Source organism: Rattus rattus, chromosome 3 (assembly GCF_011064425.1).
Source record: "Rattus rattus isolate New Zealand chromosome 3, Rrattus_CSIRO_v1, whole genome shotgun sequence".
Lineage (NCBI taxonomy): Eukaryota > Metazoa > Chordata > Mammalia > Rodentia > Muridae > Rattus > Rattus rattus.
The window spans coordinates 6692084-6819671 of record NC_046156.1 but is presented as its reverse complement, the minus strand read 5'-3'; the positions used below and the strand labels follow the sequence as shown (position 1 = coordinate 6819671).

The window sequence follows — 127588 nt, the reverse complement described above, 5'->3', positions numbered from 1 at the left end:
CTTGTGGCTCACAGTTTGAAGTGCACAGTCTTGTGGCTCATAACTTGCAGTGCACAGTTTGCAGGCTCAGGGTTTGAAGTACAATCTTGTGGTTCAAAATTTGAAGTGCACAGTCTTCATGACTGGAAAAGGCTTGTGAGGCTGGTGTGCCATGTTGGGCACGTTTCCTGCACAGTTGGGAAGCAAAGAAAAAAATGCTGGTACTTATTTCCCCTTTTTTCAGTCTAGGCACCCTGCTCATATGCATGGTAGGTCTTTCCTCCTTAAGTTAAGTCTGCATGGAAACCCCTTCACAGATATGCCTAAAAGTGTATTTCTTGGTAACATTAAACCCAGTCAAGTGAAAAATGAAGTTAGCCATCAAGAACACAGAGCTTATTACATGATTCAGAATATGGAAACTGCAAGAAGAGAAACAGGAAAAGTTAATGAGTTCAAAATGTGAGAATAAACTCACAGAAATCTATAATGATCACTTAGAGAATATGGAAGAACACACGGTTGCAACATTCCTGTGATTGGCAGTTTAAAATATAGTGAAAATATAAATAACCAAATTTATTAGAAACATACTGGGTCTTTAGAAAGGGAACTGCAAGATTCTCCTGAAGCATAAAGAAATAATCAAAAAAGGTTTCATAGCCAGATTGCTATGAGGAGTCTCCCTTTGTGCTCTCAAACTTCAAAGTAAATTATAAAAAGATCTCAGGACACATTTTTAGACCCTTTGTCAAATATTTAAAAGGTTTTTAGAAGAAAAATGACAAACATAAAAGTCAGAAAATAACTAACTGAACTTTTAAAGACTGAGGGACTTTTAAAAGTTGGAATGTGTTTGATATTGTGATGTTAATATTAACATGAAATCTTGGGGTTAAACAAAAAAGGAAAGGTTACGGTTTAATAATGATGTATTTGTGTGACAAGAGGACTGATTAATTTTGTGACAACTTGACATAGCTTGGGTCATTTTGGAAGAGGGAACTTTAAGTGAGAAAATGCCTGCATAAGACTGGTCTATTAGCAAGTTTGTGGGGGACGGGGGTTTTTTGATTAATGATAGCTATTGGTGGGCCCAGCCCACTCTGAGTTTACTATCACTGGACAGGTGATCTTGGGTTATATTAAGTAATCTGGGAAGCCATGAGCAGCAAACCAGTATGCAGTACTCCTCCATGGCCTCTTGACTTCCCAATTCCAAGTTCTTGTTTGAGTTTCTATCCTGATTTCCTTTCAGGAGGACTACAAGCTGTAGATAAACAAACTCTTATTCAAGTTGTTTTGGTGATGGTCTTTATCCCAGTGATAAAAAAGCTAACTAAGACAATTACTTTGTTGTTTTTAATTTTTGTTTTAAAATAGCAAATGTTATTTTCAAGATTTTGTTTTATCTCAAATAGCCTTTTTACCTTTGTTTATTTATTTATTTTTGTTTATATGTTTGAGTGGGTATGAAGACCATATGGCAACATGCAGGAGTTTGTTCTTTCCTTCCACCATGTGGGTTCCAGGGTATGAACTCAGCCTAAGCAACAAGCACCCAATAAACCACACCCTCATCCACTGAGCCACACCCTTACCCACTGAGCCACAACTTTACCCACTGAACCATCTTGCTAGCCTCATTTCGTTTTGCTTTAAAAAGACAAAATATTTGCCTGGTGATGAAAACTATCTGATTAAAAAGAAAACACCATGTTTGCATCTCTAGGAATGAGCTCCTAAAGTGGTTAGTCTAAAACCAGAGATGAACTCAGGCTTGTCTGTGGGTGCTTTTCCTCATCACAGCTTCTCCTGTGAAATACCACTGTAAGCATCACTCTCACGGATGATACACCTTATCTGGTGACATATTATTTTGCACAGACTTTGTTACCAAATTCTGTCTTACTGTTGTATCTCTGTGCTGTTAAGGGATTATATGTATTCTGTGGTTCATTAGAGAATGAGTTCTGGGTGTACTAAGGGGCCTGGTCTTGTTTATAGGCCCATTACCACAGCTTCTAAGTGCTTCTCAGATTATGTTCCCATTTTGTGTCTATGAAACTACGTTTCCACATAAGCACAACCCCCTAAATTGCTGGAATTCTTTATGTCTTTATTACCAGCCTGCTGGTTAACCAAATGAAGAACACTCTTTCTTTGCATTTTGTTCTATCCAATGGTGGGTAATCTAACTGGATTTCTTTCTTCACAATGAAGAAAGTACCACTTTGCACCTACAAACGCATTTGCATCCTCTGGTCCCAATCTTGTGTGTACAATACGACACACACACATGCCTCCGAAACCCATTGTTGTGGCCTCTTGTTTAGCTCTGCATCTTCATCCTCTGTAGTGATACAAACACCTCAGTTCCTTCTCCACCCTGACTTCTACAAGATGATTCTCCTCTCCTAGAGGCCTTCCTTCTCAGTGGCTACACAGTCTCTTTTTCTCCAACTACCTCATGAGTCTCCATATGCTTTACTTCTGTGTGCTGTACCTCACCTGACTTCCGAGCCCAGGCCTGGGTGTCACCTATGTGTTGATAACTTTGGACCTGTTTCCAACTTGTTCTATGAGGCCCATATACTAGACTGGCTGCTGCTTGTCACTTACGTCTTCCCCCAGTTGCTTAGAATTGCTGTCCCTGAACAACTGCCTGGAACAGTGTTTTAAGTCTCAGAGAACGAGGAGCCATACGTAGTCAGTGGGGCCTGAGATGGTCAGTCTATCCCCTCTAGCGTTCAGGGTCAATTCCTTCTCCCCATCTCTCCCACACTTATACTCAGGTGCATGAGGGAGAAGCAACAGGAGCCAGGTACTGCAAGACTTTGCTCCTGCCAGACCTAGGCAAGTTGAATGGGTCCACATGGCACTGGGCACTCAAGGAATGGCTGTTGGGGAATTTGCAGGGAGTCATCAACCCCTAGCCAGACAGTAGGGTCATTGGGACAGCTTGCATTGTTGTTAACATTGTGACCTCATCTGTCCCGCTCTCAACTCCCTCAGTGATGAGGACTGATGATATTTAGTGTGCATGATTTTTAAGCAAGGAGAGATCAGGCAAAATTGATCACAGATCAGAAATCATTGTTTGTCTATTGGGCTGCTATGAAAAAAGTACTGGAGGCCGGGTGGTTTATAAACCATGGGGTTTGTTTCTTGCTGTTGGGATTTCAAGATGAAGGTGCCAGAAGATGTGTGAAGACATGCTTGACCTGATGTGTCTGCCATGGGGAGTGAAAATATACAGTCATGTCCTGCCATGGTGGAAGGGGGCTGTCTTCCTGGGTACCCAGGCCTCAATCTTCCCAAAGCTACAACTCCTAAGAGGAGAAGGAATTTTTAAAAATTTATTTGTGTGTGTGTGTGTGTGTGTGCGTGTGCGTGTGCGCACGTGTGTGTGCACATTCTGTGTGACAAGCATGGCAGGGGGCATGGGGTCCCCTGGTGCTGGAGTTATATAGCTGCTGGGCACTGAGTTCCAGTCCTCTGGGAGAGCAGCAGGAATTCTCTAGTCAGTCATCCATTTCTGCAGCCACCAGAAGGATTGTGATGTATGAGTGTTGAAGAGACACAAATATTCACATATTTCTTTTGTTCATTGCAATTATACTTTTAATAATCTCTTTCATCTTAATTTTGCTTGCCCTTTGACCTCAATCTCCTCTTGTTCATCTGATCCCTTTAGGATAACTTAGTCCAACGACTTAAACCACTCTCAGGGCACACCTAGGCTGGTCACCAGAATAACTTAATTATCTAGTGTCTCCACCCCTGTAAGCAGCCATTCACTGAAATATAACCCCAAATGAAACCTATATGCAGCCTCAACTTCCAGCTTCCAATGGTCCATCCCACTTACACACACTATTCCAGTCACGAGATCTGCCAGACTTCCCCTCCAGCTCTCCCTTCCTTCTCATAGTGTCTCCCTCTCACGGCACATTTTTCCGTTTGTCACCACTTCTCCACATAAGTCTGGAAGCTCATCATTGGTCAGTGTCATGGTGACCTGTGCATATCTCTGCTGTCATATTCAGAAGATGAACAAGACGTTTCTTCGCTCAGAAGGGTAAGCAGTGGGCATGCGTAGCCATCCACCAGCCATCACCCAAGCCTAAATGGAAGCAAATTGCCATTTCAGGTCAGAGAGGAGAGAAAATAGACCTGGTGAACTCCAGTAGGATAAGTAGTTTGTTGACTACAAGGAGTGGATATTTCCCCTTTTTCATTTGTATTATTTATGTGCATATGGCACTGAGGATTGGACCCAGGGACCACACAGTGCCACCGGCACATAGCCCTGCAGGGCTATGCTGTTCTGATCCCCTGTTTTTGTGCTGTGATTGATATGAACTAGAATGCCAGGCAGAGGAGTGGGTAAACATTATGTAACATCTTTCTGACTCCATTCTAGGAGACACACAAACCGTAGCAACGGGCTTGTGAAGAAATCTGTTACATTAAAATGCCCCCGTAAGCAGACAATAAATGGACTTCCAATCACATCGCAAAAGAGCTGGTAGCTGCGGACATAGACAGGTTTGCCTATGAATTGTGAAGTATGAGTTTAGTGCATGGGTGAAGAAGTTAGCTTAATGCGGAATCTAAACACAGTTCTGGGTACCTCCCACTTTCCTTTGTAGCAGTTCAGAGGCACACACAAAACGGATTTAAACAACTATAGTAAAACAATTCATTGCAACAGATTTTTTTTTTCATTTACTGTTTTGTTTGGATGAGACAGAGTCTACTTATCATAACCCAATTCAGTGGTTTTTTTCCCTTTATGTTTTAAATGATCTAATTCAAACGTATATTCTAAATGCTGGAAGTACATGAGACAGGTCAGCAATAATTTTTAAAATGTCAATTCAGCTTAGTAGAGAAAAGCAATTGACGTGCCTTGGTGAGGGCTTCACTTGTTTCCGCTCGCTGCATTAGAGCTTGCAATTCTACTTAATTGGCATGTAATTTAATTGCCACATAAGTTATTTAATTATGCACTATAAATGGGAAGTGCTGTTTGCAGGCATATCTCTTTGTTGAACTTTGGGATGCCAGCACTCACTCCAGTCTCCTGCTTATCCCTGATCCGTTTCCGTCGGTCATCTGTTGGCTGTTGGATTATATGGCACACTAACTGATTCTGTCATTGCTTTTAACAAGCATGCATGTATACTTGCATTTTCCATTGTATTTTAGTAGCAATTAAGCAGCTTGAAAATTAATGCTCATCAACAATGAAGGCACCAAGGCCTGCGTTGTTTCTTCAATGAATTATAACATGTATTGCTTCAGGTCAGCAGACGGTACGCTCCACTCTTCCGAAATTCTACTTCATTCCCTTGGAAGGTTTGTCATGTGGCTTGCACTGGGAAGTTTCCCTCAGTTCACCGATGGTTAGTTTTCTTCTCTTTAAATACAAAATAACAGGGTCAGAGGAAGTGGTCTAGTCTCCCCTTCCTAGGGGTCTCAGTAAGGAAAGACTCCTGTTACTTAGTTACATCTGGGATAGTAAGTGTTCACTCACTCACTCACTCACTCACTCACTCCTCACTGCTGTTGGGGAAATCACACTGGCTAAGGCTTAGGACTCTGTATAATCTTGACCCATAAAAAATCCCCCCCCAAAAGCCCTTTATCTCTCTCCTATAAATATTCAGGCAATAACGATTAAATGAGTGAATGGGTTCCGGTTGTTTATGAACATGCCTGACCCCACTGTTGGTTTAGTTACGGGTCTGTCTGGAGAATTCTGTTTCATATAAGGAAGAGAATAGCACCTGCCACAAATGGAATCGTTTGGTAAGCTGGGGCAACCTCTAGCATCCCAATCTGTCTAAAACTTTCCGGAAAATAAACATCACTTATTTGACAGACCTTTGTTACGTACCTGCCCTGACCAGGTACTATCCCGTAGGAGAGAACAGAGGTCAAGCCCACGTTCACAACCTCTGCAACTCGATATAGAGAGACAAATACAGGGAAGGCTTTAACGCTGAGACTATACAGAAAAACAACGGCGAGGAAGGGGCAGGAGAGGATCAGAGCTGCTTCCTTTTTAGATCTATCCTGGGAAGCCCCACTATGCTTTAGGCCAGGATATGCCAGTATTCTGACCATGAAGTCAAGCCCGTAGCAATAGCTGGTTCTTGTAAGGCAGCACTGTTTGGACAGAAGACCTATAGGACACTGGGTCATGGAACCCATATCTGGGTGGATGGCTTTCCAGGGAGGGAATGAACAAGATGCCAGAAAGAAGGGGTACACTCTGCCAGCCTGGACCTTAGCACCGAGGCAGGAGGGTTAAGTGTCTCTACACACTGCTTTCCAACAGCCGAGACCAAGACAGGAAGAACTGCTGCTTAGCTTCCTGTTTCAAACCTTGCTTGGGCGCCTGAAATTTGAAATTTGTAGATGATGTAATCTCATCACAAATCTGGCTGTCCAGCTTGTGTTTTGGAGACAGTCGACAGGCCAGCAGGACGCATCTCTGCCGGGCTTGACGAACAAAATTCAATTCTAGACCTGCGGTGTTTTGAATGACGACGGCTCCCACAAGTTCATATGTCTAGAAACTCGGTTCCCAGTAGGTAGTTCTGTTTGTGAAGGATTAGGTGTTGCCTTGCTGGAGATGTGCCACTGGGGTTGGGATTTGAGGCTTCAAAAGCCTACAGTGTTCCCAGTGCCTCCTGCCTGTGGATCAACATGCAAACTCTTAGCTACTGCTCTAGCACTGTGCCTGCCTACTGCCATCCTTCCTGCTATGACGGTCACAGGCTCTAGCCCTCTGGAACTATAAGCCCTCAACAAAATCTATAAGTTGCTTTGGTCGTGGTGTCTTATAACAGCAGTAGAAAAGTAACCAAAATGGGGTCCCACATAATGGAAGGGGAGTCATGTCCTCTGGGAGCTGGCCTTTGACCTCCACATGGGCCCAGAGGGCACACATGTGCATGCTCATGCGTGTGCACATACATGACGTATGACATAGACTACTGTCAACGGGTACTGACTCCCATCTCTCACTCTAATCATTCACCACTGGGAGCCACAGAAGCATCAGGAGGAAATACGTGAATTGGAGCAAGAAAGACCTCTGGCTTCTTCTAGAGCAAACTCTGTGAACTGCCATGTAGGCGGCCCATTGGGCTGCCCCGGGAGAGTCCTGTGGGATCCTGTGCTTCTTTCACACGGTTGTCATTCATCCTCTTGTTCATGAACCGGTTCATGGATTTAAACCTGATGCCTTGTGTCTCTAAACACTTGTGGTGCATATTCCTGTGGTTTGTTTATAGCTGAGAACATTTCTGTGCCACCAGCACTGACATTTGCATAGCTCTGTGAATCGCAGCTTAATTTAGAACCATTTTGCAATGAGAGCTGCTTATATAAAAATATTTAAAGAAATTAAGGTAGCTTTAGTTTTTTCATTTAATGATGTACGTATGTGTGTGTGTGTGTGTGTGTGTGTAGATGCCCTCAGTGTGTGTGTGTGTGTGTGTGTGTGCGTGTGTGTGTGTGTGTTTATGTATGTGTGTGTAGATGCCCTCAGTGTGTGTGTGTGTGTGTGTGTGTGTGTGTGTGTGTGTGTGTGTGTGTGTGTAGATACCCTCAGTGTGTGTGTGTGTGTGTGTGTAGATACCCTCAGTGTGTGTGTGTGTGTGTGTGTGTGTGTGTGTGTGTGTGTGTGTGTGTGTAGATGCCTCAGAGTCTAAAGGAGGGTGCTGGAGCTGGAGTCATGGGTGGTTGTGTGCTGCTCCATGTGGATTCTGGGAACTAACTTGGCTCTTCTGATTGGATCTTTCAGAAGAGGACCATGTACTCTTAACCACTGAGCAGTCTCTCTATCCTCATAACTTTGCTTTTTAAGAACACAAAGAAGGAGTGGATCTTTGTTTCCTCCCATCTGGATGCAGCCACACTGTACCATGGTTTGTAGGAAGTCAGTCATGGGCATAACCCTTTCCTGGTGTGATGTGGCAACCCCACACACCCTGCTCATCTGCCGTCCTCACTTGTTAACTTGTCCTCCCTAAAACAAAGTGTTTGCTAGACCAGGGTGTGCAGCCTGAGGAAGAGCTGTGTAGCCAAAGACGAGTCTAGGAAGGAATTCAATCTTGCATTGCTTTCCCGTTACAATTCGTGAAATGCACTTAAATTATATAAAATACAGGATTGAAACACACGTCTCCTGATGGCAAGAATTAACCACTAGAATTACAAGAGGCATTAATCAGTCTGCCAAAAACAGACCATGAAATAAATGAATAAATAAATAGAACTTCTAATTTTTTGAACAAATATGTTTTGGAGCAAATACAACTCATCTCACTGTTCAGTTACTATACTGTGTTCGCAGGTGACAGTTGAAGGGTCAACACTGTCACTGAGTCACTTTAGGCCTGCGTCTTTATTCTATTGTGTCTCTCTTGTGCATGTCCCTGTTCCTTTAGTGCACATATGTGTTCGGGTGAGCATGCATGCAGACGTATGTACATGCATGTGCATGTGGAGGTCAGAGATGAGTGTTTTCCTCAACCTTTCTTCATCTTAGAGATCACTGACTTGCCTAGGATGCTAGCAGTGAGTTCCGGGGAGGCCCCACCCCTGAGTCCCTAACCAATGATGGGCTTATGTACGGTCTTGCCTGACTTGTGTGTGACCATTAGAGATCAAACTCAGATCCTTATTCTTGTATAAAAAGCACTTTACCAACTGGGTTCCTCCCCAACCTCTTGTCAGTATGCTAAAAAACCACCACACATAAGCATACACATGTAACAGGCACACATGTGCCCATACACGGGTGACACACACAGTTGACACACACATATGTGCATACCCAGGATACAAACACACATATGGGACACATGGATGACAAACACACATGAGCATAGACATACAGGAGACAAACACACATGTGCATACACATAGGAGACAAACACATGTGTGTGAACACTTGGGTGATAAACACACATGAGTATACACACAGGAGACAAACACACATGTGCATACACATAGAAGGCAAACACACATGCATGCACATGGGTGACAAACACACAGGTGCCCACACACCAGTCACATGCTTTGGCCTATTTTGTTGTTGTCTAACAGGATCTGCTTATACAGCCCAGGTTGTTCTTGCTGTTGCAAATTCCCTGCTTCCTCCTCTCAGGTGCTGGATTTGCACGCTCAGTCCAGTCAAGCCTGGTCTCTTACACTTCACGACCCTGTTTTTTTGTTTTATTTTTTTTTAAACGCTCTCTAAACTGATTATTCCCACAGATCATGCTCCACATGACGCACAGAGTGAAACTTTAATAATGCATATATGTACATCTAGTCCTCCTTGAAAGACCTACATGAGCATCTTTGCAATATTTATAGTTTGGGCTGTTAATTTGTTAGTAATTTGATTTCTCTGCCTTTGCTTTGAAGTTCCTATACATTGTATGTTTGTAACTGAGAAGCATGGCTTTGTTGCCAGGCAACGTTGCGGGGATGGCCAAAGGCATCAGGCTGTGCCTGAGAGCTGGGAGTTTACACTCTTATTTTGAAAGGCTGAGTTTGGCAATTGGTCCTAGCGTCCAGCTGTCACAGGTCAAATGCTTAACAAGGAAGGCATTTTAAGCTGTGTATTTCTAGACGCTTGTATCTCGTGGGCGGAGACTCTTGCTGAGGGGTATGTATATGTTATATACTGTCTTAGGGTTTACTGCTGTGACGAGACACCATGACCGTGGCAACTCCTATAAAGGCCAACATTTGTTGGGGCTGACTTACAGTTTCAGAGGTTCAGTCCATTATCATCATGGCAGGAAGCATGGCAACGTGCAGGCAGACTTGGTGCAGGAAAAGGAGCTGAGAGTTCTACATCTGGATGGGCAGGCAGCAGGAAGTGAACTGGTATAGGATTATTATTATTATTATTATTATTATTATTATTATTATTATTATTATTATTATTATTATGTGTAGGGAGCCATTCTGAGCTATGCAGTCACAGGGCGCTCAGTCCTAAGGTGGCTGCTGTAAGATTATGAGATTGTTGGACAAAAGCCTCTCCCAGGAAGGTTCCGGGAGCAATCACAGGATGTTTCAGCCTGAGCAAACACCGGATGTCCCTGAGCAGATTCTTGAGAAGGGTTCGACCTTTTCAAAGAACATGTCCCCGGAAGACTGTTGCCTCTTTGTTTAAGGAGGATATCTTGCAGTTTAGTGATTCACCCTATATCCTTGGGCACTTCCCAAACTCCCCCACCCTAAGCTTCAGTTCCCGTTTCTATTCCTGCCTCAGAGCTTTAAATGCTGTCCATTCCTCTCAATAAACGAGACCTTGACAACAGAACCTTGCTTGGTCTCCTTCTTTTCTCCCCCCCCCCCTTGACCCTCAGGTAGCGCCTCTTCGGGACCCTGAATAACTGGACCTGCTGGATGGGTCAATTATGTTAATATTGACTCATAAAGTTAGTACATTGGCAGTCATTCCTTAACCAGCTAATTCCCCAATAACCATGCCCAGAGACTAATATTTACTAAAATTGCCTTGAACCAAACACTGAGTAATTATTTCTCCATTCTAAACCTCCAAGCTGGTCAGGCGTCCTCCCAGACAACGTTCCCACCTCACTTGCATTTTTTGTCCTTTCTTGATCCCGCTGTCCTCTCCTTACGTTTTCCTGACCTCTCTTTATGACTCCCTCTTTCTCCTCCTGTCCCTTTCTCCATCCCTCCTAGAATCAGAAGTCTTACCTTATTCTCTTTAAAGTTCTGGATCGGCTCATTGGCTTTTATTGGCAAGGTAGAGTATGAATGAGGAACAATGTTTATAGAAACTGGAGGGAGGAGCTCCTAAGTATAAACACAGCACTGTCCAGGTTGCAACAAGATCCGAGGGCAGAGAAGTCGGCATTCAAAGGAACGACACAAGGGTAACCTTTACAACGTGTACGAAAACATGAAGCCTGCAAACTGGCTTGAGTTTCTGAGACCTCCAAGGACACCCTCACAGGGATACACTTCTCACAAGGTCACACTTAGCCCACAGAGCCACACCTCCTCATAGTGTCCTTCCCTAAGGACCAAGTATTCAAACACACGCATCTATGGGGGCATTTCTAATCAAGCCACCACACCTCCATACATGTGAGGCTATATATACTTTGGTAGATAGGACTTTCTATTCCTAAAAGAAACAGCAATACTTTTTATTTTAACATATTTGTCTTCTGTGACAGTTCGTATGTACTAACAGTTGTTGACAAAGGAACACAAGCGTGCACCTTGGCCTTGATGCCCTCTTGACAAAATGTAGCTCTTTTTAAAAACCATATTCAATTTCACAGTTTATTATCATAGCTGCTCATTTAAAGCTTCCATCAACAAAGGAGTCAGAGTAACCCAAACTCCTGAGAGTACTGGAATTTGCCGTTTCCTTTATGGAGAGCTCAGGGACTGCTGATACAGGTCAGTGTCTCTGGGCTCTCACAGAATGTTGTTTCGGTTGAGCGCAATAGCTTCTGAAAGTCTCTACGCTCAGCCTATTATCCCGTGCTTGAGTCTATACAGCGAAGGATGCCTTATGTCCCTACGACCAAGAGCAAAGGGGGGAAAGGGCTACATTAGAAAGCAGAGCTTGTTTAAAGAAATGTTTAATGGTTTTATTGGCAGCCATGTAGCCTAAAATGTCTTTCAAAAGTCTGACGTCTTTCTGAGTCCACATCCAAACCGCTAGTGTGATCTACTGGGCAGGTCTCCACACTCCTGGTTCTGATGCGGCCACACCCTCTGCAGTGTCCCTTCTGCTGCGTGTAACACTCCTGGCCCTCACCACTCTCCCGCTGTCCTCTATAATGCACACAGGTGATATTTCTCACACGAGGCTGAACAGCACCACCGTCATGCTTACTCCTCTCTGGGTCCAAGTTGCCTCCAACATGCAATCTGAATGTGTGTGCACTGTGAGCCCCTGTCAAAGGCATGCACTGTCCCCAATACTCTGCGTTGCTGTTTCTCACTTTGTTCCCATGACAGTTCCGCATCCTTCAAGGCCTCATCCTTCAGAGGGCCACCTCTGAAATGAAGTCGGCTCCATGGACACACAGAGTCCTCTATACTTGGCTACAGACCTTTCTGGAGGTTGTTGGATAAATAAGAACAATTTTTCCCGGAGTGCAAGCGACTCGGGTTTAAGGATGAAACCTGCCACTCTCAAGTATCTCTGTGCCACTGCAGGGTCTGAATCATACCAGATATTCATGAACGACAATTTCAAAGGAATAAATGTCACCCCCGGGGGGAGACATGGTCGGAAGTAGCTTTTGTGGCTGTTGACAAAGCGACCTTTATTTATTACCAGCAGGTGGCGCACTAGCCCCACGTTTTAAATCTCTCCAGCTTTGTGATTTTGTTGTAACTCACTAATTGGGCTGTTAAGGGAGGAGATGATAATTTAGGCACTGTTTACAGAATAAAGCTGATTTAACCTTCAGCTCTTCTATAAGCGTTTTCTTTTCCAAACGCAGTGTTCCAGCCGAAACGGCTAAAGTAAAATGGAAGACTTCGACTTTAAAAGATGATTGGGGTGAAATAAAAATTTATAAGCCAGGGCATCAAGTTAGGAACGGCGGTAGGGGAGTGGGGGGAGATGTGAGGCGTGAAAGCCACACTTTGGGTTGGTAATGGCGCCATAGCAGCTGCAGCCACACACACAAGCAGCTCGCAACCAGAACGCAGATCCCGTTTGGGACTAAGCTGGAACATTGAAGGGATAAGCAAGGCTCTGAGCGCATGCGCCTTCTTTGCAAGCCGGTGTTAGTTCCCAAGCTAGACCCCTGGACAAGATCGATTGTTCCACCACGCGCCACTGTGAACACGACACGGTGACGCTTTCACAAACTGAGAACCGTGGAAGACAGGGAAGCCAGTGAAAAAGGAGCAGCCTCGGGTGACAGGTAGTCTTTGATGCGTGAGATACATGGGAGGTAATTCTCGAAGAGGGGAAGTGGTGGGTCGCACTGCACTGCTGGGTACGTGAAGCTCAGGGAGGTGGAGGAGAAGTCCTGACAGCAAAAGGTGCAGGGCATGCATGCCCTCAGGTGCTGTCTGTGTGGCTGGGGATGGGTGTGAACTGTTTGACTGCTTTTCAGCATGCACCCTGTCTTAGGGTTCTACCGCTGTGAACAGACACCGTGACCAAGGCAACTCTTACAAGGCCAACATCTAATTGGGGTTGGCTTACAGGTTCAGAGGTTCAGTCCATTATCATCAAGGCAGGAACATGGCAGCATCCAGGCAGGCAAGATACAGGAAGAGCTGAGAATTCTACATCTTCATCTGAAGGCTGCTAGCAAAATACTGAGTTCCAGGCAGCTAGGGTGAGGGTCTTAAAGCCCACACCCATAGTGACACACCTATTCCAACAAGGCCACACCTCGTAAAAGTGCCACTCCCTGGGCCAAGCATATTCAAACCAGGACAAGCAAAGGGCACTGTGAGAGACGGCATCTTCAAGTCAGCTTTGTTGACCCTCCATAGTCCAGTTTCCTACAACGCTGCTGACTTAACTCGGGGCTGCAAGCTAGAACAACTTCTCTACCAACTGTTCACCTCCAGTGTGAAGGGGAGTTTTAAAAGACAAAACTGAAGAGGAGCCCGCAGACATTATGAACCAATCACCCAGGCTGAAGGGGCTAGCTTCAGGACCGTCTCCCGCCAAGGTGGAACAACTAGTTGCTGGGCAGGTACTTTTTGAAGAAGGCTGTGGTGGTTTCCGTGTGGGTAGTGGCCCTGGCGAAGAGTCTTTCCCGATGGTTTCCATCAGGCAGCCACGCATAAGACCCTCTCCTTCACAGCCTCCTGGTTTAATTCCCTCTGTGTCGTCAGGGTTGGTAGAAGCATCTGTTTGATTCTGACAGCTTTCACGCTGCTTTTGTAAAGAATAGCGAGGGCACCTTTGCCTCGCTCACCAATGCTACGCAGGCAGTGCTGAGCATTTCACGTAAAAATCATGGATACGTCTTCAAAACACTTGCACATCTAGGGCTCAGAGGCCATTGTGGAAGAGGGAGCAGTTAGACTTAGTGTGTTCGAGAATCCTGGGATCGACAGACCCATAGATTCCCAGTGAAAAGATCCCTTTGAAGATGTTCTGTGATTTTATTTTATTTTTTTCCTTTCATCAGACGAAATACCTCTTAGGCCTTTTCAGGTACAGGCAAATACGGCTCATCTAAGGCAGGGTCCCTCCAGATTTGGAAGTCAGCCCTGCTTTGAGTGAACCTAGTAAATGTTTACTGAGAAAATTAAAATCCAAGCGTGTATCGTGCAGCAGCAGATCTGTATCCTAAGGTCATTCCGATATACGCACAGACTTGTGAGTTTCACCGTGTCTCGCAATCCCTGTTTAAGAAATAAATCGATGTTTGCGGTGTTACATGCACACCCTTTGGCAGGCACCAGTTTTGAGAGAGGCGTTATTCCAGTGAACTTCTCACTGGCTGGGTAGAAGAAACGGGAAAATAAAATAGGCCCGTTTTTATCTAATTTACATTGATATACAAGAACCCATCGAGAGTCCACATCCTCGATTCCTTTCTAACGTTTCCGTTTCCTTCCGTTCGGCTCCGGGGTTTTGTATGGCTTCTGTGTGAAGTATTTGCTAATAAAAGAAGCCAAACAGTGCAGGAAATTAAGCTCCGCGACCCCTCCCCCCACATTGTTGAAGCTTGGATCAGAATGCAAACACTGAGGGGATATTAGAGATCCGTGTAAGGAACTGTGGCTTTTAGAGACTGTCTCCCGAACTTCTGCAAGTATTCATTATTTCCCTGACTGTGGAACCGACTCTATATTCAGCTACTAAACACGCTGGTCAAACACCCCACTCACGGCTGACGAGGAGTTCTGTTTCCTGACAAGATGACCAGCGCCGTTGTTTGATGTTCTGTCCGGAGCAGAATTAATTTTCTCCCGGGAGGTCAGGGCGGTGAGCTAAACCGCACATGCGCGGGGCACACGGGATGGAGGGGCCATCTTGGCCATTCTTGCAGGTTGGCGTTTTTATCTGTAATCAGATACTTCATCGCCACGGATCCTGTCAATTCCACCCCAAATAAGTTGGCTCTTTTAATACAGGTTGTTCTTCCCTTCGCAGTAATGAGCCCCACCATGACCGGCTGCTCAAAGAACCGGCAAACAGCAAAGCCCGGGATCTGTCATTACGCAAGGCAGGGGAATGGGATGCGGCTTTTTAACTCCAGGCCACTGATGGTAATTTCTGGTTGCTTGCCTGATTTGCCTGGAGCAACTGAAAACATCACCTTAGCTTTATTCAGGCTAATTATCAGCCCGAGCGGAGGTCCCAAATTTGAGAAATGATTGACAGCTTGTTACATGTTCTCAAGTTCACACTCATTAGCACACAGCCGCTCAGGTCTGGTCTGCCCCAAAAACCAGCAACGCACGGAGCCCAAACAGTGGTGGGAAGCAGTACTCCTCCCTGGGGTGTGTCCTCCGCGGCCTTCCTCCTGCACCAGCCACGGCTGCATAGAACAGGGCCTGGGCGTGACCTGGCTTGACCTGCACCTGCGCACAGAGGCGGCTCAGTCTAGACACTGTCTGCTCTGAGTCCGCAGTCACTTTATCACAGGGCTGGGTCTCTTTGTTGATGAAGTCCTTTGGGATAACCAAGTGTGTTGAGCAAAAAAAGAGAAAACAAAAAACCAAAAAACCATGATGTGTAAGGGTTCTTCTCATTTTGGAAAGCCTGACACTTGCTCTGTGGCTTCTCTGTCATTTAAGGGACGTCTGTAAGCGAGATCTAGGTGTTATTCCATCCGTTCCCTTTAACATATAATCCCCCCAATTCTTTCTCTGTTGCACTTGTACCTGTCATTGTTTTAGGGCATCTAGTGGTTTGTTGTACAACTAAACCCGTGTTAAAATTAAAATCCCTATGAACAAGCTGTCAGAGGGTGCATCTGAAGACACGGTTGGCATCAAAGGTGAACCAAAAGTTACATCTTTGTCAGGAAAATACACTTGAAACTGTATGGCAGTGTGACTTTTCCTGGGGCCGAGGAAAGTTCCTAATTCGTAAGTCTCTGCTCCTTCCCGAGAACGGCTTCCCTGCTTCCTGGACCCAAGAGTCTCCACGTACCCTCTAGGGAAAACGTCCTCACCACAGAGGCTCCTGCTGCCCAAAGAGTGCTTCTCCTATCCTTAGCCTTTCAGTGGAGAAAGGGTCATGCCGGCCTCCCTGCAGTGCTTAGAACCTGGACCCTGTGGTTCCCTCAGAGCATCACACGAAGGGACGCCACTGTGGCCTGCTGTCTCACACTCTCAGCACAACTTATCTCTCCCTGTATTTCTTCATCTTCCATCACCCAGTACCTGCCCGCTCTCCAGGGAGACATGGTACAAGCATGGGCTTCACCCACCCCTTTCCCTTCTGCAGACAGGCTGTCTGTCCTGTGGCATTGCAAATTCGAGCCCCGAAGACAAAATTCTGACCGGGGGTATTTTGTTGTTGTTGTTTGCCCTGTAGAGTGAAATTAGAAAATTTCACCCAAACCGTCTGGATTTTCAGCTTCTTTGTGAAAACGAGATGTGTTAGTCTTAGAAGGTTTTTCTAGGAGACTGTCAGCAGCTGAGCAGCGGCCAAATTTTGATGGCAGCGCTCTAGGACAACGCCCTCTAGCGCCTTCTATTCTTCCTGCTTTGTCGTTTGACTTCTTGTTTGCTACTGTAAAGAGGAGGAAAGGCTTTCTAGACCAGATCAGATCCACCTCACAGTGGGGGACTTTCCAAAAATTACAGCGAACCAAACAGATCCCTCAAGTGAGTCCTTTACCGGCATTTAGACTTCCCGAGTCTTTTTGTGCTTTGGCACGTGAGGCCTGACAGAAGCTTCCAAACGTGAAGACGGAAGAAGAGGATCCTTCCAGCAGGGAGACGGGCCTCCTTCTTCTGGGGCTGTCTATTGTCCCTCTTCTATTTAGAATACTTTAGACACCTACTCATGCAGATGCTTTCCACAGTCCTGTGGAGGCTGACTAGACACTCGAAGCCTCGTCCGAGGTCTCTTCTGTGGAATGGTCCGCCTAGGATTTGCCATCCTAAAACCCCCACACAGTGCTCAGTGCTTCGAGTTCACAGACAGCCCTTTTGTTTTTGAATGGGAGCAACCCAAACCAGCCTTTTCTATGTAATTTCCATACAGGGCTGAGTGTGTCCCAAAGGCCACTTAGTTGTACTGTTGTGAAGGGCACTGTTTGTGTCATAGTCCACGTGAACAGAACACAGCAGAGGTAGAATGCGCACTCCCAGCCTACAGTCGCACACGAGGCCCACCCTGCAGAGGTGGCAGTCTCATGGGCTGCTAGGCTGTAACAGAAAGATGCGTATGTGCTGCGAGGAGGTAGAGCGAGCTGGTGGTACCGGCTTCACCGGAGGGACTTTCAAACGTGCCTGCTTCTCCTGGCGCCCCCACCCACGCGGCAGAAGGAAAAGTATCCTTTTGCTTCACCTGAAGGCAAATGAGGAGGCTTGCAGAATATGCGGCTTGAAGACCACGACCCCTGCTTTCAGCACGGAGACTCCAGCGACCTGTACCTTAGTATGTACTGACATGCGCACAACAGGAGCCCACCCGAGGCTCACTCAGCTCATCGTCAACATGCGCAGATGGTGGCACATCCTTCTCCAAAAGACCGAGCTCACGAAGTAGAAGCTAGAGCAGCGTGGCCCTTATGACCAGTGAGAGAATGTACTGGGGTGATGGGCAGGTGGATGGAGGACAAGGAGGAAGTTGTACACCCGAGCACACACGCCTCGGCTACACAGTTCCCACGTCACTGAACGACTCACGTCACGGAACGACTCTACACGTAGCTCTCATGGTAGCTGAAACAAACATCCGTTCACCAAGTGAGCCGATATTTTGTCAGGTATCTTGATGTCTTACATGTGAAAATCCTTTTCTGAGGCTCAGTGAGAAGCAATTTGCTTCATAAGCAGTCATCATTGGCTGAATTTGCAGTGCCCTGACCAGTACCCCGGCTGGTCAGTCATTAACCCTTCCGAGCCCCTTCTATTTCAAGTGTAGCACGAACATAACACACCCCGCGGAGAAACCAAGAAGTAACTGAGATGCGTGTTGGAGGTCAGCACATACTGCCACCCTGGTCCTAAGTTGTTCCTCCCTAACCACCCTGCAGGGGGCAGTGTGACACCGGGGCTGACTGCCAACCAAGGCGGGGTCCCTACTTAGCTGCGTGTGTGTGTGTGTGTGACTTCAGGCAAAGTGCTTCAATTCCCTGCTACTCAGAATCATTCTCTGTAAAAAAGCTGAAAATGATAGCATTTGAGTTTAAGATGAGACCTGACATTTAAAGCGTTTGGCACAGAGCCTGGCCCTCAGCGCTCACCAGCATTGGTTTTTTCGGGTCATTACTACCGCCCTTCATAGGGCCATGGCGGTAGAATTTATTAGCTTTGATGATGAGGCCCATCTCTGTCCCCCAGAAATCCGGACAGTCTCTTTGAAACACTCTTACCCATTGTCCTTGTTCTTTTGGTGACTGAAGGCCTTCAGTTTAGTCGGTCTGAGCATAAAAAGTGGATTTCCAGCAGGGGAGGTGGAGGAGGAATAGCCACAGAATTCCATGCTAACTCGGGAGCTTTTAAACCCGAGGTCTCCTGCTGGCTCTTTTGAGATAGGTCCTCCCCCAAATTCTAGGTATCTGGTCACCATCCTCCAAAATCACTGGATGGCTTTGATCCGGTCCTCTCTATTTTAACCATCAGCTCTTCCTTTAAACAGTTGATTGGAGAGGGGTGGTTCTCCTCAGGGGAGGCTTGGAATCCCTCTCCTGTCCTTCTCTGCAATGCTGTCTCGGTTACCACATTACTCCAGCATCTGTGCCTCCCCCTGCAGCCTCTGGGTTCCTTCTGGGCTGACAGGAGTAAGATATAAGAGACTGGGAAAAGGTACCTCCAGTTCACTTGGACTCGCATTCGATATTTGAAAACAATAATAGTTAACAACCTTAAACCCAAAAGCATGTCTCAGTATAATATTTTTACATTATCACAAGTCAAATGTTCTGGGCAAACAAGACTATTTTTAATCAAGAATAGCAAGGAGTGCCTTCCTGCAGGAAAGACTAATTTACCAAAATTTGATGACCCTTAAAATCGGGTAGCTATCCACAGCTGTGAACCACCTCAGGCCGGCTTCTCCGTGATGACTGACGGCAAACCTGATGGCTTTCAACAGCAAAGGCTGCCATCGCTCATCTCATCAGGCCGACCGTACTTCCAAAGACACACACACACACACACACACACACACACACACACACACACACACAGAGAGAGAGAGAGAGAGAGAGACAGACAGACAGACAGACAGACAGACAGAGAGACAGAGAGACAGAGACAGAGAGACAGAGACCCAGGGACGGTTGAAGACTCTCCCCAGTAGTACCACATTTAGTTTTCACTCAGATTGTATTAGTTATAAAAGTCACAAGCCATGCCAACCCCACCTAGGTCGATGGTGCGATGGTGCTGTCTCCATAGCGACGCAGCTGGGATATTTGCTTACATAGGGACCGAGCCGGGAGACAGAACTTCTGACCTCTGCTTATGTCTGTTCTGTGCAGCGTGACTTCTGGGAAAAAAAATTCAGAGCTTAGAACACCTCATCTATGCAACCTTACTCAAGTCTAAGTTCGAAGTCGTGATACCAGTGGAGGAGCAGAGGGGCCTCTGCTGTCTGTGGCTATGCGCACTGACCCCCACTCCCAGCCTCCCCTTTTGAATTTTTTCTCTGTTCCTCATCTGTTCCTTTTTAGACCAGGGAAGTTCCACAGACCGCTCTGTGCCTCCTCCCTCCTCACCCTGTTGTTTCTCTACACTGCCGCAGGCACGCAGCGGCACTAACTACTTGGCTTCTGCCCTTTGCCTCCCAGCTCAGCACGCAGCCTCCACTGCTGGGTACCAGTAGATCACGCCAGACTACAAAAGTCACCTTGTCCTGTTGCTTCCCTTTCAGGGATGCGAACCTGATTTCACCTGAACCTCTCTTGCCAGCAGTTCTGTCTGACCACTGGGAGCTTTCTGGCGGTGACGGCTTTGCGCGACTGCAGGGGATAAGCCCCAAATCAAAATTCCTCATCCTCGGAATCAGTCATCGGTGAAGAGAAAGACACCCAAGGAGAGGCAGAAGAACCTGGCGATCCCTTCTTGCTCTCAGGCATGCTAGGGATGGTACCCGGGGCGTGGCGCTGGCTAGGCCAGCATTCTGCCGTAAAGCAGTGTCCCTAGCCCCAAACCTCGCAGTCGACTGCAATACTATACCCGAACTGTTCAACTCAAAGACTTTTGGCTTTTGTTTTTAGGTGAGTGGGTCAAGCTTCCGGAAATAGTATTTGTCTGTTGATTGGTTTTATTACTGGCCACTATGGGTTTTCTGTAGAGGTAACGGAGCTGTTCCCGTTCTTCTTTTTTTTCTCCTCTTTTTTCCTCTTCCCATTCACCCACCCCTTCTTGCCTCTCCACCTTGACATTCCCCTACACTGGGGCATCAAGCCTTGGCAGGACCAAGGGCTTCTCCTCCCTTTAGTGCCCAACAAGGCCATCCTCTGCTACATATGCAGCTGGAGCCATGGGCCCCCCCATGTGTACTCTGGATGGTGGTTTAGTCCCTGGGAGCTCTGGTTGGTTGATATTGTTGTTCCTATGGGGTTGCAAACCCCTTCAACTCCTTCAATCCTTTCTCAATCCCCTGCCAACTGTCCTCGGTTCTTGATGTCTTCCCAAGCCCTACTGCTTGGCCTCATTTAGAGTTGGTGGAAACCTTAAGATGTGGAGCCTGGTAGGAGGCCTTGGGGTGACTCAGACCTTGCCCAAATCCTTCCTTTCTCTTCCCATCTCTTTCAGTCCATTGCCATGGAGGGAGCAGTCTTGTTCTGCCACGCACTCCTGACCATGCTGTGTGGCTCACCTGCCAGGCTCAGATCCAGAACAAATCCAGGGCAAACATCTTCTCTCCCCCCCCCCACGGATCTCAGTGCTTGTCTCAGTGACAGGAAGCTCAGCGGCAGGGTTGCTGTCCTCACCTCCCAGTCCAGTGTTTCCCCCTTTGCAGTTTCTCCGAGGCCCGTTTCCCAGCATCCCTTGACTCATCTCTTATCACGAGAGAATATTAACTGAAGAGCTTGTGATCTCTCCAAGAGCAACAACGTTTTTTTAATCTTCATGCCCTGGGGTGACAGTGTTAGCTGAGCAAATTCTAGGGAAAACATGCTTCTTGGGAGAATATTTAAGTTTGTGAAAAACATCTTAAACTCTTTTAGGGTTGCTTTTTCATACGAGACAATGTAATAAATGCCAAGTGACGTTATTACTCAATACATATCCCTTAAAGATAGATCGTACAGTCTCAGACCTAGTGCCATGTTAGCCTAGTTTGAGTGATGGTACCAAACCTTTCTCTCTCTCTCTCTCTCTCTCTCTCTCTCTCTCTATATATATATATATATATATATATATATATATATATATATATATATATATATATAAAATGTGTGTGTATTTCAGTGAAGATGGTCTATCATGTCCCTCCAGGTAAGAGTCTGTAAGTTTCTGCTTGAGGCCATGGGTCTTGTTCTAAGTTGAAGAAGCTCTTCCCCGACATGCTGTGCAATGCAGGGGAACACTATATTGTGAATCCAGTTTTATCACGTTCTTCATTTCTCACCTCTGGTTGAAACATGGAGGAAAACAGGGACCACACTCCTGCCATTTATTTAACAGCTACTTGCTAAGTGCTTGTTAAACTACAGTGATTGATTAGCAGTCAGGAAATGAACAGAGACTAACCCTCAGGTCAGGGAGGTGAGGCACGCACACGCACAGCACAGTTTGAAGAGTGGTGTCAGTGATATAAATAGTGAGTTGCTGGAGGGGGATGAACCTGCAGACACAGTGTGACACTTGAATGTGGTGTGAATCTGGTGTGAATAAGCTTCCTTGATGACGTCATCATCTCTTGTCTCTTCTCTGTGTCTCACTTTTTCCTGCCTCCAATAACAACACGTTCCTGTTCGGGATACAGCAGGTAGCAAAGGAGGTAGAGAGACTCCCTGGGCAGAGCTTGGCTTGGGGAAACTTGACTCTTATCTACCTCCATGTCCAATTCCCAGCCAACTTGTGCTCACTCAACTTCAACCTTACCTTTGAGTCCTCTCTTCTCCAGATGTGTTTTATGTTGGATGCAAAATGTCCCTCATGTGTGTTGGAGCACATGTCCTAATTTTGGGGGTTCTAGAACTGTTTAGAGGTGAGCTGCTGGGAGGGCAGGTCTTGGGGTTCATAACCAACCTTTCTCCAGGTCTTCTTGCTTCCCAATCCACCCAAATGTAGAGAGCAGTCTTGCGTTCATGTGACCATAGCTGAGAGCTATTCCCACTACCAGACCTTTCCTGACACGGTGGGACTGGTACCACAATTATGAGTCAGGGTAAGTAGTTCCTCTCTGCAACTCCTTCTGGTCAAAGATGTGGTTGGTCACAGCCTGAAAGATATAACTGGTACCATGGGGGTGGGGGATGTGCTTGTTTAAGAGACCCAGTAGGAGCCCACAGTGAATACGGTCCCCATTAACTCTTGTGCCATTCCTTCTGGGAACACAGACTTGCCCAGAGATGCCTCACTCCTCTAAAAGCCCATCCAGTAAAGCTGACACCTATGACTGATCCTTGCACAGGGTGGAAGAAGCAGTGTAGTTAGGAAGAAGTAATGGCATCGGACACAGAGGGCACGTGGCCTGGGATGGTGAGTTTGGGTGTGGCAGGTATGGGAGACGGTACAGGGATCTTTACAGCATTTAACTCTCCCTTGTATCATGCCTGTGTGTGCCTGTGAGCATGCGAGTGTGTGTGTGCACATGAGTGTGCTTGTGTGTGCCTGTGAGCATGCGAGTGTGTGTGCACATGAGTGTGCTTGTGTGTGTGCCTGTGAGCATGCGAGTGTGTGTGCACATGAGTGTGCTTGTGTGTGTGCCTGTGAGCATGAGAGTGTGTGTGCACATGAGTGTGCTTGTGTGTGTGCCTGTGAGCCTTCCAGTGCATGTGCACACACAAGTGTGCATGTGATTGTGCTTGTGTGTGTTCATATCCATGCCTGGGAGTGTGCGAGTGTGTGTGTGCACATGAGTGTGCATGTGAGTGGGTATGTGCGTGTGTGTGTTGTGTGTGTGTGTGTGTGTGTGTGTGTGTGTGTGCATGTGTGTAGGCCAGAGACTGGCATCATGTCTTTCCATATTGCTTTTCACTTTATGTTTTGAGACAGGATCTCTCTTAGTACCTGGTGCTCACCTGTGGGCTCTACCGGATGGCCAGCAAGCTCTGCTGATCCTTCTGTCTGTATTCACTTGCCCTGCTGTTCCACAGAGTTATAGATGTATAGGACTATGCCTAACTTTTCTATGTGAGCGCCGGGCAAGAAGCTCAGGTACTCATGAGAACTAGGCAGGCACTTTACCACCTCTCCACCCTTTGCTCTGCTATTCTTTCTCCCCCTGTCTTCAGCTGACAGACTTCAAGTGTGAAGACAGAGAGTAGTCCTGTTCATTGCTGGGGCCTCAGGCCTTGTGATTGCCATTGATTTCCCAGTCACTAAATAAGTCCATCAACGGTCGATATCCCTAGAAGGTCTGTTTGCAGATTTGATCCAGTTCAGAAGCAGGTTCGGTAGGAACAGAAGGCTCTGAAGACACTCTCCATATTCATGTTGCTCAGAAGTAAAATGTCGATGGGAGTATGTCACTCTGTCTCCTTGCAGGCTTTCTTACACGTAGCTAACCTTCACCTACTGGCTCACTTCATCACGGAAGGAGCAAGCTCATCACGGAAGGCAGTGCCTCAGTCTGTCACCACCGTTTAAAACTGGATGGTCTGGAAACAAATTTACTTTATTTCTCGAGGTTCTAGAACCCAGGAAGTCCAAGGATTGTGTGCACACAGTCTTGATGTCTAGCAGGATGAATGTCTGCTTCTAAGACAGTATCTGGTTGCAGTGTCTGCTGGGATAATGCCCAGCTGTGGCAGAAAGACCAAGGAGTGGGAGGGAGTGAAGCTCCTCCATGAAGCCTTTGGTAAAGCCCTGAAAAGGACCTCATCCTACCCAGAAGGCTCTGACCTCAAACTCTATCTCCTCCCAAGGGCCCCACCTCTTAATTCTGTCATGTAGGTGACTAAGGATTAGCCCACCCATTTTAAGGCACTTTAAGACCATAGCAACTGTGGAAAAATGTCCTGGCAGTGCACGCTCACCTTAAATAGTCTGGTGTTCAGTCTTGATGCATTGGCCCTCTGTTGTAAAAATATAAAAAATAAAATGCTGTCTTTACCCCACCTGATCCGTCACCACAGTGCCCTAAGATATTGCTAGATATCTTGCCTGAAACACACATCCCAACTCCGTGGCGGCCCAGGCCAGCCGCCCCACACTCCCTTACACTTAAATCTAGACATGAAAGAACACATGACACAATAACCTTTGACCCAATTGATATCTTGCTCACCTAAACATGCAAAGCCAGTATACATGCATCACTTAAGAACATTAATAAAACCTGTAAATGCACAGAGTGGAATTTTAATGTCAGCTTCCATTTTCTCTCCACCGTGGCTACCCTCCCTGTCCCTCCTGTCTCTTCCTCCTTTCTGTTCCAGTGTCCTCTTCTTCCTTCGAACTTTTCTCCCACCCATCCTTCCTTCTTGTTCAATGATAGGCCTCCTTCTATCCTGTACCTGCCCTCACCTGTATTTTACAAATTAAATGGGGAGAAGGTTCTGGTGAAGTCACCTGAATCCTGAGTACTGACTAGGCAGCCATCCTTGGGGCAATGGAGTTAGCATCAAAATACAGACAACTCCAGGGCAAACCACAACAGTCCTCTAGCTCCTGGTTTCTATTTTAAGGCTCTGAGCAAATCAGCCAACTTCAGGGGCCATCAGGAACTGGAGAGCTCTCTTATAAACCTAGCCACCTGCACAACTGGGCATGTCCTGGTGAAAGGCTGACTCTACTCACCTCCCACTAAGGGTTACATAGTGTTGGCCAAGGAAGGTAACCCTGGGAATCATCAAAGCACTATCTCTCAGGACTGTGGCTTGTTAGGTCTATGATGATAGATGCAGTCTCCTCAAAACTTCTGCCAAGCACCGCTGGGTTATTTCGGATGAAAGTCTTGGGTCTTTGATCTTTTCCTTTTATAAGTAAGAATCTTGTGGAAAGACAGGTCTTCCATCCATTCATTCTTTCATCAGCCTTCTCTTCCTCTTTTTCACATTTGTGTGTGTGAGGGGGTGAACATGCATGTGTGTGAACATGTGTATATGTGTGCATGCATGCATGTGTGTATGTATGTGCATGCATGTGTGTGTGAATGTGTGTATGCATGTGTGTATGTGTGTGCATGCATGTGTGTGTGAATGTGTGTGTATGCATGTGTGTATGTGAATGTGTGTGAATGCATGTGTGTGAATATATGTGCATGCATGTGTGTGTGAATATATGTGCATGCATGTGTATGTGAATATATGTGCATGCATGTGTGTGTGAATATATGTGCATGCATGTGTGTGTGAATATATGTGCATGTATGTGTGTGAATATATGTGCATGCATGTGTGTGTGAATATATGTGCATGCATGCGTGTGTGTGTGTGCGTGTGTGTGTGTGTGTGTGTGTGTGTGTGTGTGTGTGTGTGTAAGCTCATGGGTGTTCAGGAGGACCTACCTGTACAGCTGTGTATGCCCATGTGTGTGGAGGCCAGGGAACAGCCTCAGGTATTAACCTCAACACTGCCATCCATCATCTTTGAAAAAGGAAATCTAACTGACCTGGAACTCACCAGTTAAAGTGAGACTAGCTGAGCGGTGAGCTTCAGCAACCTTATGGTCTCTTTCTCCTTGGTGCTGGGATTACAAGTGTGCACCACTGTGCCCAACCTTTTTTAAATGTGGATTCTGTGGGCCCAAATCAGGTCTTCATGCCTGGAAAAACAGGCACATTACTGTTGTCCATTCATCCCAGACTCTCAGTTTGCTTTTGTCAGAGCTTAGGAGGGGAGGGCATGCTGTGAAGGCCGCTGGGGAAACAAAGCAAAGCGAGAGGGAAAACACTGACTCTCAAGCGCCTTGAATGAGGTACCCTTTTGACTGTAAAGTTGATGTAGGCCAGAGGCAGCTTTCTTAGAAAACATTCTGTGTGAATTAACAGTATTTCAGGTTTTGTGCAGCACAGGCCACTGTGGGAGCAATTTCGCTTTGCCCTCAGGCATGGGGAGCAGTAAAGGTGGTGCCCTTGAAAATGGGTGTGGTTCCCTCCAGGAGAACTTCCCAGACAGTGTAAATTTCATGAGTTTCAAGTCTCTATAGGCTTCTATAACTTTTAAGATTCTCCACCCCCCCAATTAGTAAATGTAGCATCACTCTTGTTTGATGGCTGAACAAAATCAATTAGACATTGGTCAGGAGTTAACTAGCTAGCCAAAGATCCTCAGTTTCTAGGATGGCCACTAGGAGTTTGGGTGGTTGAGTCCATCACTCATCACGGAGCTCACAAAGCCCTGTTATGCACTCCTGCCTCACGTGCAGTTCCCTCAGTGTTTGACCCTCACTCCCAGCCCATAGAGATTTCCACAAAGCAGAAATGTCTGCATGATTTTTTCTGATGTTACCGGGCACATCTGGGGGCTTGTTTTCTCGAAAGAAAACGAAATGACTCTAGTGACTATTTGGTCTTGAAATGATTTAATTTAGTTTTTTTTCCCCCCTTCATTCCCTTACCCTTTCTCCATAACAGAAATTAACATAAAAATTCCTTCTGGCTAAATTCCCAATGCATTTTCACAGTGAGCATTTTCCGAAGTGGAAATTAGGGGCTTCCTCTTGGATTTCATCGGCATGTGAAATGGTATAGCTCACAGGGATGGAGAACTCAGGCCCATTCATGAATTAATGCATGCTGGTAAGGGGTCATCTGCAGCCTGCCAGCGGATCCTTTCTACAGAAGCTCGAGCATACCGGCAATGGGTTTTACTCATCCTTTTCATTCTAACATTGAGACGGCATCATTTGGTATTTGAAGAAATTAATTGGTGTCTATGAAGACCTGCACTGCCTGTGCTGTCCCTGGGGATCCTGGAACCCCGGGGTGCATAGTAAGGTCTACTTCTACTCCCTCCACCTCTTCATCTCCAGCCTCCCACTCCTCAGTGTTTGTATAGCTGAATCTGATGATCATGAACAGCACTGCAACCTCACAAAGACTCTACAGTCCAGCGCATCGGGAGGAGACATCTGGGAAAGGAGCAGGCTTCTGCCTACCTCTAGTCCTAACCATCTGCTTCCCAAAGCAACCTTGGGTTCTTCATTCTGATTATCTAAGCTGTCCATCTAGATAAGTCTGTTTGCCTTTACTACCAGCCCTATCAGTCTGTGTGTCTATCTATCTGTCATCTGTCTGTGTGCCCATCTGTCTATCATCTATCGTCTATCTGCCATTTTATTATTTGTTGTCTTACTTAGGAAACATGATAACCAAAACAACCTGGGGAGGAAATAGTTCATTTTGCTCACAGTTCCATATAACAGTTCATCAGGAAGAACAGTGAGGGTAGGAACTCACCCACGGCAGGAACCTGGAGGCAGGAGCTGACACAGAGGCCATGGAGGAGTGCTGCTTACTGGCTGGCTTCCCATGGCTTGTTCAGCCTGCTCTCTTACAGAACCCCAGACAACCGTTCCAGGGATGGCTCCACCCACAATGGACTGGATCTTATGGAGGCATTCTCTCAATTGAGGGGCCATCCTCTCTCATGGCTTTAGCTCATGTCAGGTTGACATAAAGCTAGCCAGTACTTATCTGATCTGATTAGAATAAGTATAGCCCCATATACTCAAATGTTTGATTGCTTGTCTCATATGGATCAGCATATTAGAAGGTGTTACCTTGTTGGAGTAGAAGTGGTCTTGTTGGAGGATCTCTCTCTCTCTCTCTCTCTCTCTCTCTCTCTCTCTCTCTCTGTGTGTGTGTGTGTGTGTGTGTGTGTGTGTCTGTGTGTATGTGGCTTTGAGGTTTCCTATGCTCAAGCTATGCCCACTGTGATGCACAGTCTGCTTCTGCTGTCTATGGATCAAGATGTTGAACTCTCAGCTCTTTTTCCAGCACCATGTCTGCCTGGACTGCTGCCATTCTTCCCACCATGATGATAATGGGTAAATCTTTGGAACTGTATGCTATTCCCAAATAAATGTTTTCTTTTATAAGAGTTGCCTTAGCCATAGTGTGTCTTCACAGCAATAAAATTCTAACTGAGACACCATCTATCTATAATCTATCAATCATCAATCTTTTTATCACCTATCTATTATTTATAGATCATCTATCTATCTATCTATCTATCTATCTATCTATCTATCTATCTATCTATCTATCTATCAGTTTACCTAATCTTACCCTTGGGATGTCAGGTATCTATGGTCTGATAACTATGAGATTATGCACAATATAATTTCTGCAGCAAATTATGGGAGCTACAGGAGGAAAGAAATCACATGATAATGATTAAAATGACAGTTCTTTTAGATCAGCTAGATCTAAGTTTGAGTCTTGGTTCCTCTGCTTAGAGGCCAATGTGGACTTTGGGAATAATGTCTGAGTCCCTGTGTTTCTGCATAGGCTGAGGAAGCATCTACAGGGCACTCAGTAAAAACCATGCAGTTTAGAAGATTGTCCTTTCCCTTTGTTTTTGCTCTGAACATTTGCTGACCTGCTACTTTGCTTCCAAAAACAGAATAAAAAGTAAATGTACAAAATGGAAGGTCTTACCCTCAGCTAAGAAAGATGGAGAAGAGTCAGACATGGTCAGCAATGCCTGTGTATGTGAGGATGGGGGTGGGGGGAGGAGTATGAAGGGAGGAAGAGGAGAGGAGAGGAGAGAGGAGAGAGGGAGGGGGGAGGGAGAGTCAGAGAGAAGGGGGTGAAGGAGGGAGGGAGAGACTAGGAGGAGGAAGGGAGGAAGGAGGAAGAGAGAGAGAGAGAGAGAGAGAGAGAGAGAGAGAGAGAGAGAGAGAGAATGAGAATCAGCCAGCTGGGGGTGCTGTTTCTGAAGACTGTGGAGCCTCTAGGAGGTTAGGCTTGGTGGGCAGAGAATGGGTCACTGCCTGCACCTTTGAATGGATCTGCTGAAGCCCCATTCTCTGCTTCCTGGTTTGCCTATAAGTGAAAATCATAACACCATGGTGTCACTGGTACAGCCCAGGTCACTGCTACACCTGCTCACAATGGCGGACTGACCCCTCTGAGACTGTCAACTCTTTTGTCTCTCCTTCAGTTGTTTCCCTAGCATATTTTGTCTGGGAAACAAGAAAGTCATGAATACAGAGCTCATCGGCAAAGCTGATGATGTTAAAGAAAACAGTGTTCAACCTGAGTACCAAAGGACAAATAGAAACTCTGTCCAAGTAGTCAAGAGTGGGGTTATAGTCTCACGGCAGGGATGGGGGAAGATTCTGCTTTTGCTAGAACTTAAGGTGGGGTAGGCGGAGGAGGTGTCACAGCGACTCTGAGGAATGAAGATGCCAAAGAGGCTGACTGGCTTTTCATGCTCAGCAGACTTTTGCAATATGAGAAAAAGCAGAATGTAAACGGAGAAGACGATGGCTTTCCCACCTCCGAGTGTGGGAGAACTAGAGGAGAGCTGATATAGACACCCAGAGGTAGCTCAGCCACTGTCACTGTGTCCTGCCATCCCAAAAGTCGCCAGACAAGTCCACGATTCAGCAGGTATCTGACAAAGCAAGACCAGCAATCCTTCATCTCAGCCCAGGATGGAGCTTGCTTCCTACCAACGCTCCTTCCCCTTAAACTAGTCTTCTGCAGGGTTTCAATCCGCAGTTGCCTAGCCATTACTCCCGTCGACCCTCTCAACATGGGGAGGCAAGGGGACCTGGGGCCCAAAGATGGGGATTTCCAGGGAGGAAGAAAGCTGGTGGTCTAAGATTTCTATGCTTTGCAGCTATAGAAACAAAAGCTGCGACCCATAAAGAGGGAAACTGCATCTTTAATTCTGTTGCGTCCTGGGTCTGTTTTTAGGAGCAGAAACCAAGGCACCTGATTGTGGCTTTTCCGGGCTTTCCTGCGAGCAGACATCCAGTTAGGGGCCTAGCAAGAAGTTGAGCCAGAAAGGGTCGTGTGTGTGTGTGTGTGTGTGTGTGTGTGTGTGTGTGTGTGTGTGTGTGTGTTTTTTTCAGGGTTTAGGTGCCGGGGGAACGGTAACCCCAGAGTAACTAAGCTGCAGCCTGCGGGCTCTCCTCCCATATCGGCCCAGTAAGCAGGGTGGAAGCTGGCTTCCTTTCCAGCTTGCCTAGGCTTGGTTCCAGCAGCACCGCTGTTTCTCCCAGCCCTAGGTGCTCGCCTTCCCTCCTCCCTTAGCAACTGGGAGTCTGTGGACGCCATCAAGTAGCAACCGGGAGGCTGCAGGGAGCCCGGGTGAGGAAGGGCGGAGCCCAGCCCAGGTGCCCCGAGTCCCCGCCACTGCAGCGCAAAGCCACCGCTAGCCGCATCTGCACCTGCAGCGGGGTCCGAAAAGGATTCTGCAAAAATGAGCCATTCTCACCCCGCTGGGTAAGTGACAACTGGCTTTGCCTAGCTGTGGCAGGTGGCGGCTCCAGCCAGCGGCTCTCTTCTTCCTCCCTCCTGCTGCGGAGCTCTGGGGCGACAGGGAGAGGGAGGGAGAACTGGGGAGAGAAAAAAAAAAAAACAAACACAGATTCTAGGTTGCAGGAGGATGGCAGAAATCCCAGGCGTCCTATCTCCTCCCTACCCATCCTCGCTTCTTCCTAACATTCACCACTCTTGAAATTCTCAGCCTGGAAAGACAGGAAAGACAGGAAAAATGGATGTGAAAACCGCGTACAATAAGCAGGGACAGATGTCAGCTGGGATGAATGTCCCTCGGTCTGGAACACAAGTGTTTAAATGCTAAAGTAGAAGTTACTGAGATATGCATTTGTTGGGAGATTCAAGACAGAGATAAATGCTCTCTGTGGCCTGCATGCAAAGGAAAGGTCGTTTATTTGTCTAGGAAGGCCTCCTTGTAGGAGGGAGGCACCTTATGTCAGAATGTATCTTCCCAGTTGCAGAAGCACCATAATGCGTTCTTTAGAACCACCCGGGCCCAGGAAATGGTATGTCCGGAAAGATCAAGGAACGAGGTGCCCACACAGGCAGACAGCCTCTGTGGATATGGTGACTCTTCAGAGGCATATTAGCCATATTCCATACGTAAGAGACACTGATCAGTCTTTGTTGGTTATTACACAAATCCAACTCCTTTTGAATTAAGTGTGCAACACACATTAGGTCAGCTTTTGTTACCATGTATCTAGCCAACAGAGCACCCCCCCTCCCTTCTCCGGTTTTGCAAGTTAATTTGAAGATGCCTTTCAGTTTCCTTTTTTACACGTTAAGGAGCAGAGGATTGGCACAGGGCATCCTCTTTGGGATCGTTTGAGGTTGGTGGTGTCTGAAACACAACACATTCATTATTGCTCTCAGGATCTTCAGTCAAACCTGAAGATTTCACTTTTTAACCCATTCTCCCAGGGAGAAACAAGAAATAGTAATGTTTGAACGTCCAGAGTCCTGTAAGGTGTCCTGCTGGAAGGGAAGGCAGGTTCAAAACGTTTTGGAAAGTGAGGGCACCTATGCTAAATTGAATTTTGGTGCTTTAATGTTTTGCTGCTGAGTTTCTGAGCAATTGTTGTTGGCCATGGGTCCCTTGGGATGGGAATAATATGTTTTCTGCAGATGCTGTTGGCACTTTGTCTGAATCCAGGAAAATGAATGTGTCAGTCACGGTCTCTTCCTATGTTTGTCAAGTTTTTGGCTAAGTTAGAACCCGATTGTTCCATTTAATCATTTATGTGAAAATACAGACAGACCTGCAGTTGCTTATTAAACTGTGCCAAGATTAAGATTTCAGAAACCGAAGTCAAAATTTTCTGAAGCTCCATTAGTTCCGAGCACATGGGGGAAGGGGACGGGATAAACGTGTACCCTCTCCGGTACTGTTTAAGGGTGATGTGGGCTCGGCCCACACATCCTGCACTAAAAGGCAAAGCTTCTTCAAATATCAGCTCCATGCCTTATATGACATGTTTCTCTGTATCTAGGACTGTCCAGGGTAAGGGGGAAGCTCAAGAATCGCTGGTTGAATTAGTGGTACTGGATGATAGGGCATGTGGTCACCAAAGGGAAAAAAAAATCCCCATTAGAGCAGACATTAAATACTTAGGTGAGCCAGGTTCCATTCTGGTGTAGACATGAGAAACCTCCCTGATTTTACATTCAGATGCTCTAACGACTGAAATCTCCACAGACACGAAGATTAGGATTGGGAGGTTTCTAAAGGTGTTTCAGTTTGGAAGGGCCAGGGCCGAAACATAAAGCCAGCATCTCTGGTCAGCTTGGACCCCTCATCATCCCACTCAATAGTCTAATAGACATGAGCACGGATGTACAGAGATCTCACTCAGATCACGTCAACATCTGCTGAATCACAGACATTGTGACCAGACATTACTATAGAGGGTGGCTATATTAATTTTTTTTTTTTTCGGAGCTGGGGACCGAACCCAGGGCCTTGACTGAGCTAAATCCCCAACCCTATATTAATTTTTTTAATAGTGCCGGTGTAAGTGTGCTGTGACTAATTTATAAAAATAATACGCGGGCTGCAGGGCTTTAAATCCCATCACTTGAAAAGCAGAACTGGGCAGGTCTCTATGATCTCAAGACAAATGTTGTGTACATAATGAGCTCCAGGCCAGCCAGGGCTACACGGTCACAAGGGAATAAACAAACAAGCAGAAACGATGGGCAGAGATGAATTTAGTCTACATGCCTTAAACCTCACCCAATGACAAAAGCATTCAAATGGATAAAAGTCTTCCTCCAACACCCCCCCCCCGCTCAAATAAAAGGGGTAATTATTTCTCTTGTTTATGCTACCATTTGGAAATAGTAAAAGTTTGAGTAGCAAATAAAAGGCTTCATCAAAGCAGAATGCCTTCTTCGTCCTGACTGAGGCAGTTGGTAATTATCCCATCTTAAAGATAAAATAAAGTGCAGTTTTGCAGTAAACCCGGCAGCGTGCGTCTGAACTTCCTCCTGCTGTAGAGCAGTATAGTAGCGGCCGATGCCTTCTTCTGCCTCCCCCACCCCCACCCCGGAGTTGCTCATCATCAAACACTGGATCTCAAAAGCACACAGGGCCCTGTTGCGGGCTTTGTTCAGATGGAGTTTGGGAGTAAGTCAAAATGGTCCTAGAAAGTCTTCCAAAGATAACAGAGACTTCAAGGTTCAGCTGCCTCTCCTTTTGGTGCCAACTATGAGACACCATTGCCAGTTCTACTGAAATGAAAGTCGTTTTGTTTTTTCAGAGTGAACAGGTCCAATTCACAGTCCCTCCAGTTTACTGGGTCCCACCCACGTCACTGTTTGTGCATGGGTTTGCTGGGCACTCTGCCTCCGGGCACAATGGGGAATGGGGACTCGTCCATCGTCCGGCTTAGAATAAAACCATATAGCCCTTTCTTCGTGCCCATCCTGAATCCACCAGGGTTTGGCTCCCCGTCTGAGAGACCCACTTCACTGAGAAGAGCCATCAAATATACATCTTTGAGTTAAGAGGAGGGAAAAGTTAGACTCCACAAGGAAAAATGCAGAAGACGTAGCTTTGAAGTGTTGTACTCTCTGATAATTCCGTATACCATCAGTTGTGCACCTTCAGAGAGTAGGTACATTCCCTGGTGATGCTGTAATCCACCATAGATGTGCCCCGCTGTAATCCACCATAGATGTGCCCCACTGTAATCCACCATAGATGTGTCCCGCTGTAATCCACCATAGATGTATCCATTACATACTTGAGCAGCCTTTGGGGTCTTTCCCATCAACCTGAACAACCCAGCCCTCCTCAGAAGATTATAGTTCACTGCTCATGCCTGTCCCTCAAATCGTCTCTTTGATGCAGAATTTCAGAGTTGGCTATTTTTAAATATTTGAATGTGTTTGGCAGTTTTCCCGATGGCCAACATTGCTACCATTAGGAAGCAAGTGGGTCCCAGTTAATGGTTGGGTTTAACAGGTAGGTGCACTAGTCCTGGCTTGTCCTCTGATCGTCTATGCTACAGGTCTCTTCTTTTCTTTCTTTCTTCTTCTTCTTCTTCTTCTTCTTCTTCTTCTTCTTCTTCTTCTTCTTCTTCTTCTTCTTCTTCTTCTTCTTCTTTTTTTTTTTTTTTTAGTATAGATGCCATGACTCTACCTTACGTGGAAAAAGCCCATTCATACCAAGAGATGGAAAGGGAGGGTTGTTTGTTGTTTGTCCTGGTAATAATAATGCTTAGAATTCCTTCAGGGCTGACTATCAAAACCTCAGTCACCAGTCACCAGAAATGTTCCTTCTAATGGCTCCCCAGAGAGTTCAGCTGTTTCTGATGCAATGGGTTGGAAGCTACTGGCTTTCTAATCAGACTTGTTGCCCAGCACGGAAGGTGTTTGATGTAGCAACACCTAGACTATACCTCAGATTGTCCCTTCACACCTCTGCTTCCCTAAGCTCCATGCTCCCCAGTGGGGTACCAGAGAGTGAGGGGCACCTCCGTTTCATGGACGCAGAAGGGTGTTTATAATTTATAGTGGGGCAGGTGTGAGGGCGTAAATCAGTATTACTGAAAAGGCATTTTATAGAAGTTTCCTTTTAAAGAAGCACAGGAGGAAGTTAAGGAGTAGAGTAGACATCTGTTGAAGCTAGCCTTCTCGAGTGTCTTCAGGAAAGTCTTTTATGGCATCCTGGGACTGTGTGAATCCAAGTTTGCAAACTGGTTTAGAGACCAGGGCCACTCTGCTCCTTTCTGTTCTCTGAGCCTTTGCTTGGGAAGACAGGACAGAGAGACTGAGCGTTCTTCAGGATATTTGGACAGAAAGGGAAGGTAGAGCCTTTCTGACAGGACTCTTAACACAGCACCCAATTAATCTAATCCTGAGGGAGCGTATATCTTTAAGCCTTCAAATTTGTAAGTGAACAGCGTGATTCGAATGATCGTTGGCTTTAGGTGAATAATTCTGTTGGTGTTAGGATTTTAGGGTTCCGGAAAGTCATTTCTCTTGAAAACCCCAAACGCTGTAGTTAGTTTCCAGTCTTCTGCGACTCATTTCGATACAGACCAAGACATATGGTATGGAGTGAGAACCATGGGCTCCTTGAGCACTTAACCCCCCTGCACAGATTACAGACTACTACACGGTATGTGACGATTTCATAAATACCAAGTTTAAAGGGAAACTCTCACATTTAAGTGGCACTAAAATCAGCACCAAGAAGCAGAGCACACACTACAGCATCCACGCTGTTCTGGGAGTGTCTTTGTCATTTTTCTTCAGATTGTAAATTCCCAAATGGTTTGACTGTGTGCATAATGTACTACAAATAGCAGAACAGTTGGCTAACTCAAGGAAAACTCTCAACTAGCAAAGATGTATAGTGAGCAGACATACATTTGTACTTTGTATTCAAGCGCATCATTTAAGGTAAATATATTTGAATCGTTATTCTTTATTTTTTTGCACAAGCAACCAGATGTCCAAATGGCCTTGGATAATGAGGTTGTGCAGTGTCCCCAGACTTGAGTATGTCAACACACTTTCCCTAGTTGTTTTCTCCCTTCCCTTAGCTTGTTTTGCTTTATTGTCCGAGTGAAGCATATGAAAAACGACTGAGTAGTGACTTACGCACAGAATCCCATGCCGGGTTTACAGGTTAAGCAATTTTCAGAAACTTGTACCTTCATCTAAAACAGTCAAGCAGAATATCCCAGCTTCGGAAAACCTGTTCTATTTTTTTTACTCTTTTCTCCCACAAATCCAGAAAGGAGACAACATATCCTTCACTGGCAACATTGTTGCTACTTGGCCCAAAGTAACTCAGCTGGGAGCTTGGCTCTTTGCAGTGAAGTGTATTCTGCAGAAAGAGGAGGGGATGTGACGAGCTGAACAGAGTGCTTTGAAAAGTCATGCTTTACTGTGATTCTGCTGGTGTTAGGATTTTAGGCTTCTGGAAAATTGTTACCAAATCACTGCTTGTATAGTGAGCCTCAGGAAATAAACATTAACAGTGAACAACCCTGGAACACGGAGAGACAATGGTCTGGATTCTATAATAGTTTCTTATTCTCCTGTGAGTCCTCTCTGATCCTCGCTCCCCCTCCCTGTCTCCTTCCTGTGGCTGACTCTTGGTCTGTGGGTGGCTGCTGTGGTGTGGCGCTTCATCTACTCTAAGTTGTGTGGCTTCCATATTGTGCAGCAAATGGTGTCCTGGTTCCTGGTTGAGCTAAGGTTTGAAACCCTGGTGACCCTAAGGGACAGTAGGCATTTCCCTAAACTCCCAAGAAACCAGGCTCCTGTCACATAGCTACAACCCCCTACAGACCACTGTAGAGAGGTTTGTGACCATCAGCACCCCAAGTCCTCCCATACGTAGATAAGATATCCCCAAGCTCTCAGACCAAGCCAATAGGAAGTACCTACTGTCAGACCCTGACCCACCCCAAAACTGTATATAAGAATCCTATCCAGAAGGAAAAGAGGTGTGCAAGAATTACTCCGTTGTCTGAGAGCTTCCGTCATAAGAGCTGTAACACTGCCCTTGGGGAAGAGATCCGCTCTCCTGAAATCACCACCAGAAGCTCCCCTGCCCTTCTCGCTGGCTAGCCAGCCTTCTTCTGACTCAGTCCTCCTGGCATCTTGGAGCAACTGAAAAGGCTGGGCAGCAGCAGAGTTGGAGGTGGGGCAGCACTAGCATTGGAGGTGCCCTTGAACCCTGGCACCTGGCCTCCAGTACACAGGTCTACACCATATGATTTTCTCTTTTAGCACAGCTGCCAGCATAGATGTGGGAGGGTCCCAAGGGTTTGTCTTACTCAGGGTCTGTATTCCTGCACAAATCAAGCAAGTTGGGGAGGAAAGGGTTTATTCATCTTACACTTTCACATTGCTGTTCATCACCAAAGGAAGTCAGGACTGGAACTCAAGCAGGTCAGGAAGCAGGAGCTGATGCAGAGGCCATGGAGGGATGTGTCTTACTGGCTTGCTTCCCCTGGCTTGCTCAGCTCGCTTTCTTATAGAAACCAGGACCACCAGCCCAGGAATCGCACCACCTACAATGGGCTGGCCCCTCCCGCCTTGATCACTAATTGAGAAAATGCCTCACAGCTGCATCTCATGGAGTCATTTCTTCAACTGAGGCTCCTTATCTCTGTGATAACTCCAGCTCGTGTCAAGTTGACACACAAAACCAGCCAGTACAGGGTTCCTGTGCCATTTCTGATCTGCTGTTAATGGTTACATTCTGTTTGAGAGCATAGAGACTCTAGAATCAAGATATCTAGGTGCTCAAGAAAGACATTCTTAATTTCTATGCCTTACGTGGACATTGCCTACAGAAACAGGTCACTGTTCTTGTTATTCTGTGGTAGGCTCAGTCCCGCACATCTCAGAATGTGACTGTACTTAGAGATAAAGCTTTAAATAAGTAATAGGGTAAGTGATATCAAAGGGCCCCAAACCAAGCTGACGCGTGTCCTCATAATAGATAGACATTAAGACACAGAAGTGCACACATAGAAAGAGGCTGGGAACATTACAGATACAGTGGTCCTTCATGAACCGATGTGGGAAGCTAGCATTGATCTTTCCAAAGTGGCCCTCAGGAGCAATCAACTCTGTAGACATTGGCCCAAAGTTATAGTGTCTTTAGCTTCTGGAAGCATAAGAAGATAAATGCATGTTGTGTAGGACACCTGCCTCTTCTGCGATATGATTTTATGACAGTCTTACTGAGTTAATACACTTGTTTATAATAGCTGAAAGCTTTTATTGCCTGGTCCTAAAAGCTGAAGTAAGTCTTTATAAGAAACGCAGAGTCACAGAAAACAAATGATTGATTGATTATCGGCAGAGTGGTGGCAATGAATGTCTTAGTGTATCTAAATCCTGTAGATCCAGTGCCTTAAAAACAACCCAAATTTACTTCACACAGTTCTAGAGGGTAGGTAGTTCAGGGTGGTAGGTGACATCTGTAGAGGTCGGCTTCTTCACTCACAGGTGGCCTCGTTCTGTCTCTGTCCCCACACTGCCTGCATATCAGGCCCCTTATGGCTACCCCCACCCCTTTCCTCTTTTTCTATGGTTCTAATCTCATTTGTGAGAAGGCTGAACTCTCCCCAATGTCCCCATTTTCTGATATTGTCACATTGGAAGTTAGGATTTCAACTCATAAATTTGAGCGTACATGTTAAGCCCATGTAGTCCATTACTTAACACACTGATGTTTGAAGCCAAAAGCTCAAAAGGGAGAGATAAGATCCAAACCCAGCCCAACTTTGAGGAAAACCCCACTGAGGTGAGCTAATGAGGCTAACGGGCCAGTGAGCTCTGCTGCACATTATGCCACCTCGGTAGTCAAGTCCCTCCCTATAGGGAGAATGTCTTGTGTACTGTATGGATACATCACCTGTCAATTAAAAAGCCTATGGCCTATGGCTTAGGCAGAAAGTAGAGGTGGGACATCTGGGAGGAGAAAGAACTCTGGGATAGAGCCAGAGGCTGGAGAGCCATCTTGGGACAAGGTGAGGAGCTAGAGGCACCTGAGCACAGGTAACAGCCATGTGGCAGAATGTAGGTTAAAATAATTGGGTTCTTTTAGTTAAGATCTAGTCAGAGTAGAGCCTAGCCATATGGCTAGGCAATTGTAAATATATTTTGCATCTGAGTCTTATTTCTGGGAGCACGGGACTGGGAGCATGAACCAGGGCCTAACTTCAAGACCCCCTATCCCTCGGTGCCTGGTACTGACTGGTATATAAAACCGATCACTTCAAACTGGTGATCCATTCCTCTGTGACGGTTATTATTTTCCTGCCACAGTTATAAACATTTATAAATTAACGAAGATACTGAGGGGCAAAATGCTGAAGCGAAAGAAGGCACAGCGGGGAACTAAACAGGCGAAATGAATTGTACAAAGCACTTAGGAAACAGCACTACAAACTGTGTGGGTTTCAAATGGAGTCGGATCACGTTTGATAGTTGCCGTTAATTGGCCGTTCTCTCTGTGAGACGGGTTATATAGCATTTCATATCTGTGGCTATTATGTGCCTTTTGTATTGAGCCGTTCCTCCTCTACACCGCTTGCTTTGAGATATTTACAGTAATATCATCTCTATTGTTTAGGATCCAATAAAAATAATCTGCGGCAAATTAGAAGAACAGAATTAGAAGGAACTTCAAATTGCTGGGTGCACGGGACACAAGTGGTTTTTAATTTTCCTTCCTCCACTTATCTGTAGTTTGAAAATTTCACACTTGGAGATGACAAGAACAAGGGAGAAAAATCAACGCGCCTTTGAAGCCCTCCCCCCGTCGGTGATTACGGCGAGCATTTTGTTATATTATTTCCACTCCATGTCCCTACCGCTTACCCCTGTTTTGACAAAACTAGACTCTTTGAAAATCTGTTTCTCAACTGATTTAAAATTACGCCAACACAGCATCGGAGGAGTCTTTCTGTCTCCCACGTAAACTGCAAGCCCTTGTGGTAAGAGGCCACATCTCTCCTTGTCTCTGGGGTTTGCAATATCGCTGTCACTGTGGTTTAAAATTAGCTCAATGGTTGCTGGAAGCTGGTGTGATAGTTACTTGCTGGACTGGGACTAGAATGTAATGGGGTGGGGGGGGACTTATTTTGGGTCACAGTTTAATGCTATAGGCCATCATGAGAGAGACATCACGGAGGCTGGAGCACGAGGCATTTGGTCATAGGACATCTGTGGCCAGGAAGCAGAGAGCTGTGAGTGTTGGGGCTTGGCTAGGTTCACTTTCCCCCTTTTATGCAGTCCAGCACCTCAGTCCACGATGCTGCCTATGTTGAAGGCGGGGCTTCCCATCCTTAATTAGCAGAATTTCCAAACCCTCACAGGGCTTTGTTTCCATAGTGACTCTAAATCCTGTAAAGCTAGCACTCAAGACCGACCATCACACAAACAAGCATTTATTAGGTTCCAAGAGTAGAGTCACTCCCTCAAGTACAGTTCCTGGAGTGTCTGTCGTGTGGTAATGCCACACTCAGGAATTGCTATGGTCTGGAAACTCAGTCTTCAGGAATTCATCTGAGATCCTGAGATCGTAAAAAGGCCCAAATAATAAGTTTGGGGCATGATTTAAAGCCACTGATCCTTGCCGTACCTTGCCGTCCTCAGGGAACCCAGTGATCCCATGTTAGGAATATCTTTGGCTGCAACCGGGAGAAAGGAAATTAAACAGAGGCTCAGGCCCTGACAAAAGCTATGACTTGTTGTATCTGCAGTAAACATTCAGGTGATTAAGAGTCTTATTAGTATCAAGACTTGGATTGGTTATGTAAGTCGTTATCCCTGCAAATTTCTTATTATTTATCTACGACAGCAAGATAAAAAATTAAATTCAGTCATTGTATTATCATTATTATTATTTTTGTAAAACCACCACAAGTAGGAAGGGAAGTGATGGGCCAGGAAAACATTCACAGGATACTTTTAGCATTCTTTGTGGTGCGTCTCATCGACCATAACTGCATCCGTGGATATACCAGGTGAGAGTAAGGAAGAGCAAAGGTGTGGTGTTCTGACTCTACTGGGGGAGGTAGACACAGGAGAAAGGACTGGGAATGGTCTTTCCTGGACAGCTCAGTGTCTACTACAGAGCTATTAATACTGGCTGCCTAAGATTGGGCTTGGATGGTCTGAATTCTGAACTGTCAATCATGCTGCAAAGGAGTCACGTGACCCTAAGCAGGTTTTGTGATTGCTCTGACTCCTGACTGTGGGAGGCGCATGTTTCTTACGAGTTGTTGTTGGCACCAGTTGAAATGACAGTACATTTAGCACAGAGCCTGGCTCATGTGAAATGGTAAAACTCGGCGCTTGGTTCTCCATATAACTGCAGTGCATGAGTAGACACAGGTTTCTACAGAACGTCTAGACTTATTTCCTGAGCTGGAAGTAGCATTAAGATAATTGAAGAAGCCGAGAAGAGTTTGAAGTGTGGCTGAGACATAAGGAAGACATCTGAGGAAGCTGTCTCCAATCGTAGCTATCCGCATAGCGGGAGGCAGGGACGTAGAATGGCGGCATTGTTTACTGATTTAGGTGACGTGTTACAGCATGCTGAAAGCCCACATCACACACCACTGACCTGTCCGAAGCTAAAGCTTCCGTTTCCAGGCCGTTTTAAACACGTGCCCATGGTTTCTTGCTCCTCTTTGACACCTTAAGTGGGAAAGTGTACATTAGGGCTTTTCTTTCCTAATCAATATTTAAGATATCTAATTCAGAAATTAAATTATTATTCCTGATGAAGTTGTAAGTGTAAACGTTGGTCATTTCATTCTCTTGAAATGAATGGTTTGGAATTTCTGTTAAATGTCCACCTCACCAAAATTGAGATGTCCTTTTTTTAACGTTTATGATATATATATATATATCATATATATATATATCCAGCCCTTGCCCCCTTCCTGATTCCCCCCTTCCACAGTTCCTCATCCTATTTCTCCTCTGTTCTCCAAGAGGGTGCTCTCCCTAGGGCTCCCCTTCCCTGGGGCCTCAAGTCTCTCCTGGGAACAGAGGATTAGATGCATTTTCTCCCACAGGGACCAGACCAGGCAGTTCTCTGCTACATATGTGCTGGGGCCTCTGACCAGCCCATGTATGCTGCCTGGTGGGTGGCTCAGGTGACATTGCTGGTCTTCCTATGGGGTTGCCCTCCCCTTCAGTCTTTCCCCTAATCCAACCACAGGGGTCCCTGACTTTAGTCCAATGGTTGGGTGTAAGTGCCTCTGTCTCAATCAGCTGCTGGTAGGGCCTCTCAGAGGACAGCCATGCCAGGCTCCTGTCTGCCAGCACAACATGACATCAGTAATAGTGTCAAGCCTTGGTGTCCTCCCACACCCCATGAGATGGATCCCAAGTTGGGCTGTCATTGGACTTCCTTTCCTTCAGTCTCTTCTCCAGTTCTGTCCCTGCAGTTCTTCTAGACAGGAAGAACTCTGGGTCAGGAATTTTGACTGTGGGTTAATAACCCCATCCCTCACTTGAGGCCCGGAGGTGGACTCTTCGAGTTCCCTCTCCCCAGTGTTGGGCAATTTGGTTAAGTTCACCCCCATTGAGTCCTCAGAGTCTTCTACCTCCCAGGTCTCTGGTTCATTTTAGAGGGTCCCCACCACCTCCCACTCCTGAGACTACATATTTCCATTCATTCTCCTGGCCCTTTGGGCTTCTCTCCTGTTACCCCTCCATACCTGATCCTGTTCCCCCTTTTCCTTCCTCTTCCCCTCTACTACCCAGATCCCTCCCTCTGCCTCCTGTGATTATTTCCTTCTCCTTCTAAGTGGGATTGAAGTATCCTGTCTTGGGCCTTTCTGCTTGTTACACTTCTTAGGGTCTGTGGGTTGTATCCTTTTGGCTAACATCCACTTTTCAGTGAGTATATACTATGCAGGAGATGTCGTCTTTGTAACATTCATCTCTACAAATTCTGTGTTCCTGTCAGTCAATCTGGGGTCCTTGTCTGGGGCTGGAATCTTCTAGAACAAGGCACAGGGAGAGGGTGACGCTGATGCCAGCATTCCATATAAGAAGAAGGACACTGCAAGTTCAAGTTTGGGGCAGAAAGGTAAATCAAAGGTCTGAGGTTTCTGGACTTAGTGTGAGAGCATGAAGCAGCAGCCCGATTCCAGAGCCCCATGAAGGGAAGCAGGAAGGCTCAGGCAGGTTGTAGTGACAGAGCCCTCAAGAGACTCAGGAATGGGTTTGAAGCTTGGAAAGGTCAGGTCCTCTCTGGGAGGCAGGATAAGGCTTCCAACCTTCTGAAACTTGCCTTTTCCATTTGTGTTCCATTCTGTGTGTGTGTTGTGTATGTGTCTGTGTGTGTGTGGTGTGTGTGTCTGTGTGTGTGTGTGTATGGTATCTGTGTGTGTCTGTGTGCATGCATGTGTGTGGTATCCGTGTGTGTCTGTGTCTGTGTGTGTATGTACATGCTGTGTATATGTGTATGTGTATGTGCATGTGTGTGTGTGTCTGTGTGCATGCATGTGTGTGGTATCTGTGTGTGTCTGTGTCTGTGTGTGTGTCTGTGTTTGTGTGTGTTGTGTGTAGTGTGTGTGTGTGTGTGTGTGTGTGTGTATGTGTGTGTGTCTGTGTGTGCATGTGTGTGGTATCTGTGTGTGTCTGTCTGTATGTGTGTGTGTGTGTGTTTGTGTGTGTCTGTGTGTCTCTGTGTGTGTTTTTGTGTATCCGTGTGTGTCTGTGTCTGTGTGTGTATGTACATGCTGTGTATGTTTGTATGTGTATGTGCATGTGTGTGTGTGTCTGTGTGCATGCATGTGTGTGGTATCCGTGTGTGTCTGTGTCTGTGTGTTTGTCTGTGTTTGTGTGTGTTGTGTGTAGTGTGTGTGTGTGTGTGTGTATAGTATCTGTGTGTGTCTGTGTGCATGCATGTGTGTGGTATCTGTGTGTGTCTGTGTGTGTGTGTCTGTGTTTGTGTGTGTTGTGTGTAGTGTCTGTGTGTGTGTGTGTGTGTGTATGTGTGTGTAGTGGGTATATAGAGGGAAGCTAGGACAAGAGACAGCTCCAAAGGACACATCCACTTCACTGCCCTCTGCCTCCAAGTAGTCCCACCTCCTAACCTCTCCCTTCCTCTACATCCTTCCATTCCATCAGGGCATGAACCAATCAAGGAACTGATGAGTCCACTTGCTCAGAGCTCTTGGGATCTGCTTGTCTGGAAATGCCACTATCCAGAAGTAGAGTTTACTAATTTCATAGATGTTTCATAATTCAGTCAAGCTGACACTAAAACATGAACAACCACTATATACCTGCACACACACACACACACACACACACACACACACACACACACACGAGAGCAAGAGAGAGACAGAGACAGAGCGACAGAGCGAGGGACAGAGACAAAGAGACAGAGACAGAGACAGCAGAGAGAGAAATATTTTGTAGAATTAGAATTTTTCCAGTTATGCCTTTTGTGAACTTGGGAAAGTTAATTTTTTCTGTACCCCATTTATTGTTTCCAGCCATGAGGCTGATAAATTCCTCTCCTGAAGACATATTGGCACATCATAGGGATTTGATAAATGGCAGGCACTGTACTCCTTTTGGTCTTTGTAGAAAGTATTTGCCTCAGTTTTTAGTCTTCAATTCTTAAAGTATGTCAACCAAAAATAAATTACATATACTGCTCAAAACAAGAGGAGGGATGCATCTCAGGTGACAGAGAAAGAGGGTTGGGAAGGAGTTCACTGTCCATGAATTGTCTTCTTCATCAATTGAACTATTTTTTTTTCATTGTGTGTGTGTGTGTGTGTGTGTGTGTGTGTGTGTGTGTATGGTGTGTGTGTGTGGTGTGTGTGTGTGTGATTATATGGCATGTTTGTGCATGTATATGGAGTGTGTGCATGCACATGTACACTCGACCATCTAGGCTGCTTTTTAAATTTGTTTTTATTTTGTGTGTATGGATGCTTTGCCTGCATATATGTCTGTGCACCATGTGCGAGAAGCTCACAGACACCAGAGGTGTTGGATTTCCTAGGACTAGAGTGACAGATGGTTGTGAGCCACCATGTGGGGTGCTTGGAGTCGAACTCAGGTCCTCTGGTAGAGCAACCAATGTTCTTAACTGCTGAGCCATCGTTCCAGGCCTGCATCTGGGTTTCTTGACCATTAAAGAAGTCAAAGTAGGCCATGCATTTCCAAAATAAGCTCCTTTCTGACATCAATCACAGATAAAGAATGTTCAGATTTCTAAGCCGTGAGCACAGGAAGGGAATATGTGACCTAAAGTTTTAACGGCCTTGGTCGACATACACTAGTACTTCAGAGTCCGTCTGCTTTTATTACACTAACTGTCTGCTGCTGATAACTCATGGTCTTTGTCTAGAGTGTTATGCTCCTCCTAGAGTGTGTGTCCCTCTATGCCTGTCATCTGTTAGCCAAATCCTGCTTATTCCCTCAACGTGGGAATCCTGTCATATTTCACTTGGCCTGTCAGGTGGCCACTTCCTGGAGGCTCTGGGATTCCAACCAAACACATAGGGTCTTTTGAAGATTCCAGGAGACACAGAGACAATTAGCCCCAGCTGCTTTGAGTATAGTTTATCTAATCACGTCAGCAGTTATTGGATTTGTAATAACTCTATTAGTTCTTATAATGACCCAGCCAGCTCCCCAATAATTGAGACAGAGTCCTACTGATTTATTTAATCATTTTTAGCACAATTACTGGGTGATTGCCCCTAGACTATTTTTCTGTACTAGACTAGCTAGCCACGCTCCTCGAGTTATTTGCCAGTGGTTGTCCTGTCTGTGCTAGATTCATTCTATCAGGCCATTTCCTGGTTCTCTGTGACCTCCAGCCCATGAACCGAAGACCTCCCTACTTCTATTCTCACCAGTAATTGGCTGTCAGTCACTTTTATTGATCCAACCAGAGAAAATAGGCAAGCAAAGTTTACACACCATTTGGTGTACATGATAATGTGCTCTCCTCTGGACTGCACCAGATCTTAAGGGCCAGTGTTTAGCATTTGAATACATAGCAGATCCAGACCAACCCCCAACAGCCAGCACCATTTCCTTGGCTGGGCTATGTTCTCTGAAGGGCAGGTGCTGTACTTACACAGATGTGTGACCTCAGGAAAGCGCATGGCCAGGCACTCCACAACCGGCTGGGTTTATTGTGTCAGACTTCTCCATGCCAGGCTGGCTGACTGGCCACCCACTGGTCCTTCAGACACTATTGTGGCACAGTGGTTTCCTCTGTGATTCCATGGGGGTTCTGGAATGGTGTAGTGGTGTAGAGCAGGCAAGTCAAGGGGGAGAGGGTTGTGTCAGAAGAGGTTCTGGCTAGATAGTAGAGAAAGGAGACTCCACTGTGCTCTCTCCTTGCATTTAGATGACCACTCTCCTCCTTAAGACAAGCCTGACTTGCCCCCGTCGCTCCTTCCTGTGGCCTGGCACTTGCCCAGTTTCCTTCTCCTAGCTCTAGTCTTGTTTAATTCCTGGGTTTAAGCCATGCCCTTCTTCTAGTCGTTCTTGCTGTACCTACCTTCTGGATGATTCTAACTGCGCTGTACATACTCCTCTGAGAGCACAGGCAGGCACTTAGCTGGCTCATAATAATGTCACTACTGCAACATCCATGCCTCTGGCTAAACTGGCCATTTGCTTATGATGTCATATTTAGTTCTCACTAGAAGCTCCGGGTCCATGAGACAAAATTATTCTCCCTTCAGATGATGAAACTGAGATTAATAGCAATAAAACAACTTTTCAAATTCCAAAGAGTAGAGATGGAAATGGAACACTTAAACTAGAACTTTCTGTTTCCAAGGAGTGGGAAATCTGAATAATACACATTAGAAGAACCTGACTTTAAAAGAACTATATCTTAAGTGAGCTATGGTGGTACACTCCTTCCATCTCAGCATTTCCTAGCACTTGGGAGGCAGCAGCAGGCAGATCTCTGAGTTCTAGGACAGCGTGGTTTACATAATTCCAGAATAACAAGACTATGTAGAGGGATGCTGTCTCAGAAAGACAGGCAAACAGACAGGAACTGGATCTTGGGAAAGGAATGTAAACTTCGTTGCAAACAAAAATAACAGGTGTTAGACACTTTAAGGACAATCTTCATTTCTCTCCTATACTGTGCTTCACAATATGTTTAGAAACACAACCAAACACAGCATGGTGTTTGCTGAATGCTCAGTAGCTGGTAGGGTCATCTACTCCACGTTTAGTAGTTGCTCCTGATAGGCTAGGAGGTTGAGAGCTATGTGCTATACTTAGATTTGCCTGAGGTCAGGAGGAGGGCTCAATATTGACTAGGAACTGACCTGAAGAATGGCAGCTCTGCAGAAGCATATAAAAATCAAAGTTCAAACTTGTCTTATTGAGTCCATACTTTGTTTAGAAGCAAACTGAGAGTTACCAAAGGAAAAATTCAAGTTGTATTATAAAAAAGAAGGGAAGGAAAAGGAAAAAGTATCATAACCAGCTGTGACATCCGTCGTGCTACTCAGTGATTTCTGCCACCTCAGCTTAGAATGATCAGATAATATGGAAGTAATTGGGATCTTTGTGAGATGTGGCCAATGACATATTGGATTTCTGAAAGTATCCTTTCTGACTTGGCATCCTGATTACTAACTAGCATTTCATTATTGGAGGATACCCTCCAGACTGCAGATCTTGGTTGTATTTAAGTGTAAAGACCCCTCCCTACAAGTGGGAACACATGGCCATCCCTGACACAGATGCCATCCAAGCCTCCTTGAAAGAAAACACTCGTTGACCATTTGTGGCCCCCTCTAGCTGTCAGTATCTGCAGGGTCTACCTAGACTAAAGCATATCACCCAGTCCAAGGTCTTGTCCTGAGCAAACCGCACTGGAACTGAGTGTGGATATGAGCAGAACCTGGTCATTTCACCCAGAAGGGCGGCTCTGAGGAACAACACTTGTGAAGAGTTGGCTGGCTTGGTCTTTGTGCAGCTTGGTCTGTGTGCAGCTTGGTCTGTATGCAGCGTGATCTCTCACTGCTCATTCTGCTTCTGTCCTTTTGCTTCTTCCATGGATACCTAGGAGACATCTTGTATCCCAAGATGCATTTCAGTATGAATGCTGCACAACTCTGAGAATATCTTTCTTGAGAATAGATTAAAAAAATAGAAGAGAAACAGTAAGCAGCATTGCAGAAGAGGAAGAACCCGGCATGCTAAATGGTCATGAGGATTGGTATTTCAGTGGGAGAAAGGACATAAGAAAGGGTCCAAGCAAGACAAGCTTTGCCTACCCCAGTCTGGACATCAGAATACGCAAACAGGATAATGTAGAGATTTTCCAGATTCCTTTTGGAAGAGAGCAGTCTTCCACTCTGCTCTCTCAGAAAGATGCTGACAACTAGAGATAATATGAGGTCATATGAAGAGAACAGTCTAGTTGCAAAGAGTTGGGCATTTGCTTCTGCCCCTGGAACACAAGGCCATGAAGAAGACCAAGTCAGCGTTCTCTAGGAGGTCTACAGAAAACATGACAGGGTACTTGGCTCCCTAAGAGCAAGGTGGCTGCACCGCACCCCAGGGGTGCCTCTGTGAGAGAGAAATAGGAAGAAACAGGATTTTAGGTGTAGCTCCTTCCAGGGAAGATTTTCCTGCTAATTTGTGTGTGGGAACTGGGTTGGGATCCTCGGGAGGAATTACTGTGTCAGAACAGCCTCACCTGCATGGAGGTTAATTGTCCCTAGATAGCTTCTCAGTAGAGAGTGAAGGGATGTGTGCAGTGTGCTCTTCTAACTGCCGCTGAGCAGTCTCCTTCTGCGGAAGCCTCTGGGTTCTTTCTGGCTTCTGCATCCATGGCCACCCATTTGAAGCCCGGACCCTCCAAGGAAGCACAATTATTATGGTCCTTTTCAGTGGAGAGTATGGGGCGTGGGGAGAAGCTTGTGTTTGGCCAGCAACCTACTAATTAACTAGATAGCTAGGGTAAACATGCTCTGCTTCTAAGATATGAGCAGGGGGATGTTGATTGCAAAATCATGATAACCTGGCCATATATTCCCTCTTTAGAAACTCTGTGTGGCCATCGTAGAAATCTCTGATCCTAAGAAAGCAGAGCTCACTATCTTATGGGGCCTATTTTTATTATTTTTTTTCTTTGGGAGAACCTTTCTCTTTCTTGAGATTTATTTTGCATGTATATATGTATGTTCACCATGCATGCAGTGCCCTCAGAGGCTGGTCAAGGCTATCAGATATCCTGGAACTGGAGGATATGCATGTGAGCCACCATGTGGATGCTGAGAACTGACCCCTCATCCTCCTTGAGAGCAGCCAGTGTTCTTAACCACTGAGCCATCTCTCCAGCCCCTTCTGTCAGAGTTTAAGTACTTATGCTTTGTTAAGTCAATGTACCACTCATGGGCTTCCACTGCCTTTTGTAATTATCCCTTTGCAGCCTCCGTGCAGGTTAGTCACTCACAGCACAGACTCCTCAGGGTCCCTCCTGCAGGCCATCATCACAAACCCACGTCAGTTCAGTGGTAAAAGCAGAAGGGTCCTCCCTCATGGGCTGGTCATGTGAGCATGTGTGAACCAAGCACACGCCAGACACATCCTCTTTGAAGAAAACGACGATAGCGTTTTGCGGTTAGCTATGGGAATTACATCATGGGATGCCTGCTGTTTTGTATGTTTTCTGAGTGTACTACAAAATTTTAAGTAAGTGTTCAAATGCTACTGATGAGAGTGGCTTCTTTCTAGAACTTTCCAATCTCTCTCTTTCCATTAACTGCTTCATTATCTTCTCTTACTTTGAGTTCTTTTTTTTTTTTTAAATTAATGCATATTTTTAAGTGGTTGCATTTCCTTTTCTGTGGAAAGACATAGAAGGTTTAAAGGAAAAGATCTCAGAGCCCTACAGCATATCTCACTTAGAGCTGGTGTGTCCCAGGCCCATTGGCACACAGGCTTCCTATTGGTTGATCTTCGAGTACTGTCAAGCTGCCTTGCTAGATGCTGGCACAGTGGGAGACCTAGTTTTTAACTAGTCATTTCAAAGCACTGTATTAAGGCTATAAATAGAATAATATTATGGCTCCTCTCTGGATGCATTGTTAGAGTGTGCTGGGAGAAATTGTAAATCAATATTTAGCATAATTGCTGAGACCTGGCAGGTCCAGATACAAATAAAAAAGTACTGTGTGGTGTAATAGAGGAACACCGGAATGCTATCGGCTCTGTCACCCCTACAAATGAGCGGGGCTTCAGAGTCCCGCAATAATTCCAGTTGGCAAGAATTTTCTTATAAAAGACTGGAAACTAATTGACCTTCACGTTCATTGTTCTGCATTGGTTTTTCTCCAACTTTCCTTAGAAGGATGTACTTCACCCCCACCATCGAAGAACTTTGTTTTCCAAAGTGGTTGTGTATGCTTTGCAAAGATGCTTCCCCAACACTGTGGATGTGATGACCACTGGAGCATTCTGCTCGCTAATAAAGCCAGAGGATAGGCAAGAAGACAGCAGACATTTTCCTCCTGCCACGAGCCTGTCAATTACTGCTCTGCAATGACAAAAAGAAGGCTCTGACCTTCACTTGTGTCTTCTATAAATGATATGAGTATGCACCCAAGGATCAGACGCCTTTTGTTGCCATTAACTGATCTACTCATTTACTGACTGGGGCCAGGCTCCACATAGGAAGGGCTATAGGAAGGAGTCTATAGAAATCCAGAGCCACTGAGCATTAATATATGTGACCCTTACTCCCATAGTAAGTCAACAATATATAGCCACTCCTGGGACGGTCCGGCTTGCTTTACATCTTTGATTTGTGTTTATCAATGGAACACGTTCTCTTCTAGAAATTGATATTCTCTAAACATAAAATGATTAGGTTACCCAGATCCTAGGCGGCCATTTATATATGCAAATTTTATATGCAAATGATCTCACAATACCTCAAAGTAAATATATGTTCAGATCTGAAAGCAAGTCTTCCATGGCAGGAAGCAGGCGCTGATGAGTATCGGGGGAAGATGTCCGGGGTTTCCCCAGGGGTCATGGGTGTGGGCGTGAAGGTAGGACTAAGTCTGACCTTTGGGTTTCTGTTTCTTAGCCTGTATTTATTTCACCAAATCTTGCATTAAGTAGGAAGCGATGTGGATTTTCCTGCTGTAAATAATGGCAGAGGGTTATTGTACATCTTTAGAGGTGCTGTCTGGCCTCCTATTTACTAAATTTTCTGACATTTACATAAAAGTCATGATGGTTTCAGTAACAGGAGACCAAGTTGTAGGGAGCGGAGGAACTGCTTACTGACACCACTCTCGACTCTTCAGTGTGGAGATGATATTTCAACTTGGATACATTTACTTCTCCACTAGGAATCTTGATGAGATTCAAACCTTAGATTGGGTTGACTGAGAAAAACTCGAGAAGTTCATTCACAGGGAGCTAGAATTCCAAATAGACAAAGGGAGAAGCATTTGAGTCAGGGAACAGAGCCTTTCTGCTGGTCACAGCAAGGTGATGCACGGGCAGACAAACCAGTGCAGTCTGAGCTTTGCTCAACAAGCCTTCTGGTCACAAGCACTTGACGCACAAGTGCCTTGCACTGGCCTGACTTGGAAGCCGGGGTAGGCAGCAGATGTTTGTCACAGATCCTTTGAGCATCAAGCTCTACATTGCAGATCTAGTGTCATCTGAAACACAAAGCACCTTTCAACCAGACCTTGCCTCTTTACTGATAAAGCTGTGCTTGTTCACACAAGTCTCACTTGGATCTATTCTGCTCAGCATAAAATGCACCATTGTCCCAGGTTGGTAGGCAAGACAAATCTTTCTTTTTATGGTGATATATAAAAACACCTTGCACGATATTTTTTTTTAATGGAAATGCATCTGTAAATGATTCTGTACTTGACATAAGTCTTATGTTCTTGGATGAGAGGTAGGGAATAGGTGAAGAGCTAGATGAGCCCTTAGGTCAAATAATGCATGGGCAGCGTTGGGCAGAATTCCATATGCTCTTGTCCTGAGTCTTATCGTCTGTCCCCATTGCGTATGTCATTAGGGGCTGGCAATCTGGATTTTCAGGAAGTTAAAAAGAGCCTTGACTTGAGGTATTTGTCACTCTCTGTGGTAGAAAATACCCACCAAACTTCAGGCCACCAATATCTTGACAATTTCTCAGGAAAATTTAACACAAATTTCCTGGGTCATTGGGCAAGAGCACACTCCAGGAAAATGATGTTAGCAGTTTTTAAAGTATAACTTTTTATGTTTTATAATTATTTTATGAATAAATCTCCTTTTTAGAGCTCGTCAAACAAAATTTGCCTTTGGTAAGCTAATGATTCTCGGGACTTAGTATTTACCCCTCAACCAAACTCAAAGATATAAAAGCACTAAAAAATGGGGGGAACAAAATGTCTAATGTAGCACCATCCTGTTCTGATTCCATCTTGCATTTGCTTGGACAGTTCTCAGCCCAGTCTGCCTTGGCAACGAATTTGAGACTTCCATAGCATGGATTATAGCCCAGAGTACTAACCAAAATAATTGAAGATCTGTCTAAAGTATCTACCATGTGCTGCCAGGAATAACCGTTTCAGGGTTACTCTGACCCTCATCTACCTGTGATGCATTTTTGTGGGTTTGGCTTTTAAAAACACTGCACCCCTGAGCTTGGGCACCAAGAAACTTTTCAGAGGCATAAGCTTCATCTTGGTCTGACCATCAGTTAAAACAAAACAAAACAAACAAACAAACAAACAAAAACAAAACAAAAAAAAGAAAACCAAAAGACCAAACAAAAACAAACAAACAACACCCCTCCAAACTTTTAATTGGGTTAGTCATCATGGTTGTCAATAACTGTTCTATGTAAATCATTACACGATGCTCTCCAGTTACAACCGTTTTCCAGAAAATGATAGAAATGCATTTTTCTTTACATTTGCCTTTGATGGGCACTTAGGCTGATTCTATCCAACTGTAAAGAGAGTTTTGATAAAAAGGTGGTGCTGATACCTGCATGGTGTGGGGATGCACCTACCTGTGGTACCAGCTTGGTTATGTGGAGGCCCTAACTGCAGTCTTTTGAGTATTCCCCATGCTGGTTTCTTGTTGGAGTCTATATTTGTGAATTGGTAAGTTTTGAAGAAGTCTGTGCTTCTGGGATCAGGGTGATGATTGGAATTTTAAAACATGTTTGTGTTCTTTCAGTAGACATTCTGCAGTGGTTTCTTTTTTCATGAATTTATTTACCTATTCACTCTCTTTACATCTTGATTACAATCTTCTCTCCTCCTAGTTGCACCCTCACAAACACTTTCTCCCATTACTCTCACTTCTTTTCCTCAGAGATGGGAAACTCCCCCATTGTTGCCTGTGCACTGGACAGCTCTCTACCTGACCCTACCTGCCCTTGGGGGTTAGGGGTGAGTTGACCCAGAGTCAAGGACACAGACTCTGGGAGCAAGCTCATCTGGGCACTGCTGCAAGCCCCTTCAATACTGTCCACTCATGCCTCCATTGGTCCCAAGAAAGTATCAATTCTAAACAGCAGTTCCTGATTGGCTGGCATTATTTACACTAGCAATCCTTGGTTTCTCAGGCTGTCCCCAATTAGGTCCTCCTGTAGGAGATGCTTTTTTATTCTCCTGGAGTCTGGTGGGTGGAGATCATGCAACATTCTCAGCACGAGGGCTGAGAAGTAAGACACCGTATTGCCCCAGTTCAATAGGGAGGAGACAATCTTAACTCTACTACAAGACAGTACTGCTGAAATACTGAGGTGTCCTGCAGTTACAGCCCAAGTGTGCTAAAAGTTGGTACAGAAAACAGGGTGCAGTTGTCCTAAATGTATGTCCTAAGTATATGTCCTAGGTGTATGTGTGTGGGGGTTGGAGCTGTAGAAATGACCTCCTCAGTGTGGTCCAGGAGTGGGCATTGCCTTCGGAAGGAGCTCCCAGCACTATTACCTCGTTTGGGAGGTTCCCATTTTAGAATGTGGAAGAGCTGGCTTGTTACTTGTTGCTCATCTCTCAGGACCCCAAGTACAATTTCAATTAATTGATGTGTGCGAGCATGCAGGCGAGCATGCAGGCGAACATGCAGGTGAACATGCAGGCAAACATGCAGGTGAACATGCAGGCGAACATGCAGGCAAACGTGCAGGCGAACGTGCAGGGGAACATGCAGGGGAACATGCAGGGGAACTGCAGGGGAACATGCAGGCAAGCATGCATGAGATCTTGGCCGCCAAGCCTATGTGCATGCACCTGTAAGCACTGAACCACAAAGATGCTGGACCGGAGAGTGTCCTTGAGTGAATTAGGCTATGGTAGAGTAGAGGGCTCATGTGAGTTCGCACAGGCACATGTGGTCTGTATGTGCACATCTCTGGCTGGCTCGGGACCTAAGTACAGTGGCATCTCAGCGCCCTCCCCTACAGAATGATCTAAAAATATCAGCCGTCTCAATAAATGCTGGTGACTGATGACGATTGTGCCTCCTCTTCTTTGCTTCAGATTTTTATGGGATAGACTTGCTGTTTGGGGCCAGATGGAGGAACTGTTCGGAATTGCTGAGTTTCGTTTCTATAGATCCCTGTTTATACATCCTGCCTGGTGGGAGGTGAGGGTTTCGGGATGTGCGCTGAAAAGCCGCAGCTGGGAGAGCAGGGCTCACAGTGACTCAGCATCAGGCTCCGAAGGAAGTGGGGTGTGCATGGAAGCTAAACGAACCAGCACAAACAGATCCAGGACACTTTGTTTCCTCTTGGGCACTCTTCCAGTACCTGACTCCAGAGAGCGGACTTTCTGCAGCAGGAACCTGGGGTTATCCATCATTTAAAACAGCAGCAGCAGCAGCAGCAGCAGCAGCAGCAGCAGCAGCAGCAGCAGCAGCAGCAGCAACAACAACAACAACCAAAAACCAAACCAAAACAAACCAAAAAACCAAAACAACAACCCCAAGGAAGCTAGACCGGCTGGACGGTGATTGGTAGGCTCTAGGTGAATGGTAAGACCTTTTAGTGAAGTGATTCAGTTGGGGTCAGTGGTAGGCAGTGAGCAAGAGGGATCTCAGGTCAGCAATAGGCTGACGTTGAAGGTCGGCTTTGACAACTGATACATACTCAGGGAAGGAAGCAGTCTGGCCACCACACCCAGGTCAGTTAACCTTATCTGACCCAATATGGAAAACAAAATTAGAAAAATGTACAGTGAAAGTGGGCAAAACAGAGCTCTGCTACCCCGCGTTTGTGGCCTGGTCGGTTCGGTTGATCTCTTATAACTGGGCTGATGTTGGGACCTTTGTTGTCATCTACAGATGTCACTCTTCAGAACTGAAAGATGAGTTTACACACAGACACAGACACACACACACATACACACATACACACACACACACACACAAACACACAATTTATAATTTCATGTTGGGCCACACATGGCTTAATAGAAGCAAGGGTTCTATTAAGGGGGGAGGGTACAGGCCAAACACACATCAAGAGTAGAGTCAAAGGAATCTGACTGTACAGACTTGGGATCCTTTCTCTAGAAACCGAGGCTTTGATGAGCAGAACAAGGCTGACATTTTAAATCATCTATTGACAATTGACCACGGAGCTAGGTGTGTGCATCATTGACTAGACACAGTTTCTTGCCAATTGATATATTAGCGGACATTTCTAGCCTAAATACAAACCTATTCAGTCCTTGTCTGAAAAAGCAATGCTGGGGGAGCCCGGTCGGTACGGTACGGTACGGTGTCTGCCCAGTTATCACCACTGGCTCTGTGACATGGGATAGCACTTGTGGGAGGAGTTCTCCTGTAGGCCAAATCCCAACCAGGCACCCACACTTTTCTCTAAATAGGAATAGATAGAAAATGGATGAGTATAAAAATGTCTAGCTTACTCTCCTGAAGCCTCAGTTGGACTGAGGGAGGGCCATTCTGCACACATACTTCAGCCTCAGTGGGACTGGAGGATGGCATCCAGCACGCACTCCTCTGGTCTCAGTAGGACTAGGGGCAGGATATCCCGCACACACACTCCTCTGGTCTCAGTAGGACTAGGGGCAGGATATCCCGCACACACACTCCTCTGGTCTCAGTAGGACTAGGGGCAGTATATCCCGCACACACACTCCTCTGGTCTCAGTAGGACTAGGGGCAGGATATCCTGCACACGCACTCCTCTGGTCTCAGTAGGACTAGGGGCAGGATATCCTGCACGCACACTCCTCTGATCTCCGTAGGACTAGGGGCAGGATATCCTGCACACATACTCCTCTGGTCTCCGTAGAACTAGGGGCAGGATATCCCACACACACACTCCTCTGGAAGGAGCTGAGAGTGCAGAGGAAGATATAATTGGGTGGTACCAGAGGTGACTGGGCATTGGTATTAGACCCTAAATATTTAACAAGTTATGAAGCCTGAATTATTAGAAGAGCTGCCTTGTTCATCAGGAGGGAGGCGGAGGCCCCTGTCTTCCCGAGTTTTTAACCTCACTTTATTTAATCAGGGCTTCAACACCCCTCGCTATTACAAACGTATTGGTTTTTATTTTTATTTTTTAACATAGACCCGCGAGACAGACCAAAGACTGTATATGATATTCGCGTAGTGATTTGTCTTAAGAATCTGTGAACTGTGCAATCGAGATTGTTAGGACGACGAGGCCCCCGCTCGCCGTTTGTCAGTGAAGAGCTGAAAGGAGACTGAGATGCAGAAAGGGTAAGGGATATGAGGCTGACCTTTCAGAGACAGGAAACCTTTGATGAACTGTAGGACACCGAGACAGTTCATTTAAAGGATGGCTTCAAAGCGTCATCCCTGGCTGGCTTTGCGTGTGCCTCGGTGAGACTCTTGGGTTGTCTTTTTACATCAACCCAGAGAAAGGACGGGTTTCTGCCGCTGTTCACATCTGCAGCCTACGTGTGGCACCTTGGCTTTTGGGCTTCGTTACAGCTTTTCAGACTTTTTTTTTTTTTGGACAAAATTAAACCTTCCTGACCATTTGGCAGCATGGGACTTTTCTGAGCTGGGCTGTTAAGGAGAAGAGAGACAGGAAAAGGTCACCGATTTAATCTCCACGTAATTAAGGTCTTCAAACGGCTAAATAAAATCCCTGTTAACATTCTCTCCAGCCTATGAGTCACTACTTTTAGTGTCAGGAGAAGTTAGGAAACAGCTGTTCAAGTGTTCTGGATGCAAATCCTTGCTGCGTTTTATGCATGGTTTTAGGACAGGATTGTGGTGAGGTTTGATGCATACATACATACACACGCATACATATGTGTATATACTTATGCATACATGTTTAGACATGTGTATATATGTCTGTATGTACATGCTCATATGTATGTGCACATCTTTATGGTGCATACATTAGGTTCGAAGAGCAAAAGTAGTTTCCAGTTTCCAACCATGAATTATAGACCGAGCCTAAGCATATATTAAGGTATAGTATGTAGCCAAAAATTCAGTTTGTTCTAAGTTGAGGGAGTCTTATTATATAGATCAAACTTGCCTCTAGTGGAATTCTTCCTGCTTCTGTGTCTTCAGAGGAATATTAGGACTTTCACTTCATTGGCTTACTCTAATTCTTAAAATGTCCTAAAAATGTAAGATATTCCATACACTAAAGTTTTGGTTCTAGACAGTGGTTTAATAAAACCGTCTAGGAGAATATGAGCAAGTTGAGAAGTCAAAAATGTTAAAGCATGAGCTAGGACTTTATGTCGATAAGGAAAACCCCACAGAAAATAGTATCTTTGTTTCTTCAGGACATGTACAGTTTAAGGTCACAGCTCAAGGGGTGCGCTTGGTCTTCAGAGGCAGAGGGGGAAGAGGAATCCTATATGGTGAAAGGAGATATGTAACGTGGGGTTTCCTGGTGTGGAGGAAGGGTCATGGAGAAGCCAGGGGCACACCCAGGGGCTGTTTTCTGAAAATGCATTTGAGTGTCAGTGAGTCCCAGCCCCCTGACAGACGGAGCATGATCCTCCAAAGTGTGTTCTGTTGGCTGGAGAGAAGCATGGGCTGTGAGGTGCTTGAGTTAAGGGCGCACAGGAGAGGCCGAGGACTGCTGAGGAAGCTATTGCTTCCCAGTCGTGCCCCACTGCTAAGCTCTCTCTGATCTGATGTAGACTTTGGGTCTTTCACCCACATTTTAAGTGTTCATTTCTGGTTTCCCCTTTCGTGTAACCCAAATCCAGAGGGTTCCCTGCCTCTTACCATAAGTCTTGGAACAGATAGGCTCTCAGCTGGCAGTTAAACCTGTTTTCAAATGCATCGTTGGCTGTCAGCTGTTAAGTCTGTCTACGAATGCCTCGCCGGAGAGTGCTTGCTTAGGCAGCGTTGCCAAGAGTAGCCTTGGCTATCGAGCAACCTTCATAAAACCTTAATGGTTTCTCCTTTCTGTTTCAGATTACTTGCAACATATAATAGCCTCACGGATAAACACCTGGCTGGTTATTTTAACAATACCAGGATCAGGCGGCATCTCCTAAGATCCGGGCTGGTAAGACTGCTTTGAGTTCTGCTTGCTTGTTCAACTAAGTCCAAAAATTTCCAACCTTTCTTCAGGTTTCCTTTGAGACTGTGACATCTTTCTCTCCCTACTAATTCAGAAAAATTACTTCCCTTTTAACTTCCGCTTTATTCGGAGCTCTTTCTAAACAAAGGAGAGAGGTTACAATGGCTACTGAGGAAACATAAATTATTGAAGAAAAGTCCCTGCAGATTTCAACAGCATAGTGGACTTGCTTATTTATTCATTCATTCAGCACACAGTCTATGGACCAGACTCTGTTAGAGAGCAAAGGCATCGAAGTCTGTTGTTTCAGAAAAAATATTGTTTTTAATACTCATAGTATATGGTATGGCAACAGAAATGGTTTGCTTCCTTTTCTGTGTTTCTTTTTTTTTTGGACTTTCATTTCCCTGTGATGGTTTACAGATACCTTTGTGCCTTCCATCAGTGTCAAAGCCGCTCTTCCCACACAATTTCTGCTCCTTTAAATGTGTATACTGTGAGAAAAAAAAATCTAACTCAAAAACCCCTATAGTTTTCCTTTGAAAGAGAAGGGGTGTGGCTCTAGCCGGCGTTGGCTGTTTGCTTTCTTAAAGTACAGCCTTGTTTTGATGTTGAAAGAACTGTATTGTGTTTCTAATGGCTGTTTGTGTGCTTGGCACTAGCTAGGTAGAGCTCAAGGGACAGTCCTTCACTGCCTCATGGGACATTGTTATCAGAAGGGTCAGGTGAAACCTGGCTCTGCAGGAACAAGACTTCCAGGCACACCACTTGCTGCCCAACTTCCTCAATTGTGAAACGAAGGCAAATCCCAACCCCTACCGGCCTCCCCTACATACTCCCCCCACCCCATGCCTGTTCCTCAGTCTGAAATCACTGTGTGACTGTGAACACGTTGAGCTTGATGTTAGTCCCACAGGACTTTGCTTTTACTTAACACCATCCTTAAGCATGTAATGAACACTTGTTACAATGTGACAAGTCTGATAAGAAAAGCCTGGCTCCTTTCTCTAAAGTAACCAATCCAGGAAGAAGCCTGCAGCCTGCCCTGCTCATAGCACATGGCAACTCCTTAGATGTGAGTTTAAAACTCTCCCCCCAGACCTGTGGGATTTGCTCTTTCTCAACCCCTCTGGGGGATTCATATCTATTTCACTCGGGGGTTTAAGCATGGTGACTCTCTGGGAGCTACCTGCCTGACTGGGGAGAAAAGACAATCCCGGAGACAACAATGACACAAGCCAATAGGAGTGACAGGCAGTCAGGATGGCTGAACCTTAGACACTTCCCAGTGATGTGAAGTGGATGGGCAGTACAGTCTAGACACCTTAAGTGAGTTATCTGAAGTAATATGAAGCAACAGCAATATAAAATTACAGCTACAATTGAAGAAGAAAATTAAGAACAGGAATGTGGGGTCTGGAAAGACGGCTCCCTGAGAAGAGCATGTGCACCTGAGCACACAGAGCACCTCATAACTTCCAATGACGTCAGCTCCAGGGCACTCAACACCTGTGGCCTCATGTACATAGGCACACATGCACGCCTGAGCATGCACACACACACACACACACACACACACACACATAAACATAAGAAAGGGAATGTTAGGTTGGCTCGTATTTAACCTTAACAAAGCATGGTATGGTAATGGGGAGGTGGGAAAGGAACAGGCAGAAGGACAGCAGCCTCTTACAGGGAGATCAGAAGACAACAGCAGGTGGAGCCAAGGGACAGAGTCAAAAGAAGCAAAGAGTGAGGGGACGGAATCCACACTTGGGGACACACAGTGATTCCCCCCCCCCCGCTGTGACCAATATTAAACAAAAGCCTATCCACACTTCCTTGTAATCCGTAAAAATTCTAAATCATAGCAAATTAAATTATGTTCTGGGCTTCAAAGTGGTGGAAGGAAAAGCAGGGAGAGCAAAGAAAGTAATGAAACCAATTATTTCTCAAGACAAACCAAAGGCTTCCTCAGTTGCTTATCTGCCTAGCCCCTGCCAGGGTTTCCTGGGAGCCCCGCAGGCCTACTCCTGGGCACTCTTTCAAGGTAGCACCTCCTCTTCCCAGGGTGCTTTCAGGAGACTGAAAAGAACACCTGGGTTCCATCACTGGAAAATTGTTACTCTAATGAGAACCTTGTTTTAAACGTCAAGTGTACCACCTGTGTGTGTTTTCACACTGACAGGTAAGGGAGACTTCCTTTTTCCTTTCTGCTTGATGAAATATTCATTAAAAGTGGAAGTTCATTAGTGACAATGGTATTCTACTTTAGGCTTTGAAAAGGCCACCTCTCTCTCTCTCTCTCTCTCTCTCTCTCTCTCTCTCTCTCCTCCCCCCCTCCTTCCCTTCTCTCCCCCTCCCCTCTCTATTCCCATTCCCCCTCACCCTTCTTTCCGTGCCTTTCGTGGTACCTTGCTACTTTGTATTTCTTTGTGTATTTTCCTTATATGTTCACACTTTGTATTCTTTCCCACAGATCACGAGAAGTGGGAGGATACTTTCTGAAAAGGAATACAAAGTTAACAACATGAAACAGGATCACCAAAAATACATCCGAGAGTGCTTAGCCCGGGCCATTTTCCACAAGGTCCTTGATATGGAGGTGCGGGCCTTCTTCCTCTTTATGACTAATGATCGGTAACTCTTCCTAAACCTCATGGAAAAAGGAAATGGATCAAAGGAAACTGGTCCATTCCTAAGTAGATAGGAGCCTGAACTCTCAAGTTTTTCCCTTTTTTAGTTCAGAAGAGATATGGACATAATTATAAAGTTTGTGATATTTCATTTTCTAAATGTAGATTCTTTTAATCCACAATGGCTACCCAGCCCTCACCATCTGTACCTTAATTTCTACTCGCTAAAAAAAAGTGACATCTGTTTAAATATCAGTAATTCCAGTGCCATGAATTATCCCAGACCTGTTATTCTTTTAAGGCTCCGTAGCTCAGCCGTATGTTAAGTTTCACAGAATAGGCAGCGAAACATCTGCTGTCCCTCCTACTTTAGGACACGTTGGTCAGCACGGCTTTACAGGCTGAGCATCCGCACGTTCTGTGGAGTCTGACATTGCACTTTTAGTGGGACATGAAGCTAACCTGATAAATTTTTTGCAGCTTCGCTCCACAAAGCTGTAGTTTCAATCGTCAAACACCGTTTGGTTATTTTGTGAAAAAGGACACCACTCCTTGGCTCAAACACACAGCAATAAATCTGAGAAGTGGCTTGGAAGGTCTCTGACTTGTGGGTGCGTTAACATTTATGAACAAATGCAGAAGTATCAGGAAACTAGCAACAAGTTTAGTACCAATGAAAATATTGGTTATTTTGTTGACAGTATCATTGTATCAATCCTGTGGCATGCTCACTCAAGATGAATATTGCACACATAGAGTTTCTGCTTACTTAGCAATTCATTTTTTTTTTAAATTTCAGATCATGTCCACAAGTTACCTAGACTCATTGTTGCCAGCCCCAAATTTGCTAATTACAAAAGTACCAGTGGGAATGGTACAATTCTGTTAAAATATAAATAGTATGATATTAAATTAACCCCTACCTAATTTCTAGCTTTAGAAGTACTGAGTTCAATGTTGTCCAGATCCTTAGAGTCTGTAATACATCAGATACCTCAGAACTGTCACATGCAGTTTCAGCTGAGTCTCATAGACTAACAACATATGATTATGTTTAAAAGAATGTATAGTCATTATAATGTGGAACTTGACCTTTTCTAATCTGAAGTTCTGAAATACGGGTCTGTGACATTATACAGTTCATAGGGTAAGAATACTTACTAGACAAGTTGAAGGCCCTGAGTTCAAGTCATCAGCACCCATGGGAAAACCCGGTGTGGTCACACACACACCTGCTTGTTAACTCCATCCCATCGATGGAAGATGCTGCCAGCCTTGTCCTGGGTTCAGTGAGAGACCCTGTACTAAGGGAATAGCATGGAGCAGGACATCTGATGTATTCCTCCAGTCTCTGCACGCACACCCAAGACATTCAGTTCACACAGTACATATTTCACACACGCAAGCCCACATGCAGTTAGAAGGATAAATAAGGGATGTTCAGAACTTGAGAGTATTGTGAGCACGGTGTTTGTGTTTAACAGTTTCAGCTTTCAGAGGACTTAGCATGTTCAGATTAGAAGTATTTAACCGGGCTCCTGACCTTGGTTCCTTTGCTCACGCCATTGTCCTCCAGCGCAGGCCTCCAGCTCTGGTGTTGGGTACAGGCCTGGTGTAGTCTCCAAAGTGACTGAACAATGCAGAAGGACAGTGGCCCACTGGTTCCTTTACATTATTTCAGTTTTGGCTATGTGGCCCTGGTTGCTACTGGTGGGATTATTGGCTATGCAAAAGCAGGCAGTGTGCCGTCCCTGGCTGCTGGACTCTTCTTCAGGGGCCTAGCAGGCCTGGGTGCCTACCAGCTGTCTCAGGATCCCAGGAATGTGTGGGTTTTCCTAGCTACGTCTGGGACCTTGGCTGGCATTATGGGGATGAGATTCTACAACTCTGGGAAATTTATGCTTGCAGGTTTGATCGCAGGAGCCAGTTTGCTAATGGTTGCCAAACTTGGAATTAGTATGTTGAGTTCACCCCATCTGCAGTAATCATAGCCCTACGTGGGCTCATGACACTCTCCAGACCTCCACATTACCACGCTGAAGAGATAAGTACAGCAAAGACCCATACGGCACATGGAGGCGAAGACGTGGTTACTGTGTTGACTGTTCAGAGGCAGCGAGTGTCTCAGAAGGCAGAGCTCACACTGCTTCATGCGACTTCGTTCTTGTGTTATGATGTCTTGACTCTCTTTCCTAGTAGATAAAGGGGTAAAATGTTGGGTGTCAACACTGGGGGCCCAGAGTTACACGTCCTGCCGGAAAGTATGTGAAATCTCTTGATGACATTTGTGATGAGGGATCTTTTGCACAGGTCTGCTATGAAATTATGTTATAGTGACATTATCAGTGAAAATAAAGTTTTCCATTAAGAAAAAAAAGTATTTAACCATTAGAGTCTACAGATATCCATAACCCTAAAAAAAACAGTGAAATCAGAAACTATTCAGCCACTAACAATGTTTCAGAGGACATACCCACTTGGTTAATATACCAGGACAACTAGTATTGTCTCCAGGTTGGCACGGGGCCTCCCGTTCACTTGAAACCGCTATAGTTTTTCCTGACATTGCTGTAGGTGCTCATGCATTCACTCATGCAACAATACCTGACTCACTGTGTGCCAAGAGCTGACTCACTATGTGCCAAGAGGGGACCCTGTCCTGTGGCTGCAAGACACTGTTTACTGCAATTCTGCACAGCGACTACATAGAAGAGGAAGTGACAAACTGGATCCTGCAAACAAGGAGGTGTCCTGAGGGCTTCAGGGCTCCTGCTTCTGGGAAACACACCTGGAAAGGAAGAGGCGCTCAGGAGAGGAATTCCAGAGGATCGTCATAGGCAGGATCCTGCCTATGGAAAGAAAGCCCAAAGACCACTCAGGGGGTGCTGCTTGGCAGGAGGAAGTGACAGTATTTGAAAAATTGAAACTTTGTTTCTAGAAAGTCTTGCATTCCCAAGGCAGGGTGTGGTGTGGGTGCTGAGGTGACCCATGTTTTCACAGCAGGGGAGTTATGAGCAGAGTCATTTGAGATGTTGCTGCTGGAGATGCAGAGGATAGATTGATGGTCTGGAAAAGATTGGAGGTGGGAGGTCCATTAGATTGCTGGGTCCAGCTAACAAGGCCAGAGAGAGGACAGGAGAAGCAGCTGTCTATGTGGACAGCAGAGGAGGAGAAAGCTGTATAGAAGTCGCTGTCTCACAAGCAGGGGAGATGGAGAGAGCTTTAGAGGCTGAATGAGGAGGAACACAGGAAGGAAGAACAGGAATATGGGAATAGAAACCCATCGCTGGTGAGGAACAGGCCTGAGAGAATGCTGTGAGGGAGTCAGGGGCTTGAGCCCCCTGTACCAGATGCAGAACGGCTCCAAAGGGGTCTGGACCCAGGAGGCTGTGGCACTGGAGGGCTTGGGGAGAGAGTTTCAGCCACAGTGAAGAGGACCCTAGCCACTGACTGCAGAGATCTGGGGACAAATGGAAGTTGGAACCAGATTGATAGTTAATATAAGAAAGTGTGTTGCTGAATGGGTAAAAGATCAGAGCAAGGGGGGAGAAGAAGAGAAGAGTCAAGAGATGATTGATGACACCCAGGACGGGAGTGACTGAATCGTCAGGGACCAAGATCAGAGAAAAGGTTTTCCCCCGGAAGGAACAATGAAACAACAAAACCACTGGCTGATTTCAAGTCTAACTGGAAGACCATTTTTATTTAGGTATATTTTAAGTCGCCAACTATTATATATGAAAATAATTGGAAACCAGACAAATCATAAAGCAAAAATAATTGCATAAAGTCTACTTTCAGAGATGGCTATTCTACATTTCTTTTTAATATCTTCTGGTCACATTTATACATCAATAAAACCATGATATGGCCAAGTATGGTAGCATGCATCCATAATCTTAGTATTCAGGAGTCCTAGGCAGGAGGATTGCCACAATTTTGAAGCCAACCCGGGCCATGTATTAAGTTCCAGGTCATCTTGAGCTAGGTTCCAAGACCCTTCCTCAAAGAACAATGAACGGTGGATTTCAAATGCGGTTCATCGGGTATGAGCCACTGGCTGCCCTGCAGAGGACCAGAGTTGATTTCCCAGCCCCCGCTCCACACTGCGCATGACTGCCTCTAACTCTAGGTCCGAGAAGGAGCCCCTCCACCACCACGTCCACAGACGCATAAATAAAAAGAAAATCATCCTTTGTGCACACAAGAAAGAAAATCATCATGTTAGGCTGTGACGGGGACATGGGTTGGAGTAAACAAACAGGAAGCAGGAAGTGAGACCAAGACACAAACCTGTGACTGCATGCGTCAGCGTCTTTGATTATAAAACGTGATGATGGCCTTGGAACTAGAGAGGTAGGAAGCAGTTCCTCCCTACAGGGACGCTCGCACAAACTGCCCCACCCGTCACCGGATTCTTATGCATTCAGCATCTTGCTTCCTCCCATGTTACTTTTTCATTAAAAAGAAATCAAAATCTTTAGAATCTTTATTTAAATGATTACGTTCTGTTCCAGCCCGTGGATATGCCAAACATTTAACCATTTTTTTGCCCCCAAATTTACACCACTATCGCACTAGTCAAAGATATTTTCAGATAGTATCCTTTTGTGCAAACACTTAAAAGCTATTACTCAGTTTTCCTCTTCAGTTTGGGAACAAAGTTTATGGTTAAAGGGCACGAATACTTTCTAGCTGAGACGTGTTTGTAATTGGCCTCCCAAAGAGTGGTGGCAGTTGATATTCCCACCTGCACACTTAGGCAGGTGGTGGTTCTCCCTCTAAATGACAAGAGGGGTAATTGAAAACAGAGCTACCTCTGCTGGGATTATTTCCCTCTGAAATATTCTTGGCTCTAACTAGCACGGTTCTATCCTCCACAGCGCTACCGCCAGCTGGAAATAAAACGGAAGCTGGATGACTTAGCTCGGAGAGAGCGTATTCAGAGGTTGAAGGTAAACTCTTTTTACCTTTTAATAGCATGGTACCCTTCGAACTCTCAGTTATCCTGGAAAGCGTGGAGGCCCCTACTTTTGGACAGCACCCATAGCTGAGATCAAGCAAACGATTCAAGGGAGCCTGGCTCTCAGTGCCTTCAGTACAGATCCTGAAAACAGGCACTGCTCCCGAGAAGCGCATTCCGGCCAGGCGAAAACTTTCAAAGACAAACTTGGAGATAGTCAAATTCGATGTCTGGCTTTTGTGTTTTCTTGTGGCAGAGGCCAAAGGATATTCATGAGTCTTAAGAAAATAAAGAGAGATGGTAATGTTCCAGCTTGAAGGAAAATAAAACATCGGAAGAATTATACAATCACACATTTTCATTCGAATGTCACCCTCGAAAATTATGGTGGGAACAAGCTTCCTTAGTAGAAGGAAGCATGAACAGATCTAACATTTTGTGTTAGGTATTTTTAAATCCCTTGGTTGTTCTCTATTTTTGCTCTTTGCAGTGAACTTACGAAATACATCAATTTGAATCAGGGGATGAGAGATTCAATTAGGCATGTTTGAAAAGTTTCAGTTTAGGATGGCAGATTTATTTGATTTCTTGAGCTATTTGAAATCATGGGCTGCTTGTTCTTAATTTGCTATAGTATTACAAACGTGGAGCCTAAAACGCATCTCAGAAAACTGATAAGCATTTGTAAAGCGTTCATAGGGCAACCCGCCCTGTGAGAGTAAAATTTTCCACTCTGGTTTGATGGACTCAAAGATATCTCATCAGAGACAAAGGGTAATCTTGTTACTAGTGTTGAATGACAGGAGGCAGGTCCCTTCTCAGGATCAGGGGAGCTGGGATGCAGAGGCTCCAGGTTCATTCAGCTTGGCTGGCGATGCCCAACATCATGAACTTACACTTTCTGTAATTTATTTAGCAGAACGTGGATGCAAGGATGACTGGACCTGATTTCCAGCACCCAAAACAGGGTGTGCTGTGTGTCTGGGATCTGTCTGTCCTGTACAATGGCAGATGGGAGGCAGTAGGTAGAAGGGAAGAGGAGGGTTCTGGGAAAATGCTATAGACACTCCAGTTGCTCCCATCTGACAACTGCTTGTCAAAGCTCACTGCATATTAGCCATTGGCAAAGGCATGTTTTAGGTCCCCTCTATTTAGTAAAAGGAACCATTTGGCTTAAGTGTATCATTGAATTACTGTTTTTATAACAAAAACTTTAATCTCTTCTAGTAGTGAAGTACAAAGGACATTTTGTTGACCCAACACACATCGTTAAGTGGAAAGTTCTCTTAGAATGACTCCTTTGTGTCCCTTACTACCTACAGCACCTTCCCCAACAGGGCTATAGAAACATTGCTAACTTCCGTGTCAGGATACAGAGTAGCAGTCTTAGTGGGGAGGGCTTTGATCTCTCATTATGGTTGGATACATGTCAGGCACTAAGCTAACACCAGATCACCTATATTCATCAACTTCACAATTTTTTTCTCATTCCAGGGAGAACACACAAGACGATTTATTGAAGATAACATGCCCATTCTGACTCCCCATCCCCCAGCCGGCCCAAAGACTAATCGTGGCCATAGCGTTCTGGCTGAGGAAGGACGTTCTAGTCCATTAACACTGGTGAGCCCTATTAAGCACTCTGTCCCAGCTAATTAATTTATGATTTCTCATTAACCTGAGAAAGAAGGATCTGTGGGAAGCATGTCTGTACAACCCTATAGAATCGAAAACACAGGGAAAGGAAGCAATTGGAAACTACAGCCTCCTTGTTACTCAATACTAAAAGTCAACATTCCAAGTCCCCACTCCAATCAAAATTGCTGTGGACTAATCCCTGTTCTTGTAGCTGCCACACCAGTTTCTGAAGTAGAGATGACCTGAGGTTATGTAGGTGCCCAGATACCAGCCCTGGCTCCATTTTGCCTACAAAAAAGAGCAAACTCATCCTCATATCTAAGATCACACATGACGACTTCAAGTTATCTCTCTTAGTAGTTACCCTTCAGCTCCTGCAATGTGGCAGGACTGAGCCCCTGACTGTGTCTTCTGGGTATTATTCTGACATCTGGTTATTATTCTTGCTATTCCTTTATCTGCACAAATTCAGCAGTGCCTGGCTGCATGTTTATCAAAAGTAGATGCTTCCACTTTGAGATGATTAAATGTACTGAAATGCCATCTGAAGAAGTCACACACTGATACTTCATCCTAGCATGAGGTGGCCGTGGCCCAGAGGTGTTACTTGCTGGAAGGAAGGCAGGGTTTTCTAAAACAGTACAGGTTCAGGAGTGATTTAAAAAGATGTTTGTTGGGTGGGCAAACTTCCTGTGACATCTTTACCCTTGGTTTGCGTGGCTGGGTGCATGACTGGATAAGTTTTCCTTGCAAGTCTGATCATTTTTATTTGTGTTATACAATATTCGTAGAGAGATTACAAAGCCTTCACACACAGTTGAGCTAAGTTTGTCACCTACGGCACTAAGCTTCAACATTCTGCAAAAGGTAAACTTGTCTTGACCTGTCCTGGCTCAACAGCGCAAGTTTTGAAAAAGCCTCAGTCTTCTATGGGCTGTTCTTCCTCCTCCTCCTCCTCCTCCTCTCCCTCTCCCTCCTCCTCCTCTCCTTCCTCTTCCTCCTCCTCCTCTCCTTCCTCTTCCTCCTCCTCCTCTTCTTCCTCTTCCTCTCCCTTTCCTCCTCTTCCTCCTCCAGCTCTGATTTGAATATAGACGTATACACTCAAATATGTTTTTGTTAAATAGCAATTCATTAGCCTCTCCCAAGCTTTCCCTGGAAGAAACAAAGGAAACAGTTCTATTTTCTGTCCTCCAACCTGGTTCAGAGAGGGAAAACCAACATATGTCGTCCCCCCCCCGCCCCCAGTTTTCCAGATGAATCCCCAGTCTGTGGTTCACTGTGCAAAAAGCGAGGGGGTCCTTTAAAAATCAGAGGCTACACTACTATGTACGAGAGCCTGACCCTTGAGCAAGAGGCTAGTTCTCCTGAACTCCTCTAAGAGAAGCTTTCAGTACCCATTCCTGCACTCTGATGCTAATTGTGCTAAAGTTTCAAACACTGCGCAAGCATTTTAGCTGCATTATCTCCATAAAAACCGGGGGAAGTCATCTCATTGGATTCTGCGCGTCTTTGAGGAATTCACCCGCTCTGATCCTCTCGAGAGTTAGCAGAGCTTGGCTAGGCTGAGCAATTACCAGGTAGCCAATTTCAACTCACGTTTTGGCACAGCTTTGAGCACATTAAGACGGTGCCATATTTATTACAGAGAAGTATATTTACACATTGTAAAACACAGCAAGCTTACGGTGGCCTCTGATATGAGCCGCCAGAGTTAGGGTCTCACAGCTGCTACTTAATGGGACAGATTTGTTTTCAGAGATGAATGTGATCAGTTGAGCATTTGACTGCTGCATCCATCTAGCTGGATGGTATTTGTATGCAAATGCCCAGAAGTAGAATGCAGAGCACAGCCACGGAAAGATGGGGTTCTCGTTTGCAGTAACCTGCTCTCCTGGATCTCTTCACGTTTGGGGTTATCAGACAGCCTAAAAAGAAAGTTGGGTCTGGTAGAGTCCACAAGAGCTCTTTTGGGTGATTTGCGTCTAAACACTGAGAAATGTTTAGTTTTCTGCACGTGGATTTTAAGATCTCTCTATAGTCTTATCTCGTTTTCTCTGACTGGTACATAACTCCAGTTAATCCACACATGTTTGTTGTGGTGCAGGGTTGTACTCATTACTTTCCTTGTTACTGAGACAAAATGACTTCCAGAAATGACTACGGGAGAAGAGTCTGCCTGGCTTATAGCTTGAGGAGAGAGAATCCACTTTGTGGAGAAGACTAGCAGCAAGCTATGGTGCAGGGGCCTCTTCTCCTCACATCTTGTCAGAACAGGAAGCAGAGACAGGGAGAGAAGCAGGGTATTCTATAAACACTGAGGCCCGCCTTTCAGAGAGAATCTTCTTCCAGACAGCCTCTCTCTACCTAGCAAAGGACCCACAAACTCCCAAAAGAGCAACTCCAGTTTTGGACCAAGTGTTGAAACAGCCAGTGGGATGCCTCTCATAGTCAAACCATAAGAGACCCAAGTAACAATGACTTACCTATGGGGTTTCATCCCCACCCTTGCCCATGCCCATGAGCCTTAGGTGACTCTATGAAGTCATCAAATACCTGGACTCCTCTGTGTTACTCATCCACAAACTTGGGGAGTCTGCTTCATCCACAGCAGCCAGGGCTGTGTATCAACATGTGGATGCTCCAGCCTGAGGGAAGGGGTCAGCGGGAAAGTAAGGACGTGCCTTCCTTTGCTATGAGTGTGAACGGCAAGTAGCATGAGTTACTTTTGTTGACATTTTACTAGCCTCAAGTGAGAGGACATCTCCTTCAGAGTTGTTGGGAGTCTGGGGGGAACATACCCTTTGTTGGTGCGAGCCATAGTCACAAATGAAAATTCTGTTGCTGGAGAAGAAAGGAAAGCAGATATTGGGCAGTGTGGTCTCTGCTGGTCTTCTGTGACCCTGGCTCAGAACTGGCTCTTACTTGAATTTTTCAAATCATCACCTTCCTTATCACTAAAATTTTACCTGCTTCCCTGAGAACTTAGTTTTTCTTAGGCTCCTTGGTTCACTGTTACTATTCCGAGAGCATCATTCTGAGTCATGGTCTCTGGCATTAACCAGCCTGATTGACTAGTAGACTCTCTGGATGTTACATATTACCTTTTATCTCCTCAATTGGCCTAGGATGGAGGTTCAGTATTGCCAACTGTTGAAATCAAAAGTTTTAGCAGTGTGTGTACGCATGCTTCTCAAGATGCTCTGAGAGCAAGCTCTTGGTAGGAGTCTCTGGCTGCCAGATTTTTTTTATCTCATGTGTTTATTTATACACGCCTCTGCGGAATGGAATATTTGTGGCTCACCACCCTTTAGAGTCAATGTACAAAATTCTATTCATGAATCATTTATAGACCATCTATCTCATACCACGTTGCCCTATTCCTGGCATGTTCTCTGCTGTCTTAGTAGAATAGGACAATGGGGCCGAAGCTTCACTTCCCCCCCCTCACTTTTGACGCATTGCTAATCTTTATACTAAACTTACAATATTCTGTTGATGCTCCCAGAGGCACTTATAATGTTCCACACTGGTACTTCTTGAATTCGCTGCAGTACATTCTTGATTGGAAAGTGTCTCTGTTGGGGGCTCAGCAGGAAACAGATGGCTCCTACAAATAGAGTAATTACAAAGTTGTTTAATAAAGAAACTATTTAGGAAGCTACAGCAGGGTGAAGAGAAGCCAACTAGGGATGGTAAGCCTGCTATGGTCAGCACAATGGGAAGCCACAGTCCCTCGGTTGAAGAGGAGGTTGGATGGGAAGGGTTAGGTTCTAGAAGCACTAGGTAAGTCCCTTAGCTAGAAAGGGCTTTCCCACAGAAACACGAACACTTAGGTGGTAAGAACCATTTCTACCCTGCAGGATTATGGGAATAATCCTCCTTTCATCCTCCCACCTTCTCTGATGTCACTCCTCTCCTTGGTAGAACCTAATTGCAGTCCTGAGGTTGGTTAGTACATTCTTTAAGAAATCACTTCCAGGGCCCGGAGTTCCTCAGACATAGACAGTAGGCAGGAGACCTAGAAGAAATGGCAGACTCCCAGCGTGGAAACATCCGTTTTGCTATAGTGCACCTAGTGTTGCCAGCTATAATGTTTCATTTTGTTTTCTTACGTTTTTAGGGAGCAGTTGAAGATACGTAATTGGCAGTACATTATAGCTAAGCACCTGCCTTTGCTGGTGTCTGCTTTTACTCTGGGTGCCAACCTTGCTACGTAATGAATTCAGAGTAGATTTTATATCGAAAACATTGAAGCTGAAATAAGTCTGTTCCAATAATACCCTTTCAGTTCTCTGAAATAGGACATTATTTAACTTAACATTTAATTGAGCAAAGCCATTCTTTGTCCGTATTCAGCACAATGAAGAATTTACAGTATGAGCAAAAATATAGGACTCTAATAGAGGCCGTCCCTTTTGTCTAGAAGGCTCCATCCCTGTGGCATTTGGTTATGTAGAGAACTTCAACACCGTGTGTTTTAACAAATACTCTGGGGTCGAAGGGTGTATATAACGGAAGAATATAATTAAAGTTTAATCTGTTCAGTAAAAAGGCACCATTAATTACTCTGGGCAATTTGTTGGGTTATTAATTAGTTCTGGAAACGTGTCAAGGTACTAATTTAAATGGAATTTCCCCCCATCATCATCTAGACAGCCCCTCGACCGTATACTGCCCCGGGAAATATGCAGCCTCCGGTTCGTCTGCAGCCTCTTCTCAGTAGTCGCCTAACAAGGAATGGTTCAAAGATAACTTCAGGGTCCAAACCCAAAGCCTTATTGCTGGAAAGCGAAGCTCCATTTCCTCTTGCGGTAAATGCTGTTTTCCTTAAGAAACATTTGTTTTTAAATTATTGATCAAAATCATGTACTATCCAAGCTTTCAGGATGCCGTATTTTCATCCACGTGATGAAACTTACACTGTACGCTCACCAAGCACTTACAATGTACTTATGATGAACTGTATGTTGCTGAGACTGGAAGGCCTACTTTTCATGTAATTATACAGAATCTGTAAGGGATGGAATTTCAATGACAGGCAGTGCTTAGCTCGCTATGAGAAGGCCAAATGGAAAACAATGATGCTCTGTCCCCAGTCACACACGACTGCCCCCCTCCCACCCAAATGGCCCTATGTGGACTCCTTGCAGATCTGAACACATGATAACCAGACAACAGGGCTCTGCATAGCTGGTCTGCATTTGTGTGGGGACCCTCCCATCAGTGTGAGAAGTTACTTGGAGGTTGAATTATAGAAGGAAGGCTATAAATCTGCCAAAGTCATTAACCTAGGAGTCTGATACTGCCTGCCTTTCGAGCTTCTTTGTTAGGTAACCTTTGCACGAGTTGGCTACCATAAAACAGAATCTACCTAAACAGGGAGGAGGAGGCCAGGCCATTGCCAACATGGGGGGAAAAACTATGTTTCGAATTTGCAGAAACATTTGCTAGTTTAGGAATTTGTGTCATGAGCATAACTGTCATTACACGGAAGGGATGAATGTGCCCCACTCCTTCCTATGAAATACGACTCACGCGCCCTAAGACACTGGGCCCTCTCTCGGACACATGCCCTTCATGCATGTGAAGTGATTTCATACTAAATATTCAGAGGCAACTGTGGCATCTCAGCCCATTGAATGTGGTTTTAGCTCGTGGGAGCGTTTTACATACCTTATTCGGTTAATTTCCTGGTAGCTTCTTAAACACCAAAAGAAGTTAATTGGGAAGTAATGCCCCCTCCTTTTTTTTTTTTTTTTTTTTTTTTTTTTGAGAAACTTCTCAGACTGAGGCAGGCTCCTAGGTCTTAGATCTAGGGTGCAGTCTGAAGGCCCCATACTTGGAAAGCCATTTCAGCCACTGTCCGGGAGTAGCCAGGTCTCACAGTATTCAAAATAATACACAAACAAGATCCTTTGAATGTAATCTAAAATGGATGTCTTGATTAGGGACACTTAATCCACCAAGAGTTATCAAAGGGTCAAACCTTATAGCAACACCATTTTCTTCCTGGTTGACAGGGCTGCCTGGGAGAGAGACTCATAATGAGAAGGTTGCCTAGTGACCACAGAATCAGAATGGGGCTACGACTCAAGGCTGTGCTCCTGGATCAGGTTAAGGCTTCCTGAGGTGCCCATCTCATCTCAGGAATGGGCTTGCCAAAAGTACCAGAAAACTCACAGGTCTTTGCCTAAAACTTCTGTGTCCTCCGGGGTTAGCTTTGCCATTAGGGTTGGGCATACTCAGAGCCTTCTGAGTGGAGCTTCCTTCCCCATAGGCAGTGCTTAAAATGGATCCTCTCAATGTTTGCCCAGTTGATTACATTCTTTTCAAGCTTCTGAAGTTCTGAGTTCTGTTTCAGTAACTTTTGTTTTCCTTAGATGTGAGAACATCACTAGGGAAATGACAGTCTCTGACATCTAGGGACTGAACTTTTCACCTTTCAATGACTGTCCTCCAAACTTACTCTGAGACACTGTCTACAAGGAATACCTACCTATATGTGCACATTGTGACCCAATATATAATCTCATCTTTCTGCTTACAAGTTTTGAGAGCATGGGTTATTTCTGAAGGAAAGTCACTGAGTCAATGAGCTAAATTCAATGAATATTTTGAGCACGTATGACAGGCTGGGTTCTGATGTAAGAACGAGTATTGATATTGATTACCAAGGATGACAGAAGTCACTTATAGGAGCTTACAGTATAATATGTGTAAGCTAAATGTAGTATGAAAAGGCATGCTCTTATTAGTGGCATTGATGGTGAAAGAGTTGGCTATCAAATTCCTTGTGAAAGACAGTGGTTTCTAGTGTTGCTAAGTATGTAGTGAGCACCAGGGTCGACCTTCTTGCTTTGCTGAAAGACTGAAGAGGATAGAGGTGAAAGGATTGGAAGGACCTCAGAGAAGACCGGGTTGAACTTGTCACAGCGGCTGGAGTGAGCATCTTTTGGAAAAAGTGACCTAGTCAACAACAGGTTGGTTTTGACGCCACTAAGTAAAACTAATTACGTGGCAACATTTTCAAATATTCAGAGGAAGTCTCTCTCGTCGGGAGACATCAGCACCAGTGTCTTCAAGGCCCTGCCTGATGGTCTACTACTATCTTAACCTGTAAGACTCTACCCCAGGAACGTACACATAATCACAAAGGCAGAGTTAAGTCCACTTTGAGCTGTCGTATTTATGGTAGTGAACAAGTGAGAAAAACTACATAATACAGCACAGTTTAAATGCTTACGAACTTAAAAGTACAGTATAATTATATGTATTGTTTAGAAACTTAGCTGATATACGATCAGTTAAAAATAAAAAAAATATTATTTTTAAGAATGTTATTAAAATCATTTCCAAAACAGGACACATAGCTGATACCCAGTTTTGCTATTTATTTTTTAAAAGCAATTAAAATTGTTCAAATTTCCAATGTCCCAGATTAATTTTAACATTTTTATTATGTTCATTTAATTTTGGTTTTGATGTTCTAGGTTCAGTCTATTGGAAAAATAAATTAAAAACAAAGTAAGATTACTCAATATTATTTAATAACTGAACAGTAGAGTCTGCCTACACAAAAGTGTTGGTTTTATTCAAGATTTGAGCTATACATGCTTTTATTTAATGTGCTTTTATTGACTTAGTCACTAGTGCCCTTTGGAGAGCTTTTTCTAAAGCTTTTATTATTAAGCATCTCAAAATATAGACTAAACTGGTTAAAAATTAGTTGTAAATACAAAAAATGTAATGTCAATTTATATTTTATGAGTATAGAGATGTTTAAAGGTAAGTTCGTGTTAAATGGATAAAAGACATCCAAGTATCTTAAAATTTAGAAATTTCCTTCAGATACACAAAAATAATCAATTTGTCAAAATGTTTAGGCTCAAATCTAGCTGGATAAATATTTTTGGTTATACTTCTAAAGATTTTAAATGACTTAGGTAAGCTATGTTGATTAAACTCTCAAGCAAAATAGACATATATCCCAAGGGTAAATTAATATTTAAAATTTTCTGTTTGTTATTGCTTTTTAAATCAAACTCTACCTGTAAATTACTTAAAAGGAATACTGCCTGTGCTATTATGTAAGAATACCCATATTTCCATACCCTGGTGAGAATGTACAATGTAAGTAAAGAATCAAAGCAAATTTAATGAACCATTTTTCTACTTACAGATTTTTAGGGTGCTAGAGTTTTTATGGCTCAGCTGAATTTACACATCTTTTATATATATACACACTTACACATGTATTTCTGTATGCCCAAATGCACATTTATGGCAGAGTACTAATAACTTGTGCAGTTATGTATATAGGATTTATTGCAGGATGTCTAGGTCAGACAGTGTTCTCTTTGAGATTTCAATAGTTTTGATTGTCCTTCCCAGAGTTTGAAGATTTCAAGCAAGCCCACTCACTGGCCTTTGATCACAGCCTTGCCTCTCCTGTCTGTGCAAACCTCTGGGGGGATGTGCAGTCAGAATGTCCCTAGTGCCCAGTGCACTGGCCAACACCATCTCAGGCTCCAACCCTGCAGACCTTCCAGTACGAAATCAACTAACTTAACTGTCTCTAAATTTTCTATTAAAACCATATTCACACAAGGTTAGGAATATGTGCTTATTGAATTTGCAATAGACACAAACTGATTCTCAAAGCACGAGAGCATGCATTTCAGGTTGGTGCATTGTTCTCAGCTGGGTTTGTGACAATCATCCAAACTTGACTTTGATTTGGCTTGCAGTGGGGCTCTGCTTGTGTGTCGTTGGGTCTTACGTCATGATGTGTAATTACAGGGCAAGAAGGCCATGATGAAATTCAGGAACTACATGGACAATTCCCAGAAGGAGGATCTCTACCAACTTCCACACATTAACAGTTACCAGATACCTGTTCCCCCGACACCCCAGCCCCAAGCAAAGAGCTTTAGGGAGAACAGGTTGGAGGCTTGGAGGAGGAAGAGACTGCGTCCCATCACGGCTCCCCATGGCCTAGAGCCTCTCTTCACCAAGGTGATTATGGTCAAAATGTTCTTTTATTCCTGTAAATATTAGTGACGTCACACCAGCTGAGTTCTAGATCTGCAGCAGGAGAATTTTCTAGAACCAGGTACAAAAATGCATTGCAAAAAAAAAAATAGCATAAGTACACCTGTAAAAAACACAAGAGTCAAAGGGAACATCTGAGTAATTAGGAAAACAACTCAATCACCCTAAGTGATGACCGATTACTCGTGAGCTCTGGTACTCAGATTTTAGATAAGACTCCAACTTCATTTCCCTTAAGTCGATCATTCAGAGTATCTTCCCATTTAATTCATGAAAATTCATGAACCTAAGCACAGCTAGAGTGTTATATGAACCAAATTTTAGTTTTAATGGTTTATTGAAAATTAGCGAACATTGGCTACCTACTTTTTCCCTGTTCTTTGAAAATACTGTGGTTTGTCACACACATGTCCCAAAGCATTATTACGGCACACTCATGTAAGCCTAGATGAACTTTACATAGCCTCCGTCCAGGAGAGCAAAGAAACTCTCTTCTTTTTCATAATGCAACAGAAAACCACATTTATTAAATGTACCTCCTGAGACTCTTAGCAGAGAGTGGGGTGATGTTTCCCCAGTGAACAAGTAGCGAAGTTCCCAAAACATACCCCTCTGTATCTTCTCACTCCTCCCAGGACACCCTTCTCAAGCCCTGTCTGTCCGTATCTCACCCCAGTACCTCTAAACTTCTAAAAGGCCAGGAAGTGTTTTCTTGCTTTTTCAAATTCCCTCCCTTTACTCTGATTTTCCTCAGTTCCCTGCTGTCTCTGGCAGAGCCTGTCTCTTCCCTGAAAACTTGTTTGGCCTCTGTGCCTGATCTTGACCTGATCTTTCCTTCCCCAGTTTGCCTCTTCAACCTTGTCATGTAATCTCTGCTTCTTGACAGATTGCAGGCTTTAGATAGAGTGGTCCAGTCCTTTCTATGTGGACAGCACCTTAGACCATTTTCCTCTTTCCTTTTACATGTCTAAAAATTTATTCCTCGAAGATTTCACAGGTAGTTTCCTACTCTCAACTACCTGTCTCCAACTGTCTCTGAAATCCACCAACAGACGTCTGCTCCCACCTTCATGCCTATCATCATCATCATCATCATCATCATCATCATCATCATCATCATCATCATCATCATCATCATCATCATCATCATTAATATCCCCGAGTCTTTTAGTGCTGGTCATTTACAAATGAGTGTAGGGCCACACTGGGGTGTGGACAACCTACCATTGCCAACATCCCTCCCCTGAAGTGACCGTCCATCCCTAAACAGCCACCATCTGCAGAAAGCCTGTCAGTCTGGGGCTGAGCTGCAGGAGCTCTTCCCCAGCCCATGCTGCAGTAGACATCAGCCACCATAGCTGTTGTGTGTAGCAGCCATGTCAAGTCCCGAAGTCAGCTCTTCACAGCTCTCTTCCCCAACCTCTGTCTCTTACACTGTTTCTGCTTCCTCTTCCTCAACGTGCCCATGAGCCTTGGATACAAGGATGCTAATGTACGTAACTCATCTTGCTTTACTGTTCCCAGAATTTCACTGGTGTCTGCTGCAATGTTTTCCTTTAGGATCTTTACGACCTTGTTTTTCTCTTCGAAGAACCGGTTTCATTGACTCTTTGTGGCTTTTGACTCTTTATTTCACTGATTTTGGTCATGTCTTCCTGTTTATTACTTTTTTAGATTTTTTTTTTCCCTTGTTTTTTCCAGGGCCTTAAGGTGTGTCCTTAAGTTAATGAAATATCGCAAGTCTTTTGACATAGGCAGTTGACACTATTCACGTTTTTCTTAAGACTGTCTCAAATGTGTCCAATAGATTTTTGGCTTGCTGTATGTGTTTCATGTACCCAATTCTAGAGAATTTTTTAATTTTATTTTTGATTTTTCCAGTGACCTGATAATCATTCTGTAGTATGTGATTAGTCTCCATGTGTTTGGGTCTCTTATGTACTTTCTATAGTTTATATGGTTGTTGATATGGTTAGTTCCTTTGTGGTCAAATAGAATAGGCTAATTTAATTTTCCTGTATTCATTGAGACTTCCTTTGGATCCCAGTACGTGGCCAATCTTGGAGAAAGTTTTTATGGGCTGCTAAGAAGAATGTGTCTTGTTTAGTGTTTGGATGGAATGTTCTATAGATGTCTTTCGGGTCCACTTGATTTGTGATGTCATTTAACTCCGATGTTTCTCTCTTTAGATGACCTGTCTACTGGTGAGAATGAGGTATTGAAATTATTGTCACTACGTTAGGGTTAATGTTTGGTTTTACATCAAGTGGTGTTATGTTATGAAGTTGACTGTATCTGTGTTTTGAGCACACATTTATAATTATAATACCTTCTCTCACCGATTGGTTTTTATTGAAGTGCTTTCTGACTGAGGAGTGGAGGCCAATTGATACTCAGCATTATTAGTGTGTAACAAATTGCCTTATGTCATTAGATATGTTAGAAACATTGCTTGGTCTCTCGGTTACTGAATCTACTGATGATTCACACTCTGTCAACTGTGAGTTTGTTAGCTTCTTGTGAATGTTTAGGGTTTCATTTGTGAAAGTCCAGAACCTTCTGGAGTCTATGTTTAGGACTATTTGGCTCTCGTGATGAAATTCTGTATCACTGAAGAATAATCTTTCACACTACTCATTACTTTCTGTGTTAAAATATTCTTTCTGTAATACATAAAGAAAGAATATATATTATTCATATATGTATAATTATATATGTATTATTCATATGCATTTTATTACTTTTAGCCTTTTGAGTTTTTAGGCATGAAGTCTGGGCTTTAAGTGTGCTAATGTAGGAAGTTGATGGTTTGTGTTTAATTCAGTCTGGATATCTGCTCTGTTAATGAGCTTAGCCTCAGCACATTCCTACTTCCCTTTTCTTGAAAGCTTTGCTCGTCTTCCAACACACATCTTCTCGGGCTTTTTCTCTTCCCTCTCCTCTTTGTTTTATCTGCACCCCTCAGTCTGAGCATCACCATGACATCAACCTCGACGCTTACTTTTCTGTTGAGATATGTCATCTTCCCATGTGGTTTGACAGTCGATCCTTTCCAGGTCAATAGAGCCCAAGGTACAGGGACATCGTTGTAAGAAGTTACACTTTTTTATTCATTGATGAGCAAAGTCTTGGTTCTACCCATCTCCCAGACTTCTCCCCCTCCTCTGGCAAGCCAGTCAGAATTACTAGTTTGAGCTGGCCCATGCTTATTTCATGGTTTTATATCATCTACTCAGGAAATATACTTACCTCCAAACCACATACTGTCTTTTCTTCATTTGATTGTTCTTGTACATGTGCTCTGTGAACTTTTAGCAGAATATTAAAAAAATATGTTTAAAGGCAATACTAAGATATGTTATTTAGTAGTCCTTAGACTATGGAGCTTAGCATACCATGCAGACAATAACCATAAAAGAAGACACAACAATTTCCTAGAGACGAAGCAAATTAAGTTAAATAAATGACCCACAAGGTCAGAACTCATTAACCCCATCTCAAGTATGCATCCCAGCAAGCTGACCCGTTTTTGTAATACTCAAACTCAAAAGTGATTAATTTATTTTCTCTCAACTCTTGTAATTGGTCAGCTGTTTGTTTTTTTCCTAAACAGAGAAACCAATTAGACTTCTACATGGTAATCCCAGGCACTTGACATACATGATCACCTATCCTTGCAGGGATGTCAGAAGGAGTCCATGCATCTACACATCTCTCAGAGGTAATAGGCTAAGAAAGGGTCTGTTGCCTTTGCTCACTTGTAAAGATGAGATGGGTCACCTCAAAACGGTCACTCTGCCACGATCAATATCAACTCCAAACAAAATATTAACATTCATTCAGTTCATTTGTTTGAATTTTTGTTTGAAAACTAGCAGAAAAGGGTCAAAAGCACTCCCTTCTTGGCAAAGAGAGAAGAGAAAGAATTTAAAGTGGGAAATATTTTGTTAAAATCTTTATCATTTACAAAACTCAGAGCCAAAAATCTGCTTGTTATAGACCTGGAGAGGAATGTATTTTGTAACACCTTCGATTCTTGGGCACTGTATACAGTGGCTTTGTTATAAGGTGCTTAGAATTGGGTCTCTCTGCCCTTTGTATTTCGTAAAGCCACGTGGGGGCAGGAAGTCTCGTGGGAAGACACTTAGTCTCTGTGTCCCTGTTTCATCTCTTCTAGGATCCAGGAAGGATTTATAAAACAGCACCACATAGCAATGCAGTTATCACGATGGTCTATTTTGGTAAAAATGTGCACGTATCTTACGACGACATAGACTTCCGAGATGAAATCAAGATTTATCAACAGCACTGTGGAGGAGAGAACCTTTGTGTCTACAAAGGGAAACTGCTTGAGAAAGGTATAGACGAACACGGGGGAAGGCGCTTGGGTTGACGCTCCAGATGAGCTGCTGTTGACATAATATCAAAATGACTTTAACCACTTAGTGAAATTATGCACGTCGAGGGAATTGTAAACCAGCTGTCTCAGAGTAGATCCAGATCCACAGCTCCTTGATTGAAACTGGAGCAGCCAGCGGTTGCTCTTGCAGATTGAAGGAGGAGGAGTGTGGAGTGATTTAACCTGGTAACAGATTGATTTCGAGACAGAGATATGTGATCCTTAAACGACTCAGAAGTAGGCTGTTTCAAACACTGCCAGTTAACTGGTTTGCCACCGTGAATGGTATGATGGGCTATCATAAGGGAAACATCACAGACGGACAGTTTGTTAGCATATACGGAGGCAGAATCGAAGGTTCAATAGATTCCGCCATGGGTCACACCTAAACAACTTGATGCAACACATTGTTTAAATGCCCGTTTCAGTAATTTGCACTTCCCTTCGATTCTAAGTCCATATTTGTCAGTATAAGGTGTTTTTATTTATAGTGCACTGTAGTGTTTCTTCTATATTGTTTATTGGGGCAGCAATGAAAAGAAGCTTTCTTTTCTCGTTTGCATAGGAAAGTCTCTTTAGGAAGCTCCATTAGTTTCCATAGCTATTTAGAAAATCTACTGAGAAGCTGAGAAAAAGAGTTCGTCAGAACAACATAAAATTATTTTATTTTCCTTTGAAGTTTCTTTCGCCAGAGTGACTCTACTAGATAACGAAAGATTTGGGGATTACATGGTCTGAGCCTCCCAAAAGCAAACCAGATGTGGGAACATTAGCTTTAAGTTGAAGTGAAATAAATCACGGTTCTCAGTTTGTTGGGAACTGGTACCATTTTTACAAAGTTGTGGAAACGTGGGAATTTACTCTGGCATTTCTCAGTCACAGAGTTCCTTCCCACCTCTTGGTAGATGAGGGAGGGGAGGGGACCCTGAGCTGGTGTGTCTCTTGAAGGGTATCCCTGTAACTTTGGCCTGGTGGGGAGGGGGGATCTATGTATGGTTCAATGCTACCTCAGCTCTCAGCAGCCAAAGTGCCAACCTTTTCCTAAAGGGAAAGGTGTGAATTCCAATGAGCTTTGCTTGTAGGAAAAGAGGCACACACCCTTCTCTTAACCCAAGCAGCTCGGACACAAATTAATTTTTTTAAAAGTATGTTGTCTGGGTGTTAATTTATGAGGATCAATGAAAGTAGCTATCATGTAAAAGTAGAATGCTCATGTTTAGATGTCTATGTTTAGACAATTTGCTGGGTTCTGTATCACACAGCATGGATACAGAATAGCCATTTAGTGGAGAACGAGACTTTCACAAATGCAGTCTTACCCTGGCTGGGTAGTCTAGAAAACAACACACTGGGTGGACCAAGGATGCAGACCGAAAGCTGACTGAGGAGGCTGCTGCTGGGCAAGGGTTACTTTGTATACACACTGAGCCTGGGTCTCTGTGTGGAGACACTGAGTAATCTTAAACAACAGCTTGGAATGGAGACTTAAGTCCTGGATTCTCTCCCCTCTGTGTTGTGGTCTCTGCTTACCTTGATCAGTAGGAGAGAGCCCTTCGAGACTGAAGAGTGGCTTTGTTAGGGGGCTACCACGAGGTGCAGCAACTAGAGTGATTTATCCAGGCTACCAAAGATCTTCAGTGCTGTGTGATTCTGTGAAATGAGAATAGGTCTAAGGTTTCCGTGGAGAGTAAATAAAAGCCTTTATGCTTTTGGAATAGCTCACTCGCTTTTAAAGATGTGGCAGTTGCTAATTTTTCTTGCTTCTTACAAATTAAGAATAACAACAAAATTATGGAAGAATGGGGCTTAGAGCATCCTTTTAGTCCCAAAGCAATTCCCCCTGCTTCCTGTAGTTAGATTAATGGAGTCCGGGCCACAGTAGGCTGCTTTAATGCACCCACGGAGAGCTGGCTGTATTTACTTCTCCTAAAGACTGCAGTATCTTCCAGGCGCTTTGACTTGCCATATGTATCCTTTCAAACAAAAGAGGCTTTAGCCTGTGGGCTCATGTGGGGCAAAGAAGCTGTAGTTGATTTTTCTGGCCTTCTAATAGTCTCCTCCTCTTGACCCCATTTTCTTAGGGGCCTCCTTTCTCTTCCCAACGTGCCTCTTCCTCCCTATAATGAGCCTCTTTCCCAAATAGAGGGTCCTCTTCCTGGGATGTTTACTTGGCCCCCGATGATCTCTCTTCTCTCCCCCTTAAACACAAATCCCACTCAGCCATGAGTCCAGTTGTGTCTCTGCCTTTTTGCATAACTTTTGCTGGGGTTTCTCTCAATAGCTGTATTGGGAGTCTATCTAAACTTAGAGTAGAAGCTCTCCACTGTATTCTGACATCATCTAACTGTCCTTTACTTCTTCTCTCATCTGATATTCATCTTGATTTTTTTAAAGGTAGATTTATCAAGCTATAAATGAAAATGTCATGATATCCACCCATTCTCTGTGTGTGAGCTAATGGTGTTCAGGGATTGTGTGAAATTTGGGAATGCTCTTGTGCTAACACTTCAGGCTTACCATCATGGCCGTCTCTGCTTGCTCACAGCCTTCTCTCTCTTCTGCTGACCTGTTGAATCAGCAGCTGCTTTATTTTGCTGAATGCGGAACCTGCCGTAAAAATGATTACATCCGCGCTCCAGAGAACGATCTCCAGATGGGGATACAAATGTCAATAATATTAATAATATATTGTATTAATATATTGTAATACAATCAATGTAGTAATAATAGTAGTGCCTACAAGGATATATTGTAGCATGTTTGTGTGCTCACATTGTAATCTGTCTTAGGGAGCAGAATTGGTATATACGTATGTATGTATGTATATATGTATGTATGTATGTATGTATGTATGTATGTATGTATTAGATACTTATTGGAATGGCTTACAGGCTGTGATCTGGGTAGTCCAACAATGGTTGAAAGTCTGGAAAGGAGTTCTTTCTATGAGATTGAACGTCTCCTCAGTCCCAGTCTGGTTTCCTGGAGAGATGCAGGTCTTCAGTCTGTTCTGGAATCCGGAAGTTGGTTCTAATATGTTTGTGTCTCAGCCACAGGCTGGGTGGACTTACCAGGGAGAGAGAGAGTCACCAAGCAGACAGGAGGCCAAACTTCCTCTTTCCAAGTCTTTTATCTGGGCTGCCACCAGCAGGTGCTGTTCAGATTTAGGGCGAATCTTCCTGCTTTAAATAACCTGACTAGGAAAGTCCCCCACAGGCCTGCCCAGCACCCTGGGTTTCAGTTGATCCCAGATGTTGTCAAGAACTGAGATAAGCACCACATAATTTCTCCTCACTAGATTGTTAGAATGGTTTGGTTTGCCCCTTTCCCTCTGCGTGGGCTCCAACTTCCTGTTTCTTTACATGTATCGCCACGGATTACGTACTATGAACTTTGGGTTCTGACTTTTCTACAGTGTGTGCTTAGGGGTACGGGAGTATTTGGAGTCAATGTGAACTCTCAACTCCAGAACCTTGCTTCAGCTCGTGAAGTTTCCAGTTCTGAGGGTGGTGTCTGATATCAAATGTTCACCAATGACCTGTCAGAGGCTCAGCCCCTCTGCTACTTGATCTGTTTGCTGAGCGTTAGTCTCCCAGGGCTGAGAAGATAAATGTCTCTTGATCATGGTGTTAACAACGGCAGGTTATCTTCTATGTCTGGAGGACAGACATCTGAAACGAAGACAATCTCGGATGGTGTTCCTTGCAGAGCTCTAGCCTGTAAGCCTTCCCTGATTCTGTCCAGTTTTGACTCTTCAGAAGGGCCAGTCCTCTGCTGGTGACAATGTTGTCCCTGAAGTGTCTGTGTCTGGCTCTGCGTGGTCTCCTCTCTGTATGTGTGTTTACTTTTTTGTGAGAACGTCGCATATTGGATCTGGGAAAACCAACAGCCAGAATACCTTCCTCTTCCTTAATGATGTTCCTGAAATCGAAACAGGCTTTCTTGTATGGTCTGTGCCTAGCTAAAGAGGCAGGTAGGCTGAGATTAGTAAGTCTGCCGAGACCCAGGTTGCTTCCTGAAAACTTAGTCTGCTCGTGAGCTGTGGAAGATGGCTGTGATAGCCCCATTGTCCATGGTTTCCCGTTAAAGTCTGGGTGTTGATTTACTAATTAAGGCTCCAGTTTCCAGGATCCTCTGACCTTCCGTGTGACCTCTTAGAGAGAGCTTCTTATTAGTCGAAATGCCACAGGTTAGGGGTTCATTGCCTTCTGCACCAAATTATGGCTGATTTCACGGACCGGAAGCTTCGGGGTGTTTTTCCATTCTGTACCCACTTGGAGCATTAGTGAAGAGAACACAGCAGGTGTGGGAAGGCCCAGGCAGAAGTCCACAGATTTTTTCTGCATTCTTATGAAGTTTGAGTTTTTCACAAATTAAATGCTGCCCCCTTTAAGTTATCAATTTCTAAAGACATGTTTAAGGAAGAGGATTTGATGCCCTTACTTCATAAACCAGCAGATCAATTATTCCTCTGTGGTTGAATGATAGATTCTTAAACAAACAGACTTCTTATGCATACAAGTGTTTCTTTCTCTGTATCTATCGTCTATCTACCCATTCACAGTATTTGTCTTTTCCTTTAGTATCCCAATGATACTCATCATCCATGCACAGCAAACATCTCTGCTTTCTGAACTTCAACTAAAGCTCTTTCTTATGTCACACATCAAGTCACGTATTATGTCATGCATTGTGGTGTGGGTAGACTGGGACCTCCCATCTCTGTCATACCCAAGTTAAAGATGTGAAGCGTTCCTCCGTGAAGGATGAGGACAGGGACTCAAACTCCATGCTCTCTGTTCTGCATTCCTCCGACGACTCCACCAAGAAGCCACCAAGTCGGAAGTGGGAGAAATCACCCTATTTTAAGAGATAGAATTACAGAACAGACAGAGATCAAGGCAGGGGACGCCAAATCTTGTTCATTAACTTTGGAAACCTTCAAAGACTCAAGTCGCTAATATCAGGAAGGCTCTCTAGAAACACATACATGGCAGGGGATGGAGGTGTACCATGCCTGGTAGTTCATTCCCTGGCTGTGTCACCTCCCTAAATTTTCTTTCCTCAAATATTTATTTTATTTTATGTGTCTATGTCTGTGTCTCCATGTGTGTGTTTACACATGTGTGGACGTGCCCAGAGAGGCCAGAAGGTATTGGATACCCTGGAGCTGGAGTTCCAGATTGTCGTGAGCCACCTGGTGCATACTGGACACTGAACTCTAGTCCTCTGTAACAGCAGCAAGCACCCTCCACTTCTGAGCTGCCTCTCCAGCCCTTCCCTGTGTTTTCCTGAGAGTATCTTTTCCTGGTGGTACTCTTGGAGTTCAAAGGAACAAGCCACAGAAGAGCGAACTACAGTTATGTAGACTCAGAGTCAGTCTGTAGAGTTTGGATTGTCTTCCTAGCCTCTGACTGAAGAGTCTGTTTGTCATTAAGACCGGTGCCCTTTTGATCCCATTGTGCCTCAGCCTTTCCAGAGGCCCACCTCTTCCTTAGTTTAACTCTCGTCCTGGATACTGAGATGGACAGGATAAGACTTTTCCAGTAGGTCTAATTCTTAAAAGACAAGTTGCATTTGATTTACAAAGTTTCCAGAGCTCGCTGTTGCCTCCTCACGGACACTCAAGAACTGAGCAGGAAGAGGTTAAAATAATGACTCACTGATCGATTATCCAGGACCTCCCACCACTGTGAAGGAAACAAGACACTAAACTAGCATTGCCTCACGGTTTTACAAATGTGCTGCACAGCAAACATCTGAACTGGGGTTCTGAGGTGTGAGCGAGACCCTGCAACAAGAGCGGCTGGAAGCCAGAAGTGCGGTTAAAACAAACAAACAAACAAACAAAAAGAAACAAAAGCACAGAATTTGTCCCCAGTTCTACCACAACACCTTGGAGCAAGATACTCTTTGAAAAGGATCGGCAGTCTGGCTTTAATAAGTCCCCCAAATGGTTCCATTGCACGTTAAAAATTTGAAACCCCCAGTGCAACCATATTTTAGCAGATTGTACTAAGAGCTGTGATAGGTGATAAGCGCATGGCAGAGATGTGGAACCTCTTGAAGGGCTCCTGGAAGTGTCACGTGAAGCAGAAGTCTGGGTCACTCTGTTGAGCATCTCTTGGGCGGGACTTTATTAGAGAATTGTAAAGATTTGGAATGATTAAGATTGCATCACAAACATCAATCCTTAATCTCTTGGTAACGTGCTTAAGAAGGAAGGGAGAAAAAGAATCTCAAAGGCAAACGGCCATCAGCTCAGCTTGGAGTTGAAATAACTCTCACCAATATAAGCATCGTAATTAGACTGCTCGATGGTACAGTTGAAATGTAATAGTGTGTGAAGGCCTGTAGTGTGTGTGTGGGGGGAAGGGCAGAAGGTGTTGTGTACCCTTGGCTCTTGCTATAAGACAGTTTCTGAGGGTCCAGTCTAGGCTCTTTCATTCACAGGGAAACACTTGACTAACTGAGGTAAGTCACGCTGTGATGGTCCAGCTCGTGTGAGATCCTGGTTTCCACCCTCAGTACTGGAAAAAGTTTTCAGACAAAAAAGTATTTTCTGTAGCATAATGTATTCTTTTTGAAAAGGAAAGAAACAAGTGTGGTTAATAAGACATGCTTATGAAGCCAGTCCTGCTCAGGGATGTCTGTATTTGAATTCCAGACACCTTTCAGTTTATCTCCAAGCGTCACCACGGCTACCCCTTCAGCCTCACCTTCTATCTGAATGGGATTCAGGTGAACAGGATCAGCTCCTGCTGTGAGTTCAAGCACCGCAGGAGCTCCCGCTTGGGAGGCAAGAGAGGCTACTTCGGGTTTGTGTGTGTGGAGAAGGCATCTCCTTGCTACAGGTATGAAAGCACGCCCTTGGCTAGAGAGGGTGTTTTCCTTCACACATACTTTTCTCTGCACAGTTCTTGGAGAAAACTAATCAGTACATTCAACCTTATAAGATGTAAACCAGAGTCCCAGTGCCTTAGATAGACGAGATAAACGTGGTGGAACTTTGAATTCTGTCTTGCTTCTCATCTGTCTCTTACCTCACACTGCCTTAACTTCTATCTCTGTGGGGAAAGGGACCAAATTTTCATCATTTCTTTCTTCTTATTCTTGGTAATGGCCCGAGTCTAATACCCCATAACCGTGTAGTGTGCCTTCCTTTTCCTCCTCCTCTGCCTTCTCTCTCCCCTCTGTCTCTGTCTCTGTCTCCCTTTCTCTCTGTCTCTGTCTCTGTCTCTCTCTCTCTTTTTCTCTTTTCTTTGTGTGTGTGTGTGTGTGTGTGTGTGTGTGTGTGTGTGTGTGTGTATTTTGGGATATGGCTGCACGGGTTGGATCCAGGCCTACATTTGAAAAATAGAGTCAAAGGTGACTCAGACATTTTTGTCCTAGGGCCCGAGAAGATGGTCCAGTGGGTAAGAGTATTTGCTGTGCAAATGAGTGACCCACATTCAGATCCCCAGCACACACACAAAGTTCAAACATGGATTCATGTGTCTGGAATCCCAGCGTTAGGAGGCAGAGACAAGCAGAGCCCAAGAGTTTGATAGCCAGCCAGCCAGCCTCTAAAACGGTGAGCTTGCAGTTCAGTTGAGAGACCTTGTCTCAAAGAGGACATGTAGAGGTGGACACCCAAGTTCTGCTCTGCTCACAGAACCCATGGTCAGTTGCTGCTTCACTCCTCCTCACGCCAAAAACGAAACCAAACTCAGGACCAAAGAGGTTTGTCCTGCACAACCGGAAAGATGTATGTTCAACATGCATTTAGGATTAGTGGTAGAAGATGCAGTTTGGAGGGGCGGAAGAACAGGTTTAGTTTTAGACACAGGAAGGTTTAGATTTCTGTGAGATAACTCAAATGACAGAATTCATGATGACTAGCCAGTTGGGTTCAGAATCTTGGGTGAGGTGACTTGTTTGGATTCAAGAATATTTTGTATAGCGATGGCAGGGAATCACGAGATGGGGGGACTTTCTTAAGACATTGAGAACTTCAGACAAACAAGCTTCCTACAGTTCCTCTTCAGGGTCTCATGGAGGAAGAGTCCCTAGAGAAGGAAAGACAGTTTTTGAAAGGGAACCCCGAGGGAGGATTATCTTAGAAATAAACGTTTGAAGACTTAGGCAGTGATTTACTGAGGCAAATGCGTGGACAGGCTACATATGAGTACAATGAAGACTGGTGCCTCAACTTCTCACAGTACAGTGAGCAAATATCTGAGAAGAGCTGAGGGATGAAGGGGTTAGTTTCACCCATGGTCATGAAGGGCATCATGGTCAAAGAGGCTTAGCAACAGGAGTGCGCAGGGGTGTTGATGGTCAGGAAGCAGAAATGAATTATGTGGTAAACCAGGCCCCAGTGGATAGGATGGTGCTGCCTGTGTCCAAGTCCTTTCCCTTCAGTCAGTTCTCTCTGGGAAAGTCCTCACACAAACGTGAGCCTCACTGATACCATAGACGCTCATCAATCTCCTTGGGTGGACAATCTGAATTGCCATCCAAACAAGGTGGCAGGAATATGAACTTGACCACAGTGGCCTTACAGAGTAATGAGTGAACTGATGATACTGAAAATCTTTTACTGGAATTTTCCTTTAAGAAATGATAACTGTATGGTTGTTTGGACAGTGTATGGCTTGAAGGGCCTCTTAGTTTTCAAGAGGCAGTATTATGCCATTAACTCATGCTAGCAGATAACACTGAATCATGGGACAAACTTCGATATATAAAGAAGGAAGTTGTTAGAGTTTACTTTAGTAGATTTGAGAAACTGGGATAAAGAATTCAAGTAGAACTTTCAGTTTTGAGAAAAGAAGAGCTGGTTGTGCAGTGGGCATTAGATGGTGGGTATGTAATGAGTTTTAGCTATAGAATGTGCAGTGAGTGCTAGCTTGTGGGTGTGCAGTGGTGTTAGCTGGTGGGTGTGCAGTGGGTGTTAGCTTGTGGGTGTGCAGTGGGTGTTAGCTTGTGGGTGTACAGTGGTGTTAGCTGGCGGGTGTGCAGTGGGTGTTAGCTTGTGGGTGTGCAGTGGTGTTAGCTGGCAGGTGTGCAGTGGTGCTAGCTTGTGGGTGTGCAGTGGTGGTAGCTTGTGGGTGTGCAGTGGTGTTAGGTGGCGGGTGTGCAGTGGTGTTAGCTTGTGGGTGTGCAGTGGTGCTAGCTTGTGGGTGTGCAGTGGTGTTAGCTTGTGGGTGTGCAGTGGTGCTAGCTTGTGGGTGTGCAGTGGGTGTTAGCTTGTGGGTGTGCAGTGGTGTTAGCTGGTGGGTGTGCAGTGGGTGTTAGCTTGTGGGTGTGCAGTGGTGTTAGCTAGCAGGTGTGCAGTGGTGTTAGCTGGCGGGTGTGCAGTGGGTGTGCAGTGGTGTTAGCTGGTGGGTGTGCAGTGGTGCTAGCTTGTGGGTGTGCAGTGGTGTTAGCTGGCAGGTGTGCAGTGGTGTTAGCTTGTGGGTATGCAGTGGTGCTAGCTTGTGGGTGTGCAGTGGTGTTAGCTTGTGGGTGTGCAGTGGTGTTAGCTTGTGGGTCTGCAGTGGTGCTAGCTTGTGGGTGTGCAGTGTGGGTGTGCAGTGGGCAGTAGCTGGTGGGAAGCGCTACTTGCACTATTTCTTAGAATTGGAAATAAATTTCTTACTTGATGTTGAGGATGAATTGGAGGTTTGAGAGAAGAGAAGAAGTATGAAACAGAATCCAGAGAGTAGGCGAGTGAGAGGTCTCACACAGTAATGCTCAGATTAACACAGGCAGGATGGTGTTCTGTTTCTAGTTCAGATATTCTGGTTGTGCTATTGAAAAATCATTTCAGAGATTCCCACTGACCTCTCAAGAAGATAATGGCTTTATACTCAATCATCCATGTGAAGTCAGGGTGCTTGAATGAGAAGTGTTGGGCTCCTGCATTTAAACACTTGATTATCAGTAGGTTCCACTGCTTGGGAAGGAAATTGAACCTGTAGGGAAAGGAGCCTCCTGGAGGAAGTACAACACTGGGAGAGCTCTGAGGCTTGATGCCCTGGCCTCACTTCCTGTTCTCCCTGAGGCCTCTGTGTGGATGAGATGAGAGGTCTCAGTGTTTGACTGGTAGCTTGCTTCCCTGGATGGACTCCATTTCTCTATAACTGCTACATTTGCCCATTCTTCCCCACATTGACTTCCTCATCCTTTCCTATCTTAGTAACAGAGAAGTAGCCAGTGCACAGAATATTCTTAATGAGTTGTTGTGCAATCGGAAACTGGACTACTAAGCTCTAAGCACTTTCTTTGGAGGACTTGGCAAGAGCAGCAACATGCGACTGTTGACATTTGCTCTGCTACTCAGTGCTTCCTACCTTCCCTGAAATCCTATGAGTTAATTCTTGTCACCTTTCCAAGAATATAAAAAGAGTTATGAGATTAAAGAATGAAACCCTTCACTCTCAAGTAATTTACTTACAGTTCTTAGAGAATAGTTACATTTTTTTTTAAATGTTAGCTTCAAAACCACGTCTTCCAAACATGTCAGTGAATGTTTGAGGCAGTTGCCTTTGCTGTCCCCTGGTCACAGGTGAGGCAAAGGTCCTCATATGGTAGTAGAAATGGGGAAGGATGAGTGGTCATGGAGTCTTGTTTACTTGACTTCTGTCCCACTTAGATGACTTGAGATATTCCAGTAATGTATTTGAGCTTCAGTAATCAGAACCATCATGCTGAATTACACTGAGAAGTGAAAGAGGTAGTCAGTGATGAGGGAGCCAGATGTTACTCACTTTGTCCAATTCCCTTCAGCAGATGGGCTATAAAACATCTGAGCTTTCAGCAGGGAGTCCCCCAAGCCTTTACACAGCACAGCATACATTCAGGGTAGCAACAAATCACAGGCTCTAGGCCCCAGTTTGTGGTTGCCACTGATGAAGGAAGAGATGTTTGCACAGAAGGCAAGGCTAATGATGACATCCTGTGACGATGTGTGACATTGTTATCCTGGGGAAACCACACACTAAGCACATCATGGTTATGGGAAAGACCTTATCATGCTTAATTTGGGTGAGATCTTGGTTCCTATCCCCTCATGTTCTACGACCTGGTCTTTAGCTGGAGTGTAGGTTCTCTCAGTTCTATCACCAAGGAGATGCTAAAATGTTAGGTGATAGAATGTGGCACTTCTTGTTATGATCTGTTTTGGGGGGAGAAAAAAGACTAAGCAATTTCCATGCTGCTTGAAGACTCAAGATGACTGAAAATTCAATAAAATCTTTCACTTAAGAAATTATCGTGGGCTAGGGGATGGTTCAGTGGTTGCTCAGGTATGAGGGCCTCCGTTAGGAACTGAAGCTTACCAACTGGACATGACTGTGTACCCTTCTCCTCCCATGATGAGATGGCTGTGGTAGACTAGTAGTTCTCCAGAGGCTCGACGGGAGCTTACCTGGTATACAGAGGTTCAACAGGAGACCCTATCCCGAGGCAGGAGGAAGGTAGCAAACAGCAGCTGAGGGTTTCTCTGATCTCTACAGATACAATGTGTTCAGAACATCTGGGTGGGTCACCAAATTCGAGGTGCAATGACTTCTGCAGAGTGTTTCTAGAAAAGCTTACCACCAATGAATCCATACAAGTGTAGGGAAGGGCTTCAAAAGGCCATTCTTCAAAAGCAATAATGGAAATTCTGTTTAAAAAAAACACACACACAGACTCCCAAGGTACTTAAAAAGCACAAAAAACAATGGTTGATTTTTTTTCATAAAAACTAATTACTAAAACATGTTGAATTGACCTTAAATGCAAGTTGTTAATGTGTTCTTGGAGCAATGAATTGTAAAGGCAATAACGTCTTTTTTTCTGATTATTTTTACATGTCTCTGTTTAATGTATACTTTTATTTATGTGTACGTGTGTGTGTGTGTGTGTGTGTGTGTGTGTGTGTGTGTGTGTGTGTGTGTACCACATGTGTGTAGGTACCACAGAGGCCAGAAGAGACTATTGAACACCTTGGAGCTAGAGTTGCAGGTGGTTATAAGACAACCAAGTTGTATTCTAGGAACCAAACTCTCATCTTTTAGTCCTGTGAGAACAGGAGGCTCTTTGAAGTGCTGCGCCATCTCTCCAGCCCCTCAATTATATAATAGCTAAGAACTGATGACCTGTATATCCTGTCTATCTTGTCTGTCTATTTATCTATGTATCTATCATCTGTCTATCTATCCTATATCTCTGTATCTATCTATCATCTGTCTATCTATCTATCTATCTATCTATCTATCTATCTATCTATCTATCTATCTACCTATCTACCTACCTACCTACCTACCTACCTACCTACCTACCTACCTACCTATCTATCTATCATTTATCTACATAGCATCCATCAATATATTGGATCATTACCTATGTGGTTATTTATGTGTGTATAAATTACATTTATATATAAATTATGTTTGTATATATATTACAATTCTGTAATTCCTGTAAAAAGTTCGATGGTATAGTTTTTGATTGATGAGAGCTTTTAAAATATCTGTTATTGTGCTTAAAATTAAGAATATAGGCCCATATGCCAGATTTCCATATTAATAAGAACAAAATGGCTTATTTTAAATTGGTCTATGAAAACAAGTAGCGTATTTCTCATAATTTTTATTATGATCCACATGAGTTGTAAAGTTTATGACTCCATCAATCTACTACACACGTTAATGAAGGCTTCATGCTGTTACTTCTCACAGGTGCATTATTGCAATGGGCCTTGACAGAAAACCATCTTCAATGAAACCTAAGAAGGAAAAGATTGCTGAGAAAAAGGAGGAGTCACTGAAGAAGAATCAGGGGAAACTGAGGAAGGACAGAGAGAATGCACCATCGAAAAGGAACGAGATGGAGAGGAAAGAGTCCTCTGTCTCAGCCGCATTTTCAGCTGAGGAAATAAAATTAGGGGTCAAAGAAGTGAGGACGGCTATAGAGGAAATGGAATGGAAGGGCAGGATAGGACACGGCGTCTGGGAAGAGGACCAGGACAACGCTGTTAAATACGGTAACCCAGGGTGGACGCCCCTTGCCTCTACTGTCATCCTAAATTGTCATAGTAACATGTGAACTATAGCTTAGCTGTAATCTGTAGGCAGCCATGGCCTACTCCCTTCATTTTGTCCTGTGGTGTTTTGAGGGGAGGTGTCCTGGCCTTGGAAGCACTGAGGTGCTTGCTATAGGGGTGAAGACATAAGAAAGTTTCTGTCCTGCTTACTAGAGCCAGGGTTCACACCCATAGAGATCATTTGACTAAATAGAATTTTGCCTATTTATTTAGTCTTTGGACACGATTGCAGGAGTACATTGACTGTCCACTTTGGGGCTGGTAAGTACAATATATGTCCAATATATGTCCTAGTATTTGGAGCTAGGACATCACTTCCTAACAGGAGCTTATATTCAGTTAGAAGTCCTAGAGACTGCTTATCACGTTTTCCCTTCCTTTTTCTCCCTCTCTCCCCTCCCTCTCCGCCCCTCCTTCTCCCTTTCATAACTCTTTTCTCTACACAGACACAAGCACGCCGAGACACATACGCTCACACACCTGCACAGTGAAAGCTAAAGTGGTAGCAACAGGAATAATACCATAGGCTCAGAGCAGTGTGTGTTGCCAGACACTTTTTCCACTCCCTCAACTCCCTCTCACCTACGTGGAAGCATGCCGCTCTCTTCATTTCACAGTTGTAAACGGGTCTCTCTCATGTGCAGACAGCACATCAGAATTGAGATCCATACCCATGTGGATCTCCTCCCAGACTATTGAATCGTTCACTGTGTACCCATGTTCCCAGGTATTATGAGACCACTTGTGGGGGAGGGGTCCCCTTACCTCTTGAACGTAAAGGCTGGATTAGAGGAGCAGTACAGGTTTTCATTGCCTGTGGAAGCTCTGGCTTTAGGATCCTCTTCGTTACATCATGTTGCTGCAGGAGGGTTGCAAAAATCCTGGAGAAAGGGCCAGCGTTCTAGGTCTCGTATGTTGATGACAGAGAGAACGTGGTTGCTATTTGAACAGATTTCACTCATCACTCCGGCACCCTGCTCACTTTTGTCTACAGTCCTTCCTAGCTCTCTTCCTCCTCTGGATGGGGAATTTTCAGAAATGAGGCATTGCCTCGGGGTTAGCATAGAACTGCTTAGTGCAAGACTTGGGGCTTGTGAAGGAGGGCAATGGGAGATGTCATCCCTTTCCCTTGTTTTCCCGGGAGAACTGGTGGCAAGTCACGGCGCTCTGCGGGACCTTGGCTGATCACATAGCCGGAGCTGGGTTAGAAAAGATTCTAGCAGATGTGATGCTCCACATCTGTTCACCCAGTGCCCCTCCTCTTAAGTCAGCACCCGGGAAAACAATCTAACTGAATGATCTAGAAGAACTCGGGATGGCAGAGCAGACCCTATTAAAGGAAGGTTGCTCAAACACACACCACCAGGTCATTCCCATTTAAGCCAAAAAGTAGGTGACACAGAGATGGCTCTTCCTGTGCCCCAATGAAAATGGAAGGCTGGTGACTGATGGAGGACTGAGCTCTCCTTGGTGTGATGGGAGGTCAGCACATGGCTCTGACGGGGTCGAATTTTTATATTTTGAAGGGAAATGTAGAACTCTGTTGAAAATAGGATGCAAAGCTGTTTCTGTCTTCCCTGGATATCCCTTTTATGTCCCTGTCCTGATTGTGGCTACTGTGTTGCTCTGGTTTAAATTGAGACCCCCCCGCCCAGTGACCTGCACTGCTCCCAAATGACGGCACTTTAATGTGATTTGTGCTGCTGAAGACCAGCCCCTCCACTACCCCATGACAACTGTTGTTAGTGCTGACTCATGTTCCCGATGACCTATAGCTCATGGGTTGAGTTTAGTATTGCGGTTTCTAATACCACAGCTTTGTGCTAGTCAGGTTATGGATGAAGAAGCTGAAGCTTAAAGATGTTAAATTGCCCAGTGTCACATAGCTGAGGAACGTTCTATCTGAGAGGAGGACATGTGACACCTGATCCCCAAACCCTCATATTTCACTACTATTTACTGCTATGGATGGAATTACTACATTACACGTATTACATTACATGTTCTGTCAGGCTTATCTTGTGACTAATATTGTATAATGCCGAATAGTACATATATGGGGCTGGAGAGATGATGGTTCAGTGGGTAAGAGCAGTTGCTATGCAAGCATGAGGACCAGGGGTCAAACTGCCAGGACCCATGTAAAAACTGGGTAGAGTCACATGTACCTGTTACCCCAGCACTGTGGAAGGGTGCAGCCAGCAAAATTCTTGAGTCCTAGCCAGCTGCTTGCAGGTTCAGTGAGAGACCCTGCCTCAGAGGAGGAAGATGGAGAGTGAGAAGGGATGATGAGGGAGAGAGAGAGAGAGAGAGAGAGAGAGAGAGAGAGAGAGAGAGAGAGAGAGAGAGAGAGAGAGCACAGGATACCTGTTGTCCACATACAGGTGCAAGCACTAAACACATTCACACACATATGTGTACAGACACATATGTACCCACACATGTGCACACCTACACCACGTACATGTGTGAACAGCCACACACATGTGCACACTACAGACACATATACATGCACACCCACACACACATGCACACACATATGCACAGCCACCCAATGCACACACACGTATGCAGAGACATACAAATACCTACACACATGCCCACACATATGCACATGTATATACATGCACACATCACACTTGTGTGCCAGCCATATAATGCTCTCTCTCTCTCTCTCTCTCTCTCTCTCTCTCTCTCTCATCTGGCCTCTAATATTTCTTTGATACCATTTCACTTAGGTTTACTCTTTTTCTTTTGAGCTTTGTCCCAAAGTATTCTACCAGTGTTTACAATGTCAGAGTCACAGATGTGATTCATGCCAAATCCTGTACACATTTTTAAACATACATACATTTGCATAACAAAATGTAGTTCATGAATTAGGCACAGATGCTTAATAGCAATGGCTCCTACAATAGAATAATTATGAGAATACATGGTGAGGGCAGAGCTGGGGTCTAGCTCAGTGGTTGGTTCAAACCTTACCTAGCACTCACAATACCCCAAGTTCAGCCTCCAGAGGGTGGATATTCTCTCGTAATAGTTATTTTTAAATTACAGTTTGATTTCTAGGAATTTCCATGTATTATTTTCAGACTGTATTTGAGCATGGGAGATGGAAGGCAAGCACAGCTAAACCATGGGTAAAGTAGGAGCTGCGCTTGATACCATTTCACTAGTTAATGATGAATCCTAACTAACCAAACCACGGTGTGAACACTCATGCGTCAAAAGTAACAACCGAGATTGCTGCAGACAGCGAGTGCACAATTTACCTAAATCACATTCCCTCAACAAAGATGGGAGATTCCTTGGTGGCTGGAGTTATATTACCATCATGTCTTTTGATGAAGTCTTATACCCTTCTACATAGAGATTTTTGAGTTAAAGCTTATTAGTGAACAGTTATGAAATTGCCCTGGGGGCTGCAGTTATGGTCTACCTGCTAAGAGTGCGGACTGCTCTTCCATGGTACCCAGGTTCAGTTCCCAGAACCTACACTGGTGGCTCACAACAACTTAAGTCCAACTGCAGAGGATCTAATGCTATCGATGACTTCTGTAGACACCTGCATATGACACACACAACATAACATACACATATGACAATACAACATGACACATACAACATGACACATGCATAACACAAAAATGATTTACACATGTGACACATACAACATGACACTCATGTGAATCTCTCATGAAATGACACACATGTGACACACAACATGACACACACGTGACACACAACATGACACAGATGTAACATACAACATGATTTATACATGTGACACACACAACATGAAACACACATGTGAATCACACTGAAATGACACACAGATGTGACACTCACAACAAGATACACACATGTGACACACAACATTACACACACATAAATAAAATCATATAAAGAGAAATTGCCCTGTAACCTGCCCAGCAATGTTTGAATCTGAGTCTCCTTACTTTCTTACCATTTACTCTGTGTGTTGAAACATGAGCTAAATTCCTCACCCTACTGTTTTTTCTATGGTGTTGTTTCCCCGACGTGTGGAGACCTCACACTGGCCATCTTGTTGTGTCTACTTTGTTCTTATTTTTTACCTCACTCTTGTTTTCACAAAGGAAACATTTTCTGGGCATAGGGCACTCATTTCAAAAGTAACCTTCTTTGACTGCAGAGGATGGGCAGTTCTCAAGTCCCTTACCCAGGAGTCCCCACCACCAGAAGAGTCGAAGTGTCTAGGAGCTAAAACACATAAACATCGGGAAACCTTTATTTCCTTCTATCTTTTAACTTGAGGATGATTTTTTTTTACTTGCTTAATTGGTTCTGCATGAGAGCCTCTTGCTGTCTGTCTTTGGTTTGCTGTCACTTTGAGATTTTAAGTTTGGGTGGTGAATTAAGAGGAAACAATTAAATATGAAAGGTGAAAAATTATAACCACGAGAGACAGCTGGAGTTTATACGATGTGACAATTTGCTTTCCCTGGTACAAATTTGCTCTGTCCCTGTAGGGAATGAAGTAAATTTGAGGCTGTGACAGCGACGTTCTTTTTCGTAGAGTTTTTATTCTTGGGTTGTAATTATTTTGTGCATTGTAGAAACGAACACTTTACATGGTTCGTCTTCTGGCTTAGCTCTAGTCATCTTTAGGGCTTTGCTCCTTGTCCATTCGGCTCTCAACGTGCTATTTGCAGGCTATCTCTCAGGTCCTTTGGATGTGATTAATTGAATTTTTCCACTTCACTATTAATTAGAGTGATATCCAAATATTTTGAACAATCTTCATATGAAATGTGACCTCACTGGGTCTCCAGATTAACTTCCATTATTGTAATCCTGTTTTTCTCATTTTTAATTTGCTTCTAATTTATTCTCTCCTACAAAGCTTCCCCTTTTCCATTTGGTCACTGTGAGTAATGGTTGTCCACTTATAAATGAGCCTTTATTAGCTTCCAGCTTTGCCAATTTTGGGCTTCATTTCTTTTTGTGCTGCTGTGTGTAGCTGATTGCAGTCTTTGACCATTTACTAACAGTCATCTCTGTTCCCTAAATTGTGTGAAAAAGCAGCAGAGACAGACCCAGGAACCAGGGGACAATGGAGCCCGAGTTCCCATTAGAGTGAAGTAGTTGAAGGTCCCAGGCTTGTTTGCATTGTTACCATGGGAGTTTCTTCTTTCAGACTACGAAGAAGATTTTGAAATAGATGAGTTAAAACAAGATGAGAAGGAGGACGGAGAGGACCAGGATGATGACCAGATGAGTAGAGGAACCAAGTCACCCACCGAAGGTGAAAAAGATAATGTAAACCCCGAAAAGGAGCTTGAAACCTCTTCAGAGAAGGCACTAGATGCCCATGACAGTGAGAACTTCGAGGATACTGGATGCTCAGACAGCGAAGAGGATGACAGACAAGGCAGGTTGCAGAGTGTGCCCCAGTGTGATAGGAACTCACCTTTCCTTAATAAGACAGAGATGTGTGACCTAACCCAGGAGCCCCAGCCAGCTGCCCCTCAGTGCATTTCTGAATTGCAGAGATGTTTCTTAGTTGGTTTGTTTTTCTTAGTTTGGGGAACTTTGGCAAGAAGTCAGCTTAGGCTTGTGCTGGACTTGTGTTCTGTCTAGTTAAAAAGTTACTCCATTCTTTTATCTCAAAATATTTCAGTACACACACACACACACACACACACACACACACACAGACGCACCCTCCCACCCACACAGGCACAGGCACACGCACACGCACACACATGAACACGCACACACATGCACACACATGCCCACATATAACATAGCTTCTGTAAGGGCTTGGGTGGTATTCCAGAAAGATACTGAGGCAGGTTTTGGGTAACAGATTTATTGGAAGAGTTACTAAAGCCACCCACCGAGAAACAGTCTGCAGAGTGGGAAGGGTTCTGAGTGTGGGTCCCCTCACAGTTCCCAGGGGTCCTGTGTAATATGATTGATGGGTAACCAGACTGACCCCGATTCCTGGCTCAGGCAGCAGGAGAAAGGACAACTTTTGGATGTGCTGCCTGTGCTGATTTCTCTGGCTACCCTGAAGTCCCTGTGGGACATTGTGACTGGCAGGCTGTATCAGTAGGGTGCCTGTCATTTCCTTCTGACAGTAAGAATGGCAGTGTCAGCTCTGAGGGTGGAGAAAGAGGCTCCTGCACTTGAGCCCCTAACCCAAGGCCAGCAGCTTCTGTTTGCTAAACGGGTTCTAATCGCCGTGGGCTACTTATCTCTGTTCATTTCTTGAACAGAGGATGTAGACCTACTAAGTTCACAGAAGGGTCCGTGGCTTCTTTAGAAATCTTTCAGCTTAAAACAACTGTAGGTGTTCAAAGGAAACATACATCTCATTTCAGGTAGGAAAAGACTTTTAAAAAGACTGTAATGTCCTTATGTCTGTCTGTCCAGAGAAACGTTTTCTATTTTGTTAGATACAAATATTTGGTTTATGATTTGTGGCTTTTGGCTGAAGATTTCTCTCCGTACCTCTTGCCTTCTATCAATAATAATAATGATTCTTACATACTTAAGTCTGCATGGCTTCGAAATTTGTAACTCGAGAATTAGGTCAAATTTGGCAACTTTTTAAGTTGCCGGCTTTTACAAAAAATTCCTTTTATTCCAAATTATTTTCTATATAAAATTAGCTAGTTTTGAATCTAGGAAATATTAAAATGGTTTAAACAGAATTAAGCAATCAGTTTGGTTCTGGGTAAATATTTAGCTTATAATTCTACTTTCTTCAAACTACAATTTAAGAAAATTTGTTCTAATGTTTAATGTACATGTACTTAAGGTGAACCCAGCAGATTCTATGGGGAGTAAAAGGGAAAATGGTTTTGTTTCGAAGCCAAAATGGGTCCACGAGTATGTGAACAACATATTTCATACTAAACTCTTCAATGGCTAGGTGGGGAGTAAATGAAATATAACTTTAAAAATCAGAATGAAGTTAACTCAGTATATAACAAGATCAGCATTCATAGTTATCACAATGTCAAACATTATAGTATTTTAATGTATTGAAATGTTCTATAACTTGCTATCCACACGTTATATTTCTTACACTAAATACATGTAACAGGTGAGGTCTCTTCTCAGTTTGAACACACGTACTAGAGTCTACATTGCAGTTTGTTATGACACAAAACTAAATGATTCAGTAGAAAAAAGAGGTGTCACCTTATAGAAAAGGATTTGCCTCAGTTGGTATTTTTAAAGAAATTGTCCATGGGCAATTTATTGATAAACTGATTTAAAAATGTGTTTGGGTATAAATATAAGTGGCTGGGAACACGAGTGGCCTGGGTGTCTGTGCCTGCTGTAAGAATGGGAGATTGTGAAGCTGCTGACGACATGGAGATTCCGTGAGGTCCTTGGCTATCCATTTGTCTGAGTTTCATGCTTTCTGGAGGTCACATCAACCTTCCTAATACTATATATATTATATTTTTTTCACAAGGAGAAGGATACAGGAAGTGCTTGTCTTTTCCACACAGGGAAAGCTTTGAGCCTTTGCACCATAATTACTGAATAACTGGGGGATGGGAAACTTTGATGCCAACTGCTGCCTGCCTGCCATTGACTGGAAAGTCATCCCACTGAGGCAGTGCCATAGCTTGTGAGCTGACGCCTGTTTATTAGGACTCTTTTATGTGCTGAGCCCCACACTAAATATGCTGCGTGAATTCCCTCATTTACCTCAAACAACCTTAAAAGCAATTACATTCCCCTTTATCTACATTTCACAATACATAAGCTTGCAAATAGTGAAATTAAATAATCCCAAAGCCGGTGCATAGCCAGAAAGAACTGCAGTTCAGTTCCAATTATAAGCAAACCTCAAGACCTGTACTTTGTAGAAAACATACATTTTCAAAATCCAAAAATAGCCATGTACCTAAAACTCAGACAACCTTTCAACCCAATGAAAAGAATTTTTTTTGGGGGGGCCTCTATAGCTCAGAGGTGTTTTGAAATTGTGCTACCTCTACCTCTGTTTTCTTGTTTAGCCTGTTTTGTTTCTACAAAAGAGAGATGAAAAACGACCAGTTTCTAAATTTTACTAGGTTGACCTTCGTCTCCATGTATAAAAGTTCCTCTTCATTCCTAAGCCGTGTAAGGTCTCCTCGTAGTGATTCTGCTCACTGCGGTGCCCAAGCTAAGCCCGTAAACCCTGTCAGTAGGTCGGTTTTCAGACATTCCCTTGTATTAAGTTTTCTTTATCAAATTAGCCAAACTAATAGCAAACAAAACTGTGCTAAGGAAGCCAAGATGGGGTGTCCTTTTGCTTTTTCCTCACAGAGGTTTTGCTGTAAAATGCCTTCCAAAGTACTTTGAGTACTCTTGTGATCGCTGATTAATGTTCACGACATGTGGTTCTTAGAATATTAATTGAAAAAGTGATGTAGAATTCCTGTTACTACATAGAGGCAAGATATGCAATGTTTTAGGCATGGTCATAGTCTCAGCCATTTCACAAATGTGGAAAACTTAAGAGGTAGAATTGAGCTTATAAGCTATTAGCTCTTCTCATTTTAACAAGGAATTACCCAAGTATCCTTTCAAAAGCTTATTTGCATCCAGGGTGTGCACGCACATTGCTATCTCGACAGTGCTCCGAAATATAATCTCACTGCTTGCCGGTTCCTGGGAGGTCTCCTGCCTTCTGACCCTCTATTTTAATCACATTCCTTTGTGATGCTCAACACTATGCCTGTTAGTATGGGAAGTGTTAAGAGTTAGCGATTTTATCCAGTTTAGTACACAGCATTTACTAAAAATGACAGCATCATGGTGGATTTCATGGGAAATACAGCATTTCACCTACGCACGTGCGAGAAGCATAGCTTGGGCGTCGAATCCCAGACACCCGTCCATCCCTTTTATTGACATGATTAAGAAGCTTGCTGTTCGTATTTGGATGTGTTTCATTTGATCCTGCCTGCACCTGTTCCCAGGGGCAAACAATTGCCCAGACTGTCACTCTCATGGCAAGTCAGCCCTGTTTAAACTGCCAGCTAACAATTGCACTCATGCACTTTTATGAACACGGTTTTGGGGCCCATGAGAGATAAAGAATAGAGGATGAAGAGAGGACCCTGCTCCAAGAATGATGTGTTCAGCTTCCTGCCATTTAAAAGGAGTGACATCTCTCCTCTCCACATTTGTGTTCGCAACCCCGGACACTAATTTACTAGCAGAAGATGTACTGTCAAAGATGGATGCTGTAGTTCTGATGGGAAAACGCTGTGTGACTAGGAATACACTTTTCACAGGCTTTGGGTAGTAATGCCTGTGAAGAGGTAAAGGCTAAGTAATTCCTCATGAGAGAGAAGGGAGAGACATCCAAGAGAGGCTAGGGATCAAGAGGCAGACAGTGTCGGTTCTCAGACCGCTGAAAAAGCCAGACTGGAAGCATCTTTGTCTTCCAAGAAAGTGTCCATTTGTGTATTTTTCAATCTGATGAAGTGGACGTCTTGGACTTGAAAAGTCTCAGCGTTACAAAAAAGTCAGTTTACTTGGCATCAAGAGTTCTTCTAGCTTTGGGTTTTACTTACTTGGATATGTTTTTTGAGGGATTCATACATTCACACTGTGTCTCGATCATATTGGTTTGGCTATGTAGGAACGTGAAGAGAAGCACATGTCCAGGTCCCCTTCTGTCTTGACCTTGTATTTGGCATGTTGTCGTGTACTGAGCTTGCAGTGTATCATGCTCACAACTGGGAGAGCCATAAGGAGACCATGATGTACAGACAGACGTTATGTGTAATTTTTGCGTAGTTATTGACTTGTTTTGTTTTGTTTTTATGTGTTTGGGTGTTCGTCTACCTGGTGTACCTGACTGGTGCCTGTGGAGACCAGAAATGTCTTTGAATGCCCTGTAACTGGAGCTATAGTCAGTTGTAAACTGCTAAGTGGATGCTGGGAACAAAACTCAAAGCATCCGCAAGAACAGCAAGCGCTTTTATCTGCTTAGCCATCTCTCCCGCCAGTTAGTCATTCCTTAATAACGCGGTTGCTGGAGTAGGAAGTCACAGATTGAAAAGAAAGGTTAAATTCACCATTGATTAGTTTACACAAGATATCATCAAATGAATTTTTTTCTCTACAGTTTTGACTTTTTGGAGGCATGATCTCATTATGTTTCTCAGGCCGGGCTGGAACTTGAGACCCTCCTGTCTCAGCCTCCTACATGCTGGGCACAGAAGCATGTGCCACAGTACCTGGCTTTGCCACACTCCTGAACCTATATGGTACAAGTAGAAATGCTCTGACTTAGTACAGTTCCAAAGGAAGGAAGATTGACCAGGTCGGAGGTGGAGGCAGAACCACGTGGTTCTAGTCTCCGTGTTGTATTCACTAGGAAGCTTGGCAAGTTCAATCAGACAGTGTAGAGGTGTCTACACACTCTGGAGCCCTTGCTTCCTGTGGTAGTGGTACTGTCAGCAAATATGTCCTTATAAGTTATACATTTATCTCACTGGTGGACTGAAATATTTCAGTGAGTAATAATTACCTTTTGGTGGTCATATGCCCTCTCTTAGGACAAGTGATTGGCTCATATATTGGTTTAATTTGTATTTCTACATTTTGAAGTCTCTATTCATTCTAGAGCAGTGGGTCTGAACATGTAGGTCGCAACACCCATGTGCATATGATATGCTGCATGTAAGATTTTCATATTATGATTCATAACAATAGCAAATATACAGTTATGAAGTAGCAATGAAAATAATTTTATGGGCCACACCACAACACGAGGTATATTAAAAGGTTGCAGCATTAGGAAGGTTAAGAACCACTGTTCTAGAATGTTCATTGAGTATCAATTACTTGTCTCATTAGGTATTGTCTGTGCAGAGTTCACCTGAGCCCTGATTCCTGGTATGAGCTTTGACAGTTCACAAACTCATGAGTATAAAACAGGAGTCATGGTAGGATATATGTATTCATAAGTCCTGGAGGCATTGAAGAAAATAGGAGTGTCATTCTTGAAGGCTTCATTTTGAATTCTTTTTTCCCCATCTTTATTAAATTGATGCTTATTTACATTTCAAATGTTATTCCCTTTCCCGGTTTGTCAACATCCCCCTAACCCCTCCCCCTCCTCTTCTATATGGGTGTTTCCCTCCCAATCCTTCCCCCATTGCCGCCCTCCCACAAGAATCCTGTTCACTGGCGGTCCAAGGGCTTCCCCTTCCACTGGTGCCCCTACTAGGCTATTTATTGCTACCTATGCAGTTGGAGCCCAGGGTCAGTCCATGTATAGTCTTTGGGTAGTGGCTTAGTCCCTGGAAGCTCTGGTTGGTTGGCATTGTTGTTCATATGGGGTCTCAAGCCCCTTCAGCTCTTTCAGTCCTTTCTCTGATTCCTTCAACGGGGGTCCCGTTCTCAGTTCAGTGGTTTGCTGTTGGCATTCGCCTATGTATTTGCCGTATTCTGGCTGTGTCTCTCAGGGGAGATCTACATCTAGTTCCTGTCAGCCTGCACTTCTTTGCTTCATCCATCTTATCTAGTTTGGTGGCTGTATATGTATGGGCCACATGTGGGGCAGGCTCTTCATTTTGAATTCTTAAACTTAGTAATTAGAGAAATGCCATTGGTATTATAGCTGAAAAGATTTGCGGGCTTTAATGGCTTGGGCTCCTTGGGCTTGATATAAAGTTTTCATCGAAATTAAGATATCTTAGATTCTAGCTCAAACAACAAGAACAAGCAGAACAAGGTAAAAACAAAGACTATGAGAAGTGGTGGATTTTAAAGCATGCTCCGTACTAGAGAGTGGGGATTGTTGAAAACCCAGCCTTGCTCTTGTCACTGCTTTAAGACAGAAGGTGCAGGTGCTGATGGTGAGGAGAGCGAAGAAGGCAGCGACCCTTACTGAGAGGCCTCCATGGCACTGCTAGGAAAAAGAACCATCACCTGATGAGTGGTGCAGTTATCCATCTCTTCTGCAAAGGGGAGGCAGTAGATGGTCACCCAAGAGTGTGCACTTGATACAGAAGCCAAGGCACAGCCTTCTTCTCTTTGCAGAGTATTTTGTGGCACGTGGGATGCTCTCAGGGTTTATGGGTGGGTGAGCCTATGCAGCCAGTCAATATTGTTAATGACACAGAGAAAGGAGAGATGGGGATTGCATGATCGAATGTCCTGGGGAAAGCAACGATCCTGCTAGGGACCAGAAGCAGTGGGGGACATGCAGTCCACTTTGGCAAAGCCTCAGGCATGGAGGACACATCCTTTCCTGGACAGGGAGACCAACAGCTGGGTCTTTCACCAACAGGACTGGGGGGAGCCTTGTGGGGCTGATGGAGTCAGGCAGGAGGCTGCTGCTTTACTCTAGGCCTGCAATAGCCTTTGAATTCTAATGACAGACATTTTCAAATATGTCCTCGAGACAGCTTTAAATGAACGTTTTATATAACCCATGCTTTTATTTCTAAGAAAGAAAAATACAATTCATGGTGGAAATCCCATTGCGTGGTCCTGAAGCTTCTTCTCTAAGCCCCGTGTTACCCCAGGATCTGTACAGAAATGGGGACAAGGGATGAAAGTGAGTGTACACCAGGAGATGGAGACATTTGAAAGGGGGACTGCGTGTGCGTCAGACGTCAGGTTCACTTGCCTCTTAGAAGCCTCTCAGTTCCCCTTCTTTCTCTACTGACCTTAACTCAGAATTGAACCACAATGGGTTGCCAGTCTATGAAATAAGATAATATACCTGACAGAAGCTACTAAAGAAAGATAGAAGGAATCGTTGTTTATCATCATGTGAACGACTCGCAGAGCCTGGAGTAGGGATGGTAGAGATTCAGGCAGTACATGCAGTTCTGGGGTCCCTGAGTCAGCTAAATATCATGTCCCAGCTCGCAGTGCATCAGCAGAGCCATCCATGGGACCACTAATACGTATGAGTTGTTCCTCTTTAAAGTCGTGTGAAGCATTTACAAGAGCTGCTGAGTTGTAGACTCAAAGTTTCTGGATTGGCACACATAAGACAAGAGGTCTGTCCCCTGGAATTCTGGGCTCTTTACAGGGAGATGTCAGGTACAGATGTAGAAGGGAGAGCAGGGAGCCGATGATTCAGAAGAGGGCTCTCCTGGGGAATTGGGATGAAGTGAATGGTGCTTAAAAGAGCCTGCTATTTAAAGAAACAGCCCCTAGTGAGTCTTCCTGCTAGGAGCCTCCCTTGCACCTTCTTGGGAGTGTTGGTATGCCTCCATGACTGTACGTAGAATGAACCTTAGGGAGCTGGCCAGAGGGGCAGGGGGAAGACAAAGGGAAGGCGGGTGTTTTTATTTAGTTAGTTTTCGTCGGTAGCTACATGTTAACTAGCACAGGCATCTGTGTAGCTGTCCCATAGTGATAGACAAATCAGCAAGCCAAGGAAGGTAGGAAGCCCTGGAGACTCACTTGATAGAGTCTATCCTAATGCTTGGTCCCTAATGAAAACGATGAGTTCAGAGCACTTGTTTGAGAAGGCAAAGGCTAACTTTGTGTTTCTCTTGTCTGACACAATGTGATGTAAGTGGGGACTTTTATTTAGCACCTTTTCCTAACACAGACTCCGACATGTGTGTTAAGTCTTGGCAGCTTCCAGAAGCTTTGCTGGGCTCAGGTGTAAGGCACTTTTGACGACTATATGTTTCTAGCTCCATCTGGGAGTTCAGCTTGGGCCTCCATTTTTGCTCTGCTATGTCTGCCTCATGGTTTCTGCCCTCCTGTGTTCTTCAAGAATTGCCTTAGGTTACTGGAATTTCTTCACCCTTGGGCCTAAAATGCCCAGTAAAACCAGGGTGTTTAGATCCTCGTAGGGTTGCCCGCAGCCAACATCTCACTGGTTTAACGTGTGAAAACCCAGCTCCCTCTTAATTTTGTTATATCCTTTTTACTTCTGAGGTTACCATTGTTTTGGTTGAGTTGTTCTTTGGTGGACTACCTCTCATCCTTGCCTGGCTTTCTAATTCCCCTAAGACATTTTCCCAGAGTATGTACTCCATGTCTTCTTCTCAGGCAGCTTCCTTTTAAAATCTCCCTAATAGGGACTCTAAAAATGGGAGTATCTACACGAACACACCTTAAAACCATTAACATCTACCTGCTTTGTAAGAGCAGAGATAGTAGCCAGACACCAGAGCATTCTAGGATGGTAGGTTTTACAGCCGATAAAGTAACTGAAAATTACTGATGTGGCTAACTGGGAGAAGAGGGAAATATGTGCTCTTATAAAGAACAAACCATTATTCAAGATCTCCAATAATGAAAATATATATAGCCCTTCTAGAGGTTCACAGAGACAAGTCAAACCCGGAGCTGTTTTTCAGTTGAATGTGGTCGGTTAACATCTTTCATGGTTCCTAAGCTGGGTATGGGGCACACACATGTAATAGCATCACTTGGGAGATAGAAGCTGGGACACTTGGAGAGCGAAGGCAGTGCGGGCTGCATAATGAGGCAGCATGTCAAAATAACAAGAAAAAACAAAACAAAACAACAATGGCCCCATAAATAAAAAGAAACCACAGTAAAAGAAAAAAGACCTTGGTGGTTTATAGATCAGTTTTTTCTTTTATTATGATAATAATATAGAATGTAATTGAGAAAGTGAACAGTTTTCCCTAACATTTGTTAAAGGTTTAATATGACTGTTTCCCAATAGAGTTCCATGTCAGCTGACAAATTAAGGATATAACAAAAAGGTTATCTTTTTTTTTTTTTTCGTAGATTTGAAAACCACGTCATCAATCTCATCTAGAAGTCACCCCTACTCTAGTGAGAGTGAAGATGAGTCTACGGAGGTGGGTGGGGAAGCTGACTCCATAAACAGCGAAGGCGAAAGTTCCAAAAGTTCCTCTTCCCAGGATCTGCAGGAAAACAATGATCCAGGAAAATTACACTTACCAGCTGAGGAGTACTTGGGAACTGAGATCGAAGAGCAAGAAATCACAAAACTAGATGGGGAGAATGGCCCTTGGTTGACGGAGCTCAGCGGTACACATGTTACCGAGGGAAAACCAACTAAGGGAACCCAGGCTTTATTGGAGAGTGAACCCAAGGAGCCCAGGCAGGTTGCTTCTTCAGAGGTGAGGGCTAAGAGTGAGCTCCTGAAGGAAGCAGACCTCCCTTGGGTAGAAGAGGGTAAGTACAGCCCATGAAGTGACATGCCGCTGTACCTGTGCATGGAAGCTGATTTGGTCATTGCTACTGCCAGAGCTGGGCAATCGGCTGGATGATTCTGGAAGGATTCTATATTTCCCTTTCTTCTTGTCACAGAATTACACATGTATTTTCAGCTTGCAGTTTTCCTTCTATTGCATTTTAAAAAATCGCTTCATCATTCTTAAATAGCCTGTTTCCTATTTTCTGTAAATTCCTTCCTATGGTAATTCTATCTCAAGAATCAAATAAAACACAATACATGTGTGAAGTCAAAGACATGTCTGGCTCTTTAGAGATGGACGCTAACATCGCTCTTTGTTCTGAGTCACGCACACACTTGTATGTGCGCAGCTCATGTTGATGGTGCTTAGCATGTCTTATGCATGGTTGTACATTAGATCATCTCACAAGCATCGCCATCTCTGCTCTCCAGGGGAAGCCGCTATTTCTTAAGAGGGTTACATTGCCGAACACTGTACAGCCAAGAGCATTCCACACCGGGTCAGGCGGGGTGGCTCCAGAGTTTCTAGAGACTTCTATTGTCTCCCTGTTGCTGTAACTTAGATTCGATAGAAAGATGAAAATTCTCTAAGATGTTTCAATCTTTGCTCTCAAAAATTCTCTGACTCTGAGCTCTTTAACCATCCCTCGGGTTCCAGGGTGTGTGGGCAGGTTCTGTTTGAAGAGGGACATTTAGGGTGCAGGACAGCATGTCCCCAGGTCCACTGTCCCCAGGCGATCGATCACAGGCCACTGTCACCTCTGAGAAGCAAGCAGGGGACTGAGCTGAGTGTGTGGACAGGTGAACTGTGCCTGCCTCCCAGCTGCTTCTTCAGAGCACCCTGAACTCTCATACCAGGGCTCCAGGCCCCGCCCCCTGACAATGCAGCAGCCATTCATCTGGGTTCCAAGATAAATTTGTTTCACATTTTAATATTATAAAGTCTATGTTTTAAAAACGTTGAGTCCAATTAATTGCTACTTTTTTTTTAGATCTTTGAAAGTAGGCATAGAATGAATGTACTGAGAGGTTACCTTCCTGTTGGCCTGTTAACATAATCTTGTAGTATACCATGGTAACGTAGTCCAAACAAATGTGTAAGGGAAACTCCTAGCAGAACATGTAAAGAAGGGAAGACGACAGGGCTAAGGTTATTAACTACATATAAAATCAGAGAGAGAGAAGGGAGCAGAAAGTGATGCAGTTAGCGTATAGTCTCAAAATCCTTTAGAAACGGAAAGCAAGGTTTCATGAGGACTGTGCCAAGGCTGCATTCCCGTTTAAAGCTGGGGACACAACACAAGGTGCTCCAGATCTGTGATCTGCACAGGGACATGACCTGCAAGTAAGCCCTCAGAAGGAGGTAGTATAAGCCAAAAATGGACTTTACACTTTTCAGTGGTGCAAAAGACTGGAGGAATTTATTTTTTTTTTTTTTTAGGCCATTACTGAGAGCGGCTATCAATCGTGGCCCTCAAATTACACTACAAAGAGTACTGACATTTCAAAAGGATTTGCCTTATGCAAATTTAAATTCCTATTAAAATATCCTCGAAACACTTTGATAAAAATAATTCAAATCTTTGATCTTGGATTTAGTCATTATATTCTGGTATAGTAAAACAGATCTAGGGAATTTAGCGAGTTACTAACGAAGAAGACTGACACATGGGTGGAGGACATGCTTAGTGGTACAAAGCTTGCCGGGCACCTGGCCCTGGACTTGAGCTCCGGCACTGGATAAACACACAGATGCAACACTGTTTTTTGTCATTATTTTAATTTCGGAAAAACTGGGTATTTTTCTTTTTAAAATGATCATGCAAAGTGTTAGAATTCATTATGATATTTGCATATGCAATTTGTGCTTATTGACAGTTATTCTCCCCCATCCTTGATTTTTTTTCCCTTCTTTTCTGCCGAAGCCTAGTACCCCCTCCACACTTTGATGGCGCACATGTTCTGTCACCAGCTTGATCAAAACTCCCTTTTCCTTGGGGTTTTATGAACTGTGTCTATGCTCACCCTTGTGTACACTCTTAAGGTTGTTGCTTTGGTACAATCCAAAACCAAGTATACATGGCCGTCTTTAGGAGTTCTTGCAGTGATAATAATTCACAAATATTTAGAAAAGTGAGTGTCTGGGATCAAGGGTGACGGTTTGAGGGAAGCCCACTGTAGCTGCATTGGAGATGAAGAATCTTACCACTCAGCAGATTTGCACTCTCAGGGAATCCAGAACCACCCTAAGCACTGTTCCTGTTCTGTGGCCCGCAGTACAGATGCCTATTGTAAATACCAGCAGGGTTGTAGAGGCTCTATTTCTAAAGGCGAGCAGAAGGCCGTCTCATGCTTAGAGATTCGTAACATGGGGAAAATGTACACTTTATGTCAAATTATTATGTATATAAACAACATCCATGTGTATAGGTGTGCATACATATCTTTTATGTCGCTGATGTGTGTAGATACATACACACACATATGTGTAAATAACATCTTTCTTTCAGCATTATACATATTTTAGATATTAGTTCAACGTATAGGAACATAATACATTTAAATAAGCATTCTGTCTAGCTTTAATATTTCGGCCATAATAATAGACTGTTATAGTAAAGTCTAACAGACTTAAGACCTGAGATAACATGCTTACTATGCAGTGCTTTTGTTTCCATCAAAACAGGCTTTCTTTTTAATTCATGTAAACAGGCTGCCTCTCCCTAAGATGGGGTTTGAGAGGTCAGCACCAATGTGAGGAGGACAAGGCTCATGGGTAGCGGGCTTTCAATTGGAGGACTTGGTGGGCGAAGTAGACGGGGTCATGGGAGCAGAACATAAGCATAATGACTTAATTTCCCCCGAACAAAGACGTAATTGCAAGGTGGGCATTGAAACGCAGGTATAACAACCCCCTGGAAACAAAGGTAGGGCTGCAAGATGGTTGTAAGCAACTTTTTTTTCATAATTTATTTCTATTCACTTCACATACCAATTACAGCCCCCTCCTTCCTGTCCTCCCAGTCCCGCCCTTACAAATCCCTCCCCCCATTACTCCCTCCCCTTCTCAGAGTCCCAGCAGGGCTAAGCACCTCCTCTTCCACGAGGCTCAACCAGGCAGTCCAGGTAGGGGCAAAGGATACAATGGCAGGCAACAGATCAGAGACAGCTCAATTATTGGGGATCCACATGAAGACCAAGCTGGGCATCTGCTACAAATGTGGGGGAGCCTAGGTCCAGCCTGCACTATGTAATGCCACTTAAGATGAAAATCAGAGCCCTGTACAGTTAAAATGAACGTAAGGACGGCTTGCATTGCTTCTGGACACTTGCGGAGAATTTGATTGCTTCCTTCCTCCAGTTTCCCATCTAACTTGGGTCAATTTCCTACCAGATTCATTTCAATTCCTGCTGTCCAGTCTCTGTCCTCCCTCAGACTTTTCCTCCCTTAGTCATGCCGCCCCTCTCTCCTGCCCCTTTTGCCCTGTCTCTTAAGTGCCCATGGTGCACACACAGACTCTCATATTAAGGCTCTTCACCACTTGTGCAGTGCCAACTGCTACTCGTAGATTTGGAGGATAAGGACATGGCTTTTAAAGAAGAGGATACCATTCAATGTTCTAAACATTTCAAACAAATTAAGAATGCACAGGTCACTCGACGTGGGCAATAAGCAGCCAAAAGTAGAACTGAGTGAATAACTCATCCTATAAACACCATGTGTCAAAATATGTGACAGAAAGGGCCAAGTAGTTTGAAATATTTGAAGCGTAGGGTTTTAACCTGTATTTGTCTAAGTAGGTGGTTTTTGCAAAGTAGGGTTCTATAAAATGGTTTGTGATATGGTGATGAGTAAAGTAACAGATGTTGGGCATATCAGTAGATTTTATTCTTCATGTTTTAGAAATGATGTGTTTATTATTTTCTCAATATATGAGTAAATATTTTTTACTTGATATCTCTAATTTCACGAATGTTTTGCAATCTTTTTATTAGTATAAGCTTGTCACTAGGTGGCAAGGGATAAGGTTTTATCTTTGTTAAGCTTTAAAGCATGAGTTGAATTTTAATGTTTATTCTTCATTAATATCTGCATAATATGCACATGGAATAACAACTATGAATTAGAGAAAGAAAGTTTAGTGTTTTCATGCATTTGTTAAATGTAAAATTTACTTTCAATGTTTGGTCAGTTTTTAAATTCTCAAACGGACATTTTATAGTTAATTGTCATATCTTATAAATGTAGAAAGTTCTTATAAATACATTATCTGCCTTATGTTTCAGTGTGTCACCACCATCACTCCTGGGTGACTTTGATCAGCATCCTTTATGTCCATGTATGCCAGTCCTGGTCTTTCTCAGAAGCTAGCCACTTCCCTACTGTTGAATGCTTATATCTTTCCATTCCATTATGATAGATTTTAAATAGTCACTACGATTAGCATTACTTTAGTCTTTGATTACCCAATTTATTTCAAATTCACAATTGTATCCTTAGGCTAGGATATATGAAGTATAATTCCTGGATGAAAAGCTGCAGATTTTTCATGGGTCTTGATAATCTTATTTCTCACAGACAATTGGCTCAAAGTTTCACTATTATAGGGAGGGGGCAGGGTGAGAGTAAAAGCTTATCCTATCTGGCTTCCTGTCTTTCTCATGTGTGTAGCTGTGGCTAACAAAACATTTGTGGTTCAACATAAAGTAAGGGAAAAGTAGTTTTCCATTAGCTACAACATAAAAGGTTTATAGAAGTAAATTCTGGTGTGTGTGTGTGTGTGTGTGTGTGTGTGTGTGTGTGTGTGTGTGTGTGTGTTGCTGGGGTCTTGAGTTGGTGCTCCATCAATGACCTATATCTATAGCTTCATTTTGTACTTTTATGTGTAAATTAAGAATAACTGAAGTAAAATTATGTGCACAGGATACAGCAGGCCTGAATGGAAAACAAATCTGAGTTGAGGTCTAAGCACAAAGTCTGAACAAATGTGGAAGCATTCAATATCTGTTCCAGTAGATTCCTTCTGCCACCGTGCACCAGGCATATGCTTTCTGACAAACACTGTTTCTGGCGTGAATATCATGAAGTCCTTGACTGTACAAAGTTTACAATGAGGGAGGAAATATGTTTACCAAATGGAAAGTAAGCATGGTGGGTTATCTGGGGGCACAGACCTTAGGAAGCAGAATGATTATTTGGGGGGGTGCCTTTTGAGGGCTGGCCTCTCTGTAGATAGTACATTTGAACAGAGTCACGAGGCAGGGCAACGGTCATGGGGAGAGCAGTAGTCATGAAGAAGGGCAAAGGTCATGAGGCAGGGCAGAGGTCATGAGGAAGGGCAGAGGTCATGAGGAGGGTAGAGGTCATGAGAAGGGCAGAGGGCAGCAACTCTGTCATATGCAGGAGATCTGAAGGATGGATACGAGGAAGCTACCTGGGCTGGGGAGGCCTGCTGACACAAGTTTGGAGAGGTGTAATGGATTTGGGTGAAAGGGAGGAGAAAGGGGAATGGGCAGGGGGACAGGGACGCAGACAAAGGAAAGGTCAGAGAGGTAGACTTACAGACCACTGTGCAGCACTCATTCCGCCATGGGCAATATTTTCACTGGAAATTTTAGAGTGAACCAATGATGACTCTCACTACTGTAAGGGGACAGAATTTGTCTTTGAACAACTGTGGCCTCGAGTTTGTGATTAATTGTGGGTTCCTGGGCTATGCTTTAATGTCAAAGCTAACACCAGAACATCTTCACTGTGAAGGCACGTGATGTTAGTTGTGAGTTTTGTCGTGGTAAGCTTTCGAGACGATAATTATCTACAAAGAATGATTAAGACACAAAAGATACTCTCCAAGGTGACTGTGGGCTGAAAGTGAACTTCACTAAGTCTTAACTCTGTTTCCACGGATTTTGATGGTTTAGGGTTTTTGACAGAACCATTGTCATCATTCTCATCTGCTGTTGAGCACCTCAGCTTTAAGATGGCGTCAGTTCATTTTGTTTCTCTAGCAGAGGAGAAGGAAGGGATTGACAGCGTTGGTAGAGCTACAGGGAAATGAGGACATTCTCCTTCACAATGGCAATAAGAGAGTGAGGGTCTGACCAGGGCTGGAGCCTCTGGACCAGAATGGCCTCCCTGCCAAGAGGCCCGGAGACAGTCTCCTCTTCCTTTCCACGTTGCTCTTGGGTTTGCAAATTAAGATTGATAACTACTTTAGCATAACACATCTAAGATGAGGTTCCTACCAGGAACTAAGGACACTGTGACAGGCCACTTCGGCTCCATAGCACTTCCTCCAGGGGAGGTCAGCATACTGACCAGATGGTAACTTCAGCCCGACTCACTAGAAGACAGCCTCACCGTTGAGTTGGAGTGAGTTGTAGTGGTCAGATGAACACATGGCTTCTTGCACTAGTTTTTTTTCAGTGGCCTGCTATCTAACTATTGTTTCTTATGATTGTTATCATTATTATTAATTTTGTCGCTATTAGCCATATTTCTCTAAAATTTTTAATTAACATGCACTGTAATGATTTAATTAGAACATTTGCATCCATATGTAATGCACTTTTTTTTCTGGTTCACCTATAACCTGCCCCACCCACCCTCTCCTCTCTGCTTGGTTCCCTTCCTCCCTCACAACCACCCCTCCCCCATCATGCCTCCCCCATGACAGAATCCTTTCTGCCTTTTCTATCCCTCAAGACCTCTTTCCTCCATCCCAAGCCATCACTCACTTTCTAGACTTTGCACCTAGATCCCACATGTGAGAGAGGACTTGTAGTTTTTGTCCACTGGAGTTTGGCTTATTTCAGTAAAGGCCTCAGTTCTGTGCAGATCTTGGTACTTGAGAGGCTCAGATGTCTGCTAGAACTGCGAAAATTCAGCCTCCATCAGCAACTGCTGAGTCGACCTCTGTTCTCAGCCCTAACTTCCTGGTGATTGACATCCCTCAGTCAACTGAACTGTTATGCAATTCCCCAAGCCACACTCATTTAAACCTTAAACACATCGCATTGTGATGACATTATTATAGTAGAAAAAATGCTATGTGAGTTTCATACCCTCCATTCATTCACATCATAAACCTGACTCAGAAACACAGCCAACTATAATGGGGTTGTCCCGAGGTGAAGTGGTCTCCAAACTGTAGTGTTGCGTGTAAGTGTTTCAGCTTGTGCATTGGACACCCAATGCTCAAAGAAAAATGTAAGCAAAATATTTGAACTATATGACATTGCTCTTTTTATTTCCATGTTTGTATTAAGACCAACCATCAATTCATCATTTCACCCATTGAGAACCACCATAGATACCACAATATTTCTTCCCAAACCACTACCTACCTCTCAAAAATTTATTTTAAACTAGTCAGGAGTTAGAGATGGTACCCTGGCTCTGTTTTTTTGTTTGTTTTTGGTTTTTTTTGTTTGTTTGTTTTGTTTTCCTCAAAGTACAGTCCTTGGGTTAGCGTCCATCATGATGTGAGAAGGTGGGGAAGAAGAAGAAAAGAAAGGGGAGAGGCTCAGAAGTGGAGAGCAGCCTGGAGATTGAACCAGAAGGCAGATCTCAGTCTGGTGTTACTGACTGAATTAACCACAAGGTGATATACAGTTATGGATATTATGAAGTTAAAGACACAGGCCTTCAGATGGCCAGCAGTGAGGAGAACAGGGAATTGTCAGACACTAAAGACATTGTAATTGACTACATTTGGTTAATAATGTTGACTTGGGCTTGGGTGGCAAAATGTGCAAAATACTTATTAGCATCCCTGCCATGCAACAGTAGATATTGCTACCAAGTACACAGACGCACTTGTTAGCACAGGGAAGCCCACCAAGTACACAGAAGCACCTGTTAGCACAGGGAAGCCCAGCATGCTATGTATACTGTACTTCATTTAATCCTCTGATTCCTTTGATTCCACATCTCTTTTGCCAGATAGGTAAGCCAAAGAAATAGCATGGAATGTAGAACTTGAACCTGGACCTGTGTGCCTTGGAGGTCTATGGTAGTAATCAGCATCATAGAGTAGAAATGTGTGTAGGTGTGTGTACTGTCAAACGGATAGGAATTCCGTGGCATCCCCTTCTGGCTTCTGTTCATATTGGGTGAGCACCGAGGTCAAATCATTAAATCTACTAATGGATGAAATGCTCTGGGTGCGGTCAGCAGGAGTGGGGTTAGCCATCTAAAGGAGCGGTAATGATGGGTGTCATAACATAGGGAACACACATCTCTAGAAAGCGAAAGCCAACGCGGCTGCTTCTCCACTCACGTCATCATTGCATGTGCACTTGACGACTGTCATTGAGTTGGCTGCTGTTGTCTTATCTTAATGGAAGTATTTCTTTGCATGTGTCTCCTCCCTTCATGATTGACTATGGTGTGCTGTGTTTCCCCCCAAAAAGAATCATGGCTTGGGAGCTGTTTGATCTCTACTCAGCTTTAGAATCAAGTCACACTTTAATGCAAATCTGCTTAAATGAAATTGATCCTGCTTGCTTCAACGATGTGAAATGCCAGTGTTCCCATGGCCTCTCTTATGCTTTTTGATATTTTATGTGCTCTCTGATCAGTCGGACAGATAACAGGTGAAGCCCAGGAACCTGGTCACTGCCGCTCTAACACTTCACCTGGACCTAGTCCCACAGATGATGGGGTGACACCCATGAGGAAACCAGAGGTCAACCTGGACAGAGGTAAGGGTCGGCTGTTACCTAGTGAAGACCCTTAGGAATCCTCTTCAGATACTGCCTGTCTCTGTTTTCTTCTTCAAGTCCTTTTTTTGTCCCTTTGCCCTTTTTAAATTAATTAATGATTAATTTTATTTTCTTCTGATGGATATGGGATATGACAAAAGGATTGCCCCAGAGTCCTGAAGAGGAACGTTGAAACCGACATTAGCCATAAATGCTGTGTTTTCATACATATTTTGGTGCTTAAGACGAAAACAAACAAAAATAAAATCCCTGGTGCTAATTTTCAGATTAGTCGTATTCTATAGCCGTACTCCCACCAACTGACCAAGCAGGTGAATTTACCTTTGCTATTGAGCTAATGGACGTTAGACCATGCTTTACAAGGGTCCATGTAAACTTCTCAGCCTTTTCAGAGTTAGGGAGGAATTCAGTGCTGTCAGTGTATAGTGGGACTGATATTGCATCATCAGGATTGCCAGCTAAGCATCAAGTCAGCCAACATGACTCATACAACTGGCCAACGTCCTATGCCTGTGATGAATGCTGTTTTAAGTCGCTCTGGTTTGAGAATGTATGTGTGTATGGAAACTCGTTCTAGTATCACAGTATGGTGCAATATGTAGAAAGACAGGGGAACGATGCTGAACTATTGGAGTGGACATCTCTTTAGAGGAATTCTGGTGAAACTCCCCAACACAATATATAGACAAGGATGTTCTTGAGGAGGCTGGACTTCAGGAAGAAAGCTTAGTTCGTCAAAGGCCCTAGGAAGAAAGGGGGCAACTCATGAGGCTCTTACAGCCAGATGCAGTACTGAGCACTTCACACAAGCAACACTATTGATTGCCCCAAGAATTTTGCCAGTTGAATACGGAGAGTACCATTTTATAGATAAGGAAATGAAAGCACAGAGAGGTGCCATTTCCTAAGTTCATGTAACTAGTAAACAAGAGCTACACGTGCACTAGGCATACATGACACCCTTCCCCCCATTATCCCCCCCAGGCACAAGCTCTGGGCACTGATCCAGTGGACCTGTTGATGGATATTGCTCTGTAAAATGCTTCCTCAGAGCTCATGAGATTGCAATGAAAACTACTCTTTCTACTGACTGCTATCTCTGAGGAAGGCTTCAATTACCCACTCTCTGGTGCTTTGGGAATGTTCTGTTTGACTTCTCTGTGCTGTGTGTGTTCATATAATAGCTCAGCTGGGTGTCATTAGCACATTTTCTCCCAGAATTTAGACAGTATATTATTACTTGGTGACTAGGCAATTTTATTCCCCTGTTTTCATGAATGCTCTTTAATTAATCCATAAATTTAGAGGGCAGGTTTAGAAACCAGATGACATTATTTAAGGGTTTTTCAATAACATTTTGTGCAGGAATTTGAACAGTGACAGATAAACGAAGAAGAAACTTGACATCCTGGGCTGTTTAGCATTGTTCCAACATAGCTGTGTTCTAAATCAGTCCAGTCCATAGTGAAATAAAAATGGACTGGATCTTTTGTCAGGTGACTTTACTACATGCCATCTGGGCAGACAGTTTGTCTCTATAGATCCCTTCCACAGCCCTTATGTACAGTTTTGGAAATTGCCAATCAAATCCTGGATGAGTAGACAACTCATAAAAGCCAACCTTAGCCTTGTTGACAGACCTGGATTATTAAAATTTTACACCTTTGTAAAAATATAAAAAATATATTTCTAAATATCAATTTTATGGGGATGTCATGTCAGTTCTTTTTTTTCCTTTTCTTTTCTTCTCTTTTCTTTTTTTGCCTACCATCTATGTGGTTTGTGCTATTGACTGGCAGGAGACCAAGGCAGAGAACAAAGTGTCAACATTGTAGGGTATGTGGAAAGAAACGGGAAAGATAAGACCAGGGTTTTGGTTTCTCTTAGGTTGTCACTGACAACACTATAGGAAAAACAGTTATCACAAAATGCAGGCAAGGTCAAGCTGAGAAGGTAATGAACTTAGTATCAAAAGTGGAGGGAGAGAACTGACGACGGAAAGTTGTCCTCTGATCTCCATGTGTGTACTGTGGTATGCAGTCACTCCTCACACATACAATAAACAAATTCCCTCCAAAAATTGGAGAATGTGAATGAAGAAAGAAAGTAAGAAAGATATGCTTGCTTATTGCATAAGTTTATACGATATACTGATAGAATAATTTATTATAATTCATAGAATCTACACGTGTCCTTTTGTGTGTCTATGTACATGTTCATGTGTATGTATATGTCTGCCTGTCTTAGGTAATTTTCTATTACTGTGACAAAACACCATAACCAAGAGTATTAGTCAGGGTTTCCTAGAGCAACAGAATTTATAAAATGTGTCTCTCTATGTGTATAGAAAGAGGATTTATTAGAATGATCTTCAGACTGTGGTTCAACTAACCCAATAATGGCTGTTGGAGAATCCACTCATCCAGTCTTTATCATATGCCTGAATCCCAAAGAAGTAGACACCAATGCCAATGAAGATATAGACTGCTAGAGAGGGCAAAAGAAAACAAGTGAAGAGAGCTTCCTTCTCTCATGTCCTTTATATAGGCTATCAGTAGAAGGCATGGCCAGATTAAAGGTGGATTTTCCCATTGCAAAGACCTGGATTAGAAGTGGGTCTCCCACTTTAAATAATTTAAGGAAACTTTCTCATGGGTGTGTATGGTCTTTTGCATTTTAATTAATTTTTGATGTAGTCAAGTTGACAACCAAGAATAGACATCACACCAAGGCAACGTATCAAAGAAAATGGTTTGATTTTGGATTATGGTTTTAGATGGCTGGGACATATGATGACAGAACAGTGCTCACATCTTGATATGCAAGGAGGAGGCACAGAGAGAACACCAGGAACAGCTGGTCTCTTGAAACCTCAAACTCAACCATAGTGGCACACCTCTTCCAACAAAGCCACGGGAGCCTATGGGAGCATTCTCATCAATCCTACCAAATTCCACTTCCTAGTCCCCATAGGCCTGTAGCCATACCATAATGCAAAACTAACTTAGTCCTACTTCACGAGTCCCATCGACTTTTACAGTCTCAAAGTTGTTTAAATACCCAGAGTCCAGGTGTCTTTTGATCCTTGAGGCAGTGTCATAATTCAAAACCCCTGTAAGATAAAAAAAAAACCCTAAACCAATGCTTGCAGTACACAATGTCACAGAGTCTATATTACTATTGAAAATGGAGGAAAGGGGGTATAGGGAGGAAATTCCAAACCAAAATACCACACCTTCTAATTCTTCCCAAGCATTTCCAACAAGCATTCAAACCATATGATTAAGTATTCGAATATACGAACTTTGGGGATTCATTCTCATCCAAATTACCACGGTGTCCATGTTGGTCTGTGTGTGTCATAGGGGGACTGGGCCAGCAATCCACAGGGGCCCACCTACCCAGCCCACCTACCCACTGGTGCTAATTTACAAGTGTGGACTACAACGGCTGGACACAGCATGCCTTACTGACTGAGTTATCTTCCCAGTCCTAACTCTGGTTTGTAAATGGAAAACATTGGAATAGCTGAGCTGGAGAGATGCCTCAGTGGGTAAAGCCATTTCCTGTGCTAAGTCTTGTGATGGAATTCCACCCCTGCAGCACTCGTGAAGGTGGAAGGGAAGAACAGACTCTACAGAGGTGTCCTGTGACCTCGTTAGGTGCTGTCGTGGACGTGGACACCAGACAGAAGCACAATCATACAAAAAATGTTTTTAATGTTTAATATTAAATACATCATGACCCCATTCCTTCATTCTGCACTGCTGAGGCACTGCCTTTGTAGCTTTATCTCTCTGAGCCTCCAGTTAGGAGGCTCACCCACGTTCAGATATCCTGCGTGCACGCGTCATTCAGAAGGATGCATGGCCTGGTAGATACTGAGAAACACAGTGACCTTTCAATGACATAGCGGACCTGTAGATCCTGGTTCTCCAGGGAGTCTTGCCTCAGAACTTGTGAAGCCCTTCAGGAGTGCTGTAGGAGGGTTGCTCATGCTGGACACTCCCACACCACAAGGTCCAGTCTCGCTTTCGGTCCTGTGTTGACAGATGTAATTGGTTTCTGAGCATAGATGGCATGCAACCTGACATGGGCTACAGATTGGCATCTCTACTAAGATGCCATAACTCAACGATAAAGATGTTCGATGACTGAATCTAAGCAGAAATGCTTTAACGTATTAAGAGTGGTATGTGATATAATTGCTACCTCTGGACCATGGCCGTGAGACTAAGTGTCTACTGAGGTAGACGTGTTCTTGGTGCTGTGGGGGACTATGAGTTTTAAGACAAGTAAATACTTTTCTGCTTATTGTAAAGTGTTTTCTTTCAAATTATTAGTATTTGAAATGAAAGTGGGGTATATTGTGTGTTTTACATGTGAGGTAACTTATTGATAATAAAATATAAGAGTATTGGGGAGTGTTGGCATTTGCTCACTTCAACCTGCCTATTGTTCAATTTTTATATTAATGTGTCCATTAAATTTGAAACCATTTCTTTGCACAAATGAAGAAAAGGCATTTTCCAATCATGGTCCATGTTAGTTAACATCTTATCAACTGAAGAAAGGTTTGATATATAATTTTAGTGTCCCCTTAATGCCATATAAAATCTCATAAACAACCTATAAAATTCTATATTTTATTTTCTGCTCTGTGCACTTTGATCTAAGTGACCTGTTTTTCATCATCTTTTTTTTTCTTTTATGGCACCGAATGGAAATCTAGTGGTAGAGGAAAAAGCAGTCCTCAGCTCAAATGAGCTACCCATGCAAGCTGCACAAGCGATGCTCACACTGAAGGAAGGAGCCATGGAGGAAGATGAACCTTCCCAGTCTGAGGATACTGATGCCTCTGTGGGACTGAGGGAGAAAGCCGAGATGGGGGAAGATGGTACCTGCCGTCCCCAGGATGCTGATATGGATGGGGGACTGAGGGAGAAAGCCTCAATGGAGGAAGATGGTACCTGCTATCCCCAGGATGCTGACACGGATGTGGGACTGAGGGAGAAAGCCGAGATGGGGGAAGATGGTACCTGCCATCCCCAGGATGCTGATATGGATGGGGGACTGAGGGAGAAAGCAGAGATGGAGGAAGATGGTACCTGCTATCCCCAGGATGCTGACACGGATGGGGGACTGAGGGAGAAAGCAGAGATGGAGGAGGATGGTACCTGCTATCCCCAGGATGCTGACACGGATGTGGGACTGAGGGAGAAAGCCTTGATGGGGGAAGATGGTACCTGCTATCCCCAGGGTGCTGACATGGATGGGGGACTGAGGGAGAAAGCCGAGATGGGGGAAGATGGTACCTGCCATCCCCAGGATGTTGACATGGATGGGGGACTGAGGGAGAAAGCAGGGATTTCAAAGGTTCCTTTAGGGGAGAGGAGCCCTACAGGAGAGCAGCAGGCATCAGCAGAAGAGGTCACAGAGACAGGGCAGTGCCCCCTGCGCATAGCTAGTGAGGTGGAGGCAGGCACGGAAGGGAGTAGAAGGCATGGGGAGGAACAGTTGATCTCCATAGAAAAGGTAGCAGCAGGAGCCTCTGTGTTTCTAAGTGTAGAGCAGGGAGTGGACAGACAGAGGGATGAGGACCGGGACAGGCAGGCCTCGCTGCAGACAGGGATGGAGAAAGGAAGAACAGTTTCTCAAGGGGAGCAAGAATTGGAGAAGGCAGCCTTTACAGACAGCACAGGGCTTAGCTCAGAGACTCTCGGGGAAGCAGCCATTCTGAAGGAAGCAGGGACTTCTGAAGTAAAGGAGGCAGAGAGGGAGATGGGCTCCCCCAAACCAGATGGAGACCACGGTAAAGAAGGAGCTCTTGCAGAGCGGGAAATCATGGGGCCTGTGGAGGACACAGGGCCAGAGAGAGAGGACGGTTCTGAAGAGGCAGCACTTGGGGGGGAGAGAGCAGCCAGAGGGCGGAAGGAATTTCTGGAAGCAGAAACTCCCTTCAGCTCCTCAACAGGAGAGCCTCAAGCAAGCCCCTGGGAGGATTTCCCAGGCAACCATGAGGAACTCTGTAAGGAAGATACAGTAAGGGAGGGAATCATCGCTGACACAGAATCCACCGAGGAACGGGATCTGAGAACAATGTTCCCTGGGGAATTAGCTGCGGCTGGAGGCATGGAGAAAGCTGAGAGGCCCACACCACCTCTGGGGGAAACTGGATCTGACAGAGAAGAGGAGACAGGGGCTGAGGTGCTGAAGACAGAAGACCTGTTAGAGCACAAAGTCAAAGGGGAAGAGGAGGGCACAGTGAGGGAAGTGGGTTTTGAGGAAGAGGCCTGTGCATCCCCTCATGAGACGGAGGCTGATACTGAGAATGCAGAACCCACAGGGGCAACTGAGTCGGGGGAGGTTACAAAGCTTCTGGAAGAGCTACCCGAAGAAAGAACCATTACCTTGTTTGAAGCAACACCTCAGTTTGAGAAATCACCGAAAGAGAGTGCAGCCACAGACACAGAACATCAAGGAGGAGAAGAGTTGCCAGGCCAGGAGAGCGAGGCTCCGTGGCATCAGGAGAGGGGGCTCAGTCATGATGGAGAGGGGCTGTTAGGAGCTCCTGGACCTCAGCCAGCAGACAAAGCACAGGGACCAGAGGGTATTTTCACAGCCAGAGGTGAAGAGTGGGCTGCCGAGGAGCCGGACAGCCACGTGGAACCGGAGAGACTGGAGGAAAACGGGCCTTTGCAAGTACAAGGAGGGGACATTATGAGAAGGACCCAGGGAAATCTTCCCGAGGAAAGGCTCACCAAGGCAGTGGTCTGTAGAGAAGCCGAGGTTGAGAAACCTCAGGGGGAAGGGGAAGGGGACAGGGATAAAGAGTGCTCTCCAGGGACAGAGACTGACGGCCTGATAGTGCAGAATTGGATCACGGGAGGAAGCACAGTCGAGGCTCAGGAGGATCCACAAGAAGGAGAAATCGAAGACTCTGCAGAGCGGAGAGAGGTGTCGGAGGAATCGAAGTCAGCTGATGGGATCCCTATGGCCTCCTCCTCTGCAGATGCTCAGAAGGAAACGTGGGACAGAGCAGATGAGGCTCTAGGAGAAACAGCCGATGAAGAAAGGACCTTGACTGAAGACATGACGCCAAGAACAGAGAAGGTAGCAGTGGTGGAGGAAGTGACATCAGCAGGGGTTATGGTAGAGACCCAACAGGAACAGGCTCCTGAAGTGCAGGACTCAAGGCTGGGGGAGTATGGAGAGGGAGGGGAAGCAAAGGCTTCTCAGCACGCAGGTATGGCTGGGGAGGAAACAGGGGCTACAAGAAAGGATGAGGAACACCAAACTGGAGCAGCTGGCGAGTTCAGAGGATCAGTGTCTCAGTCAGAGACAGCTTAGTTAGCAGAGTGTGTTGAAAGGCAGCACCTTCAAGGAAACTGGATTTTTCTAGAGCCCAGGAGAAGCATCTGGAGAGACTGCAAGAAGAACTTGAGAGAGCAGATGTTCCCTTGAACACAGCTGAGTAGGAGGTCCCATGGCGGCTGGTGAGCTCCAGTCTGGCGTGTTTCCAGGACATCTAGAAAGCTTGCATGGCTCTCCTGTCTGTGGTGCGGGCTTCACTGGTGTTTCCTATGTTCTTATGTGTTCTTCAGTTTCGTACTTCTTAGCCCCAAGCTGGCCTGAAGGGTCTTGTGAACATGGGGAGGCAATAAAGCACGTGGAGGAGGCCAATCAGCTCTCTGTGTAGCCCCTTAGTCCTATAAATGGGTTCTCCTGAAATGAGGTCTGTATGTCTCACAGGACTCAAGGACAAAATACACAATGTAGAGAGAAGTCAGACACTGAGGAGCTCGGGGAGGAGAAAGAAATATGAGAATTTTAAAAGGCATACGGAGAAGAAATGTGCCCTCAGCTGCAGAGCCAAGAAATAAAGGGTTAAAAGTCAGTTCAGAACTCTCCCCATTAGCTTTCTTTCATACACACATATAAAATCCACACCCTCAACTGCTCCCAAATCACCACCAGCGCTTTGGATTTTGAAGGACGGACTAAAGCTCTCTTGCGACCATTTCATCTTGCAATGCTTCCATGCGTTTACCTCTGATGTTTTGCAAGGTTTAATAAATGTACGTTTTCCATGCACAGATGACAGATACTGTACATATTTAATATACACTGTTTGAAATTCCTAAGTTTTGAATGGTGTAAGCAAACACCAAAATATATTTATTTTACAGAGTCTGTTGTTTCCAAGATATCATCAAGTAGCCAGCACATACATACTAATATTCTGAGTGATTTTACCCTCAGTGTATCTTTTTTGTTTTCCACCAGGATATTGTGAAACTGTCATGGTTAAAGACGTAGAGTGGGGACAGATGGAGGCACGTTGCTCACCAGGAGTTCAGAGTTTCTTTTAGCTCACTGCTGGCCTGAGCCGGTCTCAACTGTAGACCCTGGTCAGTAGGTTACTAATCGTGGTGAAATAGCTCAAGAAGATTTCCCCTCAGGGGAGGTGTGGCCCCAAACAGAGAATGAGGGGAACTGAACATTCTGCACATCAAAGTAATGATTGTTTCTCAAACATTTGACTTTCGACAAACTTTATCAGTAGGTGAGCCCTGATGGCTTGATTTTGTTTAAACCACTTTTTATTCAGCAGTTAAGCATTAGTCTCAATTTCATGCATGGGGATCGTATCTTGGAAACTTGCCATCTCTTGGAAAGGTTAACTTTTCCTCTTTACAACTGGGGGTTGGGGAAGGTAAAGTGGGAACCTTCCTGAAAATGCCCTTTGAATGTGTTTGTATCTGGTTTCCTCTGGTAGAGTAGAAACGTGTGGCTTTCAGCATTTTGTCCCTGGGAGCATTGTCCACCAGGCTGCTCAAATGTAAGTGAGATATGTATGTAATCTAGGTAAGTGTGAGAGGAGTGTGATGACCAGAATGGGAAGACATGGTCCATAACACACATTCTGGGAAGATGTGGTCTGTCACACACACCCTGAGAAAACATGGTCCATCAAACATACTCAGGGAAGACGTGGTCTATCCTACGTTCTCTGAACCTGATGTCACCCTGAAGATCAGCAGACCACATACCCCAGGGTTTTGTTATTTCAAACCTGAGTGACCCCACAGCCTGAAAGATAGCAGTGACAACTGCTCTCTAGATGGTACCCAGATATCATTTCCTTGTTAGCTACCAGCCTGCTCTGATGGGCTGGATTTCCTTGAAGACAGTCCACGCTCCAGAGCTCCCACTGTTGACCCCTTTCTCAAAGTGCGGAGATGAAAATTTTCCAAGACAGCAATTTCCCAGCCAGGAGGAGAGACAACCTTTTATGGGGCACTTTTACGAGTGAACTCTTGCCCCATAAAAGCTTCAGATATATCTGGTTCTACATGAACCTATGCATCAATATTTCAATTTTTCTTGATCCTATTATGACGCCAAAGTTGAGAAGTCATATCGTCTGCCCCCCAGCCCCCGTGTTGCTATTGTCAAGGTGTCCTGTTATTATAGATGGTTTTAATTTTGATGAACAATGGAGCTTTGTGATAATTAGTGATAGACAGAGCCATCCATACCGGAGCAGACCTACTGGCACAGAGAGTGGACAGATCACCTCATCGGGAACGTCAGTGCATCGAGCTTACCACCAGCTTCTTCTCATACTTAGA

General features: G+C 44.4%; 2 protein-coding genes across 2 annotated transcripts; both read left to right on the top strand.

Moving 5' to 3' along the window:
- The first annotated feature begins 30363 nt into the window (after positions 1-30363).
- On the top strand, positions 30364-125360 carry Erich3 (glutamate rich 3). Its single transcript, XM_032896544.1, has 14 exons — positions 30364-30700; positions 58196-58289; positions 60784-60909; positions 65824-65895; positions 67398-67526; positions 72194-72352; positions 76341-76556; positions 80770-80950; positions 87659-87845; positions 93681-93985; positions 99228-99461; positions 108791-109204; positions 117810-117932; positions 122686-125360. Exons 1-14 carry the CDS (start codon positions 30678-30680, stop codon positions 125301-125303), a joined length of 4881 nt encoding a protein of 1626 aa, XP_032752435.1. The 5' UTR covers positions 30364-30677; the 3' UTR covers positions 125304-125360.
- On the top strand, positions 62566-62925 carry LOC116895156 (transmembrane protein 14C-like). Its single transcript, XM_032896523.1, has 2 exons — positions 62566-62680; positions 62780-62925. The coding sequence occupies exons 1-2, from the start codon at positions 62578-62580 to the stop codon at positions 62923-62925; spliced, it is 249 nt and encodes an 82-aa protein (XP_032752414.1). The 5' UTR covers positions 62566-62577.
- Positions 125361-127588: the final 2228 nt, after the last annotated feature.

Bases quoted from the DNA above. Each gene is read 5' to 3' on its own strand.
- Erich3 (XM_032896544.1), top strand. From the start codon at position 30,678: ATGAGCCATTCTCACCCCGCTGG. The intron at 30,701-58,195 runs GTAAGTGACAAC...TTTCTGTTTCAG, and splicing joins AGCCATTCTCACCCCGCTGG to ATTACTTGCAACATATAATA. The intron at 87,846-93,680 runs GTATGAAAGCAC...TACTTCTCACAG, and splicing joins AAGGCATCTCCTTGCTACAG to GTGCATTATTGCAATGGGCC.
- LOC116895156 (XM_032896523.1), top strand. From the start codon at position 62,578: ATGCAGAAGGACAGTGGCCCACTGGTTCCTTTACATTATTTCAGTTTT. The intron at 62,681-62,779 runs GTGTGCCGTCCC...GGGTTTTCCTAG, and splicing joins TGGCTATGCAAAAGCAGGCA to CTACGTCTGGGACCTTGGCT.